Raw genomic sequence first — 128366 nt, 5'->3', positions numbered from 1 at the left:
GTTTCGTTTGTTAGCCTACTAAGGAAACCTAGGTGTTCAGTTATATACCTTGCAATGCTATCTATACATGACTTAGACACATGCTTACAAATATTTAACCAAAAAAAAAACAATAGGAAAAAAAAGGTTAATTAATGCATTTTTTATTATTAATTAATCCATCAATTAATTCAAACTAAATACCCCGATGAGCATGGACTGGTCCAGATTAGGGCAGAAACACCTGCCATAGTTAACAAACACTTCTGTGTGAATGGGGTAAGGACTAGGGCAGCAGTGAGGAGTAGTGGTTGTGGCTCTGGTCTCTTGACTGGAGGGGCTTGGGTTCAATCCCAGGTGGGGGACAGTGGTGCTGTACCCTTGAGCAGTGTACTTTACCTAGATAGCTCTAGCAAAAAAAACAACTGTATGGGTAACTGTGTCAACATAATGTGAAATCTTATAACAATTGTAAGCTGCCCTGCTAAAAAAAATTATATTACATTTAAAGTAAATATACAAATACCATTGTAGTAATTAAGTAATTTAACAGTTTAGTATAATTCAATTTTTTACTTCTATATCATAAAACTTACAACTAAGTTGAGAAGTAAATCTAGGGTAGGGTGAGGAAGATGTCCACCTCATTATTGCTCAAGCACACATTCAGAGATTGACAAGTCATCAGTTTCTATGCACTGGAGCAGAACTGCATCACAACATAAAGTATTATGCTTTACAACAATGGAAGGTAGCGCTTTTATGCAATACATATCAATGCCACCATTAGCATAACACATGACACAGAATTAAATCATGTGAGGGTTAGCCCATTTACACAGAAGTGTTTACTAACTATTGCAGCTATAAAGTATAAAGTAGCTAAGTCCAAGAAAGTGGAGTAGCATCTCTGTAATGTACTAATAATATACTGTTTCAAGTGGGTGTTTGTGAAATGTTGCATGACCATATCATTACATGTCAGTCTTGGGTATGCAGGCAGAAGGTCAGATAAACAATGAATTATGTTTTGTTGTATCTGGATATTGTTTGAGGACATGAGACATCCTACTATCATGGGAGTGCTTGAGAAAAACAGTGGCTGTAAAACAACACTGAGGTACCAAACGTTACTCTTTCCAAGAGATATAACAACAGTATAGTCATCAAAATGGTTTGTTATTTAGAAACAGAAAGAGTGTTTAATATGACAAACATTTTCTTGTACCCTTCTCCTGCTCTGTACCTCTCTACCACTTTATCCCTGACTTGTTTTTTTCAAAATCTCCTTGGTCTTCATGGTTGCTTTGCTGGATCACTATGTGAGTTGCCTACCTGAGGGAAATTATCTACAAGTTTACCCACTTTGAGTACACACAGGCTGAAACCATTTCACTAATTTTGTGACCTTTCAAACAAATCATTTGCACCTGAGCTGATTTAGGGCTCCAGTAGCAAAGGGGTTGAATACTTATGCAACTGAGATTAATCTGTTTTTCTCCCTATAAATCTTACTTATTTATATTCTATATGCCTTTTTTTACTTTATCATTGTGGAGTAGTTTGTGTAGATTCTATATGTAAAGTCTAGACAAATGTTCCCTCCCTTTGAATGTGTAGTTCTGAATTTTGGCCATTTTGGAAAGCCAGATTTGTACTGTGGAATAGCATATACAGTATGGTAATTTAAAGCATTCAATTACCAAGGTATTTGTATGAAACAGAAACATTGTCTATGTTAAAGTTTTGTTCCTCTTTGTTTAGTAATGGAGCTGGCTCACAGTAGAAGAACCATAAGAACTTCAGCAAGCTTCTGCATTCAAACTGTATGACTATATTGCCAACTATATTGGCACAGAAAAAAATCGCCTTCTGAATAAGGTGTTTAGATTATCAGTTAATGTTGACGTGACCCAATTGTAAGCATATCATGTTTGAGGGGCATGCTTTATAAAATCATGTTGCTACTTATAGCAGGTCCCTGTCCACTAGAAGCATGCTAAGCCAGAAATAAGTTGTGGTGTTCATGTAGCGGATTTCCTTATCTTCTTGGCAGAAGGGTCATAACATTGAAATTGAATGTGAGGGAGGTTTTTGCTGGTTCTTTTCAGTGAATAAGGATAAAGATATTTAACATCTACCTGAATATGTAGAGACCACGTATGCTAATATTTCAGATGTCATCTCTTTTAAGAACCATACAGTTAATTAACATGCATTGCATTAAACAATGTGTGCACAATGATGGGATTTCCATGCATGTTTTTTTTTTTTTTTTTTTTTCCTAGCTCGGTTTTACTTTACTCGGGTAAACCAGACTTTTCACCTGACGTCATGCAAATGAATTGGAAAGGTTGATATATAAATTAGCTATGCGTAAAATACTCATGCTGTTTGAAGATTACTAGTGAAAATTTTGTGAAAATGTGGTTTCCATGCGCAGACAACTGGTACATGAGTGAATCTATTACCTTGTTTCCATAGTCACGCCAACTCGAGTGCAGTCAAGTGCTCCCGGGTTAGCCTGAATTTTCGAAAACTTGAGTTGAGGCGCAACGCGTGATGGCTAAAAAAAATAGCATTTCCAGGGTTTCCTGGGTTTCTTGAGTTATTACGTGAGCTGGACGTGGATGTTATCGCAAGACGTGGCCAGACAGTAACCAGGTAACTAGATTACTGTATCATCGTTATTGACATTGTAACATTGTTATCACCAAACACAGCAATGGATACTTTTCCATTCACTGTAGACTGTCTTGTGATATTGGACGGTGTCCCAAAATCTCATCTAATATGTCATAATAGCGGAATGTTTTGGGATCGTTTCCGCTTTTGTTATTGTGGTCCTTGATTTTTCTGTATTGCGACTTTAATTTTTTCCCTACATTGGAGCGCATTCCTACTCACACCCATAGGAAGTAGAACTTGACTTATTTTTTCACACTTTTTGATTTTGAAAAGATCCTTGAAGCTGACTTTGAATGACCCGATCTCCCCAAACAGTAACCGGTGATAACGTTTCATCATGATTCCACGTTGCATAATGTGCTGTCATGTTAAATGTTTTATTTAATTATTTTTTTTTTATGGAGTTAAAATTACAGGTAAGCTATTATTTATTTATTTTTTTTCTAACCATAATTTGCAACTGACACTGACTTTCATAGAGATTGTTGCTAAGACCAGGGATTCCATGATTAGTGACGTATTTTATGCCGGGCCCGAAATTAATTAGGGCCAGCCTCCATAGTGAAATAGTACCAAAAAACTCCGGTACGCGCCCTAATTGGAGGCCAACTCGAGTTTTACAAAAACATGGAAAAGCAGCATCGGTGGCAATTAGGATGTGTACTGGAGTTGGCTTGACTTTGGAAACAAGGTATTAGCTGCTGTAATAATGCAAAATATCTTGTGCCTGGTTGGTTAATAATCTGTTTTACTGCTCTTGCCCAAATTGTTTTTCAAATGTCATTAGTAGTGAATACTTGATTTTTTTGAGGATGCAACATCGATAATGGATAATTGCAAAGCATATGACATGGTTTATTTAGATTTCCAGAAAGCTTTTGACAAAGTCCCGCACAAAAGATTAATTCTCAAACTGAACGCAGTTGGAATTCAAGGAAACACATGTACATGGATTAGGGAGTGGTTAACATGTAGAAAACAGAAAGTACTGATTAGAGGAAAAACCTCAGAATGGAGTGTGGTAACCAGCGGTGTACCACAGGGATCAGTATTAGGTCCTCTGCTATTCCTAATCTACATTAATGATTTAGATTCTGGTATAGTAAGCAAACTTGTTAAATTTGCAGACGACACAAAAGTAGGAGGAGTGGCAAACACTGTTGCAGCAGCAAAGGTCATTCAAAATGATCTAGACAAGATTCAGAACTGGGCAGACACATGGCAAATGACATTTAATAGAGAAAAGTGTAAGGTACTGCACGCAGGAAATAAAAATGTACATTATAAATATCATATGGGAGATATTGAAATTGGAGAAGGAATCTATGAAAAAGACCTAGGAGTTTTTGTTGACTCAGAAATGTCTTCATCTAGGCAATGTGGGGAAGCTATAAAAAAGGCTAACAAGATGCTCGGATACATTGTGAAAAGTGTTGAATTTAAATCAAGGGAAGTAATGTTAAAACTGTACAATGCACTTGTAAGACCTCATCTTGAATATTGTGTGCAGTTCTGGTCACCTCGCTATAAAAAAGATATTGCTGCTCTAGAAAGAGTGCAAAGAAGAGCGACCAGAATTATTCCGGGCTTAAAAGGCATGTCATATGCAGACAGGCTAAAAGAATTGAATCTGTTCAGTCTTGAACAAAGAAGACTACGTGGCGACCTAATTCAAGCATTCAAAATTCTAAAAGGTATTGACAGTGTCGACCCAAGGGACTTTTTCAGCCTGAAAAAAGAAACAAGGACCAGGGGTCACAAATGGAGTTTAGAAAAAGGGGCATTCAGAACAGAAAATAGGAGACACTTTTTTACACAGAGAATTGTGAGGGTCTGGAATCAACTCCCCAGTAATGTTGTTGAAGCTGACACCCTGGGATCCTTCAAGAAGCTGCTTGATGAGATTTTGGGATCAATAAGCTACTAACAACCAAACGAGCAAGATGGGCCGAATGGCCTCCTCTCGTTTGTAAACTTTCTTATGTTCTTATGTTCTTAACTAATTTATCTTACGACTCATTAATTAAAAATGAACTCGGAGGTATAAAATGAAACTGACCAATAGGCATTTCAGATTACCATGGCTAAAAACCGGCGGAGACGTTATATTTCACTTTCATTCAGGCAATACAGCATAGGGGATTAGGTGATGATGTGTATACTACCCTAGCTTAGAAACCCTACCTGTCCAGACAGCTGATAGCTGCTGAGGAAGCATTCAACACCATGCTTGGGAAAATACAAGTAGTGGACACTTGAAAGGGAGGTGGCGGATACTGATGAAACGGACTGAAGTGCAGCATTAGTTCATTGCTTTGAAAGCGGCACTGCCTTTCAAAACAAGCCTAAAACAAGCAAACCCATGTTAGAGGGTGTTTATGCAAATTCCAACCCGCAAATCTCAAAAAACCTAAGCGGACTTGGCAACTGTGAAGGTTACCTCAGCCGCCAGTTTCAATTGGACAGCAGCGATCTGAGGAGGCTCGTGCTGTCAGAGATTCTCATCTCTCTTTTAAGTTGTGTTGGATTTACCGTTGTGTTAAATATTAATGATGCAAACAAATAAGACACAGTCAATACGTTCATTTGCAATTTTATTTGGTCAGTTCTGAGGGAGCATCAACAACTTGTTGGATGTTGTTGCTATGTTTTGGGCGATCAAGCTGGCTCATGACATCCAGTTCACCAACTTTATTTATTAACATGGAGGGCATACACCCGTTGTAGGACAGGAATGAATTCATTTAGACATTTAAGCAGCTCACTTGCTCTTCTACTTTAACTTTACCATAGTTTTTACAGCAAGGTTATTGTCAAACAGCTGTTTTAATACTATAACAGGAGTATAACACAGTTCATGGTAAGTGGTTTTATACACATGATATACAACATGACAGACCAGACAGCAAAAAACAATAATTAAAAAAAAAAGCTGCCTGCATTAAGGTGAACTACACCACTGCTCACCATAAAATCGCCCATCAGCCACTACTTTCTGCCATCTTGTAATCCACAGTAACAAATGACCTGATAACTTGCAATAACAGTTAAGGATAAACACGCTCGTTAACATTTACATGTGAAATGCAGGTTTCCATGCAGAACTGGGCGTGGATTTTCCTGTGTGTTTCATCATTTACATAAGTAAATTAGATTTACCCAATGCCTCTCTTTGGCCATTTTTTTGGCCACAAACCTGATTTACGCGCATCACCATTTCATGTACAAATTGACCCGCATGGAAACCGCATGAATACTTTGTAAGATTTTAGAATGATATTACAGAAACTTTCCAATTTGACTTGGCAGATGACATCAAAATTCTAGAAAAAGATTGTTCCATTCTGGGTGCCAAAGGTCATTGTAAACATAGCTAGCCATTGACAGAAGACCCTGCTGGGATGCAATGACCCAGGAAGTTTATCAAGTATCCAGGGAATAAGACATACACACTTTCATGTTTTTAAATGAAAATACACATCATGAAATTATTTTGTATCTACAATTACTATAAATGTTAATATGATGTATTTCATCTAGAAACAGCATACTGTATTGCCACAGCATTCTTTCAGGATTCTGGTAACACTGCAGGGATTTGCCAGTCTAGGAGGGGTTGGTTGATCAGGGACATTCAGAAAAGAAAGAAATAGCAGGTGATGAAATTACATATATTGTGTGATACCAGACTTTATATGCTGTCCTCTACATGACACCCAGAAGAGAATCTCATCCCCATTGAATACTGGAAGGATAACCATAGTTGCATTTCAGTATCTGTAAGCTTCATCTTACTTTCAATCACTGAATGAGACTATTCTGGAGGTGTCTGCCATTGCATCACCATGAGGGCCCTTAGCTACTTCCAGCTGTCAATCAATGAAGTGCCTTTAAGTTGTCTAAATACACTGTTATGTTAAATAGTCTTCAGCCCTTTATACAGTAGTGTGGCAAAGTGGTTGATTGTACACAGGTGCAGGAGTGATGCAGTGCGTGAAAGAAACAGACAGAGATAATTATAATCTGGTTTGGAAATGTTTTTATTTTGAGATTCCAGGTCTGGTGACCAAACAATAATTCCCCGGTAGTGCACACCAATGTGTACAGCATGAGGTATATAACACAAGAACAGACAGACCCAAATAATAAACGATATCCGCCCCACAATAATACAGACACGGTCACCAGTCCTGGGTGCATGCAGTAGTGCTCATGGTGGGTGATAGAGGTTTATATTTGTGACAAAGGTGCAGTGTTGCTGCGGATAAGTATTATTACAGAACTTAGAATCCTTTCAGTGAAGACCAGAAAAAAGTATTTTTGTAGGTGCAGTCCATTTTCATTCATGACAGCCTCGCAATTTAATAAACCATAAAGCATACACCCAACATTATTATTATATAAGGGAGTATCCAAGTTAGAAAGAAAATTTTGACTATGTATTTCCTGTGTAAATGATCAGCAGAGTGGTCTAAAAGCAGTTTTTACTTGATCAATCAGAGCCCTAAGAAGGATGTCAAAGCAGGAAGAAAATGAAGCTGAAAGATACAGGATCTACAGTTCAGTATCACTCTTGGCCAACTAAATGTGACACTAGTACTCTTCAGAGCATTTGTCCTTCAAAACTTGTGACTTGGCTGCAGACAGAGGTTTCACAGAAATTCATGTCTCTAATACCCTGTTCTCAGAAAGGTTACTAAATGTAGCCTGTTCTAGATACATTAAATAAAACACAAGCAGTTCGTAGAATCAATGAGCTTTCTGTCTAAGTTAACTGTATCTGTCCTCAAGTATGTAGTAATCTACCTCAGCATTATGGGGGTGATGCAAGGATACGCGCAAAGTGATTTGTGGGCATAAAACCCCCATAATGCTACCGTAAATCACCTCTGGTTCCTTTCTGACCACAATTGGGAGGATAGCCCAATCCACTTTTGTTGTAGACACATTTCTGGATGTCATGTTAAAAAGATCAGGCCAATATATATCAATCCCTAAGGATACTAGCATAACTGATGTTGGCTGAGGCTTTTCCAAACAACTCTGTTTAATGTTGACCTCAGCCCCTTCTCAAAAAATGTTTCTTTTCTTTTCCGTGTGCCAAGAGGACTTTGCTGCTCTTCCTCTGACATATTTTTTTGGTTTGTATTTTCATGCTTCGCAAATGTCATGCAGCGACTACCACTCTCTTAACTCTGCAAGTGCGGCCGCTAAATAGACTGATGCGCTCATTGAGACCGTCATTATCATAATTGTAATTGTGGATCATTATTTGTGTGTGTTGAGTAATTTGCATTGCTCTTAAGCTTACACAGGGCACAGTACAAAATTTCCTAGCCGCAATGCAATTTGAATTTTGCATCCAAAATTATTTGCACTGCGCCTATACTTACATCACCCCCTGTGTATGTGGATACATTTCTAAATGTCCACAGGAAATTATATTTCCAAATGCCCAGTTTGCAGAGTCTCTGGTGCCCTCTAGTGTTTTATTAGTATTATTATTGTACAACAGCAAAGTGATTTATAGATGTGTTTAAGTTCAGCTGTGTTACATTGTCACTGTGTCCGAAACATGTCATTATACAATAATGCAGTTTCTTATAGTAACAGTGTATGAATATGGAAGTATCCACTGACTTTTAATAATACATTCATTTGTTTGTGATGTTCCAACAGGTAATGTCCCCATATAACCAGGCAAAATACAGTATACTGTATTGCAGTGTATCTGACTGGAGGGGAGTTCAGAAAAACTGGACTTGTCTTAGTAATACAATCGCATAAATGGTAAGCAGCTGCATGCTTGGGACAGCCTACTGTATGACAACTTAATTTATACTTGTATAGCTGTAGCAGGAAATGTCTAAAGAACAAATAATTAAGCATGTACGGTACCATAAATAAACAGATAAATAATCAGAATGAAAACTAACAACTGAGGAATTTAAAATGTGCTTGATGTGTGCCTCTCTCAGCAGCCTACGTATAGTGTTTACTGGAAGCGTGAGTGGTTCAGCTGAGCGGGTCAGCTCAACAAAGTCTGAGCAAATGTCAGTGATTTTACCATGAAACTGAATGGTGGCATTTGCTGTCAATCACACACAATATATACATATATATATATATATGGATCAGCTGTTTACAAAAAAGAGGCGCAGTGTGAACGACTCCCCGAACTTCCAGAAGAGTGTTGTCTTTTTTAAACCAATCAGAATGAACTAACGCAGGGGGATGATCGCTCAGCGTGAACTACAGCCTGAGCCTGTTCGCAGTGTCCGTCTGAATCGTATGCACCTGTGTGAACCAACCTTTAGCCTAGATTAATTCACAGGGGGTGGGAATTAGCCTGTAGCACCGGCCGATGTCACTGACCTACAGTTGACTGTTATTTAATTCTGGCGCAGGTATGCAGTTTCAAACTGCATTATGCGTGTGTGTACACACACACCATTAAGAACTGTTTAAAAACAAACATTTAAGACTACAGGTAAATAAAGAACAACAATTTATTTAAAACATTGTGAATAACCAACTATTGTGATATATAATATATATATATATATATATATATATATATATATATATATATATATATATATATATATATGCGCCAAGGTCAGAGCGTTAAAAAAAAGTACATTTGAAGAAAAAGCCTCTATTTACATGCATTGCGATATTCTGTATTTGAGGGTTCTTATACATTGAGACCAAGCTGGGTGAGTCTACTAAATAAATGCACTAATTGTAACATAAAAGCATGTGTTGTTTTTACTACCATTTGATTAAATATCGAAATAATTCCTGAGTTGAGTAGTGTATTGTGAATATGTTCCAATGTTCTGTCTACAAACCTGCTCTCAAGTGTTTGCTTTCTAGTACCGGCCGGTGTTCGTGTTCTTATTCCTGCAGGTGTGCGGGTATTACCTGTCATGTAGGCGAGGTTCTCTGTGCCACAGCAGATCACTCGTCCTCACATCAGGAGAAATGGCGGATCCGGCGAGAGCAGAGACGTCTCTTTGCAAGTTTGAAGGTAAGTTTAAAAGCACTACAAGTTCCATAGTAACCTTATAACTTTATGTCAAAAGTAAACCGTTGCCAAGGACTCGGTGTTTAAAAGTGATGAACTCCGTGACAGCACGTCGGAAGAGTATGATTATTGTGTACGGAACTAATGAAAATTTTAAAACTACTGCAAAACAGAGACCAAAGCATGTGAATTGGTTATTAAAGGGGGGAAAAAAAATAAAAATAAAAAATAAATAAAAAAACGGGGGGTTGTGGGGAATGAGGTCTAATTTTAATTTATAAACCCAGATCACAGATCGGAGAGAGTGAAAAGGACAATGGAACACGATCAGGGGCAGTTTGTTGATCTAAGTTATAAGACTTTGGCTCAGCTAAGTTTGACCAGTTGAACATTGTGATAAAATGCAACCTTAATTATTTCCAGATTTCAGTATTCGGACGGCGCACATTTAAACACGGTTATTGTTGAGACACACACGTATTTATTCTCCACATTTCTCAGATACCATTTTCAATTGGTCACGCTGACACCGTTGGAATTTGTTTGTTTGTTGTAAAAGCACGAAATGTCGTAATTTTCTACTGCTTGTGCATTAGTGCATTACGACTATACTCAACAGAGGTCAGCAACGCGCGTTCACCTGTGATTTTGGGACAAAAAAAAAAAAACAGAAAACATGTAGATTCTCATATGCAGACGATACGTGTCACATGAGTGTCATACATCTGCCTAAAATCAGATGTGTACAATGCATAGGCAATAAAATCATTTCTACCACCAGTAGGCAACTGTAGTGTCAAAAACCACGCTCTTGATAAACACTGTGTTGCTCCTATTGAAAGGCGTTTGTATAATTTTAGTACCTGAACTGACTTTTGATCTGATTTGTATTTGTCTCTCCAGTCATGCAGTTTATTTATAGTTAGAATATAGTCAGAATGTATTGCTTTATCTTTTTTTAAAATTTATTTTAATATCTACAAGTTTCAGCCCTCAAAGGCAAATGGAAGTGATTTATATGCTCACAACTTTAGTTCTGCAACAATACAAGCTTTCCCAATGCCCCTAATAGGACTGGTTGGTAAACACAGAACAGTATTTGGCTGCAGATAAAAATAGGTGTCAACTTGTCTTTTAAAGAAGACATGTATTGCCTTGTAGTGTAATAAGAATTTCAATGTGATGTAGAGATAAGTGGAGGTGTTTGTTTCAATTTGGAAAAACAGGAATGTATAGCTAAAATGTATAGTTAAAAAATTGTTAGTCTTCATTAACCTTATGCATTGTTCAGACAGCAGTACTCATAAGATATGTACATATTTACGATTTTTTTTGTTTTTGTTTGATTTTATTAAATTTAGAAGAAACAGTATTTTCTGTTAGATTAATTTAATAATGTTGACCAAACCATTTAGCAATTTCTTAACGTTGTTGTTTGTTGATTTGTCTTCAGTTCTGCATGTAAGGGCAGTGATTGTCTTTGATCCAGTTGAGATATAGTGTACAGTAAAATAACTGTATGTATTGTAAAAATGTATTGTGGCAGAGAAAACAAAGTATACCGACTGTGTTCGTCTTCTGTGAAGAAACAGAGGCTGTACTTTAAGAGAGAAACATTAAACTGAATGTCTCAAAATCCATTTGAAGTAAAACTGAAAAAAAAAAAAAATGATAATGATAATAGTTCTGTTGTTTGACCAACATGTTGTTATTAATACGATGTGAAGACCCCAACTGGGTTTACTTTTTAAAAGGAATAATACAGGTTAAAATATGGGAGAAAAGCAGATACAACTTAAGTTACTGAATCATAAGACATAGATTTATACTTATAATTTGTATGTATAATATGTGTAAATGTACTCAACCTGATGAAGAAACATTTGCTCTAATCAACATTTGGGCCAACGGCTCAATCTAGAGAAGCTTGGATGGAAGCGTCCGTAACCAGCTGCTTCCGGGGCATTGATATACGCATTGTGTACTTGTGTCTGTCACCCAGGTCAACCTGACTTTATCAAAAGCAGTGTGAAATCATGTAGCCGACCCGTTTGATACCGGGTTCCGACCCAGGTAGAGCTTGCCAGTGTGAAGGGGCTTTCGAGGAATGTGGCTGGGTGCCCTGCCCCTTCGTATTTTGTGTTTTATGTTGTATGTGTGTAGTGGTGCACAGAGTGTTATGTAGCGCAGGTGATTTAAAATGTATATTTGTATTTAAGCACAGGGATTGGTATATATTTAAATCTTGCAAGCTAGAACAATCCTCTGTTTCTTGTAATCGCGATGTAAATCTTAAATCTTGCAAGTGTGTTACAATCCTCCAGTAGAAATGTAGGAATTTGCTTTGCTCGGTAGTTGGGGTGGGTTTACGTATATTCAGAATGAATCAATGTGAGATACGAGTCATGAAGGAAGAACATTGCCCAACTGTACTGCACAGATTTTTGCAGGATTTGTTTTGTTTTTCACGGGGGGAAGGGGTTAAATCAACATGTATTGTGTAACCACTTCCAGTGTTTATCGCATATAACCGATTTAATTGTTTTTGAGTCGGGGGTGTTTTATCGGTTTTTAATGGTTAAAACCGAAAATCAGAAGCACAAATTATAATATACAAAGTGAGTCTGTTTATGTAAAAGTAAACAATTTGTGTTGAACTGTCGACTGTCAATTTTAGCTTTCCAAGTGTTAAGTGTTTTCATCCTCTCATCTAATGTATAGTCTGTTCCCATGCTATTTCAGCCTAATACAGCACTGAGTAAAAGCTGTGCATGCATGCAGTAGCACGTTTTACTGTATTGCACCCAACTGTTGTGTTGTGCAGCTTATTAGAAGATTTAAATCAGGTTTTAAGAGGATTTGCCTTTTCTTAATTTATCCTGGTATCTTTTCCCAAGAAATTGTGGGTCATGACATTTTGTGATTTTAAAAACAGAATTTCTTTGTGTCTTTCTAACCTAAAGGATTACTGTGTTTAAAATGAGTTTGTACATATTTAAGGTGGTCATAAGTTGAAAATATAGGACTTAAACTTGATATGCAGTTTCTGTCGATACAGTAAGATGGTGTGTATGCATAATTTATATCTCCCTACTGCTGGCAGGAGAATGCTTATTTTTGCACAGAATGACTTAAGTTCAAGCAAAAGGAAAATGTGTTTAATACAAGATTACCTCTATCACGGAAATGTCAACAAACTGGACGGGTGTCCTGCCTCCCTGTACGATAGCGCCTCCCAGAGGCATTATAATACAGATATAAGCAATCCCGTCTGATCCTGCCTCCTGTATGATAGTGCCACTGCCATGGCAAATTCTGATTCCCCCCCCCCCAAAAAAAAGTGTATTAACAAACGTTATTAATATGCGTCAAAACAACCAGCACTATTGGTGTGTCTCTGTGAGTTAAAATGCATTCAAATTAGGTTCAGGTTTTTCAATATAATATTACAAATAATAATAATACATAAACATACAGACACACATATCTATGGTTCAATTTTGAGACACTAATATATATATGTAAATATAAATAATCCGGGGCTGGCAATGGAACGTGAAACAAGCGATGTGATTGGTCGAGCAATGTTCCGGCTGTCCATATATTGGATAGATACGGACAGTTGGAGCATTGTCACATATTCTAAATCACTATTTTTCAATGGCAATGTCCACAGTATCAAAAATTCAGATTACTTTCTTTTGCATGTTCCATTAAAACGAATTATCTTAATTTAGAATGTAGTTCAAAGTTATAAGTGGGATACTTTATTGACATAAGGATAGTTAATAAAAAAAAAGAATATTTTTTTGCCCTAAATATGATTTATACATTGAATATATAGACTAAACAATATATAATGTAGAGTTCCTGGGGGGGTGGGGGAGGATTAGGATTGTGTAGTGTAAGAGTTGCAATGTGTGTTCGTGCAGGGGTTGCAATTAGGGGTGTAATAGGTTAAAAGGTTTAATGGTTAACTGATAAATAAATAAATTTATACCGTTTTAACGTATAATACAAATTGATAAAATGTGTCTGGCATTTTGTGTTTTAAAAGTAAATATCCAACAAAACATGTGCTCTTTACGCACTGCCTCTGAACTCTGCAACTCCTCTGCCTGTAACTTTTTTTAATTTGGCAACATATGATGTTGGGTTAGGCATGATTAGTCGACAAACTTTTTCTGTCAAACTAGTCTCAAGCTGTCGATTTCCGGTGATCGTACACGGAGCACAGCAGCAGGCATCAAAATAGAAAAGGGAGGAGTGTAAAGATGGAGTGGTCAAAACGAAGGTAGTGCTTTGTTTTGTACCTGAACCAGCTGCGCTAGCAGCTAAAAGACCATGTTGAACAGACAAGAATAGTGCCATGTCAACGCTTTTAGGTGAAGACTGTGTTCTAAAACCAGAAGATAATACGGTTGAAAATGAAGTGAAAAGCGATGGATTGGTGGAAGGCCAATGCGCATCTCTTTCCTCCACTGGAAAAAGTTATCTTTGCATTCCAGAATCCTCTGTGCCTGCAGAAAATCTTTTCCACTAACTATAAATCAGTTCCATACAAGACTGATACCAGAACACATCATGTCAATTTTTCTGGATAAAAAACACTTTTTTTTTTTTTTTTTTTTAAATATAGCTGATTTCACGTCAGAGGGACTTTGAAAAAGTACTGATTTAATCACAATTGGACTGTATTTTGTTTTCTGAGGGAACGTTTTGTCATCCAGCATGAAACATTACACGTTTCTTATGTAAATAGTTGCTGCAGACATTTCATGTTCATGTTATGTTTCATGCTGGATGACATTTGTGTCATCTTTGGTGAGTACAGTGGGCACAGTTTGTTAAAGTTGCAGTTTATCTGTGGTCATTCATAAGAATCTTGAAAAATGAATTGTTGAAGTTTATGGGATGGTAATGTGTATCTTTTTAATGGTGTTTAATTTTATTTGAAACCAGTGTCCCCTGTAGCATATCGAGATTAACTACGAAGGAGATACTAATATCTTAGAAAGGTGTACCGGTACACATTATCACTGGCTGTATTCACTGGCTCTATGGCTAACACTGGCTCTATTTATGTTTGGTAAACAAATGTCAATGCATGATGGTAGCAGGGCAGTAGAAAAACCTGCACATATAAAAAGAGGCAGGGCTAAGCCCTGCTGTTTAAATATATTGTTTATTTTAGAACAGGGTTGAAGTAACTTACAAAAAATGATGGTGATTAAGTAGATTCAAGAAAATGCACAGAGTCCTTTTCTTCAATCAGTTGCCAGGTTTATTGAAATATGCAGGGAGTCTGGTCCCAGGTACAGGACAAACAGAATACTCATCATTACAATGTTTGCATGACATTAAATACCCTTCTGTATAGATGGTCCACCTCCCCTTTCTCTGACACTTAACCAATGGTCAAGGTACAACACATTATTCGGTTAATTTAGTGTGTGTGTGTGTGTCTGTATGTATGTGTGTGTGTGTGTGTGTAGTCTAGTATGACAACCTCTGAACTCAGTGCATTCTTCACACTCCTGGAGAAAAAAGGTCCATAAATCTGCCCCTTTGATCCCAGTGGCATTATCTCTTTCGATCTCTCTGAGAACCTCTGGGTCCAATGCCAGTCCCTGGGAGCCTTTTAGCCCCTTTATGCTTTGCATTCCAAAGTCTTACAGCCTGACCCCTTCTGGTCCACAGCATTGTTATCTTTTTAGCTTGCAGTCAATGCTGGGCAAGAAACTTGTAGACACAATGTCTCTATCAATTGTAAGCAGTACATGCAATTTGAACCAAACAGTCTGCTATCTGCAATATTAGTCTCTTTTCAGAAAAAAACACCAGTATAGCTCTGCCAGTCCACATGCGTAGCAAACTGCTAATCAATTCTCAATCCATGTTTTCCAACAGGGGTACTCCCAGACTCTGTGTATTTAGTAATAATAAACAAATACACAATAATACAATTATTTCAAATGTGTGATGTATTATTTAAAACAGGATATTTTGTGTTTGATAAAAACACTCTGTTTGTTAGTGTTTGGTTTTAATGTGTTCTGGCAGAGATGGTGTTAGCAGCTTGTCTCTGCCAGTTAGCTTGTGTGAATGCATGGTCGGCAGTTTGTGATTATTGACTGCCGGCCATGCAAACAAAACCTTGTGCAGGAGGTGACCATCTCCCGAAGTGCTTAATTTGTTGCTAATAGGGAGGTGGTCACAAATATTAAAGCCTACAGCTCTCCCTGTTCAGGGTGGGTGTTCAAAGAGGAGGAACGTGTGTACGAGAGCAGAGGATTAAAAGAACTACTCCAAAAACGGAAATAAGGATCAGTGAAGGCAGTTGCCCAGCCCGGCCTTAGTCTGCTTTATTTTTGTGTTCAAGACTTTGTTTTTCTTTATTTGTTTATTTTGCTCTGTGAGCATTTTTTTTGTGTTAAACCTTTTTATTTACTTTTGTTTTGAAAATAAAAATCGCGCCACAGTGTGTGTTTTCAGTTCCTGTTTCTGGCCTGATGACACCATTCAGCCATCCCTAACACACATGGTGTACAGCGTGGGATTAAGCGCCTCCTGGACTCAGGCCAGAGCAGGTACTGTGGGTGAAAATATTTTTTTGTGAAAAAATGGGAAGGAATCAGAGGAAGCAACAGCAGCAATGGGAGGTACGGGAGAGGAGGTGGTCGTCACGGGGAGCAGTAGAGGACTGAAAGGGCCCCCTTTGTGCGTCATGTGCAGAGAGTTTGGGCATAACCCATGCTTCTGGAAGCCTATTTGGAGGGGACGGTGTCAGATGTACCTGAATGGTTTTGGCTGCTAGAGCAGAAGACCCCATCACCTCCAAAACCCAAGAGGCGGAAGCCCGACCATCTAGAGTCCAAGTAGGAGGAGCCCGGACTTCCTACACAGAGTGGGAGGAGCCCGGACGTCCTACACAGAGTGGGAGGAGCCTGAACGTAGTTTGGTAAGACACACCTGAGCTTGTTACCTATACACTGGCTAATGAAGCTTGTGGTAAAACCTGGAATGGGGGAAACCGCTATGCAACAAGCTCCTTATTTACCATCCCTGTATAAAAACAGACTAAATACTTTGTCAGCTTTTCAATATTTAATTATATTTAATGACTTTATACTATGTTTAATTATTCAGTGGCTACCTCTAATCGTATTGAGAGTGTATTTTCGTTTCTACTATTTGCTTACGGGTCTGACGCAACAAAGAATGTGCAAGAAATATACTCCTAACATGATAAAAAGTAGCCAACAAACACTTCTAAACATACAATAGAGCTTTGTGTCTAGCTTGTTCTGTTGCTCAGCTTCTGGAACATCACTTCCCACCACATTGTTTTACTTCATACAATTTAATAGAAATATTGAATCTCCTGTTCATTTCTAAATGTAGGTTTCATAACAATTAGCTCAAAACAATATCAATTAAATGATTTCTCTTCACACTGTAACAGTGACGTATGTTTTGTTGCTCCAATGCCACCCTCCCCAATCTGCAACACACAAGGCGTACAGAGAAAAAACAATCCCACGCAAATACACACTTTCAGTAAACCTCCAACTCAATGTTGATTCAAGCCTCCAAGGCCTCATTTTAGATAAGAATAGCTAATGCATCTTAAAGATGTGCTGATGAGGAAATGACCCACCCTTACACTGTAAATAGTTAGATGAAAAGCTAAACGAGTTTGGTTTCTTTACCAAAACTTCCCCTGAGGATCTTTGCAGCCTGTTCCAAAGAGAGGCCATAGACTAGGTAGGTAGATTGAATAGCTCACTTGACATTTAAGAGGGTACGCCCTCAAGATTGTGCTCTACATTCTCTGTGGATTAATAAGAACTGGGTTCGGTTTTGTGTATATTCCTTACTTAAATTCCATTGGTTAGGAAGGCTTGCATAAATAATGTGTTTTTGTTTTTCATCAATTGGGTTTCGGGCGTCAAAATCTAAAAATATTTTCGGCTGGATTTGTGAGACCTAAGACTAAAGCAAACATTTTACAATAAATGAAGAAATCGATAACCAAAATATTTGCAAGAACATAATTATATAGTAAATGGGTCACATACAGTATAGCCTTTGTCATATCACTTTCTATGTAGGTGCTTGTGACAGGGATGGCTGAGTGGTGACGTCAGGCCAGAAACAAGAACTGAAACACTCGGGTAGTGCTGGGGTAAAAATGCACACCGCAGTGCTATTTTTATTTTCAAAACAAAAGTAAAATAAATATTTTTAACAAAACCACTTGCTGACAGAGAAATAAAACAGTTAAACCAAAAACAAAATCTCGAACACAAAAGCGATACGTAAGTCAGGCTGGGCAGTTGGCTTCACTGGTCCTTATTTTTATATTTTAGTTTCATTTTGTTCTCCGTTCGATCTCTTGCTGTCGCTCCAGAACACTCCACATTCCACCCGAGTGCAGAAAGCTGCAGGCTTTTCTACTGGTGACCAATTTAGCAACAATTAATCAATTAATTTAAATTGGGAGATGGCCACCTTCTGCACAAGGTTTTTAAAATAATTAACAAAATGCATGGCTTATCGCCGTCATTTATATAATAAATAAATCATAATACAAAATAATACAAATTAGACACAAGGGGTCAATTGCAGCCTACCAGTGCCTTAGTCTACATCACAAACCACTAACCAAGATCATGCAGCAGTCTCTTGACACAGGGGTGGTACCGACAGACTGGAAAATTGCAAACGTAATACCGATCCACAAAAAGGGAAACAAAACTGAACCAGGTAACTACAGACCAGTAAGCCTGACTTCTATTATATGCAAACTTATGGAAACTATAATCAGATCCAAAATGGAAAATTACCTATATGGTAACAGGGTCCTGGGAGACAGTCAACATGGTTTTAAGAAAGGGAAATCGTGTCTAACTAACTTGCTTGATTTTTTTGAGGATGCAACATCGATAATGGATAATTGCAAAGCATATGACATGGTTTATTTAGATTTCCAGAAAGCTTTTGACAAAGTCCCGCACAAAAGATTAATTCTCAAACTGAACGCAGTTGGGATTCAAGGAAACACATGTACATGGATTAGGGAGTGGTTAACATGTAGAAAACAGAAAGTACTGATTAGAGGAAAAACCTCAGAATGGAGTGTGGTAACCAGCGGTGTACCACAGGGATCAGTATTAGGTCCTCTGCTATTCCTAATCTACATTAATGATTTAGATTCTGGTGTAGTAAGCAAACTTGTTAAATTTGCAGATGACACAAAAGTAGGAGGAGTGGCAAACACTGTTGTAGCAGCAAAGGTCATTCAAAATGATCTAGACAAGATTCAGAACTGGGCAGACACATGGCAAATGGCATTAATAGAGAAAACTGTAAGGTACTGCACGCAGGAAATAAAAATGTACATTATAAATATCATATGGGAGATACTGAAATTGGAGAAGGAATCTATGAAAAAGACCTAGGAGTTTTTGTTGACTCAGAAATGTCTTCATCTAGACAATGTGGGGAAGCTATAAAAAAGGCTAACAAGATGCTCGGATACATTGTGAAAAGTGTTGAATTTAAATCAAGGGAAGCAATGTTAAAACTGTACAATGCACTAGTAAGACCTCATCTTGAATATTGTGTGCAGTTCTGGTCACCTTGCTATAAAAAAGATATTGCTGCTGTAGAAAGAGTGCAAAGAAGAGTGACCAGAATTATTCCGGGCTTAAAAGGCATGTCATATGCAGACAGGCTAAAAGAATTGAATCTGTTCAGTCTTGAACAAAGAAGACTGCGTGGCGACCTAATTCAAGCATTCAAAATTCTAAGAGGTATTAACAGTGTCGACCCAAGGGACTTTTTCAGCCTGAAAAAAGAAACAAGGACCAGGGGTCACAAATGGAGATTAGACAAAGGGGCATTCAGAACAGAAAATAGGAGGCACTTTTTTACACAGAGAATTGTGAGGGTCTGGAATCAACTCCCCAGTAATGTTGTTGAAGCTGACACCCTGGGATCCTTCAAGAAGCTGCTTGATGAGATTCTGGGATCAATAAGCTACTAACAACCAAATGAGCAAGATGGGCCGAATGGCCTCCTCTCGTTTGTAAACTTTCTTATGTTCTTATGTTCTTAAGTTGACTAAAAAGCGGTCTAGCAAATCCTGCAGATCTATACTAAGTTAGTCCTGGTTGCAGCATACCAACAACAAGTGGTTTAGCTGGTCTGAACAAGTGGAACAAGTTAGCCAGGCAATGAGGACTAATCCATAATAAGCCTCTACAAGTACGGATGGAAATTCACAATTTAAGATGTAAAGACAAACTCAGACATCTTGTACATCGTCATTACGAACATTTGATTAAAAACATTGAAGATATTGAAAGCACCTGCAAAAAAGTCAGAAAAAAAACAAATAGTAATAATATATATATCTATATATATATATATATATATATATATATATATATATATATATATATATATATATATATATATATATATATATATGGATAAAAGGGTTTTTATTAGGCTACGTTAGGCGTGATTTGGGCAAACACATTTAAAATACACATTCATAATCTATATATATAGGTCTAATTGTACTTGTCTTTTAGTGCACATTCCACACTTGCAGAACATACTTGCATTTTTAACTTGCCGCTGTTGTGGAATATTCTGTATCCCATAAAGTTCTGCATCCCCCTGCTTATTGTACTATATACAATCAAGTGGTTTTTGATTAATAAAAAAACACTGTACCGTAGTAATGCAAATAGAGACTAACCCTCACCCTTAACCTAACCTTAACATTAGAAAAAAGTGTTCACTTCGGGATTCCAACGAAACAAACCGCGGCAAAAGTGCGGAAGACGAATCACCAAACCACCTGATTGCAGATAGTACAATAAGCAGCGGATGCAGAATTTTATGGAATGCAGAGTATTACACAGCAGCGGTATCCTATTGCTGCGTTGACACTGAACGTTAAGTTCTAAATTTGTTGTTTATATAATAGTAATTATACATGTGACGTTTCAGTCAGTCAAATTGAATTCATGAAACGTGCATTTGTTTAGTATTATTTAAATATAGGAATATTTTATTGTGTGGCAATTTATTACAGTTTTTGCAAGATTTTTATGAATAAAACAAAACCAGTGTCTTCAGAATATTTTGTTTCTCAAACGTGTTAAATAAGGAGAAAGGTGCCACATATTTAAATTATAGGCTACATTCTCAGTCTACCTAGAAAATTTATAATTGCTTAATCTTGTGTATCAGTGATACAAGGTAATGATACAACATACACAGTGCAATTGTCAGTTTTATATAATAATTAAAAATATTGCATATAGTTCTGTATTCTGTTATATTGTAGTGATGCCTTTCACGTGACCCACTGGCTTATGCGGGTCTACAGCGAAATGCTTCAAAAGTCTTCACTTTGCATTTTAATAATTTTCAGATGTCATTTCAGAGAATAATGTTCTGTGTAAATGTAGGACGAGCAAGCATATTCTTAGTATATACTTCATAGTACTAAGTTAGTCCACCTGAACAGGATCATGTCATGGAGGATAATTATTATTTTTGGGTCTGTAAGCCCGGATTGTACCCATCAATACCATTGCTGGTAAAGGGGTGAATTATTTTTGTTATTTATTATTAATATACACGGACTGTTTTTAGGAGAAATACTGTGTGGACATTACTTTCATTCACTGCACCACTTACACCTGACGACATAATCCTATTGTCAAACACTGCTATAGCTATGCAATAGTGCTGCTTCTATCGGTTTCTCATTTTTGACCTTGAGCAATTCTGATGAAGTGTCACTTTAGAAAATGTGGCTCGGTTCACTGCTTGTCAGCGCCATATTTAGATGTTTTTCATTTATTTGTTTTGTCACTTATTCAGAGTTAAAATTTACCAATGCTGTTGAACGTTGACTTGTATTTTGTCTGTTTTTTTTTGTGTGAGTGTTTTTTTTTTTTTTTAGTTATAGTGCAACTGGTTTGAATGAATAAATAACTGAAAATGTGTTACTCCATCAACCCTTCATGGAGCTCCCATTCCTTACTTGCCTTAATTTGTCACGTCGCAGGATTAGGCAAAAAAGGGCTTAAAAAAAAAAAAAAAAGAGTTCTCTTAAATTTGCCCTCGTATTAGAAACCAAAACTGTATCAGCAAGGAATGCAATTGTGTGTGCTGCGTATTGGACTACAAATTTTACTTGGTTATACAGTATAGAACATAGCATATTAAACATCTGTGAAGTTAGACTGGCTATTGGATGTTTCACTCCAGTACTCATCTGCTTGTGCAAACAAACAGTCCTGCCTGTGCCAGCCACTACAAGAAGAGTACAGCACAGAAGCAGTATAATATTAACTAGGGGGTGTCTGTTCCTGTATCTGCCAAGCCTGTGCAAGCGATACTGTGGAGAATTCCGTGGGACTGTAATGTACAGCTTCTACCCTTTCATAGGTGACATGCTGCTGTTGTTGTCTGAGCAACCATTAACAGCACAGTATCATATTTTCCTGCCTTTTGTTCCATGCTGAATCTTTCAATCAGCTGTAGCAGGATTTACATGCAACAAAAACAGAAGGGATTTCTTTTCTGGCAGGAAGAAGAAGCATGCGCACTGGGATCTGATCGTATAGGTCAGACCTTGAAAAGGCAACAGCATCCTTCTCAGTAAGGCAATGCAGGATTAGGAATTTTCCTCTGGGCTGGTGAATATTGCAAGGCCCCTTGCTTGCTTTGCATACTTGCCAACTGGATGTCAGTGCTAGTCAGCTGTTCTCCCTGTTTAACCAAGGGGGATTTGTTTGAAGTGCACACATGAACAGGCAGCTCGGGAGCTAGCTAGGTTCGCAAGAACTGGAAGATAAGCGCTTTGGAAAACAAAATCAGCAGCAGAATGCCGGTCTCTGCTACTGCTGTCGGACAGGAAAGGTTTAAGAAGACAGGTACGAGGCCAACTCTACCTGGTTTATTTACTATTAATGAAGAGGATGAGCAGCAAAGGAATGGAAATGCCAGAAAGCAGAAAGGTAGGAGAGAATATTCTGCTTCAGTTAAAAGGACTGATGTGAATAATAGATGCTTTTCCAGCTATTCCTCTACATAAAGTACAAATGGAGTTGTCATTAATTACTCCCTCCACTGTAGTAATATTTTTTTTCTGTGTGCCTGTAATGCAGTAAGAGAATGTAGCTTTCAGTTAATTCCAGGCTGTTACTATATTATTTTTGATACTATTGAGTTTTGAAATGATTATAAAAATGCTGAAAAGCTCTTAGAAAAAAATATTATTTGCATACTTTTGAGAAAAGGGATTATATTATAATATTAGACATATCAAATGGAACAAATTGAATTTACCACAGTTTGTTTATTTATTTATTTATGTATGTATTTTATTTATTTTCTATGAAAATATTTACGTCCTTAGCCTAAAACTAGTTGCAAAATTGCTGTGGAATTTTTGAAATTCAAGGACTGGAAACTAATCTCTTTTAATGTCTTCTTTGAAAATGCTTTCATTTAAATGCACGTTACTGACATGACAGACTGCACTTTTTACATGTTTAATGTAATTACCACACATACATGTGTATCTCAAATGGGGCAAACATAATAATATGTATTAAGTAGAGAATAATTAGATTTTGGAATTTGCATTTTGTAAGGATGTTAATGTAGCATAAATATATCCTGAAGTGTCAAACAAAGCAATATTAAGGTAGAATGGAAAGGTACAGTATCTAAGTAAATGCAATTTATATTTTGATCATTTATAACTACTAAAAGAAAATCTTATTTTATTTAAGCAAATGTGTTTCTATATTGCATTTCATATGCAATGAATACACACCGATTATAAAATGCATACAGGTCAGAGGAGTAGTTTTAATTCCTCCTTAACTATATATACCTGTCATGGGAAGTTGATTTTGGCTGAGATGGGCTGGGTCCCAGTGTTTGTGCTCAACAAATTGATTATTTTAAACCACATGCTACTGGGGTGTGTTTTATTTTGCATGCTGACAGGCAAACACCTTTTACATGGCTTTCCTGTTTCAAGATGCATTGCTTACCTGGCAGCATTAGATTTAAATAGGATTGCATTAGGTCCTTGATCACAGATTGCTGCTGATCCCACCCGCCCTACAGTACCTTGTTGCTGTGTGTCCTTTAGTTGACCGGCATTGAAGGCCCTTATTCCCCTCAGCTGCGGTAACCTTTGGTGACAGCACTGCCTGCCTTGTGGTTTTCATGTTTCATAATAGGAGCTTTGATCGAAGAGCCCAGTACTGTCGTGTTTCCATCATCACACATAGACAAACACTAGAACAGTGGTACTCACTTGTGGCTCATGCAGTGTATTCCAAAACTGGACCTTGTTCCAGTCAGTTCCTTAATTGCGTAACTAAACACCTAGGTTCAGTCGAACAAATAAAGGCCTCATTGTATTGTAACTAGACACTGCTGCTCATTGCAATAAATAAAGACATGGTTGGAACAAGATCCTGGACTGGATTGAGAGGCCCAGATGAGTAACTGGTTTTGAAGGTCCCGTTCCAAAATAGTACTGTAAAGTTGTCACGATTTCTCAGGAAACTCCCAAGGAATACAACATTGATGCTTAGTAGCCTATGATATTACTTACTGTAGTTCTGAAACAAGTGGTTCCCTATGAGGCCAAATTATTGGCTGATTTAGCTATCACGTAACTATACCACCTGTACATGGGTTTACAACCACATTTCTTAAAAGCATTTATTTTAAGATAGAATTTTAAACTGTATTATGATGTACTAGCACTGCAGTATGTTGTATTTGTTGTTTAAAAGCGGCATTGGATTATTAAAGAAGGCAACTATGATGTGTTCAGTTCATAACAGTTTTCATGTAGTTACCTGTACAGTACACCCTCGCTATAATGAACCTGTTGGGGTCCAAGTCTTTTGTTCATTATATCGAGGGGTTCGTTATAGCGAAATGACAATCAAAATGAATGACAAGCTGTTGAAGTAAGTTAATGAGATGATATTGTGAATAAAAGTAGAATTACATGTACCTGTTCGTTAAATAATTAAAACCCACTACAGAAAGTAAAAATTTCAAATTGAAGCTGAACTTTTATTCAAATCAGTCTGACATTAATTGTTTCAAAGTGCACCAAATCTTAATCCAATATGCTAGAATCCCAAACTGAGCTTTTATTCCAAATCAACCCGACATGAAAAGTTAATCAGATCATCAAGTTTTTTTTCGTAGTTTTTTTTTTTCTTTAATCAGTTTTGCTTACAGAGAGCTTTTTGACAACCTATATTCACGAGAGAGATGCCTGCGTTACTTTCTTTTTTTTTTTCAGAATGATAGTTTCCAGCTTTGTGCGCTTCTTAAGACAAAAGCGTTGACTTCACTGCAGAGTTGGCATCTTGTGCGTACAGACTGGGCTGTTGACAGTGTGTGCTTGTCTTCTTTTTTTTTGGTTGTTTTTAATTTGGGGTCCAGAGGACAGGTTTGTTATAGCCAAAAGTTTATCATAATGAAGGGCGTTATAGTGAGGGTGTACTGTGTAAGTGAGTATGCAAAACATTCAATTTTAGAACACGTTTTTTAATTGCACAAGGTTTACTTTACTTCTATACTTACTAAAGTAAAACATGTGTTTAATGTGATGACCTATTAGAAGGTACAATTACAGCAACCTACAAAGGCTGTCTTCAAAATGCAACAACTCGCTTAGTGGAACGTTATGTAAACCAAGGAAGTTTGGCTGTATAACGTCTCTGCAATTGTTTTCATGTCATTTACACTGGTGCTGTTAGTGAGGCAGTGTGGTCCAGTGGTTAAACCAGGGCTTAACTGGAAGGTCACTGGTTCAAATCCCACCTGACTCACTGTGTGACCCTGAGCAAGTCACTTAACCTCCTTGTGCTCCGTCCTGCGGATGAGATGTTAAATTAATGTCCTATTGTAAGTGACTCCCTGTGTAAAGTGTTTTGTGACGGTGGTCCACTATGAAAGGTGCTATATAAAAAAAGATTATTACTATTATTAAGGAATAAAGCTTCGGGTAAAGCTCAGTGGCATCATTTTGCTTACAGGTATGGACAGATATCTACATTGTAATTCTATTTACTAATTCTACAGGATGTCAGAGGCAAGGTTTTTGTCTACTTCATTATTAGCAGCCCCATAGGGCTGAGCCAGGGTTAAATAAAATGAACACTTTGTATGAGAATGCTTGACTGTATAAACATATGATGCAGAGAACAAAGTATCACTGAGGGAAACATGGGAAGAAGCAGCTCATTATGAAATGACCAGGGGCTTGTGTCTTGGACTGCTTCAGTTTATCTCTCCTATAATTGGGGGGATAAAAACAAATCTGGGAACATTTCTTTAAAAATGTTGCACACTTTGCTTTAAAAGAATGGGACTGGACTGTTACATCCTACAAAGAAGAGAAATCTATCTTCCTTTCAGGATTCTAATAAAGTGATCTGTAAATCATGGCCAAATCTTTCTAGTCACAGCTTACCCTAGCAATCTGCTACAGGCAGTACAATAAATCTCTGACCGTCTGAGGGCACAGATACATGTTGAGTGTGCTGTTGGTACCACACCCAGGTATTTTTCTATTATGAAGGTTTATTGTTAAAGGTGAAAATTGCAAGAGCCATCAAGGTGAAATTAACCATACTTATCTGCCTTAACATAAAGGAGCCTTGGAGTTTAAAACAATTTACAAATGCAGAAGCATCTTAAGTTGAAGACCATTTTAAAGGGCACTGTTTAAGATGTGCATAATACAGGCAATTGTCTTGGGGTTTAGAATGATGGTATAGTAACAGTAGAAAAGAAAGCCCAAGGCCATTTATCATATGCAGACGTATCTTTATGAAAAGGCTCTGCTAATCCAGTATTGTACATGCTGTATACAGTAGTAATTGCATTAATATTAGTATGTCCTAGTGTTGGGTTTTGCCATTACAATCAAGAAAAGTAAAGTTACAGGGCAGACTGTGAGAATGCTGTTTCTATTTCTGTTTGCTGTGGGGGAGTGTCACCTTCACATAGCTTGTTTCTGGCTGGAAGTTGACAGATAACAGGTTAAACTGGAACGTATCAGTGTTCATGTGACTTGATATAAACACAACCGTGTAACTTGGCTGACTTGCTAATTTGCATTGGTGATGGAGCCACGTTGGCATGTTGGGTTACTGTATTTGTGTTGTGAAAAGCCGAAAGTGGTAATGTGAAAATGCATATAGGCATTGCAAAGTCCAGGTCAATACTTTTTGAAGTATTCTAATGTAGGCGTCCCATAGTCCTACAAGACATTTTAAGTGCATTTTTTATTTTTTAAGTCACACAGAGGTTGCAAACCTGACAAATACTTTGTTTTAGGAAAATTCATTTAATATGTCCACTAAGCTATTAAAAGTGCTGTTCTATGCTGAGATATTCCATTGTCAGCTAGAAAGTTAAAATGAGATTCACTAATAAGTAGCAGTGGACTGAGCTTTTATAATTGCAATGTCTAAGAAGCCTACGGTTATTTACTAATGACTATTTGAAGATAAATAAGGAGTCTTTCTTCCCAGAATGAATACAACAATATGTTTTTTTAAGTTTTTATTATTACGAATCTAGTGTAGTTCTGATTACACATGTGTAAGCTTATAAACTAAGAGCAGACATGAATGGTTAGTGGCATTTTAAGATCTCAAGTTGTCCTGGGAGTATGGCAGTGGCAAAGGATAATGGCTAAACACATTGCTAAACACCTTGGCCTCAGTGCCCTATAACTCGTTTACACTAGCCATTTTTAAGCCAAATCTGAGGCAGCTTAGGTCTTTATTTTTTATTTTTGTAGCATAAATGTAGCTGCCTCAGGTCCATACATCCTTAAAAGTGGCCTGGCCCACAGGGAGCTCTGTGATGGCTTTGGTCTGTTTTTTGTTCAACTGTGAACGTAAAGGTTACTGAGACGACTGATGTCATGTACACTCGTGGCTGGCTAACGTCCCCATTGTTGGTGTCAAACAGCACAGACAAGAGCAACAGGAAGTTGGGATTGTTACTGGATGTGACAGACAAAGAATGAATCTTGGTTGTAAATCTCCCTCCCGACCTGTGAGGATGACCTGTGTAAAGGGAATAGTGTGCCCATGACTGGATGGCCTGACAATTCATTCCAGGGGAAGGTGGAAGTCGGCCTTACAGAAAGGGGGTAGAGCTTTGGTACACCAAGTCATCACCCCAGAAGGGAAGTGATGTGGCAACCGTGGATTAGAAGAGAAACGGCTGCACTCGCTAACCAAGGGGGCGTGACTGACGGTACAAAACGGGACGCGAGTACCATGAGTGTTTTGTTTGTTTGTCATGTGTAATTATACTTGTTTGTTCTTGTTAGACGGCAGTTGCAAGGCAACTTTTAATTGGATAATGCATTAGACATGCTATTTTCTTTAAATTAATTGGTCCTCTTTTGATCTGATTGGCCAAATTAGTAAACATAATAATTACAATTACAACATGTGCTAAAGTCAAATTAGAACATGTATTAAATATTTGAAATGCGTACTAATTAACATGTTTTTGACCCGGATGGTCATCCATACAGTTCAGGGTCTATGCGCATGCATACTGGACCAGAGTCGGCTCAGGTCTGCTCAAGTGTAAGTGGGTGGCTCAGATAAGAGTCTTTTAATCAGACGGACTCTGAGACAGTTCAGGTCCGAGTTGTAAGTGTAAATGCAGTATTAGGAGATTTGGAAGTTGAAAGTCGGTGCTACGTTCCAGACAGTAGATAACTACCCTAATTTGCTCTGTGCATACCCAAAGGTGGTAAGGTGAGTTTCTGGCTATGTGGGAGAGAATAGAAAACCAAACCTGTTGTAGAATCTATGGACTGTGTGCAGGGATTACTATTGCAGTTTACAGCAACTCCAACAAACTGAAGTAAGAAAATCTCTTAAACTAACCCTGATCCTGTGATTTCACTCTCCCGATATACACACCAGCACTCTTCACCGCAGATTCACTGGTTAGCTGTCTTACTGTGCTGTTGTTTATCCTGGTTCAGGCTGGGCATTTCCTTCGCTGAACCTTGCCTTTGTTTTGCTTCCTCCCCAGGTTGCTTCTCTCTCTCACACTCACTCAACCCGTCCTTCACCATTCCGGCTGAACAGGGAAGAGGCAGCCAGGCAAAGCACGTCCCAGTATAGCACATGCCTCTGTGTTATGCTCCCTAGCCAATCATGATCTCCCGATTTAGCTCTGCCCCAGTTCTTCCTGTTTACTCCACTCCATTGGTTACTTGTATCCTATTGAATAAAACAATTATATTCTGCGATTTTCCATGGGCCGGGTGATATCTCTCCGGGGGCCGTATCCGACTTGCGGATCGTACATGTTTGATATCCCCTTAAAGTATTGTATACATTCCTAATCATGCATGTTTAGTTTACCCTCATTTTTATGTTATAAGGTGGGAGGATGACTACCACCCCCATATTTTTTTTCAAAATGTTCCTGTTTTACTGCCATGCAGAGAATATTCTTATTCTGTTTAGCTAACTCTGTTTTGTTAACCTTTGCTCATTTTCACTTCACTTACTTCAAATACTGTCAGACCCTTTTCTTGATAATTTCAGTCTGTCACAGTATTTCCCAGATTTCAGCTGCATTGACAAATGCTTTTTAATATGTTTTACCGGGTACTGTTGTACATACATGCATACAGTACATAGAGTATACTATCCAAAAAGACATTTTATTAATATTTTATCAGCTAAATGAATCCCGGCTACGTCTAATTATTCCAGTGGCATGCAGCCCCTCAATTACACCTTTGTTTATAAACCACCATGTCATCAAATGTAATTTGACCAGTAGTGTCTTTAGTTGGATACAAACTTGTCAGGGACAGAACAGAAAGGACATTGGGTTTCACTGGAGTGGTCGATGAATTGCATTTTGACTGCAGCATAAGTGTGCTTCATGAGTCAGCAGGATGTATGGTATTCTATTACTGCTATTCCAGCATGATCAGTTTAACCCCTAAATCTTTCCCTGTCCTCGTGTAGTGTAATAGATACAGATGCAGTGTGTTTTGTGTTCCCACTGTGGTAAATGAAACAAGCTTGTTCTACAGTCATATTTTCTTTTGCAGTACCTGATTGCTTGGGGCAAGTATTTCCAGATGACAGTGATGTCATCTGATGGATTGACAGCTAATGACTGCTTTGTGAAATGTTAACTAGTATTTGATTTAAAATAAATAAAAAATATATTACAAGCAATAATTCTTCTGAATTTAATATATAAAATATAGTTTAAATGTTTAAGCAAACAGTGTATGCCTGATAAGAGCTTGATTTACAGCAGCTAACATCCCATGCACTGCCTGGATCACGCATTACCTCTTTTTTTTTTGTAAAAAAAATATATATATAGATAATATATATATATATATATTAATATAATATATATATATATCTATATATAAACAGCGCTGCTTGATTTATTGTTGACTTACTGTTTTATATGGTAATATATTTACCTAATTGTGTCCTGGTAAATTTCATTTAATCTTGCTCTAATCTGGATTTTTTTTTAAAAAAAGGAAATTAACTGAGGTTTCAGATTAGGTGATGACAGCTATTGTTTCTTTCACCGGATTTTCTTGATTCGGACAAAGATATCTTCCAGAAAACGCTATCAAGGTACAGTAGTTTTACAGCAAAATATCATCCGATGGTATCTTTTCTAGTTTTGCCTTCTGTGTCCTGTAAACCAAATGTACATGTTCCCGATATAAAAGTGTGAAAATAATATTAAAATAGTCCGAGCACTACAACAAATAACTAGAGTAATCCAAAATGTTTTGTTACTGTATGAGAGAGAGAGAGAGATAGAGCATGGTACTTGAGAGGGAATCTACAAGAACAAGGGGGAGATTTTTTATGTTTTTTGCTGCTTTACTTCTTTACATGGATGTTTTGTGGAATATTAATTCTCGTCAAGAACTGTTGTGATTATTAAAGAACACTACAGCCTGACCATGTCTTCCCAGCGACCTGGGAAACACTACTCTATACTTCTCTACTAGACAAACTTGGGAGTGATGGTTGCAATGTGCTTGCCCTTTATGATCGTTGTCGACTTAAGCTTGTCATAGGATTTGCCAATATGACTGCCCTAATTGGAATGACCTTGGCAGCTTTACAGCCATGACTTTTCAGTTCCATTTGGCTTCACAAAACTGCTTCAAAGGATGTTTTTTTCTTTGATTTGCATGATTTAGTCAACTGGAAAAGCCTTTATAAATGATTGTTTGTTTCATCTTTTTTTTTTTTTTTTTTTTTTTGTTAAAAATGTATGCCTGGGTGTCAGAAAGGTAAAATTAATGAGTTTGTTTTACGGTATAAGAACTGGATGAAATGTACCTTTTATTTTTTTTTTGTGTTTGTTTAAAACCCCTGTTCCACACGGTGATTTAAAAAAAAAAAAAAGAAAAAAACTTATAGAACAATATATTAACATTACATTCATCTCCATGTTTTTTTTTTCTTTTTTCTTCTTCACTCTTTTCTTGCTAAAGCTCACCCGGCTGCAGGCATGTCGATTCATCCTGACAGAACTTTGGTCCGTGCAGCTAGGTGATGATGTCCACTGGCTTTGCAAGGGAACACCCTGTGCGATGGAAAATAGCATCAGAGGAGGGAACAATTGGGTTTGATAACTAGATATTCAAAGAATGTTTCGCGCACCAGCCTGAATAAACGGACAAAAATATCTCTAAAATATACTGAGTGAGAAGTAACTATTTGTAACTGATTGTAACTAGTTACAGCTTTGTTCAAGTAACATGTAACTGTAATGGATTACTTTCTAAAAGTAGCTTCCCTAGCACAGATGCCAACTACATTTGTCATATGTTTATGCCTTGTCTGTCTTTGCCAGCTGTCAAAATGAGAACACAGTTGAAAACAAATGTTCCGATGTTTACCCTATTTCTTCTTCAATTTAAATTAGCATTTATTTAGAAAATGTATTTTTATTTATTTATGTGTTTATTTATTGGGAGACATCATACATTTAAACAAAATTATTTGTGTTAGGACTACCCATAATCGCAACAGGTTCCATGGTTCTTATTCAAAAGGTGGGCATAATTATTTGGTTAAATGAAATAAGTATGGTTAGAGTATTCTTAGGACTATGATGTTGTTCCACTGACACCAGTATGTCACGTCCATTGGAAGTGCTTTTCTAATCGCTTCGTATAGAAATTTCCTTTACAAATTTGATTTTTCTTTTGGAATTTTTATTTATTTTTTTAATACAAACAGAAGAAATAAAATTGCTTGTCCTTTTTTTATTTTTTTTTGTGTCCCCTTTTGTTGACTGTCATATGTTGTCCATTTGTAGTTTAAGCTTTGGAATATAGGCCATCTCTAGTAACAAGAAGCTACAGTATCAAGTGAAAGTAGGAGTACTGTCGGAGAAACCCTTGGAACAAATAAGAATTGAGGAAGCAAGTAAGAGATCTCATCTACTGTACAATGTGATGTGGTGTTGGTTTCCCATCTTAGACAAATTCATTCTTTGTGTTCTGCTTGAATAGAAGGGCTTGTATTTGTGAGTAAACTGTTGCTACCAGCTAAAGTTTGCAGTCTGTTCCTTCAGTGATCATAATTTTTTGTTTATTCTGTAGCTAATGTCTGTTTTTTTTCCTTGGAATATTTTCAATTGAAATCTTTAATTGTCAGTATACTATTGCTTTTTAAAACGGGGGAAAAAAAAAAAAAAAAATCCTGCTCTTGATTAATCTGTATTAAGACTTTTATTGAAGTACTTAAAATACCGGAGGTTAACAGGCTGGAGTGTATTGTGCTTAAATTTAAGGGGCCTAGATGTCAAAGGTGAGTGGAGACCAAAGAACTGAACTTCGATAACTGAATGCTGGTAAATGGTTAAACCATATTATGTCCAGGGGAACAAATACACATTTAGATGTGTATCTATTATTGTCTTCAGATGCTTTGAGTAACATTAAAAAGCCAACATTTTTATAATAAACAACTGTATTTCTACACAGTATTATAATTCTTGTTGTTCAGTGGGCATATGGCGTCCGGGATATAGTGGAGTGGTCTACATTAATGATTTAGATTCTGGTATAGTAAGCAAACTTGTTAAATTTGCAGACGACACAAAAGTAGGAGGAGTGGCAAACACTGTTGTAGCAGCAAAGGTCATTCAAAATGATCTAGACAAGATTCAGAACTGGGCAGACACATGGCAAATGGCATTTAATAGAGAAAACTGTAAGGTACTGCCTGCAGGAAATAAAAATGTACATTATAAATATCATATGGGAGATACTGAAATTGGAGAAGGAATCTATGAAAAAGACCTAGGAGTTTTTGTTGACTCAGAAATGTCTTCATCTAGACAATGTGGGGAAGCTATAAAAAAGGCTAACAAGATGCTCGGATACATTGTGAAAAGTGTTGAATTTAAATCAAGGGAAGCAATGTTAAAACTGTACAATGCACTAGTAAGACCTCATCTTGAATATTGTGTGCAGTTCTGGTCACCTTGCTATAAAAAAGATATTGCTGCTGTAGAAAGAGTGCAAAGAAGAGTGACCAGAATTATTCCGGGCTTAAAAGGCATGTCATATGCAGACAGGCTAAAAGAATTGAATCTGTTCAGTCTTGAACAAAGAAGACTACGTGGCGACCTAATTCAAGCATTCAAAATTCTAAAAGGTTTTGACAGTGTCGACCCAAGGGACTTTTTCAGCCTGAAAAAAGAAACAAGGACCAGGGGTCACAAATGGAGTTTAGAAAAAGGGGCATTCAGAACAGAAAATAGGAGACACTTTTTTACACAGAGAATTGTGAGGGTCTGGAATCAACTCCCCAGTAATGTTGTTGAAGCTGACACCCTGGGATCCTTCAAGAAGCTGCTTGATGAGATTTTGGGATCAATAAGCTACTAACAACCAAACGAGCAAGATGGGCCGAATGGCCTCCTCTCGTTTGTAAACTTTCTTATGTTCTTATGTTCTTATGTTTATCTAAATTTGGAGAAACTTGATTAGGACTTTCTTTAGCACAAGTCAATAAAAGTATCAAACAGTTATTCCTCCAGGTAATCTGTAACTTTGTCTAAATTTTGAAAACAAAAACGTGCATATTATTGCTATAATACTATAAAGTTAATTCCAACTTTTTGGTTAAATTGATTGATAATAAAAACCTAGGTGGAACGCCTTTTTAATTTACAGTAGATAGCAAACTTTTTTTTTTGAATGGCCGTCCAGACTATTTTGTGAGAAAATGAAATTATGTTTTTTGCTCTGTTAACTTTGGCTCCTTGTTTTAACCTCATCTAAGAATTAGAACTGCATAACAAAAAAGCAGTTCAGGCCACATTTCCATATCCCTGCATTACTTCAAGATATTCTGACTTGTGTTCCTTGTTTAATGTGGTGACAGCTACAATTTATTTGATCTCATAAGTTAGTAATAATAGTCTGTATTTATGGAAGTAAAGCAGGCAAAATAATAAAAAAATATTACTAGAGAGTATTCACTTCTACAAATTGCAAATTCTGATGCATTTAATAGGGACACAAAGCTTGGAATACTGTAGGTTCTTCTGATGAAATGATAATGTTCACACAGTGTCAGTGAAAGAACAGAGAGGATGTTCTCCCAAACCAGCTTGAAATCTACTTAATCAGAAATAGCTACATATCTTTTTTGGCCCGGTTTAAAGTGAGATCAAGTCATATTCTAAATTGTAGTGTAGCATACTGGTATTTTTACTTCACTTTGTAATGATTAAATCACTTTTCTTTCCCTCTTCAAATCCATTTTTTTAAGCATTGTGTTGTAACAGAACAGTTTTATAATAACTGGGTATACATTTGTTTATTCATTCACTTGCTTTACTGTTCGTTATATAAACGCAATCACAGTTGTTGCAATATACAAAAAACGTGTGCTTTTTAATATAAATAGCAATCAGATACCCCCTCCAGCTCCTTTAATCCTCGAAACATTAAAACAGTACTACAGTAAAGAATTATTGGCAACATGTTGGTCTAACAGAAGCAATGTTACTAAACCAGTAACCAAAACACTGACATTTACAACAGTTGCATTGCTAAATAAATGTACCTCTCATCCACATTGTTTATATTGTTTAATAGGCTGGAGCAATATGGAAGCGACAAGCAACATTCGGCAGCGCTAACACCCTCACTCTGTAGTAAACAACACCTACGTAGTTTCCTTTTGGTCTGGTGTTTACTGCACCACTCAGACTCCCATGTCTTTGTCCAGCATATGTAACAAAAAATTTAAAAAAGCACACAATGCAGTTGTCACAGGACGTGGTAACAGTAAACAGGGCATACTGATAAATGTTGAGTTTTCAGTACATTGTTATTGCTGCACAGCATACATAATGATGTTGCTTTTGATGTTGCAAGCCTAATTCATTTCAAAATCTATTGCCAAGACCTTCTGTACCTCTAGTTAATTGTCTAATTTTTCAATTTCTATTATTGCATTGGAAGTTGGAGTAGGACTAATAGGTATTCTTTCTCTTCATTTTGTGTACAGTTTTGTATTAATTTAATGTATTGGTCTAAATCAACTTTAAAATTTGTTTTGTATTCATTGTGTGCAATTGAATTGTTGTGTTACAACTAACTGCCATTTTTTTGACTTCTGTCTTCTTCAGTTGTTTCACATAGTAAAGATCTGTAAGAAAACAGTGGGTGTGAAGTTTTACGTTTCATCACCCCCTGTGAGTACTCAGAATGACCTTCATGCCATGTAAAAGGCACTACTCTTGTGCATACTGTGAATGTACTGCCTTGCTTTCTGGCTAACTGTGGACAGTCTTACCGGGTGAGAGCAAGCAAACAGGATGAGATGTATTCATATGACATTGCTCCTCTATGAAACGTTAGCATGGAAGCCAGACTGCAAAAGGAATGTCAGTGTCAAAGAAAAATGACCTCACATAATGCTTGGGGGGGGGTTGAATATGGAGGATATATTGTAGTGACTTTGTTTTGTGAGTAATAATGGGCTTGCTGTCCAGACATTGAATTTTCTGCATAAGAGAACTATTCGTTTTTATAGGAAAGTTGTCTGGGATTATTTCAGACATTATCAATGTTCATAGGAAAGTGACAGGTGCTTAATATTTACAGTACAGTGCTTGACAAGCTGAGGGCTATCTTATCTGATGAGTGCACTGAATGTGACCAGCATCATTTAACTGGGTTATAAAGGAACCCTTTTATGTAAGATAAAATCAGGAGGTTGTTAAATGAAGCGACTCTTGTTTATTATTCCTTACTAAATGGTCTAGAAATAGTTTCTCGATTTGCTTTCAGTAACGTGTACAGAAAATGTTTGTCCTTAAGTATAACACTGAATTAAATGATAATACATTTGTTGTTTTGTTCTTAAATAAAACACAAGATTTTTAAACACATTATTCTTCATGGGGAATTTGGCAGTTACAAACAGTTGCTTTGAAAAATATTATGTTAGTTTCACAGTTACTTTTAATAATAATAATTAAAAAAAAAAAAATGGAATTGAATTCTCTGATTTGTAGTACTGTTCACTACAGTTGTTTCTAACACATACTCTGTCCAGACTGTAAATACTGTTATATTTTTTATGAAAAATGTTGTACATACTGTAGCAGACCTCTTGAGATTCACACCCCTGGGTAAATGATGTACTAGTGTTTTATTTGCTTTGATGTTACTGTAATCATTCTTATTACTGCTTTATATTTGTCACACTGAGATAGATTGTTGCCATAGAAATGGGAAATCCTGGCAGGCCTGGTGCTACAAATTATGGACAGCTTGTCAACTTGATTTACAAAGACTGCTGACCAATACTCTATAAACTCAATAAACTTAAACAAAACGTGCTAAGAATCTAAATTGTGCTTTCTTTTTTTCTTTTTTTACTGTGAAAGTTGCAAAGCCTGACAATACCAGAGTCCCTCAAAGGAAATGTTTGTCCAGTGTAGACATATTCAAAGGAAAGCTCCACCTTTGGTATTTTCAAGTGCAAACTTTGTAAAAAGGGAAGTTTATAGTGAGAATACATTTAAGGTATATGTATTATTGTATTTTCTCTAATCGCCTGATTTTTCTTTATCTTTTTTTTATTCAAAAATTGTTAAGTGACACTCACACTCTAGGAATTATCATCAAACCTGGGACATGTACCAAAACTAAGAATGCTGTGCTATACTGTATTTTAAAGTGAAAGTTAATGTTTTTCCTGCAATTACTTTTGCATACATTTTAGTTGGTGCCAAAAGGGTAAAAAGGATTCCAGTGGTACATGGTAGAGCCCGCATCGAGAGGGCTCTGTCACTGTTAGAAAAGAATTTATTTCTTTTTCTTATTTATTTTCTCTTAAAAAAAAAAAAAAAAAAAAAAAAAAGAAAACTTTAAAACCTATATTTACCTTGAACTTGTGATATTTTGGCAAGTAACATTCCGCTGAGGAAAACAGTTACTAACATAATTCGAATAGAAAAACGACATACACTTAGAGAAAAAGTTATTATTATTATTAAGATTATTATTAGTGCTAACATATTTATTTATTGGGGTCTTACTCTTTCTTATTATAATTTATATGGACATGTACAATTGTTGAATAGTCTGTAGTATTGAGTCGGACTCTAAACTTGTTGTTGGAGGCGGGGCATCATTCAAGCAGGCAGGGAGTGGATTGGCTGGTGCTGAAAGAACTGAAACAGGGTTGGCTGTTTGACTGGCTGGTTTTGAGGGAGGGTGTTGTTTGGATCCAGCTGATGACAGAAGTGTGGACCAATCATGTCTTCCCTGTTGATTTGTTGTCCAGTAGTTGCAAATTGAGCCTTCATTACGGTGTCCTGTCACAGACATGATTTCACTTGTCTAGACCAGTGTCAGAAAGTATGTTTAAGTAGCTTTTTATGTTATCAGATTAGTTGTAGATTAGAATGTTAAGGGTAAAAGCCGATATGTATGCGTGCACAGTTAAGCACTTCAGTGTGCCAGCGGGCATCTATGCAAAATAGAAACCCACTAGATCTGGAAGCTGATTGGCTGTTCGCGCTAATATATTTCAAATTATCAATATATTCTCCTTTTATCTATATATGTACAGTATTAGCAAGTGATTGGAAGCCTGCACCACTAAATTGGTTTCAGTTCACCGCACACCAGGTCAGTACATTCTTACACTTTCTCATTCTGGGTGCATGCAAACACTTTTATGCTTCAGGCATCCTGGCACGATGAGACGAGGGGTGCATTGAGAAACAACTTATTACAGTTTTCTGTGCATTTCACTACCAAGTAGTGTTAACGGTTCATATCCCAGACCATGTTTTGCTTGGAAGATGTGCCATTCATTTTAAGTTTTACTTCCAGCCCTCCAGCCTCCAAGCTTGTTTAAATGAAATGTTCTAAGAATGTGATTTCATTATATTTATGCTATGCTATAGGCTGTGGGACAGATATACAAACCCCTAGCTCCAGTGCAGAATTTCGCTCCACCTTTTCAGAGTGCAATCCAAAAAACCTGTTAAGTTTCCAAAAATAAAGTAGGTAGTTGAAGAAACCTGTTGGACCTCACTTTTGAAGTAGTTAGGCCTAAGTTGCACCTTTGGGCTATCCTTTTAATAGTTGTCTGCTTTGTATTGCAGGTTACAGTATGTTATTTACATTCCACAAGTACAGACTTAGCTAGAATCAACTATATTAGTGGTCATTTATATGGCAAAAACAAAAAAAAAATCTTCTGTCAATTTGTACATTTAGCTTTTATTTTTTTTCCCCCTCTTGAACATAAACCCTTGTTGGTTGTACAAACATTATCTGGTCAGACAATCTGCTTCTATTATTAGTTAAAAGCTACCTGATCTGTACACATGTAGATAACTGCATTATCTATTTGTGTAAGAGGCCAATCAACTGTTACATCTACAGCCTTAAGATTTAAACCTTTAAACTGACAGCATTAAACAGTTTCCCTTCATTTTGTGATCATTGGAAACTTACAGTAAGGGCCTGAACTGAGTCATACCTGCAATCCCATATGATTTTGTTTTATTGAGTATAAAGAAGAAAGAAGAATGCAGTGACCAGACATCTATGTACTGTATTTGTATTCTGATGTTTTGATTTTGTTTAACTGGTATGGTTCTGAAAAAAGAGGTGGAGCTAAATCTAATGATTCTGAAATGGATTAACCAACCTTGGGTGTTGTCTCTTGATCATAGATCTAGCTTTTGATCAAAGACGTTCTGTGTGTTCTAGCTCTCACACTGCTGAATCTGTTGACAAAACAAAGCATGGCCGCAATCTTTGTGGAGTCAATGGAGTGTGAAGCCTTGCTTTCAGCTCTGGTCCTCCCTATTTGAATGTGATGCGTCATGTAATTCCCCAGTTTGTTCATTGTAAACAAACCAGTTTAGCCAGCTTGACTGTACAGTGTTTACCCAATGTCATCAGATGGTGCTGTCATTCAGTCCAGGGAAGAGTTATACCTGAATGGGACTACAAAGTGCAAATGGTGCCTTTGTTTTAATATATAATTTTTCACCAGTCGCTTAATATTTTGTGCTCTGTTGTAGAACAACTTCCGTACTAATGGCCACTGGGGCTGCTTTAATTAGAAAACATGTCATTTCTAACTTGCAGACTTAAGAATCGTGTATTTTTCCATTTCATACTTTGTCCCTGGATTTTTAACATTATGTATATCTGCAGCTGCTGTGCCTTATCAGTCTGTTGCTGTAGTAGAAGTGGTCATATTGAACATTTGTTGTGGCTACCAGTTAGGATATCTTTTCAGTTTTATGTCTTTCTTTATGTTTTACTTTTTTTTGTGGTAGATGCATGCCCATGTGGTATTAATCATAGACATCTGTAACCCAGTATAGATCAGTCAGTGTGTCTTTATACAAGAGCCAAGGCCATGTAGTGAACAGGTATCAAGGGTTACATTTCTTTGGTACTGTTTTGAAGGCATTACTTATCTGTTACTTGAATGGTGCTAGCTTTTGCTTGTAAGACACTTTGGCGGATCTAGCCTAGGTTACAGATGTCTGTGGCAGGCAAATAGAGCTCATTCTTGCGTGTGCTGACAAAGATGCAATTTGTGTGGAAATGTCACATACATAATGCTGGAATTTCCCAGCTTCTTTCAAACTAACAGGCTGTGTTTGGCTGATGCTGCAGTGGCACAGATAGGGCTGGCTGCTTGAATACAGTAGTTGTGCTGATTAGTTTCTTTTGAGGCAGAACATTGATGGGATGATCCAGCAAAAAATAAAATATCAGACTCATAGTGTTATTGTTGCGAAGACTGTGCTATTCAAAATATGTGACATTAGCTTTCGCTACGGTTTCCTGTTACAATTTATCATCTTAGCTTACTAAGCGGAAAGTAAATATGATAAAGCAGATATTTTTGTAGATTGATTTTTAAATTTGAGTTGCAGCTGAAGTCCTAATGCAGCAGACTTCTACTGTCTGGTAGCAAGAGCCCTTTTGAGTACTCTGTCTGAACTGTATTTGTGTGAATGAAGGTTGTCTCATTTAAAACTTGTTGTTTGAGTTACAGTATGGTTTCTTTGAAGATTTCAAAGAAAAGATTGGTGCCCTATACTAATCTAATACTTGATTAGTGTCTTCAGACAAGGCATTCCAGGAAAAAGTAGTTAAAAAAAATATGTATATATTTAATTGAAAGGAGCTATAAGTGCAGTAGGTTTTTTTTGCATGTACACAAGCTTTAAATGATTTAAAAAATCATTTTTTCAGGACATTTCAGACAAAAACCCTTCAGCTGTGTAGAAAGAAAGAAAGTACAGTGCAGTAAACTTGTTTTTGAAAAATTCTGTGGCTGTCACGATTGTCAGAAAATAATGTTATTTCCAAAAAGTTGTGTTTTTTTAATATTCAGTTGATATGTTTTACATAAATATTGGACTTCTGATTATGCAGAATATTTAAGTACTTCCTGGCTTGTGCGTACTTGTGGCAAAGTGGTTTGTAGTGCTCCGGTGTATAGGTGAGTTGAGGTGCTCCAACAAAGGACAAGCACAAAGTCTACCGGTCAGGTTTCTTTTAATGCCCCTTTTAAACCGGGTTTCAAATAATAAAGCTGGCTCTACCCAGCAATGGGTATTGCCAGTGAAAACTGGACCCAAAATAATAAAGCTGGTTCTACCCAGCAATGGGTATTACCAGCTACAAAACAAAGGGGTTGCAGTCCCGAAATAATAAACACTAAAACACGTCTCCAAACTGGGTGCTCTGGTGCAGGTGCGGTGCTCTGAGTGCTGGTGCTCGTGCGCGTTCAAGTCCGGGCTTCTTGCTGCAGCTCCAGCTTCGTATCAGCCGTCTGACAAAACAAACACAATACTCCTCAATGAACCCACACTTCATTCAAGATTCCGTCCTTGTCTCCTCCCATTAACCACAACAAAAGGAGCCGATTACGGCGTCACGTCCCCCTAAAGTATCCTAAGCCCCCTCGCCCCCCCCCCTCCGATAGCTAGTTCAATCACGTCCCCTCCAATTCATGACTGAAACTTCGCTCACCGTACTAGGGCGATGACTCCAGGTACCGTAACGCCGCCCTCTTCCTGAATGGCCGGCTCCCGACTGTCCCTGGGATGAACTGCCCATCCATTCAGTAGGAAGCCCGCAGCTCCTGTTGTACAGTGCCCTCACTGGTCGAGAGGGAGATTTTTGATTGGATTTATTCGCTCTCCGTCACAGTACTGTATTTAGGATAGTTTGTGATTTCCAAACAATCATGCCTTGCTCTTTATGCTTTTTTTTTCTTTCTGTTTTACAGCAGCCGACGCTCAGGCTAAACTAGATGAGAAGAAATCTCAGGCATCCAGTCGCCCTACTTCCGCTGCTTCAGGACAAAGCAACAACGCTGGAAACAAACTAGGTTTAGTACAGGCTTTACTGACCTCCTGATCCAGCAGCAGTATCCATTCCTACGTTTGTATATTCATCTGTCCTTGCATTCACTTTGCAGTGAAAGGAGAGATGGCTGCAACCTTTGACTTTTTTTTTTATTGTAAGCACTATCCTTTACCTCACTGGGAAAAGCCATGGCTGTTTTTATTAGAGAATTTTACAGCACTGGGATATCGCCACGGATTGTATCAGTCACTTATCCGTGGTTATTCTGGGATTATTCGTAGAAATATGCAGTTGATGCTGTCCAAATAGAGTTCTTGGTACTAATAACAAATAACAACAAAAAAAGATGGGATATAGGTTGATCAATTCATCCACAAAATAAGTTGAGTGAAAGATAATAACAATACAGGGAAGTAAACAACTTTGGAATTCACAATTTGTATGGTGCCATGGCTTGAAACTCATACTAGTCCTGTGCCCAGTCCTGGATTTCAGAACTTCTTTCAATTAAATAGATTATTTAAATTATCAGGAGCCAGAGGTTTGATGTTAAATACATTGTTCTTCCCTTTTATAGCTGTATGAATAACTTCTATTTGTAAATCTACAGACGCAGGTGTGATTTATTCATGCTATGATGAGTGTTGTCAGTTTAGATTTCCTAGGGGACTGATTGTTCAGACTTCTGTCGCCTGCTCATTTCAATAATATACTTAAGCAGTGGAAGATCTGAAAACCAGGATGGAGTGCAGGGCTACTGCGAGTTTCAAGCCTTGTGGTTTAGATGTTCATCCATAACTAAATTGAATCTGTAAATGTTTGTTTTTCAAAATACTTTATCCCTTCAACCCACAATGCTTTGTATGCTGTGGGACTAAATATTCCTTGAATTAATGTACTTCCATGATCAGGTTTAGCAAATTCTTGTAATCTTTTACTTCTCACCAAAAAAACAAAGTAATTGTATTTTTCCTTAAGTGTCAATTCTTGGTTTCGTGGCTCTTTATTTTGTTATCATCATACATTATTTAGATCTCATCAGCAATGTGCATTCTAGCTATTGGACAGGATTCCAGTGTCTAAATTGCAACTCGTTGGAGGTTATTTATCCGGACTAGTGGTAGTGTACTTTAGTAAAGCCTTGTCTATGGGATAATATAATAATATATTAACTTTTGAAGCAAGGAACTGTTCTTTGGTGTTTTTTCTCCGAAGTGGCTAAGTTGCATATATTTTCTTTACAGAGTCACTAGTACTGAAGGTTGATGAAAGGCAAAGGCTCGCTAGAGAACGGCGAGAGGAACGTGAAAAGCAGCTAGGTATGTACCTTTATGTATTTCTTAACAGTGTGCTGTGCTGGTAAACACATCTTCTTACTGATGCCCCTGGAGGACAAAGGCCAGCCCTGCAGATGTCTAAATTGAAGTCTGTGGGAACCAGGCTAGTAGGGGCACTGACACCTTCCCTGCTGTGTTTGTCCCTCTAACTTTCTACAGCATCAGAGCCAATGCACCGCTCCTTCTGTGTTCTGCTACTCCAGTTTTTAGTGTTCTTAATTTCTCATATTTCTAGTCCCCATATTCAGAGCACAGTGACCTTTCAAAACGGTTCAATCCACCTGTTCTATACTTTAAAATGACCAGGAACACCATTGTTCATAAATGATGCTGTCTTTTTAATGTAGATACCTTTTATATTAAACATTATAATACAAACACATGCAATTGTTTTTAATTCATGGATTTGTGGCATGTAGACAAAGGAGCCAGACAAAGGCACGGTTTTAATAATTTGTCTCAATCCTAGGGAGCTTTGGTGGCTGCAGGCTACCTTAAACCCTGCCAGATCATGATTATAAATCCTAGGTTTGACAAGATCTGACTCATTAATGTTATTGTAGTCTGCCTTACCAGACTAAGGCAGCGCCAGCATATTGATTTGCAATTACCCAACTTTACAGAAGTGGACAATGATCTGTGTTCGCTCTTCAAGAAACCTTTTTACAGAGTGTAAAGTTATCTGCTAAATCTCAAAAAAGGCAGTACATTAAGTGTTTGATGTATTTTACTTCTAGATTTTGACGTAAACAATATTTTTTTTTGGTTTTAGAACATTACATTTTTAGTAATGTACTTCATAAACTGTACCATAAAGTTTCAAGAGAATCCTATTTTACTAGAAAAGTGTGTGGGAAACAGCACTCTAAAAATTGCATAGACAATTATAGATGATTATAGTGTTGAAGGTTTTAGTAACTTTTACATATTCAACACTACAGAGTGAATTTTTATTTTCATTCTGGAATTTGTCGACAACAGAGTTACTGCACGAATCACAGAGCTCCAAATTAGGCTGTATTGTCAAGCCCATGTAGAGCTTGATCAAAAGAAAGACATTTTCCTCAAATTCTTAGCTGTTTAATTTGGATTAAATGCATTTTATTGTTCATACACTATGTTTATGTGTCATGTAATGCCCCAGTTTGTTCATTGTAAACAAACCAGTTTAGCCAGCTTGACTGTACAGTGTTTACCCAATGTCATCAGATGGTGCTGTCATTCAGTCCAGGGAAGAGTTATACCTGAATGGGACTACAAAGTGCAAATGGTGCCTTTGTTTTAATATATAATTTTTCACCAGTCGCTTAATATTTTGTGCTCTGTTGTAGAACAACTTCTGTACTAATGGCCACTGGGGCTGCTTTAATTAGAAAACATGTCATTTCTAACTTGCAGACTTAAGAATCGTGTGTATTTTTCCATTTCATACTTTGTCCCTGGATTTTTAACGTTATGTATATCCGCAGCTGCTGTGCCTTATCGGTCTGTTGCTGTAGTAGAAGTGGTCAAGAAAGTGGAAAAGAAAGACATTTTTCCTCAAATTCTTAGCTGTTTAATTTGGATTAAACGCATTTTATTGTTCATACGCTATGTTTATGGGCTTGTTGGTTTATAGGCTCATTCATGGAATAACTACAGTAATCCTTGAACGTTCATGGACTATTCTCTAAAATTGTAAGGCTCATTCCCACATCTCTGAGGATAGTGTTGTGTGTATTTATGCCATAAGTTTTGCATCACCTTATAGAATGAACTAATCTTGCTTCATAATGTTGAATGCGACCTGCTGAATAATGTTACATTAACATATTGAATTAAATCCCGCTTTGCAGTTTTCTATATAAACTGACAAAAATATAATAATCTAACATGAACTACTGTTACTACTATTATGGCTTCAGGTAGACTTTTGTAATATCAATTTGTTTTTTCTTAGATTATGTGAAGTTAAATAAAAGATCTAAATGATACACACACACACACACACACACACACACACACACACACACACACTGCTGTACAAAAGTCTTAGACATTTTTGCATGTTTCTAATCTGAATTTTTCGCATCTCAATTGTGCATTTTTAATGTTCTTTCTGTTGATTATATATAATTTTTAATGACCTTTCTATTGATTATATATAAACGGCCACAACAGCAGAAAACACCAGTGGAGGCTCGGAGTAAACCACTGTTCCTCACAACATCGATACACATTGTAACTCCTGAGTGTGTCTAAGACTTTTGTACAGCAGTGTATATATAATTATTTATTTTTTAAATTATCTCAATCCTAAAATTCTAGGTGATGTAAAACTTTTGGCCATAGCTGTAGATTTTTTTTTTTTTTTTTTTGTGTGATACCACGGATTTCCATCATTTACTGGAAAGTATTATTTTAAATATTTTCTCCAGGATCTTGAAGTTTGATTGCATGTTTTGTTTTTTTTTTCAGCTGCTCGGGAATCTGCCTTTTTAGAAAGAGAGGAACGGGCTAAGCAGCACTATGAAAAGCACCTGGAAGAGCGGAAGAAGAAATTAGAAGAGCAGCGAATAAAGGAAGAAAAACGACGAGCTGCCGTAGAGGAAAAACGAAGACACAGGCTTGAGGAACAAAAGGTACACAAGTGAATATCTAGACATGAGTAAAGAAAGATCACCTGTAATACAATATTGCTGTTTATAAATGAATTCACCAGCATCTAGTATGCCTTCATCTACGTGTGTGTTCATCTTGTTGTGCATTCCAATAACAGTAACAGCATCACCTTGTCTGTGTCTTCGAAGCGAGAATTCTTGAAAATCTGTACATCTGCTTGTATATGCTTTTTTTTTTTTTTTTTTGCCCAGAAGCTCTTTCACAAACACTACATTACATCTTGCCGACTTTAAACAACCCGCAGATACTTCATCTGCCATTCAAAATATAAGAACATATTTTTTGTTTGCGTTTTTCTGCATTACTACTGCTTGCAACTGCTTCGGTCACTGTAGTACTCGTACAGTCACTAGATGGCTGATAATTGGATGCAGATGGTGATCTTCTTCATGAGAATCCCCTGAAGATGTTGACTGCATAGCAAAAAAAACTTTCGATTGACAACTGACTTACTATCTGTGTACACCGCACTAGGTATTCATTTTTATACTTAAAAATATCTGTCAGGCCGTCCCTATTAAACTAGTCCAGACAATTGTCATGCTGATGCGCTGGGGAGACTGCACGGGGTTGATCCCCGGAGCCAGCATCGCAGCCGTTGTGTGTGTTGATGCGCTGGAGAGGCAAAATGAGCTGATCCCTGGAGCCAGCATTACACTTCGGCAATTAACACCAGACAGAAGGATATCTACATCATCAAATGGAAAACAACGCAAATGGATGGAGATGCAGATGGATCACATTAGTTTACTGCAAAACTACGTCTTAGTTGGTGCTTATCTTGGCGAGAGCCGAGTTCAAATCAGCATGAAGTTCAACATCTACGCTCATGTAATGGGAATTAAATCGTAGGGAAAATAACAAAAGCATAAAGCCAAATTAGGGAACTGCAAAAATGAAATGTGAGTTAAAAGTAGGATTGGGGATGAGCAATTCATGTAGTTTGTCAGCTCTGTTTGAAATAAAATTAAGGGGACCAGAATTAAGGCAAGACACGAAGGTAAAAGCAAAGATTGTTTTGTAATTAACAGCTTTTTCTGAGTTTAATTAGGAAACAGAATTAGTTAATTCTTGATATTTACATTTAGGGACTGTCCCGTGCAATTAGCATTTACTTTTTTCTAAAATACTTGTTGTATTACTAGTAATATGGACCTCTGTTACTATGGGACATAACACATTATTTTAAAATTAAATACAGCCCATGATGAGATACTAGGTTAATTCCACTGTTCATTGCGCTGCTAGGATCTGTAACCGAAATACTTTAATAGTAATAGTATGTGTATGCATTACACCCAACATGAAATGGTACTTCAGTATGGACGCTTTGAGCTGGATTAATTTGAACATTTGTGTACAGTTTCCGAGATCGGTTATGTAGTGTGGACAGGGCCTAAAAGTAAATATCCTTAATATTGCTGCGTAAGCCAAATATGAGGCTTATTGCTGCCACCTACAGGACTGGAGTGTACCTTAATCAATGCAGTTATATTTTAGAACTGTATTTTATGGTCATTATGCTGCAGTGTAATAGATTACCATGAATATGCATGTCTGCGTCCCTTTCCATTCTGTGCGTCCCGTGAATGCAAGGCAAAATATTTTTCCGTCCAATGGATTTATTTTGTGTCTAGGATGCACATTTTTGTATTAACACAACCTCTGTGCATATATTTTTTATATATAGAAATTGAGAAATGTTCTTTTTATCTGTGTGCCTCGTAGTTACTTTGTATTTTAGAAGCAGTGTTAGCCCATTCAGTCCATAATTTTTGACCACTTTTTACACTTAGAGGCAGCACATTTTGTGTTGACATCGGAGCAGGATTTCTGAGAACTGCCTGCTGTAGAGTGCTGTTTTTTTCAGTGTGTTTTTTTTTTTTTTTGCATCTACGGTATACGATCGCTCGTTGTGATCAATTCAACTTCCTCTGCTGGTACATGTCTAAACAGAATGAGGTTTAAAAAACAATTGGAAGCAAACTTTACTTTCATTCTAGGCGCTGGCACCTTCTTCACACAGTTCTTCAGAACTGCCATAAATGATACAAAACACAAAGCAAAACGTATGCAAATTAGCAAAATGATAAAGATTCCTTAAATTAACAGACTGAGGAGTCATTTATTTACCAGCATTGGTGTTTTTTGTCATGTTCAACTGTAACTCCCCTTTTAAAATGACCCTGAGCACTGTTTAAGGTGTTTTGGTTTTTTTTAATTGAAACGGAGAAACTGTTAACTGAAGTTAATTCATAAAGGAGAGGTGAAAAGTCTGAAGAAAACACCAAAAGCTAGAAGCGCTAGTGTGTCTCTCTTGGAGAAGGTTAGAGGTAGTCTGTTTTTATTTGTTTATTTAACAGATTAGTCTAGATAAAAACATTCAGTCTATTAATTTTCCTGAAAAACACAATTTTTTGTAAAATCAGGTTCCAGAAGCCAATGTGTGTGTGTGTGTGTGTGTGAAAGAAAAATAAAAAACTGAAATATCTTGCTTGCATAAATATTCAACCCCTGTGCTGTGGAAGCTCCTGGTTTGCACCGATGAAAGAAATCTCACCACCCAGGCACTGCCAAGAAAAGGCCGTCCCTCAAAACTGGAAGGAGACTTGTGAGAGAGGCCAACAATCACTTTGAAGGAACTACAGAGTTCACCAGTCAACCATATCAAGAGCTCTTCATAACACTGGACTGTACGGGAGGGTGGCAAGAAAGAAGCCGTTACTCAAAAAGTACCATCTGAAAGCCGTCTGGAGTTTGCCAGAAAGCATGAGAGTGACCCAGCTGTGATGTGGAAAAAGGTTTTGTGGTCAGATGAGATCTAAAACTTTGGCCAAAACTCAAAGCGCTATGTATGGCGCAAACCTAACACTGCCATTTCCTCAAGACACACCATCCCTACAGTGAAGTATGGTGGTGGTAGCATCATGCTGTGGGGATGCTTCTCATCATCAGGGACTGGGCATCTTGTTACAGTTGAAGGAAGAATGGATGGAGCAAAATACAGGAAAATACTGCAAGAGAATCTGCTTCAGTCCACTAAAAAAGTGAAGCTTGGGAGGAAATTCACCTTTCAGCAGGACAATGATCCCAAGCACAAGACCAAAGCAACACTGGAGTGGCTCAAGAACAAAAAGGTGAATGTCCTACAGTGGCCCAGTCAAAGTCCTGATCTCAATCCCATTGAGAATCTGTGTCACTATTTGAAAATTGCGGTCCACAAGCGTAGTCCAACCAACCTGAACAACCTGAAGCAAATCTGCCAAGAAGAATGGGCCAAAATCACTCTGACACTGTGTGCAAAGCTGGTACATACTTACCCCAAAAAGAATTAAAGCTGTTAGTGCAGCGAAAGGTGGATCTACCAAATATTAATGTGTGGGGGTTGAATACTTATGCAAGCAAGATATTTCAGTTTTTTCTATATATCTTAAAAATATTTCCCAACATAAAACCAATGTCACCTTACAATAGTTGATTTTGAGTTTAAGTGTTTTAAAATAAAATATCGAACAGAACGAACTTTCAATGTACCATTTGTAATTCAGTAATATGAGAGAATTTGTCAGGGGTCTGAATACTTTTGCAAGGCACTGTGTGTATGTAGGCACTGTTATGTGTGTGTGTGTGTGTGTGTGTGTGTGTGTGTGTGTGTGTATATATATATATATATATATATATATATATATATATATATATATATATATATATATATAATTTTAAATTTAATGTAGCAACTTTTATTTTAGCATTTTTCACCTGCAGATGTGTTTTATTATGATGTGCTTTTGTACTGGAGACTGCAGCTTAAAAGTTTGAATGTTTGTTTTGTGAAAAGATTTGAAGTGACAAAACTGTGGGCATACTGCAGCAACATTTGAATTGTATTTCACCAGCCATTAAATATGTTAACTGCACTTCTTGACTCTTTAGCGTGCCTGTGTGTTGTGCTCTACTTTTTCAATTTTAAGCATGTCTAATTGTACACATAATCTATCTACCTGATGTTAAAAATACTCCCTCTGCAAAAATGCCTGTAATTTTGCCACTGCCTGAGTCAACACCCCTCTCCCACTTTTGTCTGTTCTAACTGGAGTTTAGGGAGTCACATTTGAAATGAACAAGTCTGATTTGAAATCGCTGTGGCAGATAGAACCATGGCATGGAACTGAATGCTCTCAGCCTGAAAAGACAAAGTTTTACAAGAAAAAGCTTTTTCAAATCGTTTGTAAATATTTACTGTGACATTAGAAACCCGTATTTTGGTAATTGCCTTAGATAACTATAACATTTTATAAATAATTAATTGTTTGATGTTAATAATTTAAACAAGCGATTTACATGTAGATAGTCTCCAGTGCTCTGATTTTAAAAGCAGTTAATGAAAGAGAGGGGTAGCAAAATAGCTAATGTGTTTAAGATTTACAGTTCATGTACATTGGTCTAAATGTAGTAGAAAGTCTCAATGAAAGTCAAATGGCTGACTGCAAAGATCTGTATTGAAATAAGACCTTACATCTAGTAAGCAGTAATCACACAAGGAGATTAAATATCTGTCAAGCTATCTCATTTTCAAGCTTACTACAGGAACGACTAAAAAGAGATCCCATCAGTTGATTTTATTCACACCACATACATACAGTACATCTCTCAGCAATACATGCAAAGATGCTGAGGAGAGAAATACAATGCACTGCCAGAAACCTGGTTGAGAAGAACTTATAGCTTTGGTTAGATTATATGGTTATTGAAGTCTAGGTCTAGGAGACATTTCTGAGTCGAATAATAATAATTAATAAGTTATTATTAACAAATAATAATTTAAGACATTAAATATTAGGCAGTGAATGGAAATACAGTGGTGATGACCCATCTGAAATTTGAGTTTGGTGCAGGACCTGCTAAAATCAGCTTGTCACAAATACCGCAAACTGGGGGTGCTGCTTTGTGAAGCAATACTAAAAACACAAGTTATCCTATTCCTGTAAAGGAAACTCATGAAAAAAAAAAAATGACACTGGCACGCAAGGCTTCCTTCGTACACAGTTGTGTTCAATGGCTTTCAGCATCCCCACTATAACAATTGTTCCAGCACCACTAGTTGGCATGAGATATGTTGATATTTTAATGTATCCCCTGTTCAATACTGCCACACCAGTGTCATCACAGTATTGTTTAAATATTACCCTTTTTATTTTACTCTTAAATACTGGTGGTGTTTCATTTCAACAGCATGTATCCAACACCTGGCCAAAGGCATATTGTAAATCAGCAGTACTTTGTTTCCAGGCCTGTTCTGGTCCTGTTCTGGGCCTGATCTGCCTCAAATTATGACTCTGCTTATGACTGCCTCCTTCTCCTCTAAAATCATACATCCACAAACTCTTCACTACCTTGTCTCCTTCCCCACCCGTCCTCTGTTCAGTCACTCACCATCACCCTCTGCAACCCCTACTATTCCACCCTTCTTCTCGCCCCCCTCGGACTCTGATCTTTGTTCCCTGCTCCAGAGCCATAAACCCACCACATGTCCTCTAGACCTCCTCCCCACTCACCTCTTCCAGGCTGCTGCCCCTGCTGGTACTCCCTTTCATCTCTTCTCTTTTCTTCTCAACACCTCTGCTCTCTGGCTGTTTCCCCTCTATTTTCTGCTTTTATTTGAATTTTATCTTTTGCTACTGATTTTATTGTACTTTGCAACTGCTCTTATCTGTAGTGTGATACTTTACAGTGTGATATTTTGTAATGTGATACTTTGTACTGTGATATTTTGTAACTTAAGTCGCCCTGAATAATGGTGTCTGCTAAGAAATAAATGATAATAATAATCTGTTGTTGAAGTATTAGATAATGCTCTTAAGTTATGAAAAAAATAAGTAAAGCAACTACCTAAACACATTACCTGAAGGTACAGTAGAATCACATTGCAACAACTGATGTTTAAAAAGTTTTCTAACATGTGTCTTTGCATTCAATTCCAAAGGAGCGACATGAAGCTGTTGTTCGAAGGACGACCGAGAGAAGCCAAAAAGCAAAACAAAAACCCAACAGGTGGTCATGGGGAGGAGCAATGCACAACAGCACCATCAACTCCAGTGGTAAATAGAGGATTTTATTTGCATTGCTTTCACATCATAAAATGTTTTGTGTATAACATCACTTAAAAGAATGAAAGATATTAAGCTTTATTAAAGCTTGAGAAGTAGTCGTTTTTAAATCAAAATGAGGTCTCTCTTGCATGTTGTTGTTTTTCGGTACTTTTGAAATTTCAGATAAATTGACAAATACAGAATCCAGCTATCTATTAAATTCTGTGTACAACAGAAGATCTAAATTTTAAAGACTGGGTTCCACGCATATTTGCGTTATTGAAACACATCTCCACAGCATTCCTTTTTTGAGAAGATTTTTTTCTCATTTAAACACATGTCCTTCCTGTTTGTCTTGCTGTGCTAAACTTTTTATTTTATTTTATTTGCTTTGTTCTTTCTTTCTTTAAAAAACTTTCATCGTCTTGCATTGGCTGTACCTTTTTTATTTTTTATTTTTGTCTTGGCCAGGTTTTATTGAATCCTCTTTCCCCTTTCTCGATTCAGCAGACCTGGAGCACCACTTCCAAGGTGCTTGTGGTTTTTGCAGATATGGAACAAAAATGCAATGTGAATATCCACTTCTCCATCTATATATCTCAAACTTAGCGAGTAGGGCATCTGCTAACTGGCACCTACATGCTTACAATTGGAGTACATAGATAGAGTAGAAACCTAGATTAGAGACTTTCCAATAAACATACTTTTGTAGATTGGCATTTTCTATTTGGCACAGTTAATATACCAATGAATAGTATATTATATATTAGATGAATACAGTGAGATTACGAGTGAAGTTAAGCTTGGTTTTCAGTGCAGCAAAAATTAGCTCCACACATTTTACATTTTTTTTTTACTAAGTAGACATAAAAGCCCAATAACGAGAAACCGAATTATTAAAATTATTCATTTATTGTCATTATACAACTCAAGTTACTCCTTTTTGTATTCATGGTAGGACATTATTACTATGTGGCATAAAAACAGAAGTTCATAAGCCTTACATCTTTCAAGTTTTGCTCTTTTGAGAATCTTGAAGCACTGTAATCTGTACTGATATCGGTATCAGATTTTCTGAAATGCTATGTACTAGAAAGAGCTTTGCCTTGTCAAACACAAATAGCCAATCTTCAGTTTTGCGTAAATCAGATCTATTCCTAAAAGTCATTGGAAGGGTCTGAATTGTTCCTCAATACCTGATTACCGGTGGTTTTTGGTGTTTAGAATATCACAAAAGTTTGGGTTTTACCTGTCACCTGCCATTATCTCCATTTGTTTTAGATGCAGACCGGCGGTCTGTTTCCACCATGAACCTCTCGAAACATGTTGATCCAGTCATTAGCAAGCGGCTCTCCTCCTCATCTGCAACATTATTAAATGCTCCAGACAGAGGTACAGTTTCAATTATTGTTTTAAATTTGGAGAAACTAACATTTTAAACTAGTCTTGTGTATGAGAAGCTACTTTCCTTAAATAAGGGATAATTTATAATCTAGCTAGGTGCAAATGAAAACAAGGATAATGTAAAGATCCAGTATCATACCTTACCCATCGTAGTGTTTCAGTTTTACCTGAGAAAGTTTGTGGGGTGTTTTTTTGCTGTTCTCTCGTTTTCCCATTTCGATTACCTGTGAAAATCCACAAAGGATTCGAGGTCCCGGAAGTAAAATTCTAGTCACCAAAGTGCTACTTAAAAATAACACCAACTGGTTTTCAAAAGACTGCAGGAATCAAGGTTTCAAATGTGTGTTTAAGTTGTTTTTTACAGTAATGTTACCCTAATGTGAATGAATGAATGAATGAATAGCCCAAAGTGTTGGAAAGCCAGTTCAGAATTACCAGGATTTTTGTTAGGAACAGGGCACGATATGACAAACAAACACTGATTCTGATCTTAAAATATATATTTATATTCATTGTGTCAGGTGTATAGTAAATCAAGAAAGGCTGCTGAAATCTTTTATGTTGTACAGACGCTTCATCTTACTGTTGTCAGCCATGGCCATTGTAATGTGTACCCATTTCCGCTGATACATCATACTGTGTTCTTTGCATGATGTCAAACTTTAAAAACTGTCAGTGTTTCTATATTATTATTATTATTATTATTATTATATACAAGTCAAGGGAACACAGAGACATACATTCTCTGAATACTTGTGCCATGTTAAGTATTACAAGACCAAAGAGTGTAAAAATGGCATTTATACTTATTGTGTCCTTTATTTTTTATTCTTACAACTGGCGTTGGATGCTTTTGTGGTGGTGTTTTTTCCATTACATTTTTTAATTGTCAGTTTCATATTATTTCACAAAAGGTAACTATTTTCCAACAAAAAAGTATAGTAGGATATAAAGTAGTACTATTGTAGTCCTTTCCAACACCACGACTCACACCTGCTTGGTCTCGATTTCCTCTGGTCTCCTGAGAAGGATTTTAAGTTTGTGTTCATTTGCTTAATTGGGTTAAGGACCTGGTTGGTGTTAAGTTAAGGCTACCGTAATAATTTGAAGCAGGCTTGTGAGAAACTGAGAAAAACAAAGTGACAATGACACCTATACACGCTCTCACTGTAAACAGCGCATATTGTTTTTACATTAACAACCATGTGAATGTAATTTATAATTACATTTTCTTTAATGTATAAGTTACAGGCCATTTGTAGCAATTGCGCCATTTCTTTGAGAATGGATTGTTAGTCATTAACCTGTTTTATGCTGTAGTTGTTGATCTAACTTTTGACATGTTACCTGCAGGATGATAACTTCATCCAAGTGTTTGGTGTTAATGTTAGACAGGTAGAAATGTCGTCTTGATATCTGGGACTTTTAAAATAACTTGTTTGATTTATTTGAACAGCCTTACAGAAAAGGATTCCGAACTTTATCAAACTTCAGTCAAAGCCACGCTCCTCCTCCCGAGGAAAGCCCTCTCAGGATCCACAGCCAGGTGTTCCTGTGGAACAAAAATGTATTGGAAAGAGTTTTAAGTAGCATTCACTTTAATCACTTTAATATTGAATGTGAAACTGTCTGGAAGTCATCAGTGTTGATTTGAGACCTTTTTTTTTTTTTATCAAATTATCTAATAGTTATAAGGTCAGTTCACCAGCATTAGTATGCAGCCAAATCTCAGTAAACTGATGGCTTTTACAAAATTCTTTATTTTTATTATTATTATTATTGTTGTTTTTTTTGGTTTTTTTGAATCTAAGTCTCTTACAATACCAGCACATCAAACCTAAGGCAACTTTACAGTACTACTGTATACATGCATGCAATAAAACTGAAGTAAAATAAAAGGGCTTTTAACTAGGAGGTCCACGGTTCAAATCCCAGCTCACTCACTGACTCACTGCGTGACCTTGAGCATGTCACTTAACTATGTGCTCCGTCTTTCGGGTGAGATGTTGTTGTCAGTGACTCTGCAGCTGATACAGAGACTAGGATGTGTGAACAATGTAAGTCACCTTGGATAAAGGCATCTGCTAAGTAAACAAATAATAGTATAGCTTTCTCTAAACTATTCAGCACCTGCCTTGCATTTCTCTTTCTACAGTCCTAGTATTGCAATATAATACTGGTTTGTTCCTTAAAAGCTATAAGTTATACATTAATATTACTAGAAGTGGAAAAGCCAAATGGGACTCATATCTAGTGCTTACTTGAAAGTGTTTAACCTAGAAACCACTGACGTTAGATGACATTGATTGAATACATTGTAAGGAAAACAGACAGGTTTCAAAGGTCAAATTAGACTTTTAGCCTGCCCAACCTTGACAAATAAACAAAAGTGCATGACAATTGCTTGTTTATAGTGTCCACATTTCCTTATGAAAGGAGCATAACCAACTTTTAACACCACTGACAGAGAGAGAGAGAGAGAGAGAGAGACTTTTGACTTTTAAGATCCTTTATTTAAACGTTCCAAATAAAATCCATTAAAATACAAATAAAGGTAAAACACAAAAAAGATTCCTACTGTCTCAGCAGAATTAAAAAATCCTAAAATACATCATGTTCTCCTTAAAAACAGATTTTAAACACAATAAAAGGCTCATTAAAAAAATCAATAAAAAAGTGTTTTTTTTTTCCTGTTAAAAACAGATTAAAGTCAAAATAAAAACACTGTAAAAATAAATTAAAATTACAACAAAAACTGGAGCTCCCCCTCCTCACTCACAGCACACGTCTCCCACACACCACCTCTCCTGGAAGTCCTCCAGGTTACTGACCAGTTAAAAATAGTCAAACTCTACTCTGATCTGGCTGACTACGAGCACCCTGAACTGAACCACTAAACTGGTCAGTCCAGAACCAGAGAGCTGATTTTTCCTTGTCTTTAAAATAGCCAATTTTGCCTGTCCAATTAAAAAATTAATAACAACACACCTGTTTTTCATTTTAAAACTGTACAGAACCCCAAAAATAAAAAGCTCCTTACTAAAACAACCCCTGAATTATTCAGGATTCCCTGCAGTAAATGAAAAAGTGGCCGCTGCCTCTTGCACTCACTGTAGGCATGAAAGAGTTTCCTCTGCTGAGCAGAAAGCAACTGCTCACTGATACTGGGGTCCACTCTATGGAGAAACCTGCCTGTGGACACAATGCAGTGTAGAATCTTCCACTGCAGGTCCCCCACTCTCTTGGCGAGGGGCGGCTTATACAGCACCCTCCACACCAGCCTGTGCCCCTGCTCTACAGACAGATGAGCTCTCCACTTGGAGTCTACCAGACCCTTTAGCCTACTATACTCCATGGCTTTAACATACAGTTTGTATATATTTTTACTGTTCATTGTGTGAAAGACAATTTCCTCCACATTCTGCAATTTAAGTAAAGTCCCTCCAATCTCTCCACCCCCATCTCCTTCCTCACCTACTGCTGGTGACACAATCATCCCTGGAAATATGGAAAGCTGTCTCTGCTCTGTGCCTCTGGACAGCTTCTCCCTCAGGACTGCCTTGAGTCGTGGGGAGAGGCAGCCCCTCAACTCGCCCATTAGTCTTTCTACAAGTCTCTCTGAGTGCCAGCCTAGCTGTGCAGTTAGCTGGGAGGCAGTTAGCCAGCACGAGAGCTCAAGGTTTAACAGGTGGACCATCCTGGTTACACCTGCTTTTAAAAAAAACTGGCACAGAGCGTCATCGACTGGAGTAACTTAACTGGAAAGAGTGGATTAAAAAATTGGGGCTCCTCAAACAGGTCCTGCCCTGTCTAGGACTCCACATCCCTTGCCACCCTCACCAGCTGTCAAGCATTTAAAATACTTTGATAAAAAGGAGGAAGTCCTGCTTTACAAAAACTGGTGTTCTCAATTAAAAACAGGTGTTTTCCTAATCCCAGCCCCCCCCAACTCTATTGAGGAGGAAGCCGGCCAGCCTCTTCCAATGAGCCTTATCAATGAGCTTCATCATTATTTCTATCAATATTAAAATTAACAGTACAATTCAAATCTCCTACTACCACATCATCTTTATTATTAATATTAAAAAGAGCTTGGTTTAATTTCTTAAAAAATAAAATTAGTCCCCCCCCCCTACTGGGGGCATAAATATTAATAAAAACATACACTGTACTGCCCAGCCTAGCTTTAACTTTTAAAACCCTTCCTTTCTCTATTTCTTCCATATCTAGTAAAAGTGTCTCTAGGCTGGGTTTAAAAAGCACGGCTACCCCTGCACTAGTACTAACGCCATGACTCATCACACACAACCCCTTCCACTCCGCTCGCCACGCCTCCTCATTATGATCACAGTGCGTTTCCTGCAGAAACACCATCCCCGCCTGCTTCTGCTCTAAAAACTCTTCTAGTTGTGCCCTCTTAAGACTGTCTACAGCTGTTTAGATTGAAAGAAACAAAAACGCACTTCTCCATCATGGCTAAAAAAAACTAACAGACTAAAACAAGCAATAAAAGAAGTTGCATAAAACAGCCATTTTTAAACATGAGATTTTGAATCACTGTTAAAATCCTTCTTAATTTTCTGAACATTTTTTTTTAATCTATAACGTTTTGGCTGATCAAATTCTTCTATTGTTGCCTTCCTTGTGATAACGTGAGTGGAGTGGAGGAATAACCTTAAATCAGGGAAAAAACTCTATTTCTACTCCCCTTTTCCCTTTTGTTTCTTTCATAAAATAATTTATATACTAATTTTTATATAATTTTTTCTTACTGACCGGTTGGCTATCAGGGATGTCTGAGATAAGTGAGGAGTCAGAGAGCTCCCCCTCCATCTCTTCCGTGCTGTCCTCTCGCTCGCCCCCGAGAATCCGCTGCTCCGCAGCTCTCTCCGACTCCTTGACACCAGTCTCTGCCACAGCCGTAACTGTTTCAGGTGGCTGAAATTCAGCCAGCGGAGAGTCTTGCACCGCTCCCGGCTCACCCTCCGCTGTGTTCTCTTCCTCCGCATTGGGAGGGACTGACGCTCTGTCTGGAGCTCGCAGTCTCTATCTGCATGGGTTCAGAGTACTGCACTGGCTGCGCTCTGCCATCCGGCAGCTCTGCAGCCTTCTGTTTAAATCTTTTCTTTTTAAGTACTACATTGAATGGTTCTTCACCATTCTCGGTAGTAGCTGTATTTTTCATTACCGGGGTTGCTAGAGGGGAAACGTGAACAAATTCACCTTTTACTGTAAAGCCTTCCTCTACCAGCTTATTTACCATGGTCACCTCCACTAAAAATGGTACCAGCACTTTATTCATTCTTGATGCTGACCTAATATTTTCAAACCTCACCACCTCTCCTACTGCCAGCAGGCACTCCTCCACCGAAACCCCAGGGTCAGGCAGGCAATGGACCCCGTGTCAGCGGGTGAGAGCCCCCAGCCCTCCTGAATGAAACCCCATTACAGCATCTCCAAACACACACCACTAACCTACACACAAACGAACACCACTAATCTATGAACAAACAAACACACACCTCAAAAAGAACAAATAAGTAACTATCAAAACAGACTAAATAAATAGTTTAAAATTTCCTGGCCCTACCGCACCGGCGTTCCACCTCTCTGCAAGCCCTTCTCACGAGAGCGAGCGGGAGAGGGCGAGATTAGTAATCAAAATACACAAATGTAATGAGGGAATATAAAATATTCATATTTAAGTACAGACTAAAGTTTTTATTTTCAACCTACTTTCCCTGATCATTAAATCCCTGGTGATTGTATTATTTATTACAGGTTGCACTGTTACTTGATCAAAATCCACGGGATGCCAAATTTCAGTTGAAAATCTTAGTCTCAGTATATTGAGTTTGAGTCAATGTAATCACACAGAGTACACAGTTGGTAATAAATTTATTAGGGGCAGCATGAAAAAGCAAGGCCTGTACAGCAATTGATGAGACCCCATTTTAGATGTTCAGTGATTTTTAAAGAGTATTTGGAACACTAACTGCCTTTAGCAGCTAGAAATGATTTCCAGACCAGTTTCGTACATGTAAACCACTGCAAATGCTAAGCTTGAATAGCATAATTTGAATACATTTCTCTTGCATAATCTCTGTATATTTTACTTTTTTAACAAATGTATTCTTCTTTAGGAATTTAGCATACTCTGCATACATGAAATCCACAAGCCTAATGCCTGGCAAGCATTTTTGTTTTGTTGCTCACTAGATTTTGGACCTTTTTTAAAAATCACTTGTGTGCTCAGCAAGCGTGTACAGTATGATAGTATTGCTTTTAAACATGTCTAAACGGTAATCTGGGTTGATGTTTGCTGCATCCTTTTTTTTTTTTTGCAATTTGCAGGAATCATGCGACCAGCATTATTAATGTTTTTGTTTTTGAAATATGAATTCACAGGCTGCTTTTTATGTTGTTCCAAAGCTTTTGTGCACCCTGTAGCCACTTTTTTTTTTTTTGTAGCATGTCGCTTGCAGCTCAGCCCCTGGGAGAGCAACGTTGTCAGTCGACTGCTGACCCCGACCCATTCCTATCTGGCAAGGAGCAGAAGTGCTGTTTCTTTGTCTGGAGAGACAGGTATAGTTTTTTTTTTTTCTCAATGGGATTTACATGCTGTTAGCGAATGATTTGGCACAGTATGCTCTATGGACTAAGTGTTTAGATTGGAGAACTCCTCATTAGCTTGTAGTTTGTGCAGTCATCCCTCTACTGCATTATGTATGGTTTTCCAGCTCTTAGCACAGAAGGAGGGGAAGACCACAGTAACCTTCATGGTATGGTGACACATTTGTCATCACAGCATGATTGTTAATTTTAGGAACACCCTCTGTTTTAAAGTAGTAGAAACACCAAAAAGAAATGAACAATGTAATGTGATTGGTGCAGAATACATTTGTGTAAATACTTAACCTGGATGCCCCCGATATGTTGTTGGTATGTAGTAATGGCAACATGTAAACATATAGTTGTACCAAAGCCTTCAATAATAAACTTAGAAGTTAATATTACTTATTATCATCAGTCTGTCTTATCTTTTATCTGTTTAGTTTTTTCTATAATCTTATTTAATATTAAAGTTTATTGTGTGTGATTTGACTTTTGATATTGAAGTGTTTTTGTTTGTTTATTTGTTACTTTTACGAATGTATTACAAATACATGTTAAATGGTGTGTTTGGATTTTAACTGCATGACCTTTTCTATAACTCTCTGCTTTGCCTGGGTTTAATGGTTTTGCATTGCTTTTACTGTGGTGGCTTTTCACCAATCCTCTTTTCATAGTAGTAAAATCACCTAAACCTAACAAGTGCATTTCTAATCAATTTGCAGTGCTTTCTGATCAATAACATGTTTCAGATTAATAGTAGTTGCTGTGCGTAGCTTAACCGTCACTGTAAACTGCAATTTTAAAAAGTAGATATGTACATCTGTCTTTGATTTATTGAAGGGCAGGTGTAGACTGACAGTGATGGTTCTGGTACCCACGTCTCTGGCATTTTCTGGTAGATCTAATAGCTGCTTTCTTTCTTCTCTTTTCTCTCCCTCTGGTGCCTTTTCTCCTTCGCTCCCTCTCCATTCAAACACACCCTATAGTTATTCCCATTTGTCCCCGTTTAGCATCTTGCAGTCCCATGACTCCAGCATCCTACAAGCCTACCCACTGTAGAGGTGTGGAAAGACCAAGAACTATTGTCTTGAGCTCAGAGGTCACTAGCCACAGGAGAACTGTGCATTCAGTAAAGGTAAGGTGGGGGGTGGCAGTGAACACTGCAGTGAACACCGAGTCATCATTTTAATGTTTAATCCCCTTATTAGTAGTAAGGTGTAGCTTCCAAATCCTCAGAGTTCATTAATCTGCAGAATGTTCATGGCTTTCCAATACAGGGCAATTGCAGTATCAGTGGTCATGTTTCTAACCAAACAATATCAATTGTATGTAATGATGTCAAGCTCTGAGGTGCCAGATAGTAATCAATGTCCTATCAAATTATTTAACTTAACTGCATTACCAGGACCAGAAAACCCATCATCCTATGCAAGTCCTGTGTAGTTAACCAGATTAAGCAGGGACTATTAATTAACTATTTACCAATAATAATGAAACCAAATTACAGAATAAAGAAACAAAACATGTTAAGTAACAAAAGTACAAAAATAAAGAAAGTTAGTTAATTAACCAAAATTAAATTAAATAAACAATTGTTATGGCAGTAACAAGCAATATGAGACGTTGAAAAAGCTTTTCATCCCCTATTGGAAACCTGCTTTAAAATATGATGCTTCCGTAGAACAGACTAACTTACCATTATGTTACCAAAGATACTTCTTTAGTAATCCACATCAGTGGTTGCGGGAATATACCCTCACGAGCCAATTTACACAACTAAACTGCAAGCAACAAAACAAAAATAAATTAACAGTCACTGAAATAAAATACAGGAGAAAACACCAGTATACTATAAAACAGTGTTTAAAACTATATACTGGTCAAAACAAAAGAAATAAGTGAATTGAAGAAAAATTATTTTTTAAAAAACACACACAAGTCTGTAATGCACAATATTGGCAGTAATACTGTAGCAGTTAGGGAATAAAGGGAATAGTTTTCAGCAAAAAGTAAACCTAACTTTGACAGAAAGAGTAGTGTACATTTAGTATGCTGCGAGTCAACTGTGTTCAAGTTATTTTCTCTTCCTTAGAGACTTTATTGGATTTTTAACCAGTCACACCACAGTTTATTTTCCTTTAACAATCTGCTAAACAGTTGTAAGGGAGTCCTTTTAATGACTTAAAACCAAGGCAACAATATTCAAAAGATGTACGACCTGTTCCGCTGGAACAAATAGCTTAGTTAACCTTGTTAGTTCATCTAGCTTCCAACATGTAGTCCTTTCCGAATATTCCACGAGTGGTTCTCATCATGAGTGGTTTAGTTAACGTTTTCTCATTCAGCCGCTGACAACATAAAGGTTTTTTATTTATGTTTTGTTTTTAGTTGAACACACCAACACTCCGCCCTCGCTCTCACAGCCCTCCGCTCAAATCTTTATGTGCTATCTGACAAACCCAACAAATCCCGTTCATGTGCCACACCATTCTCAAGTTTATTCTGTTTGCAAATTTAAAATCCGTTCCTTCGCACCTTCTATGTTAGCCTTACATTCTTCCCTTAATTGCTTAATTACACCATTCAAACTTTGGGAGACAGCATCAGACAACTCATTCACTGATCTTTCAATACAGTAACACATGGTATATATTGCTTTAAACCTTCAACGCTTTCAATAATAAACCCTTGCTCCTGTTTAAGATCAACCAATTCTTGTCCCATAGATGTCCCATACACAGTTATCAACTTCAAATAATTATGCCCCATTTAGTCCATGCGAACAGGATGCGAGTGGTGCGGTAATAAATCCAATGCCCACACAGGATTCTCTCAAAAATATCCGTGTTTATTTTACAAAACCAAAAATAATAAACAGTCCGCCCATCTACCAACTATGGTATTGGGGAGAAACGCAGCAGGTTTCAGTCCTGATAAAATAATAAAGCACTCCTTAACCACAATCCTCCATTCACGAAACTGTGCTCCTTCCGTTCAGGGATCGTGGTGTGTGTTCGGTGCTCTGCTGTGCTGTGTTGTGAGGGACGTGCTCCGGGGTTTGTGCTCACTCTGTGGCTGCAGCTCCCAATTCTCACTCCTCCTCTAGAAAAGACATAAAACACGAGACAGACAATAACACACGCTCGTTCACTCCGGCTCTCAATTCAGCGCAAGGGACAGTACTGATGTAGCTGCTTCCCCTTTGTACCCAGAAACTCTTCCTTGCTAGCAACCCATCGCCATGGTTTCTCCACTGCATGGCCGCCCCGCAGCTGCTTGCAATAGAGTCCTTTCAGGTACATGCAACTACACGCTTCCCCTAATATGGTCACCTTCGGTTTCCGCTTACTGTCAAAGCAGTCCATCTAGGAGGAAGCATACCACCAACCTTACAGAACGCCCTTTCTCATCGGGAGGGAGATTTAAAGTTCAGATCCTTTCTCTCTCTGTCACAGTTCAATACTAATTGGTTTTGTCCTATCTGGAGTTCCACTTCATTTAAGCTCGGAGCAACTTTGTTGTTTTATAAGACCATGCCATTTGTTAATTTTATTAAAATTTTGCATAAACCTGCCAGATTTATGGGTGTACCTGAAACTCAATGCATTCCACGTTTGTATGTTTAATTAGCGTCCCAGATTTAGCAGGGTGTCTTATTTCACTGTCCAGAACTTAATGTATTTGTAGCCTGGGATTTTATTACTCTGTTATGCCAATTCACTTTCATTAGGATTCCAAATTCGCTTATCCTGCCATCTTTTTAAATGGTTTGGATAAACAAGAATATGAAGAGGGCAGTGACAACACTGATGTGTGTACTCGTTAGAATAACATCTCGACTTCTGAAGGCCTCTTAGCTCTGTAGCTATCGCTTCATTACATATGTTGAGGTGATGTATTCATCATAATGTATAACAGCAGTAATATTTATATGAATATTTAAAAGCAAACCTGCCTCACAACCACAGTGAATCCAGGACACCCTGATAACCCATCAGGTTTTACGAATAAAATGAAATCCTGCCATGTACAGAATAACTCCCCTTTAAACCAACATAATCTCTAAACCTTTTTCTGGCATCTTAAAGGGAGAGCACATAATTCAAAATGTGAAATATAAATGAAATGTTAAATTTGCTTACCAAATATTAAAATGAAACAGGCTGAATTTGGTGTAATAAAGTCAGTGTTTTTAGTTTTTGATTGTTTTCTACTCTTAAAAACCCAATTACAAAAAGGCTTTTCTCAGAGTCCAGCTGTCTGTGTAAGGAATTATATCATTAACTACTTATGGATGAGATCCAGGAAGTGTTAGCTAGTGCAGGAGGGGAGGAGGAGGGGGAGGTTGGTGTTAAGAACCATTATCTGCCTGGTGATTAGATACCTTGAAGCCTTTATTTAAAAAGGAAAACAGGCAACATATGCTACATTATTTGACTTGATAAATAATCAAACACAGAAGGTATAATTTGACTTTGAATATACAATTAAACAGAAGTTATATTTGATTTTTATAAATGAACCATTTAAATTGCTTAAAGGAGGAACAGCGAATCATTTTCTCCCCCTGTTATCATGTCAGTATAATCCATTTCCTGTGCAGCTGGTATTTCCCATGTATATCACCCATAACTTCCAAACACTCAATCAGAATTCTAATGAGAAACCTAGTCAGTAGACATGTGTTTTGGCTAATGCCGCCTTCAGTGTTCTGATTTAGATTTATATTGATTTATTTACCCATGTAGAGTCAATCTCAGATGGTCCAATAATACCTGTTCTACAAGAGGTGTTGGAGTATGAGGGCAGGATTGGCTTCATCGTAGCAGAATTATGTGACAGTGTTTTACTACTAATGAAACATAATAAAATAACCCTGGTTAATAAAGTGTAAATTAAACATATATTCTTAAATCGTACTTATTAGTTTATAGACTTAAGTTTTTTGAAAACATTGGCCACATTGGCTTTTCTTGTAGCTAGGCTGAAGATCTGTCAACTTATGATTTACCTGCATTTCCAGCTGGTTTTAACGTCTTATATTTCTTTGTTCAGATTGATAAAAAGGAAAAAGATAAAGAAAATGAGCAAGAGAAGAAAGGTTTATCAAGCCTCGCTGCTGCTCCGCCTGCAACCTCTACAGTCGGGAGGTCTCTTTCACCTTCTAATGTGAGAAGTAGAGCAAAGGCGTCCTCTCCAGCTCGGTAATGGAACTGCATGTAGATAAACCACTTATTTTGGTTGGACATAAGAAAAATGTGATTTGGGGGGGGGACATCTGAAGTGTTTGTGTATTTCACATGATTTTGCTCCTGGTATTTAAAAAATGTCATTGAGTTCCTAAAAAGAGCAAACATGTCAGTGACTTTGATCCCCTGTCGTCATGGCTGTAAATTCCAAATCAGAGCTATCAGTAACGTCAAAAGATAAATCCTCACCTACAGTATGCATATTTCAAAATGTAAGTTCGATTTACAGTCAGACAGACACATACCTTCATCTACTCCCTGATTCTGATATATATCCCCAGCAGGAAACAAAGAAAACTCTTGCATGCTTAGGGTGAGAGACAAGATGAGAATAGTTTAAGCAACTGGAAAGCAGACATTCCTGGTTTCATGTTCCAGCTTGGTCACTGACTCCAGGGTAAAGCCATGACACCTCAGACTCATTCAGGTTGTAACACAACATAAGCATACTAGCCAACTCCTTTTGTTCTTTTTTCTTTTTTATTTGTTGACAGAGTGCCCCACAAAACCCCTCCCTTGCCTGGTACTCCTAAGCAACTGAAATCCCCTCCCCAGTCAGCTGAGGACTCACCGGCTGACAGCCATCCACTGTCACCTGGCAACGTGCGGCCAGTGAGAAATGAGACCAACAGAGTTGAAGAGGGTGAGCATCTAGTCGTGAGAGAGGAAAGCACAGAAGATATGCAACCTTCAAATAAACCAAAACCAGATCCTCCAGCACCTACTAAAGACACTGCACCTAAACCAGAGACTCTTGTAGGTGGGGATGCGTTGCAATGTTTTGTTTTTTTTCCCAATGTTGCTGTTAGAAAAATATTATGAAAAGAGACAAGAGTACATTGCTGTGGTTCTGCCAGGTTATATAGTTTAAGGCTTGCAGTTCAGCTAGAATCAATCATTTGAATGAAATTATAAGTCTTGAATTGAAATGTAACAGGTTAAAGCCATATTGAAATCTGACACCCCCAGTACTTTCATGAAGATACTATTTTGATGTAATGATATGTAATTATCACAGTTGCCTTTTTATTTAGTTTTTTTGTTAAACCCGGTTACAAAGAAAACTTGGGTCCTATGGCTATAAGTGAAAATTCTCCTGTTAAAGATAATTTAGAGTCATCAGAGACTATATTTGAGATGTTTTAAATTACAATAAATCTGCCTGCTCAGATAGGCCTGTGTATTTTTCTCCATTGGTTAAAACAGGGTTCGTATATACAGCAGTTTGTTCTTGGACGTTTGGAGAGGTGTAATAGAATTGAAATCAAATCTAAATTCTGTTTATCAACCATGTTGGTCTGTTTTCAATAGAATCTGTTCCAGTCCTTCCCCAGCCACAGACACAGGCTCCAGCCTCGCCGCCTCCCCAACCAGCAGTCGCCACGGCAAAACCATCAGCTGGCACTACCAACCCCGAGGAAGCCACGCGACTGCTGGCTGAGAAGAGACGACAAGCCCGGGAACAGAGGGAGCAGGAGGAAGAAGAGCGAAGGCAAAGAGAGGAGGCTGAAAGGTGGGAATGAAAGCCTGCAAAGAAACAACACAACCCTTAAGATTCAATTACACGTAATCGCTCTAGTTCTGACAGTGTTCATTGTTTATAGATTAATCACTTTTCAGGCCAAAGCATTTTAACAATAGATGCTGTGTGATCCAGTGGTTAAAGAAAAGGGCTTGTAAACAGGAGGTCCCCAGTTCAAATCCCAGCTCACTCACTGGACTCACTGTGTGACCTTGAGCAAGTCACTTAATATCCTTGTGCTCCGTGTTTCGGGTGAGATGTTGTTGTAAGTGACTCTGCAGCTGATGCATAGTTCACACACCCTAGTCTCTGTAAGTCACCTTGGATAAAGGCATCTGCTAAGTAAACAAACAATAGTATAAATGCAAGTTTGTATAGCTTTCTCTAAACTTTTCAGCACCTGCCTTGCATTTCTCTTTCTACAGTCCTAGTATCGTAATATAATACTGGTTTGCTCCTTAAAAGCACGTTTCAGGATTAAGTTGTACATTAATATTACTAGAAGTGGAAAAGCCAAATGGGACTTGTATCTAGTGCTTGCTTGAAAGTGTTTAACCTAGAAACCACTGACGTTAGATGACATTGATTGTATACATTGTAAGGAAAACAGACAGGTTCCAAAGGTCAAATTAGACTTTTAGCCTGCCCATATTTGACAAATAACCAAAAGTGCATGACAATTTTGCTTATTTATAGTGTCCACATTTCCTTATAAAAGTAGCATAACCAACTTTTAACACCACTGACAGAGAGAGAGAGAGAGAGAGAGAGAGAGAGAGAGAGAGAGAGAGAGAGAGAGAGAGAGAGAGAGAGAGAGATTGTTTTATAAACAAAATACACAATTGTAATGAGGGAATATAAAATATTTATATTTTAGTACAGACTAATTATTTTTATTTTCAATCTACTTTTCCCGATCATTGAATCCCTGATGATTGTATTATTTATTACACGTTGCACTGTTACTTGATCAAAATCCACGGGAGGCCAAATTTTACTTGAAAAATCTTAATCTCAGTATTTTGAGCTTGAGTCAGTATAATCACACAGAGTACATAGTTGGTGTAACAAAGTGCCCGCCCCTGTGTATATTATCTGTTATGTGTTGCGTGTGGTGTATTTAAATGTTGGTGTATAGACATTGGTACACGGGATATAAACGGGTCTGTGTAACACGAGTGTTTAAAAACGTATATGTGTATTTAGGCACGAGGATTGCACAGCACTTCACGTGCAAGTAAAATGTAGTAATATGTGAGCACGGGGAATTGCACTTTATTAATTCACGTGCTGGGATTCAAGTGAATAATTAATTGGTAATTGAATCCCAGCACAATAGTATATATAGATGCACGTTGTCACATACTGGCGGTTGGGTGTTCGGGAGTGGAGAACGGGAGCGAGAGAAGGAGTAACTTAATATATCAATTGCTATTGCGTGCTGGTGGGACCAGCACGATACTTGTTTATTTAAAACTTGCCGTGTTTGTCAGTGTGTCTGTCCGTGCACCGTTTTGTTAAGTTTAGTCTGTTTTTGTTTGTCTATTTATTTTGGCGTAGAGTGCCGTGTCCTGTGTTTTCGTGTTTGTTTAAACCTTTTATTTTGTAATAAACCGGCGCCAACAGGCGTCTTCATCATTTCATTTCACATCATCGTCTTTGTATATTTCATTCCTTCCTGGTTCTGACACCGCCCACTTGGCCGTCTTTGTGACAGTTGGTTATAAATTTATTAGGGATAGCATGAAAAAGCAAGTCCTGTACAGCAATTGATGAGACTGCATTTTAGATGTTTCAAGTGATTTTTAAAGAGTATTTGGAACACTAACTGCCTTTAGCAGATAGAAATGATTTCCAGACCAGTTTCGTACCTTGCTTTGTGTAAAGCAAACATGTAAACCACTGCATATATGTAAACCACTCCAATATTTCACACACCCTAGTCTCTATAAGTCGCTTTGGATAAAAGCGTCTGCTAAATAAACTAATAATAAAAACAAATATTAATAATAATGCGTGGCTATGAGTTGACATTAGTTTAAATGTCTGTTTCTGCAGAACTTTGTGCTGGAATTAAAATGCATCTGGCTGCAGATTTATTGCTCAACATAAACCTGTTGTAATCCGATTCATTAAACTGTCAAGGATTTTTGTTTTTGATTTGTCTTTTTTTTTTTTTTTTTTTTTTTCAAAGTGTGTTCAGAAGCATTCTCTTAGGTTAAACAGTTCTTTGAAAAATGTGAATGAACTGCTAACCCTCTCTAAAACCATATACATGTTTCATTATCTGCAAATATGATTTAATTAATCAAAATGGGTTTTAAAAAAAAACAAACAGAGCTTAAAGTTTGGTGAATAGGGCTCATTGTCTCTATTTTGGTCATGCATTTTTTTATTATTTTTACCCTTGTTTGCACTGAATATCACAGCTTCCTTAGGGTTTTGAATGAGCACTGAGAATTTTAGTTTAAAACACTGTGTCCCGTCACTTGCAGGCGAGGGCGAGAGGAGATGGCTCGCCGGAAGGCTGAGGAGAAGGCTCGTCGGGAGGAGGAGGCCCGACTGCAGGCAGAGGAGAGAAAGAGAAGGGAGGAGGAGGAGAGGCGAGCTGAAGAGGAACAGCAGCAGAAGCTGGCCGAGGAGAGAGCACAGAAAGAGAGAGAAGAGGCCAAGCAGGTACAAAGACCAGGAAATGTTTTGTTGTTCAAGTACATTCACAGGAGTTATTGCACAAAAAAAAGGATACTTTTTTCACATGAATTACTGTTTGTCTTTATCAGTAAGATATTAACATGCTAGTTGTATAAGCTTAATGTTCTTTTTAGCATGATAGACTTTTTTTTTATCAAGATTGTTTTCCCACGTTGGCCCCATGCAAAGCTTGATTCTGTGGCCCCTATTCTTACCAGTAATACAATGCTATGATACCATGACAAAAACAACACTATTAAATGTACTGCAGCAATTGCAAAAAAAAAAACACACTCCGAGACAGTGCTTTCGCAGCAGCAAAGTCTGCCATTATAGCTGAATAATCCACTTTTCAGCAAATGTGGCGCACGATCGATATCTGTGCTAGTCCAGTCAAATGTTCCTGCGAAATTGTTGAAAGTAAGTAGCTTTTTACTTAATTTTGAGTTCAGGCAAAAAAAAAGCTTCTCTCCCCTGAAGCCTGTGTGACAAGCACAATCAAAACGAGATGTAAGGAAATACTGAGGTTAGGGTGCAGTCAAGCATCACGAGGCGAGGACGATGCATCGGCTGGAAATGCATTTATTTTAATTTGTTTCCAGGTTCATTCAAACACACAGCCCTACGCATGTGAGACACACATGTATTCGGGCCCCATGCAATTGCACACACTGTAATGTATAACAGCCTATAATACATACTGTAATATATATTTTTTATATACAACTGTAAATCGCCCTGGGTAAGGGCGTCTGCTAAGAAATAACTAATAATAGTAAAAAATAATAAAGTAAGTGCATATTGGGTGGATGAATGAGGCTGGTTCTTTTAAGGACACATTCTTTATGCCAGTTTAAGGAACCTATTACACATGACTTCTTCATTATTCCTTCTAGTCATTGTGTATCCATTCGTATGGTGTACCATTGTGAGATGGGATTAGAACTGTTTTCATCAGCATTATGATTATCACTTATTTTAACAAATCAACACAAAGTAAGGACATGTACTTGTAAAAAGGTGTTTATATCTGTTGCTATTTTCCTTTATGAAATATGTCTTCCATGACAATGGTTTCCTTGTATGCTCCTTTTGTTATTGTGTTGAAGTTTGTGGGCTTTGTCTGGTTTAATGACAAAGCAGTTCACAAACGACTGTTGCTGTTTCTCAGAAAGAAGAGGAAGAAGCTCGTCTGCGGGAGGAGGCAGAGAGGATGAGATTAGAACGGGAGAAAAAATTCCAGAAAGAGGAGCAGGAGCGCTTGGAAAGAAAGAAGGTACAATCCATCACATGGTGGGGCCTGTATAACAGCCTGTAACCTGATTTTGCGTATGAATGAGCACTAAACAAACTTGTATTATAAGGCCAGTCTGTAAAATGGTAAATAGCATATGTAACAAATATTTAATAAGTAAATGTATAACACCGATAGTCTCACTTTTACCAGTCGTCATAACTTATAAAAACTTAAGCATTTTCCCTTTCAACACCTCCCAGATTTCTAGAAAAGTTTTTTGACTATTTATTTTTTCTTTAGCGACTGGAAGAAATCATGAAAAGAACAAGAAGGTCTAATGGTGCCGATAAGGTACAGCTATTTTCCAGACTGATTTTGAAAAAATGTGTTTTCTTTTTATTTTATTTTAGTTGATCACCATTTCTTTTTTTTCTTTTTAGAAACCTGTTTCACAAAGCAATGGGGAGGTATCCCAGCAGACCAAAACAGAAGAAACAGGTATTTATATATTAATTTGAATACTTCAAACCTGTATAAATAAGACCTGGATTACTGCTTTGAGAAATTCAAACACCTCTTTAGGCTGGGCAAGATCCCTGTTTGGATCAACTCTAGTCCAAAATATCTTTTGGGCAAATCTAATTTTGTTCCTTTTTATTATTTCACTAGACTTTTTTTTTAAGAACAAATGTTGCCTAATAAGTGTAGTAGCTATTAACCCTAAAATCTAGCGTTTTTTGTTTCAAAGACTTTATAAAAAGTAAAGCTTCAGACAAACTGACTATTACACAGACATTTTGATTAGTGATGCAGTCTTAGTCATGTCTCACAAGAAAACTCTGCCCCTATGTCAACACAAAGCCTTCCAAAAGAGAAACATTGGTAAGACACTAATAACTCTGTTACTTGCTACACAAGCTTTCAAAATTAAATAAGAAATCGGCTAAAACAGAAGTAGATGAGATATATGAGGATGTTTTTTAATTCCAGTATATGCTGCACGCTTGTTTTTAATGATAAATATGTAAGAAAACTATTCAGTACAGTTTTTTTTTAATGCATAATAATCATGGATTATCATCTCTTAACATATTTTATTTTTCATGTTGATTTTATTTTTGCAGTGCCCAGTCAAATGCCTCAACAGACCCCTCAGTCTGTAAAGATAGAGCAGAAGTCAAATGAGGAACCAGCTTCCCAGTGTACACGCAGCAATGGCCATGGCAAACTGAGCACTTTGCATTCACATCCAGCTCCGGTAACGGAGGAAAGGTGAGCGGGTTTGCCCTTTGTCTGTACCGTGTGCATGGGAGTATGTATAGTGGTTCCTTACGCGATACTCTGCCAGTGTTTGGGGAAGACAGTTGCTTTACCGGTAGTTACGAAAAACTATAACTAGTTACAGATACAATTTAGCAATTCCTGTCCTCACACAGACCATATATTCAATGATTTCTAGACTACATAATATAAACAGGTTTCTTTCTTATTGACTTGAGAATAAAACAGGTTTTTATAACTGTATAACTTTTTGCTGTCTGGCATGCCTTTTTGCCATTTTGTGTTTCAGCACTTCAGCTTTTGTTAAACAACCAAAAGAAAATGGTATTTCTGTACAGAATGAAAGTTTTGAAGAGGTGATCAACCTCCCTGTGGGAACCAAAACATCAAAGATGGGTTTGACTGGAGAAGGAAGCCAGGATGGCAGTGCACTTATTCCTGTACTTGCATTCAAAGAGAATGGGTCTCTGGGATCGTTGACAAATGTTGAAGGTGTTCAGTCACATCAGACAGCAGGTTAGTTGTATTTGCTAACATATTTCTTGAATCAGGTATCAAGCCTATGATGCTAAATATGACTTGCTAATGTGTGTAGCAAAGGAGAAGCTTTTTTACACAGAGAATTGTTGGAGTCTGGCACCAACTCCTCAGTAATGCTGTTGAAGCTGACACCCTGGGATCCTTCAAGAAGCTGCTTGATGAGATTCTGGGAACAATAAGCTACTAACGACCAAATGAGCAATATGGGCTGAATGGCCTCCTCTCGTTCATAAACCTTCTTATGTTCATATGTAACAGTAATAAATAAATATGAAGCCCTGCTTTGAAAAATCTACTTTACTTAATGGTGATACAATAAAGCCACTTTGTTTTACATATTTATATAATGATACTGACACTTTTCTCATTTTTTTAATTTTAGAAGTCGTCTGAGAATTCCAGTTGAAAGGAAGTGAAATGGCCGAAAGCAGCTGCAGTTTATATATGCATTTTTATTAATATTTGTTTTACATATTTATATAATGATACTGAATATAACTATTTTTTTCACGTTGAAGAAGTCGTCTGAGAATCCAGTTGAAAGGAAGTGAAAAATTCAGCCGAAAGCAGCTTTCCACTTTACCCCGGCAAAGCATTTTATTTTATATATATATATATATATATATATATATATATATATATATATATATATATATATATATATATAATATAAAACAACCAGTCAAAATTTATAAAAGGATAGCAGACTGGCACTTTATTGTTAAAATGACCAGTACAGTCAACGTATTTTATATCAAAGATGAAGCAGACTGGATACCTTTTATTGTTAAATGACCAACTAATGTTTCTCACCACTTTGTAATGCTGTGTATGTATTGTGTTAAACAGCTCCTTACAACAGTTTAGATTTCTTGTATCCTCAGAAAAGAAAAGGTTTAAACGTTGTACGTGACTGTGATGGGAAGAGGGGAGTGATTTTGTTGGGTGTTACAAATGACTGTAATCTGAAATCTGCTACAATTTTACACTTCTCATACTTGAAGAAGCCTTGTTGCTTTAGAAGTACCTGCTAATGGGGTGTTAAGTTTAAACCTAAAGGTTTAAATTTAATATCCAGGAACCTGTATAGGGGTGTGCACTCTTAAACCATTGGAAAGTTATACAACACTGATGTCTCCTTGTTTTTTAACTAATGTAAAAATGTGGAAAATATATAGTAAATTTAAATATTTTCAATTATGAATAAGACTTACCTGCTCAAGCGAGTAAAATAATGTAAAATTAGTAAAATAATGTTCTGGCAAAGCAGCCGTGAGATGTATTAAGTACACATTCAATACCAGAAATAGTATGACTGCTGGATTTAATAACATTGGTCCAATAGATACTGCCAGTATATAAACAACATACAACCCCCCCACCCCCCCCATTTTTAGATTTAATTTGAATTTCTTAAACTGCTGCTACCTTACGAATTTCCTTTGCCTTATCGGATCATGAGAGTAAATGAGGTTCGACTGATTGTCGAAGTCTTTGTGTTTGCTCGTTTCAGAGCAGGGGGACATGGAGTTTGCAAACAAGAAATGCATTCCTAAAATGTGACTTTCCCTTAGTTTCTGGACTTTCAATATATATTCCATTATTTCTGCAACGCTTGAACCATTTAACTTTCCTCTCACACATTTAGGTATTATAGAACACGGCTGTCAAAGATTTGCAACTTTTAGGGACTGCAGACCTGACTTGTTTAAAGATTAAAATTCCTACGTATGGGATATACAGTATAAGCACTGGCTGGACTTTAAATCCAGCTGTAATCTGATTTTTGAAATACTAAACTGTTATGCAGATGACAAAACAACAAAAATCAACCAATGTATATTTTATTATTAAAACTAATGGCAAAGCTCTGAAAACTTTAAAGAGAAAACAGATTTATCCAACAATATGATGAATTACTAAAGCCATTTAGTGGTTTGTTTTAGTAATAGTTTTACTATTCCGATTGGATCTTGTTTTGTTTCCTTTACAGTCCACTCCTGTCCATGTACATAGAAATGATATTTAATAAGCAGAACTATGTCTAATCTGTAGTAGTTTTCATTCAATTCAATCTGTATAGCATGTACAAACAAAAATAAACTGAAAAAAGACACGCGAATAAGTGATTGCAGAAATTATTTTACTTTTATAAGCAGTCTTATTTGTTATTTTTCTCATAGCCTCAGTCAACATTCAGTTGGTAATTTCCTTAAGTATCTTTCTAAACCCTTGTATAGTGTTGAAGTTCAGCACAATTCTAATCTTTCAGTCCTTGTACCTCAGATAACTGTGTTTTGTTATCTCCCTCTTAATGTCTTTGTTTTTGTATTAATGGGGGCACTCCAGGGATGCTGCCAGTATATCACAGAGATAATCATTTTATTTAAGTATATGCTGTGAGCACACTCTTAAACTCAGTGGAGACGTTCAGGAGGACATACATATTTCGGACTCCTGTAAGTGGATCGTTTGTGCCCTGGGCTTGCAACGTATCCAGATGACTTTTTAATAATCGAGAAAAACATGCAGACTCATTTTAATTTGAAGTTTTAAAGAATCGGAGCAGTACAAGTGTTCTTTTCGGTTTAGTAAATGCTTTAAATGGAGTATTTACAAGCTACTTTGGATCCCTGCTAATAGAGAGCCTGGGCATTTCCAATGCCTTTTACAGGTTTAACAGCTGTGACAGACTGGGGTGTTTTGTCACTGTCCTTTCAGGTCTTGAACACAGTCTGTTGGGAACCAAGCACTCTTGGACCAATATACACACCCTCCACCACTTTCCCATATATTTTATAGTTCACTTTGTCACACAGCATTAGTACTTCAGTACACTAATACAAATATTGTTATCATATATTTAGCTTTTAGGCTATAAAATTCTAAAATTCCCACCACTAAATTCTAGAACATTATATATGGGGTAAGTATGTACCAGCTTTGCACACAGCGTCTGAGTGACTTCTTGGCAGATTTGCTCCGGGTTGTTCAGGTTGGTTGGACGACGCTTGTGGACCGCAATTTTCAAATAGTGACACATGTTCTCAATGGGATTGAGATCAGGACTTTGACTGGGCCACTGTAGGACATTCACCTTTTTGTTCTTGAGCCACTCCAATGTTGCTTTGGTCTTGTACTTGGGATCATTGTCCTGCTGAAAGGACAGTTTCCTCCCAAGCTTCACTTTTTTAGACTGAAACAGATTCTCTTGCAGTATTTTCCTGTATTTTGCTCCATCCATTCTTCCTTCAATTGTAACAAGATGCCCAGGCCCTGCTGATGACAAGCATCCCCACAGCATGATGCTGCCACCACCATACTTCACTGTAGGGATGGTGTGTCTTGAGGCATGGCCAGTGTTAGGTTTGCGCCAAACATAATGCTTTGAGTTTTGGCCAAAAAGCTCTATCTTGGTCTCATCTGACCATAAAACCTTTTCCCACATTGCAGCTGGGTCACTCTCATGCTTTCTGGCAAACTCCAGATGTGCTTTCAGATGGTATTTTTTGAGTAACAGCTTCTTTCTTGCCACCCTCCCATACAGGCCAGTGTTATGTAGAGCTCTTGATATGGTTGACTGGTGCACTCCCAGCCACTGTTGGCCTCTCTGTGGCTTCTCTCACAAGTCTCCTTCTTGTTTGAGCGTTGAGTTTTGAGGGACGGCCTTTTCTTGGCAGTGCCTGGGTGGTGTGATGCAGCTTCCACTTCCTGATTATTGATCCAACTGTGCTTAGTGTTATATCCAAACACTTGGATATTATTTTGTACCCTTTCCCTAATCTATGCATTTGTATTACTTTATCTCTAACTTCTGTAGAATGCTCTTTGGTCTTCATTTTCCTTCAGATTCACAGCCTTACTAATGATTCTTCAACAGTGGGGTTTTTATCCAGAAAATGTGACGGCAACTTTAATGGTTCACAGGTGGTGGCCAATGGTAAGGTAATTGTGTACTCGTTAGGGCAATTTCTTTCATCAGTGCAAACTGGGAGCTTCCACAGCATAGGGGTTGAATACTTATGCAAGCAAGATATTTCAGTTTTTTATTTTTCTCAAAAATATTTCCCAACATATAACCAATGTCACCTTACAATAATTGATTCTGAGTTTCAGTGTTTAAAAATAAAATATCAAACAGAACGAAATTTCAATGTACCATTTGTAATTCGGTAATATGAAAGAATTGGTCGGGTCTGAATACTTTTGCAAGGCACTGTGTGTATGTGTGTGTGTATATGTATGTGTATGTATATATATATATATATATATATATATATATATATATATATATATATATATATATATATATATATATATATATATATATTATATAGTAATTAAGTTTGAACATAATTTCTATACCTTTTAGCAATGCATCAATATAAAATAGATATTAAATTCAAATATATGCTTACCTTCCAGTATATGGAAGTGTAGTATAGGATATATTGAAAAATAAGAATTGTCTTCAAAAGGCAGAGACTTGACTTTGACCAAACAGCAATCAGTTTTTCAGAGATCTTCAGAGCATGGACCACACAACTTGTAGTTCGCAAGCTGAGCGACATCAAATGAGGTCATGGTCTGGACTTATACAGGATTTTCCCTCCATTGAATATATCAGAAGTCCCAAGTAAATCTAATCATCTTTTAAGTTAACTGTACAGAAGGATCTGGTCAACTCCTTTTTAAAACTGATTGGATATAACTTTTTTGCCAAATATTGGAACATGATTTAATTGCTGTCTTTTTTCCAACTCCTCCTTTTCTAAAGTCAAGTGGACCTAAGTCCACAGAATGCTTGCTATAATATAATATAAGTATATGTGTATATATCAGAGATGTTTTTAATATGTAACACCAGCTCTATTTGATTATATTAAGCAGGGTCAAAAAATATATGTCCCTCTTAGCAGGATATTACCTTTTCAGAGGGTTGTCAATGGGTCAGTTTAACTTCATATACAAATGTGTATTAACAAAGTATGGGACAAACACTGCCTTGGAATAAGCATACTATGGTCTGTTCAGTTAGTTTTATTTAAATTTAAGCTATAAACATGTTCAGTATAACCGCCTTATTTAACTGTACCATTCTCAGACTATGCCTAACCTCTCTGTTTCTAAAAGTTGCCTGCTCAAGCAAGATTCAGACACCCTGTTTTTTTGCCAAGACTATTGTTTTGATTAATATGAAACACCATCGTAAGCACTTCTCCAAATTCACTGCACAAAGTCTTTTTTCTCCCAAAGAAAGTCGCTACCTATTTGGTAATAACTGATACTGGACGCAACTCTCCTAATTCGTGGAATGCCCGTTATGACTGCCAGATTTTCTTATTGTAGAAAGACCTTGGATTCAAAACTGAGGATTACAAGTAAATCTCTCTTTGACTGAGCCTTCCATATCTAGTACTGCTCTGCTTGCAAGCAGATAAGGGAAAGGCTATTTTTCTGTAGCTTTTTTGTGTACTAAAATTATTGAATACAATTTACACTATTTGTCTAATATTCCAACCTAACAGTTCCTGTTTTTTATTGCAGTAAAACCTTTATATAAACTAAACATTTACATTCTTTAATTTAATGGATATTGTAATGTCTAAAAGATTTTTTGTTTAGTTGGATAAAGAAACTGAACTAATTCTTAAATTGATTAAATTAAATGCCTGCTCCTGCTTTTACAGTCTATTTGTATTACAGTAGAGCCTTATCATGCAAAAACACTTGCTAGTTTAAATATTATGCTTCCTATTAGATCAAAACACTTAAAACATTATTTCTCTTCAGAGAATTTTGTCACTTATTAGATCTGAAATACTTTTTTTTTTTTTTTTTTTTTTAAACCTCTATGTTTAGTAACAACACAATCAAATAAAATCAAATAGGTCTTTTTGTTTCAAATATCGTTCTAAAGGTTACCCTTTTGTTTTTGCTAATTTGCCATACCTAGACTCTGTGGTTAGTTCCCCCAAATGCCTGCTTCTTTCAAGGATACAGGCTTCCACGCGCAATAGTCTGACCGGCTTCCAAGAGTGTATGCTCACTAATGACAAAGGCACATAAACAAGCTTTTTTCTAACATTAACACTTGTTTTTTTTTCTTAGTTCAAATCGTTGTAACCTGTTCATAATTTGGTACATTATTATTTATGCTGGTTTTATATTCTTTAATACAATTATTACAATATTCTGACAGTGTCAGTTAGTACTGAACTACTTTAGTTTTTAACCATATGTTCTTTCAACAATACTGTTATTTGTATAACAGTTTAACTTGAAATGATTTTATAACATGTATTTCTAATTCAGTTACTTCAGTATAACAGTTGGTAATATTATTTTACTAAATTAAGTCTGACCCCTTTCTCTCTTCACACAAAATCCAGTTGAAGCAGGTTTTAAGACATCCTAGCCTTTTGCCAATTTTTTGGTGTTGATTAGTATAAGACATGAAGTAATGAAAGTAAAGTAACGAAAGAAACTGGTTGTTTTCTCACAAGGCCTTGTGATAAGAGCCTGCCAAGTTTGACTCCTTCCATCAAGTGCTTTCATAGACTGCTAATAATATTTTCTACTGGTTTTACAGATCTATTTGAAAGGGGTATACACGGTATTACTATAATAATTATTGACAGAGTATATCATTATTTTAATCAATACAGGATGGTTTAAATCATCAAATTCATGTCTAATAACTCTGCACGTTCCCAACAGGAGTTGAACTCCACGCGAGGCTCAGCTCGGATTGGTTCTGCGAACACCATGACAAGCCTGTGCCGATCTGCTAAATACATTTTCTAAAACACATTATATTTGTTGCAGTTTCACAAATATTCAATTTGTATCCCAAAGATCAGCCTGCTACCAGTAGCTGTGACAGTCTTGGGTCAAATTTTGCTCACACGTGTGGATGACAGTCTTAAAAAGCCTGATACCTGCAAAAACTTAAATCTTGTTAGTGGGGCTCCCATCTCTACATTCTCATTCCATCGTCCGTGAGCAAACACATTTTAACTGAATCTGGGTCCATCAAAGAACCGCACACCCTTGCAACCGAGGCCTTCCATACAAAAGGATCAAATGACTTATAGCACAAAAGGGATGTGCCAGCACTGTGTGTGGCAATGCTGCAGCAAATAATGACTGCCAACTCGAGTCAGTCGTACTAGTGAAATCATGAGTTGGTCAAAACAAACAAGTGTTTTTTTTTTTTGAGGTGCTAGCATTGGTTTGAAGTTCTACCTCACTTGCAGATGGGTAATACAATATGAAACTATTCAGCTCCATGTTAATGGTTTTAATTTCTTTATCTGGTGGCAACTGTCCAGCTTTCTGCATCATCGAACAATTGGTATGAATTCTCTTAGAAAAGCCAAGGAATGAGCACTGAATACATTTATTTTAGACACATTTGTTTATTAAAATGGAACAATACCATGCTGTATTTGCATACATAAATTAATCTCAAACAAAGAAAACCACTAAAAAGGAACTACATGCCACCAACCCATCCCTATTATCTGCAGTTGGTGAAGCGAACCTGAGATACTGAACAGTAACCAATCATAATTTGTAACTGGTAGAAAAGTGATTTCTAGACATTTTCAATTACCATTATACTGAATGATCTGTGACGCATAATCATTTCTTCTTTGCGTCAATTCTGTAATATTAGATTTGTATTCCTTCAGTATTGGGAAGTGCACATGTCTATTCATAGCAATTGCTTTTTGTGGTTCAGCTGGCAGATTTAATATCATGCAAGTTTTGATTCCGATTAAGGAAACTGTTTTTAAGGGGTACTTTCTACCAATTAAATCTAAAATATTTTCCCTTGTAATAAAATACTTTCATTACCGTATTCCTTCAAATTTGAGACACCCTCGAATTTAAGATACAGCCCAAATTCTCCACCCTCAATTTCAGGAAAAATAAATGTCAAATCAATCTGCATTTACAAAGACACAACCTCAATTACATATATAAGAAAACGACGTATGGTGGCCATCTGCTATCACACAGAGCATTACAGTTATGTACTGCTTCTCATTTCCAGTCGTGATTACTCACATCTGCTTTTCTCCCTTTTTGTGAACTGGTATTGCTTAGCATGTCAACAAATACAGGGGTCTGGGTGAGGATTTCTGATCTGTCCATGCTTGTACTGTTTGTTAGAATGGAGCCTAATAACTAAACACTGAATTTGTAAAAGTTTGTCTTTGAATTCCTCAGGAAGCTAATGTAGCGGCTTGTATGACATGGGTGATTCGAGATCGGGCAGTGACGTCTTTGTCTTTTCTCGGCAGCCAGTCATGTTGCTGTTTGTGTACTCAGGTATTCACATCTTTTGCTGAAGATTTTAATACACACATTACTATACTTGAATTTAAGATGCAGGCTATTTTTTTTTTATTTTTTTAAGAACAATTGGTTTAAAAAGTGTGACAAATTCGAAGGAATACAGTTCATGGATTTTGTGATTTTCAGTCGACAAAAAATAGATTTAAAAAATGTATGAAGAGCAGATTTGCTGACAAATGTAAAACAACAATTGATAAAACACAATCACAATAGATAACACACTGCTAAAGTAAAAAGTGAAAAAAGATTCAATGGAGACGAGGTCATTAATGCCCCTGTCCTTCTCTATTTGTTGAGTGCATTGCCATCCTCAATAGGGCTTGTGTTTCTTCTGTTTGCTGCTGGACCCTCTGAAGTTGCTCCACTAAAGGGCTTAGTCCAATAGCTGATGAAAATTGAGCATCTAGAAACAAACATTAAACACACCAAACTGAATCAACATTATGGAGTGTTCTGCTAGCTTTCCTGTACTCCCATACACCAAAACTTTTTTTTTTTTTTAACATAAACAGTGTATCTCTAACCAATATCAGAGTTTAAATAGTTATGCAAAGAAAAACTCAATTTTAATAGTAAACCCCTAATCTCCCCCTTTAGCGGAACCAAGCTCATACAGCATAAGCATTAAAACCCAGTCATTTGTTTCTCATAGGAGCAATTACATTTATCTTATGGGATTTTGGATAAAACCATCCTTTTCCTATTTTTATTTTAAACTATCTTCCTTGTCTATCCATATCCCCAGAGATGTATAATTGTATTGTCTGCTGAACCTTGTAAAGGTTTTGTATGCTGCAAAGTAAATGGAAGCATTAGTTTTCCTACCTACCTTCATTGAGCCTGCAGAGGGTGAGTATTCCTAGATGCTGGAACCTAACTTCTTGATGACTCAGAAATAGTAGCAGGTATCCCAAAACTTCATTGATGTGAGGCTTTAATGACTGACGAACTTCATCTGTGCATAATATACCAGTAGTTGTTCAGATTGTTTACAAAGACATGTTCACAAATACTGTCTAACCTGAACTTAGTTTGTATACTGAACTGTCCTGCATTTCATTTCTTGAGGTTGCATACATTTTCAATAAAATAGATTTTACCAGCACAGAAATGAGCATGTTAGACTGGCTATATGCTTGTAAATTTGTTGTAGCTGTGTTGGAAAATGCTGGCCACTTCAGCAGCACTGATTTGATTGCACTTATTTTTAAATTGCTCTGGAGAGATACATGACTATTTCTTGAAGAGTAATTAGCCTCAAATATCTTTTTGATTGTTTTCTCCAACCTTTTTATGGCATTTTCAATCATTCTGAATGATTCTGGGTTCTGTTCTAACATAGAGTTAATATAATTCTCTATGAAGCCTGGGTAAACTGGGCAATAGAGCAGTTTCCAAAACAGCAGCGTCCAAACTGTATGGGAGATAGAGAGAGAAGGGGGTGGGAATGTGACGAGAGTGAAGAGACACAGTTGGGAGCGAGAATATGATGGAACCTAGTTTTTCGGTCTAGCGTCTAGCATTTCTTAGCATAGGGTATGTTAATTGCACATTTTCTATTTTAATGCATTTCTATGTGTGTGTTTATTATTTAATGTACTTGTGTAGTAAACATCAACGGGGTGGGAACCTCCCTACCCATTTGTTATATAGTACTGTGTTGTCTGGTTTATTTATATTCCTAGAGGATTTGGATATATACAGCCTATCTTTGCTTTGGCATCAACATAAATAGTATTTATCTACACAAGAATACCCAGAACCCCATTTTTCAGCTTGTTTGGTAATATTAGCTGTCAGGGGTTACATCTCTGTCTTACACGGTCCATCACTTTTGAGAAAAGTGTGTACCTTTTGTAAGCAATATACAAATGTTCAGTGGTGTTATTATAAAACAGCGGTGCAGGACATTTTCTGTAATGCTTTTATTCACAATGCATTACAGAGGAAAAAAAAAAAAAGATTCACCTTTTGGTTCAAGCTGGCTGATAATATATGCAGCGTGAAACGATAACTCTGTGTTTTCAAACTGGCCAGCCAAACTGATAAGACGTCCTACCAGCTCAGCATTCAATTTTTCAGCTGTGTGTGACTTCAGTGATTCTGGAAAAACAACAAAAAAGGTAGAATTTCTCTACAGGACAGGCAGATAATCTACACTGACAACTGACTTGTATCACTCCTGCTTCTAAAATGTACATGCAGTGATTCAGGCAAAGCAGTTTTTAATTTTTTATTTTCAAGCTATATTAACTTGCTATTCATCAATTAACTTCTGTGCCTTTACAATGCTCCCTTATTCAGTTTAACTTATTTTTATTCCCAATTACAAATACATTAAAGAAATGTTGTACCATCCAAGTTCACTTGAAAAGTAGCAGGTTTCCGAAACATACAGCGTTACACGTCCCCACGTGTTGCTACAACCGTTTCATTGATAACATCCTTGACAACTTTTTACACTTCTAACTTTGAACTGTTTCAAAATGGCTGCTCTAGTGTACTGACAGTGTAAGGATTATTGTCCACATTGTCAAAGAGGTATCACAGCAATAACGATCCATTATATGGTATGGAAAAGAAAAGCCACGGCACTTAGTTGAAAAGACTAGATAAGACCCTCCCTAGCATTTTACATATTGCAGACAGAAATACATTAAAAGAAGCTCTTATGCTTTGTTAGATGTTTGACTTTCATAGTCTTGGTTAATTCAGTTTTAATGTCCCCTGCTGTTTAGATCAATTGAATAGCATACAGAATGTCCAGCATAAAGAGCATTGGTGCCAACGTGGAGTGGATTCATAATCCAAAACAACCAGGAACAATGGTGAAAATAAAGGACAAATTAGAAGGACAGAATGTGCAAATAAATACCTGACATAGGAATAGAATTTGCCAGGTCAATGGCAGTACGCAATTCAAAGTTGTTTCAACCCTAAACTTAATGTTAATGTTGGTTATAAATATCCCCCTTATATCCAACTAGGTGGTGCAATGAGTGAATGCATTGTTTCATATGGAGATTCTTTATTCTTGTTGTAGAATAAAAGACTTTTACAAAGATTGTTTACCAAGTGCTGTAAGCTCTTTTACACAGGTAGTGACACAAAGCAGGGATTCCTCTGTAGTATCCGTACAAGCAAGAGTCTGGAGCAACCCATCTACACACTCGCTGTCAATTACAGCCTAAACAGAGGAAAGAAACACATTAAATCTATTCATTTAGTTACACTGTATTGATTGATTTTTTTTTTAGTTTTGCAATCTTTTCTGTCTCAACCACAGAAACACATTTCTGAGGGGAAACTGAACAACAATGCCCTTCCCAGTTGTGTTTCATTAACTGTATATTGATAGTGTTTGGGGTAGTTGTGGGTCAGATTACACATCTGGGAAAATGATCTCTTCAGGAGGTATGAGAATATTTAAAAAACAAGTTTTCAGTGGGGGTATTTGGCAATACACTTGCATCAGAAACTTTATACCAAGAACTTAGTTGATAGCAGAATGTTTCTAATCTGGATGCTAATTGGGTCCCCTTTGCTAGGTATGCAGTTAGAATTGTCTTCCTAGATTTGGTTTAATTGATTAAGGCTAGATGCAAGTTTTAAAAAATGAAAAAAGAAACAATTAATGCTACAAAGTTTTATTTTTATTTATTTTTTTTAATGGCATAATAAAGCTATACAAGGCTATCCCAGTGGTTTAATTTTAATTAATTACACTATGTAACACAATTTTTGTTCCTGGGTAGTAAGTGTTATTTCCTAATTGCTTATGCCTCAAAAGCATAGAAAATGGCTATTATTCCCCACAAACTCTACTTTTGTGACCAGAACAGTGATATTTCAAAATATCACTATTTCCAAGAGAAACGGGCAAATGTGTGTCTTTTCGTTCACATAAAGTCAGAAAAAAACAACATAAGAATCCAAATTAACATGTATTTATACTAAAGTAATACAAAAATGACTACAAAAGATTTAGAAGCAAGTAGTTTTTTTCGAGATTTACGATTATACTGTAAATGTAGTCATTTTTGTATTACTTTAGTATAAATACATGTTAATTTGGATTCATATGTTGATTTTTCCGGGGGGGGGGGGGGGGGGGGGGGGGGTGAATTGTAAACAGGGGTAAAAATGTTATGCCAAATATATTCAAGCAAATATAGATAATATTTTCTCCACCATCCTGCTTTCCACCCACATAACACTGTGTGAATTATGTCTCTTATAGTTGGTTTTATCATAGAGTGGTATTGGAGAAATGTATCGATTTCAGGTACAAGGAACATAGCGAGCCAGATGGTGTATTTTATGAAAGTCAAAGACATGACACGGGTGGGGTGGGGACTTCAAGGGTAATACTGTGAAAAAAAGGGGTGATACATTTTGCTCTTTGAACATCAGAAGAGTCTATGAAACAAACTTAGTGTCACAAACTAACTGTACATTTATACTCAAATAAGCTTGTCCTTCAGTCACTCTAAAATAAGCATGCTCCTACTCTGCATCATCAGGAGGTCAATATAATGCAACCTGCAAATCTTATGTAACTTTTTTTTTTTTTTTATCTTAGCCCTTAACCACAGTGTTGAAAGGTTGTATAAGATCAAGGTGCTTTAAAGCATAGCTAACTGTTGTGTGTGTCTGACCCAGCCCTAGCAGGTAAGGGCTAAAAAGTAGATGAAAAACCATGCAAAGCATCATTTTCTCTGACATATCTAGAGTAGAGGTTCTTTGAATTTGCACAGCTCAACTTCATATAATGCTAAAATGGGCTTTACCTTTTTCATGGAGCCACAATGTAAGGCATGCATTTGCCTAGCTGTACTGAGACATACAAGTTACCTGAACACTCTGACTGGAGCTCAGGTTCCTGATGGTATAGGCAGTGTGGCTAAGGATTACTGGGTTGGTTCTGAAACTAAGCAGCTCTTTCAGAATCTTCAAAAAGCCTTCATTCACCAAGGCATCCTGAAAAAATAGTATCAATAAAATAAACCAGACAAGATTTCGTTCATGTCTTTGACAAAAAAAAAAAAAAAAAAAAAGCAAATACCTGAGATTATGCACCTTTCAGTATTTTGTTTGAATGAGTAACTTTTAATGAATTGCCATTTTAAAGGAAAAAACACTACTGGTACAAATATAGCTAAGCCCTGCCAAAAACACAGAATTTGCATAACACCTGGTAACAATGGAACTAAGGTAGCTTATTGTTTTGTACTTCAGTATTATGCCACTTTGAGGCAGTATTGAAATGGATTGTGTCAATACTCTTGTAAAATATGTTCCCATTAAATGTGTTTAGGGCCCGTTTCATGGATTCCTTTTAGTTCCACTTTTCTTTACAAACTATTTTAAGTGGCTATGACTAACTAAATACTTTCCTAATTTTTACCTGCAGGGCACATACATTAACTATATAGCTCTCAGTTTCAAAAGAAACATATGACACTGCAAACGTGATTTTATCTTAAAACTTCTGGTACTACACAGGGTAAAAGTGCGTTCTCAGTTTGCTTGTCCTGTCTTCCAGGAAATCTGTTACACTTGCACTTCTTTGGTCATTTCATCTCATCAGTGGGGATCAAGAGCACACAGTAACTGGTTGCAAACCATGTCAGTCATAAGGGGAAAGCACCTGGTTCATTATTGACAGGAAAGGCGGCTCTCGTCTTGCTGAGAGAGATCATTAGCTCTTTAAATACTCATGGTTGTAAGAGCTGATAAACATTTTCTGCTACGTTCTGAATTCCTTTCCGCTATAATCTGAATTTTCTTCTACTTCCACCGTGTGTGATTAGCAGGCTTTAATACTGTACACCAGTGGCTGGCAATTAAATTTGACGGCAGGCCAAATGAGAGGGCCACTTGCAATACCCCCCCTCCCCCAAGTGGCTCCAGGCCAGGCCCGCAGAGTGAAAAGAAGTGGACAGCTGATGGCACGCATTTTGAAGGATGCATGTGTCTGTCCTCCTCTCTCCCGAATCAGCGCGAGGATGGCAGCAGTGAGCCGGATTGAAAATAAAAATAATCCGACATTTCAAATTGGGGAGAAAACTAACTGGCAAATCCAAATTTAAAATAAATAAATCAAATACATAATTTAAACCACTCAAAGATTAACAAAAATATCATCTGTTATCATAGAGCAGCGGTTCTCAAACTTCGCTGCACTGTGACCCCCCCAGTTCTAGCAAGAAAACTGACTACGAAATATTTTTTACAGCCAACAGTAAAAAAAAATAAAATTAAAATTAAAATAAACAAAATTACAAATGCTTTTAGGCTGCCACGGTTTACACAATCGTACACAAAGACAACTTCTTAATCTAGCTTTTGATTTTGTCAGTGAGAGAAAAGTCAAATATATCTCATCCTTGGACTGATGTGTTAAGCCATTTAGCAAAAGCTTTTTTTTTTTTTTTTTTTTACTGCTCAATCATGTCTAACCCGACATCCAGTGCTGTCAGATTAAAAAAAGGTTACAGACAGAGGAGCTGTAGAGTTCAGCGGCAGTGCATAAAGAGCACATGTTTTGTTGGATATTTACTTTAATACACAAAATGCGAGACTCAATTTGTATTATATGTTAACTTATGTAAAAAGGGTATGCTTTTATTTATCGGTTACCTGTTTAACCTATTACATCCCTAGCTTTGACAACTTCAGCATTCCCAGGTACGTAACGTTTTTGTCTGTGATCCGTTTTCAATCAACGCTGATGGTGATTTCTCGTTCCATGCAAAGCAAGCACTTCCCACAATCAACGAAGCAGCATCTAGAACTAGCAGTATATTTGCAATCATCGGCATTGCCGAAAACCGAACTCATTAACAAAGGAAATTATTCTGGTCCACCTATATACAGTGCCTATAGAGTTTACATTCCCTTGAACTTTTTTCACATTTTGACCCAAGAATCTTTGTCACATCACATCTATCACACCTGCTGTTCTAAAGCTGATCGCAGAAAAAAAGTGCAATTTTTCTCAAATTTGTCATAACGCAATGAATCACTAAAAAAAAAAAAAAAAAAAAGTATGCTACTTTTGAATTATGTTATACTGCATTCCTGTCTATCATATGAGGATTTCAGTACCATAGCGAGGCACAAATGTATCATCACAATCAGCAAGTATTGTACTTTGGAATCGATATTGCAAAACACTTAATTTCTTGCTTACGTGCAAAAAATATGTGAAGGTCATTCGGAGAATCCCCCATGACAGCCCCCTTGCGGTAATATTAAAATGAAGTACCACTCTCTCTCAGCCCTTGATACAGCCCTGCCAGGAGGCATCCACCATTTGTAGCTTGTTCCCTGCTTTTTTGAAAATAATGTAAGATTGTAAATTACACATCCTACCACATGGAAGTGTGTTTCTCTCTTTTTTTGTAAGGCAATATGCAATATTTCAAATGTTAAAGTATCATAGAACTCACTGTGGGGAAACCAATGCAAGGACCCCAACAGTTAAGTTCTGCACCATCTGCCCAGATTTTACATTCAAAAGGTGGCAAGCCTTGTTCTAAACTTGATCACAGTTAAGTGGATGTTAAACCTTACTGAAAATAGATTTTTATTAGGTGTTCATATGGCTAACCCAGAATCTTCTAATAAAACTAAATGCTATTCTTCTCTTACCCTGTTGTGGGGGTGTTCTGACAGGGCACTGAGGAGAGTGACTGCTGATTCTGACACAGGCTCACTGGAGGACCCGAGCAAAGCCTTCAGCTGAGGAATGCAGCCCATAGCCACAAGCACCTCTTGGGTATTTACTGCAGCAAAGGAAAAGAAACAGTTAAGATCAACAGGGCACTTAGTGTGGTAACATTGTCTAAAGTAGTGGTGCACAATCTTTTTAAATGCCGCCCCCTTTTCTCAGCATACATTTTGTTGTGGTAATCTCTGCGTGAGCGAGACGGTCACAGTTTGACAACCTTTGACCTTATTTCTGATTGGTCTATTGCGACGCGAACAGCGTATAGTGCAAACACAAATAAAATAAATTTATTTCTATATTTGGTCGCTTCATTCGCGGAGCTCGCGTTTGCTTGCGGTGTGCATTACTCAATTTGAATCAACAGTTTTAATTATTTTTTTCACTCAAATCGTTTGCATCATTACACTGTCGTCCCTGTTCACTGCAGTTTCACCGACACACTTCATACATATTTTTTCCAGTTCTACGAGTCCTACAGTGATCGTCAGCAGCTCATTTGAAAAGGTGAGAACTTGGACTAATTAGCTGTCAATTATGCATTTATTTAAAATGTTCTATACTTTTTTTTTTTTTTTTTTTTTTTTTTATACAGAACAGGCCCTTCAGTCATAGTTACGCCCCTCTTACTGACTTGTTTACCCAGCACAGCTTTGTGTGGCGATATTAAAACCATCTAAATTTGGTAATCATCTTGCTTAAGCTATTAACATGGCACAGCATCCATGTCCCCTGGCAAGGACATAAATAAAACATACAGAGGGAAGAAATGTTAGTGATGTACCATGACCTACATCCTGCATACTGATTATAATCTCAAAATGAATGGTGATAAATAAACAAAAAGTAAAGAATACTTTCAAGTAGGGCTGTGTTTGAAGGTTCATTCATTAGCCAGGAATTCAAAGGTAGTTTTAGTTCGCCAGGTGGCATTCAGGCGATGTATTTTTTTTTTTTTTTTTTTTTTTTTTTGTGTGTGTGAATACTATAAAATGTCACATTAAATATCACGCACATGCAAAATTCGATCTTTTGGTTTGTATAATGCTTATTACTTAAACAAAAGTTGTACTAAAATTCACTACCAAATTGTTATACTTAACAAGTCTATATGGTGCCGCTGCAATGTATGGAGCAGGGTACAGTATGCCAAACTGGGGGTTACCTATAGCGGTTGTAGGACTTCAGTAAAATATGTACTGAATAACTAGTGTACAAGACATTGTAAGAGATAAGTGATATGTAGAATATGTCTGAAACCATAAAAAATATGTTAACACTAATAATTTTAATTGTGAAAACTGAGCACCGTTGGCCCATCCTCCCTCCAGCTTGTGTTATCCAGAGGCAAACCTTTAATTTCTAAATTTGCCATCTCGACAGCAAAGTGTTGTATAGCGTAAGCTGTACTGAAAGAAATGTCTCTCAACCACTCTGCTGCTTAGGATTTTATTTTGTTAAGTGCCCAGACAAAGCCAAAAGAAAAAGTTGAATGCAAACTCTGCAAGCGACTGTTGATGTATCATGAAGGCACAACTAATCTCCATTTCACTTCACAAGCGTAAGTTCATATTATTAGTATTAATATTTTTAATAGTAGTAAAATGTGACTGACTGATAACCTGCTTGGAACGGTGACTTAAATAAAGCTTGCAGTTGGTGTTGCTGAAATGCAAGCTTACTGTATATATCTCAAGCAGCATCAATTATGTGTAAATAAATGTGTATTTTTATTTAAATTATAAAAACATGATTACTGTTCTATACAACATTTTTAAATTACATGTGAATGTTTTACTCCATTTATATGGATTACCTGTAAAACAGGATTTTCAATCAAATATAAACAAGTTGCTATGGTAATGTTATGCAAATTAGTAGAATCGACGGTTGGAACCTTCCTGCAGTAATGTGTTCCGAACCATCGAGGGTCAAAATGTACCCTTCGTTGCAGCCCTGCTTTCAAGTAGCAAACGTCTCTTCAAAGTTTTATCAAAAACATTTTATTCAAAGTAATCTTGAATTGATTTTACCATTAACTGATAAGTTTCCGAGGCAACGGCACGATTGGCAGCATATCTGTTGAAATGAGACACACATTTATTTCAGATTGAATCACTTAATTCACAATGGTGGCCTTCTGTATCATTTAAAAAACAATAGTCTGATTTTTTTCTTCCCGCAAAAGTAAACTATTTTTGTAAAAGGAAAATGAAACTGTTACAAAGCTAGTAGCAAGCAAAGAGGTGTACATGTATGCCTTAGTTGATTGTACCCAGTTTTATGGCAAATATAGTTTACTACTCTGATACAGTGATACTTGAATATACACTGTGCTAAAATTTTTCCAATGTCGATACATACAAAAGTTGTTTATTTCAGCTACCAATTAAGACTAGTTGTCCAAAACAGCTGCCAGTCAGCGTGTATGTTGTGCCAAAGCACAGAACCACAACTAAGCATATACTGTACTCAGGGCTCTGGGTGAAAATCAGGGTAGTTAGACCATCACTGATTCCTCCGGGGCTTAACACAGACTTCTTGATTAAGCAAACAATAACTGCCTTAATCCTGATTTAAGAGGACTAATTTGAACTGGAATATAGGAAACATGCATTCCTTTCCAATTAATTTTATAATCATTCATTCATTCATTATATAAAACTACTCAACCAATAATAAAATACTGCAGGTCACTAGATTATTCACATATGACATTAAATGAAAGCTACCGCACAGAAAAACGAACATTGTACTTGAATTGCTTACCTTTTGAACAGAGGAAGACATTAAGGAGAGCAGTGCCTTCAGCAGGAACCGGTCCCCTACTTGAAGCATAATCTGGTGGTACCCGGGATTAGTTGCAAAATTGCTTAGAGCAGAACAGCTGTAATACTGCAACAACACATACAGTACCCTTAGACATCCATATATCAATGGATTAATATTTTGTTGAATGGAGAGGTGCAAATACATAGCATACTGTATATTACATATAAGTAACAAAATGATATACTCTTGCATTCTTACCATTCAAAAGAGACAATCTTGCATAATAACCTGTTTTTATCACAGGTTTCACAACAAATACTGTACAAACACACAAACATTGCAGCATCCTAATTCCAGCTTTATCATAAATGTTCCTGTCTGCTTACACATTCTTTTAACTACAACTTTAAGTAATCAACTACAGACCAGCACTTTTCAGCTGACCCCTGAATTATGAAGTTCACAATTCACTTCCTTGGTTTAGCTTGATGGATACATACATTTAAAACACAAAGGCCAATAAATCCCAACTGGCAATATTTTTAGACAGAAGTTAACTTCTAAAACAAAACAAGGTTGTTAACCACAGCAGAATCATAGATGAGACATCACTGATCAATTGTTGGAATGCCAGCTTGGTACTATTTTGAAGGCTACAGTATATGTAAAAGGTACTCTGCAATTCATGACTCTTCACACATTATGAATGAATAATCTTTAAACAGTACACACAGGAAACCTGAACCACACTAGTCACCATCTAATTAATACATGGTTTGTAGTTTGTTGTTCCATTCCTCTTCAATGGCTGTGCTAAGTTGCTGGATATTGTCAAGAACTGGAACATGCTGTCGTACACATCGATCCAGAGCATCCCAAACATGTTTGGTGAGTATGCAGGGCATCGAAGAACTGGAACAATTTCAGCTTCCAGGAATTGTGTACAGATCCTAGTGACATGGGGCCGTGCATTATCATGCTGAAACATGAGGTGATGGCAGCAGATGAATGGCACGGTATCTCTGTGCATTCAAATTGCCATTGATAAAATGCAATTGTGTTAGTTGTCTGTAGCTTATGCCTGCCCATACCATAACCCCACTGCCACCATGGGGCACGCTGTTCACAACGTTGACATCAGCAACCCGCTCACCCACACGACGCCATACACACTGTCTGCCATCTGCCCGGTACAGCTGAAACCGGGATTCATTCATGAAAAGCACACTTTTCCAGCGTGCCAGTAGCCATCGAAGGTGAGCATTTGCCCACTGAAGTCTTTTACGACTCCGAACTGCAGTCAGGTCAAGACCCTGGTGAGGACGACGAGCACGCAGATGAGCTTCCCTGAGACAGTTTCTGACAGTTTGTGAAGAAATTCTTCGGTTGTGCAAACCCACAGTTTCATCAGAAGTCCAGGTGGCTGGTCTCAGACGATCCCGAGGGTGAAGAAGCCGGATGTGGAGGTCCTGGGCTGACGTGGTTACATGTGGTCTGCGGTTGTCAGGCCAGTTGGACGTACTGCCAAATTCTCTAAAACAACGTTGGAGGTGGCTTATGGTAGAGAAATGAACATCCAATTCTCTTGCAACAGCTCTGGTGGACATTCCTGTAGTCAGCATGCCAATTGCACGCTCCCTCAAAACTTTTATTGTCCCCAGCACAAGGTGCACCTGTGTAATGATCATGCTGTTTAATCACCTTCTTGATATGCCACACCTGTCAGGTGGATGGATTATCATGGCAAAGGAGAAATGCTCACTAACAGGGATGTAAACAAATTTGTGCATAAAATTTGAGAGAAATAAGCTTTTTGAGCGTATGGAAAATTTCTGGGATCTTATTTCAGCTCATTAAACATGCGATCAACATTTTACATGTTGCGTTTATAATTTTGTTCAGTGTATTAACTAGAGCAGGTGGGCAATTTTTGCCAAAGCACCAGAAGGTCACAAAAAGTTTGTCAGTGACACATATCCCCTATCACAACTGTAAAAAAAATAAAAAAAATAGCTACCAGAATTATGAAAGTTAATCAACACCTACATCCACTGTCTGTAAATGTAAAAATGTCTCCATATACCCCCAGATAATTAATTAACCAGAAACTCTCAATAACTAAAATATGTCCAAACCAAGTTTTACCACAGGTGAATAATCTATTCTCTAGATACAAGAAAAACAAGTGACAGAGACAATGGTCCCTGAAAATAGGAATATAGAGGAAGCATGCATAGCAAGATCCTGGGTCTATTCCATTTATCTAAACAGTCACACTGCAACTGAGTCTATTACATATACAATGTAAAGTATTTTACCATTAACAGACAATGGATCAGCATGTATGTGTTACATGCCCACGACAATCAAGAAATGGGTTAAGATAACTGAATAAATACAAGAGCAGAATGCCTGTTATTTCAAGCTGGAGGGCTCAAGACAAAAAGAAAATGGCATTGTGAAATAGCAGCAGGTGCAGCCAGCTGTTTCTCCAGCATGTCAACTGCATTTCATGTTGTATTGTATTTTATTTAGTTTCTGTAGCATTTGCAATCCCTCCATTGATACAAAGTTGATGCAGTTGGTGGATACCAATATTTACCTGAACTTCAGAGTCGGCAGACTCTAGAAGAACTGTAAGAACAGGCAAGGCACCTTCCCTCCACAAAACCTCTCTAGTCCTCTCTAATAAAAAAAAAAGGGGACAAAATGTGCTCTCCTTTCCGATTAATGAATCACTTTGAGCATGAGGTAAAATGATGTTCAGAGGAGCTCAGTTGATTAATCCATGGTACAAATACATCAACAGCTAGTATGGTAATGCTGTAATATGTAATGTTGGTTTTAAACCAGGTTTTGCAGAGCAGTTTTTTTTAATACCAATGGTATGTTGTAACCTACTGCAGTCAGTATGTACATATGGGAATTAAAGCAAACTGAATTCCCTTAAATACTTCCAAGTCCCTTATCACAAATGCGTGATAAAACAAACTTCACTACCATAGACCCTATGGATGGGTTAGAGACTGCATTAGTTTTCAAGTTCTCTGCTTTGTCTAATTTTAAGCTAGGATCTCCACAATGTATCAGACGGGATATAGAGTTTATATTTCATTTAGCATAAAGAGTCTCTAAGCATACCAAAACCTTGCTTAGACTATTGTTGGAGGCTGGAGTATGCACGTTCATTTATATGTTCTGAGCAAAGTCTGGATTAACCATACTTTTTCTGTATTTAACAATGCTTTTGCTATACTTCACTTTGCAATGGTTTTACCAAACAGAATCTTTTATAACGGAACCATGGATAATTCTTCACAGCTTACCTGATCTGGTGAGATTCAGAATGGCGCCGACAGCATTCTGCTGCACCCGCGGATCATAGGACTTTGCAAGCACCAGCACTGGCAAAACTCCACCTGCAGATGCAATTGCTTCTCTGTTTGATTCTAAAGTAGATGGAAAAAAACATAATGCCTACAAGATTGCAATTTTATTAGCTTACTTGTACAAATAAGGAACATACAATTACATTTGTAGACAGGTGTGGCAGTGTGCCCCGTCCATGTGTGGATTTTGTGTTACGTGTGGTGTGTTAATGACGGTGTACAGGTATTGGTGCATGGGATATAAATGGGTCTGCGTAACACAAGTGATTTAAAATATATAGTTGTATTTAAGCATGGGGATGCACAATCACTTCACATGCAGACAAAGCATGTAATGGTATGTGAGCACAGGATTGCACAAATTAATTCACGTGCCGAGAATCAAGTAAATGATTAATTAGTAATTGAATCTCGGCACAGCTGTGTATATATAGAGCCACCAAGCACTCACTCAGGGTTGTGTTCAGGGAGAAAGAATGGGAGAAAGTGAGGAGAATGAATGAATGAATGAATAAATAAATAAAAACAATAAGCAATTGCTACGTCATGCTGGAGGGCCAGCACGGTGCTTGTTTGTTTAGTGTTTGTTCCCTGTTTGTTAGTGTCTGTTCGTTTTGTTTGTTTATTTATTTTGGCCCAAAGTGCCATGTTCTGTTTTGTTCAACATTTTATTTTCTGTGTGTTAATAAAACACTGAGCGCTGCAGTGTCTCAGGTTCGCCCGCAGTTGCTGTGCGTGTTGGTTTCATTTCCTGGCCTGACTTCACCCCTACAGCCAGCCTGTTCACAACAGGTCCTTCTGCAAAACACAGGGCAGCATTTCCACATTAGAACTTTGATTATGATTTTGTACCATTTTGGTAAGGAATGGAAATTGAGTATTTAATTTTGGCAAAGAACCCATCTGTGAAACACATTTAATTTGATCTCAAACAGCTCTGTCCCCTTTAATAAATGTAACTGTTACACACTGCTAGTGTATGTTTAAAAATGCACTGTATACAACAAACATAATATTCTTCTCCTGCTGGGGGCTTAAGGAAACCCCAAGCCCAGTGTCTTATTTTTTGTCTGCCCATTTTTTGGGCCACAAGCCATCACTGATATAGAATATGTATAGCTATATACCAGTATACAAAAAATGGGTAAGTAAAATCTTAAGTGTAATCATAAAGCATGATCACATTCCACTGTTCTAACATACAGTACAAACCGGAAGTTGTGAGGGTGGCCACACATGCACATGAGTTACACTGGACAGTAGGGTCTCCAGACTCCAAAAGTTCCAGTATCGGCTCCAGCATCCCCATTTCAACCACTAACTCTTTGTTCACTGGAAGAAAAACAAGAATACAGTACTGCCATCTTTCTTAGAAGAACTCTAAACTGAAAAGAGGATCTAATGACTGGAATTCATCTTAGCAGACCCTTGTAGAAATCAATGCAATTGATCACTCTTTTAAAAAAATATATTTTTCTTGTTATGAGTTCTTACTGCTCATGCTTACCATTTTCCTCCACCAAAAGATTGACAAGTGCCAGTGAAGTGATCCTCTGTACCTCCATATCGCTGGACTGGAGCAAAGCATTGTAAGGTTCCAAGAACTCAACAGGTAATGGTGCATTTACTGGTTATACAGTAAAATAAAGAAACATTTAAAAAAAATGTTAACTATTGTAAAGCCTTGTGAAGCTGAACATTCTGAGCAAAAGAATGAATACACACGTAAATAAATATAGGTAGTAAGTTAAGGAAATACGGGTTATAATGTGTTAATGACGCAATAATAAAACCACGATGCTGGCAACAAAAGCAGACATCCAAAGAAATCAGACTATGTTCCATTTTGATGGTAATTAAGTTTTAACTTGTCAAGATTTCCAAAAATATGCATTAATATAGCTTGGGGAATTTACTTACACTGTTGACTAATGTGTAAATAGTATATGGCAGCTGACTGTTGTAGGTTAGGGTTTTCAGAAACAGCTAAAGTCCTCAGGGCATGTAGACAATCATTGTCAAGCAGTGGTTTGTCAGTACCTGTCAAAGAAAACACTTATTTAAGATTAAAAACATCATGCTGAATCATGTACAAGTTTATCAAAATGTGTTTTACAAAATACAGTTTGTTTTCTCAAATTGGCTTCATTGCATACTTAAGTGTGCCCCGCTTTATAACACCCTGTAGGCCAGAGTTAAGAAGCCATGAGATTTGTGTTTTGCCTAAATGACACTAAGGGTCAAATGGGAGGAAAGAACACAATGCCTTTGAAATATGGTTATTTATAAGCGCTACCTGAACTGAGATTTAAAGATGTTCGCAAAACAAATAATGCAGTTGCCTCTGGACTTGAAAAAATACTGGAAAAAGTGTATTGTCAACCACACTGCTATGGTATGCAGGTGCACATGGAAGTGCAGCTTCTCTGATAGTCAAAAACATGCTAAACAACGTGCTAACCAGAATTTATCACAATTGGTTAAGAGGCGCCCATCCATATCTTACACTTACTGTATACTTTAAACAATTAGTGTAATAGTGTGACAGCTGATCCATTACACATACAATGGAGTGGATAATACAATTAAATGTAGCGGCACGACATTGAGAAAAAGCTTAAAGCGGATGTAACACGAGGCAACTTTTACTGGCAACTGTTGTATCAAGAGTCGCTGGCAATTAAGTTGCTTTAACTTGTATGCAACAGGCAACTTCCAAGGGCAACATTTTTAGGAATCTTAAGAAGTGAACCAATAACATTTACTTTAATTTGCAAACCTTCAAAAGACAAGTCCAATCAACTCCCTTGTGTATACAGATATTAATTACTATACATTCAATTTAAACATAAAATGCATTCATTTATAATCAAATTATTTATTAATTCATAAACAATACAAACATATTAGTATATACAATATTAAAGACTACATTACAATCAAATTCAATATATTAATTTGCAGACTAAAATGCATTTAGTGAAATACAATATATATTGAATAAAATAAAAAATATTGTCAAAGTTGTTTTTGTTTTTATTAAAGGGTACAGAATGACCCTTTTTTATTTTATTGTGTTACGTGTTCCCATGTGTTGCTACAGCTGTTTACGCAAGGTGTGTGTATTTTTTTTTTTTTTTTTTTTTTTTTTTGTTTTTTTTTTTTTTTTTCATATATGTCAAGCATAGTATCTGTTTGTCAATCAGTAAATTGTATTATTTATATACAATGTAGTTGTATAAAATAAACGTCTATTTTCAACGTTTCCAAGTGTACTTCAATTTTTTTCTTGATAAAGGTCATTTTAGTTATTAGTCATTTGTACACTCGTCCTATTAATACCCTTACTCTTGCTCACTCTCAGGTTACAAATCCATCTTAGGTCTGAACTTGCAGGGACGATAGGAACCATCTTGAAATGCAGTTCAACACACAAATAGTAAAATCATAAAATTTTATTTTTTTTTATTTATTTATTTTTTTTTTACATTCCCCTTATCCTCTTGCTCACTGGTAAATCCATCTCAGTTACACATGTGAGCAGGAGGATGATGGGAAATGTAGTTCTGAGAGGTCCATGCAGGTACATAGGAAGCCATCTTGAAACAGGGAATGCAATTTAAAAGTTTAAAAAGTGGTCAAAAAAAAAAAAAAAAAAAAAAATTAAAAAAAACCCTGCTTTACATAAACAGTTGCAGCAACACATGGGGGCATGTCACACAATAAAATAAAAAGATCCATAAGTACCCTTTAAAGAAACAAAAAAAGAAAAGAAAGTATGTCATAGCAACTTCTGTTCAATTCAGTATATAAATGATGACTGGTCTATAACTACATCAGCGTTTTTTTTTTTCTTTTCAATTGAATTGAATTTCTTTAGAAATACTAAGGTACATAACAGCTGCTTTAAGAAGGTCATCATAATCAGTTGTCTTAATCTGTTTTTGATCTTTTTGACTGCCGGCTACTTTCACAAGGCATGCAAACCAAAGTTGATGAAGAAAACTTTGCTGTCAGAAGTGGTTGCTAGGACAGATTCGGAGAGAAAAAGACAGTAATTCAGGTGGAAGGCTGCAGAGTGATGTTGGCAGAGTCAGGCACCTGTGAGACAAAAGAATATTTCTTCAGAATTACATTTTTTTTTGTTTGTTTTTTTAATAAAACTGACAAAACATTAATCAGTAAGTAAATAAAATGAATGAGTTAATATTAAAACAGAGCTACATACCCTTATGGAAAAACAATAAATATGCCGACATGATTAACACAGTAATTAGTTACTGTAGCTCAATTTGGTTGTTCATTGCTACGGAATAGGGTATGTGTGTAATATTACCTGGGATAGGCTCAGGCTGTCTTGGCTAGCCCTTGGTTGTACTGCATCTCGTATATATGTGAAATGCTCATAGTGCTGCTGCCACTTTGGGATGTACAGTATATGTCATCAGCACTAGCACCTGATCTTTTACTATTTTTTCTTTATGTTCTCTCATGTAAATCGATCTGATGTTGTTTCACTTAGATTTGATTTCATCCTGTTTAAAAATCAATGATGGGTTGTCAAAACTTAGTTTTAACCCATTATGTTCAGATGTGTCAAATTATCCTTAGCAAACAATGAATACAATTGTATAGAATGGTAATGTATTACTAGGTGCATATCGCTAACCAGTTTGCACTTATGAGTAAATGTTTATTGGTGAATAAAACACTTATATATATGAGCCTGTGTATGCACTTCAGAAAGACAAATGATTGTGTGTGTAAATTTTCACTTATAATTTTAAGTATTTACTCAATTTGGGGTAGTTACAGCAATTAACTCAATATTAAGACGAAAATTTCAAATATAAACATGCAGAACTGTAAAGCAAAAGACAATGCACATGCCCAAATGTTCAGCCAATTCCTTCAGGGATTGTCTTCTCTTGTCCAGTTTAAAATTTCAGGATTTGAAGGATCCCCTAAGAATCTGTGAACTAACACAAAAACGTATTACAAATTGAAATAAACTTTTTTTTTTTTTTTTTTTTTTTTTTACATATCTATTGTTTATAAACATACATTTAGGAAAGTACTTACAGGCATTATTAAGACAGTAGCTAACAAGTTGTTTAAGCTTCTTTTTAATTGTTACTTTTAATATTTTTGATAGACAAAAAAATATTTTTAATATGGTCACTTTTAGCAAGTTTGCTGCACTGTATCAACATAATGGTATTTCAAAGTTGTGTTTTAATGTTCCAATGTAACTTTGAACACGTGAATAGCGTCTGTAATAGTTTCAGCAGTCCACAGGCTTTTAGTGTTATGGCTAAGTGGTTTCAAGTTCTGGACGCTCATTCAATTTTTTTACATTCTTGTACCCAACCTGTATCATTAGAATATAATGTAAATAAAAACTACTTTTTTAATGTTTGAATACACAGTAATTTTGCGTTTCATTGTAGCCTACTATAATAATAATAATATCATGTTAATCAAACCGTTTTTCATTTATCGCGTAATGCAAATTTAAAATCACATCTGTACTATTGTAATTTAGCTAACGCTAGTAATCAAGATTTACACTGACGTAAACGTACTACAAGTGTAAAACGCTATACATCCAACAAGGTGGCGCTAGGTGACTGGTTGTCCCTCGCTTGTAAGCGCTTCCCTCTCTCTAATACGGGGTTCACCCACATACTCTAGCCCCAGGCTTTATATTACGGACTAGGCCTTATAACTATTTGAGCTCTGTGAAATAACTTATCTAAGCTATAACATAAACAACATAATTTTACATTAAAAAGGTAGATAACTTACTTTCAAACCATGCGATCAACATGGTATCTTCGTTGGTTCTCCAATCGGTGTCTTGCGGTCGCATAACAAATCTGAATCATGATTGGCTGTTACAACAACAGTTTAAAGTTGAAGCAACAAAATCAAAAGGATATCATTTTGAGTAACTTTGAAGAAAAACAAAAACAAAAATCCTTGATAACGTTGCGTGCAACTTGTTGCTGCAACAGTTGCCTGAAATAGTTGCTTGAAAGTTGCCTGGTGTTACATCGGCTTTAGGTTGTTGTGTATGTCTTGTTTAAAGCCAAGGAGACACTAGTCTACATGTTGCTAGAAAACCGTCACTTTTCATTTATCGCGTAAGGCAACTTTAAAATCACATTTTATTATTGTTTATAGCAATATGCAGACTAGTGTCCCCTCGCCTCCAGAATAAAGTGACTAAACAGAGACTGCATTCTGATCTCTGGTGGGTGTTGCTACGTTACCTGTGTCCAGGTGTTGCAGAAATTCCTGTGCTGCTTGTCTTTCATGCTGCTGAAGAACAGGCTTGTAAAATTTACTGACCACGTCTTTTTTTCTTTTCAAGCAGGAACACTGGCTAATAGCATCCACACAGTCCCTTATTTTCTGTGCAAAGTCTGACATAACCCCTCGCACAAGTGCAAGGAAGTCTTTCAACAGCTGAGCACAAAAAATACACAACTGCTCTACCCCCATCTGTAACAAAGAAATTTGGCATTTGTGGTTCAATTAATCACAAAACAACGCTTAGCCTATCGGGATTAGCAGTACAGTAGTTAATTTGTCAAACGTTCTTGTGTAACCAAATTTGATTAAAAGCGACCTGTTTTCATAAATATAAATATTTTCTTATTTTGTTTCAAATAACACACCGAGTTAAAAACAAAAACACAAACATTCAAATACATTAATACCGTATGTAATTAAGGTGTTAATCCACTCAGAACGTTATATTTCCTCAGAACCGGCTGCAATTAAACAGGGACCAACAGAGTCGTTTATCTGTTGTTAGCACCGACCCACGGTGTAGATAACATCCATCGCATCTGCTCTCCTACCCCTTTGTCTTTCTGCAGCGGACGTCATCGTCAGTTAAAAGATTGTGAATAGGACAATGACAAAGGGAGCTACCTATGTCACGTGATATTAGAGCACATTCAGGTACTTCACCTTGTTTGTCTGGTTTGTTCCTCTTGCAAAACTTTGTTTATTTATGCAACTTTTTTTCTGTCAAAGGGATCTGTAGAAATACAAGTACCAGTTTTCAAATGTGAAATAATAAAACCAATTCAAAATATGTTATTTTATTGTATATGAAAATGCATATATACCTGACTTTTCACTGTATACTGTATAAATAGCAAATTACCAGTACATATAAAAACTATTTGTCAGGGTTACCTCTACTGAACAGAGGCTTTACCAGGACACAGTGACAACTGGTAGGGCAAAAATAATTCAGACACAACTGATCCAGAAGCTAGAAGGTGCTTAATAATTCCTTGTCAAATTTCCAACCCAGGTTATGTGTGAACATTGTAAAATACAGTGAATTGTAAAATCTTCTAAAAAACAAAACAAAAAAACAAAAAGAATTGCACATTGTATAAAATATGTCCACCAGCTGCATATCAATGTAATTCACCCCTGGAAGAAGTTCCACCTATACTACTACACACTGGTTTTAAAGATGGTCTTCTTTTTATATCATTTATTTTCAATTAAATACATAACTTTAATTTATTTTGTATTGTGTTATTGTTTTGAAAAGGTTTTTGTTTAAATGGGTTATGTTCAAAATCCAATCTTAAAGTTTCTAATGTTTAAAAAGGTAAATATTAATGATAAAGTGGTAAATGCAGACGATAGAGCTTCTCCACCAACTGCTGTTACATGCAAATATACAGACATTTCTCTTAAAGAAAATGATACATTATAAGTATGATAGAATTGTAAAATGTGCATTATTATTGTTTATTATAAATGTGAAATATCGCTCGTAAAAAATACTATATTGTTGACAGTGGAGAATAGATTGAAGTGTTCTATTGATCTACAGTCAGTACACTACAAAACAGGCTATGGCAATGTGAGCTTTGTAACTCAAGCCTCAGGACTGTAAGAAAATAATGTGTGCTTATTAATAAGATGAGGCAATGTTATGCAAAGAACCTGTGTTTTAAGAGTACAGTTGACAACTATGCTGGCCAGTGCTCAAGGAGTCACACAGTATTTAAAGAGACCAGTTTTCCCAGATGATGCGCATTTTACATATGGAAATAGTATTTTCACAGTAGTGTTTGCATTTATACCATACTTTTCCCTAATTTATACAATGCACGTACCATAGTTTATCATGGTTTACAATGTTTATTAATATCCTTTATCATACCTGGCTGTTAATATGCTTTATTACACTTTGCTACATTAGTAATTACATTACTAAATATAATATGAATATAAATTACATTAATAAATCAAAATACTGCAGTTTTTGTGAAAAAGGGAAGACTGGTCTGCAATTTTTGGATCAATGCAGTAGCCTCCATATGCAATTGCACCATGTGTGCATTGTTTGTACTGTAGTTTGACTTTGCAATTTTGTAACAAACAGTTTGACCTCCCACGGTATACGTTAACACTTGGTACTCCATCAACAACTTGATATATATATATATATATATCTATATAATATATATAAATTAGGATTTCGCTTTATATAAGTCAAAGAAAGGATTTCAATCATCCTAAATTCTACTTTCACTTGGATACAGCTGATCAACAAATGTCAATAGAAATAAAAATTAACAGGGCCTGACAATTTCGGGAATCAAATGAGAGTCAAAAACCAGTATCAGCCTAGCTCAATACTCTCCTGATGGACGCAAACAAAGTAGGTTCAGTGATATGCGAGAACGCTGAAACCATAGCACGCAAAAGAAGCGTCAACGTTTATTGGACCTCTAAAGCATTTGCTTTCCCCCGTTGTTAAGGGTGATGAGCTACACCCTTTGACCCCTCGGTTCGTCTGAGAACGGAAAAAAATGTCTGCGGAGTAAGGTGTTGGGAGATGAGAAAACAAGGAGAAAAAATAACACCGAAAAATCACCATCGAAGGTTAGGCTAGGTAAGAAAAAATCTAATGCTTTGTTAGAATGTATTTTTGTAGAATTTGTTTTAAATATCTGGAATACATACCGGTTAGTGCTGCGAGGAGGGGAGGGTTCTCAAAATGGCCTCATTTAGTTTCAGTTTACTGTTTGAGATAGTGGTGGTGCAGTACCGTATAATTTTGCCCCCCTTTAAATTTACGTTGAGATAGTGGTTTTTGTTTGGTTGTATATACTCGCTATATATATATATATATATATATATATATATATATATATATATATATATATATATATATCTATATAGCTATAGCTATAGATATAGATAGATATAGTGTATGTGTTTTTATTTTAGTAATGACCGTACCGTGTTATATGAAAAATTTACAGTAAACGCTAATTAAGTCACTGGCGTTTATAGCATAATTTAATTGTTACAATGCCGATTCACCAGCGGCAGGAGGCGATGTTACTTATGTTGTTTTGAGTCTGACCCACATGCGTTTTCTAGTGTTTAGTTGGAGTGCTAGTAAATGGTTCCAGAAACATTTGACACAATACATTTTATAGTACCTATGTGGTTCAGAGCTGGTGCTAAAAATTGGTGTGGGGTGGAGAACACACAGTTAAGTACAGTATTTTTTTTTTTTCTTTTAATATACCTCAGTTTGGGGTTGTAATATTAATGATTTAATTCATTTTAGTAACTGTCTCATTTTGTTAATTTTAAAATGACAATGTGGTGAAATGCTACATTTTTGTATGCTGGAATAAAGCAGTAATAAATTTGAAGTACTTTATATTTCAAGAACCACTTGACCACCACACTGCATAGTGCTTTACCATAATTCAGTATTGATTGGTATTCTCTCTCTCTCTCATATATATATATATATATATATATATATATATATATATATATATATATATATATATATTTGTGTGTCACACAAAACGTCTTCATAAATGAGGGGTCAAAGTTTTCACATTTTGTTGGCACCTGTGCGTACTCCACGACGCTTTCAAATTAGACTTTACAGTAGATTGTACATAAACTCTTCCACACTGATAAAGTTAAAAAATGCATATAGAATATAAATAAGTAAGATTTGCAGAGAAAAAGATTCATCTCAGTTGCATAAGTATTCAACCCCTTTGCTACAGCAGCCCTAAAATCAGCTCATTATTTGTTTGAAAGGTCACAAAATGAGTGAAATGGTTTCAGCCTGTGTGTACTCAAAGTGGTTTAACTTGCAGATAATCTCCCTCACATAGTGATCCAGCAAAGCAACCATGAAGACCAAGGAGCTTTAGAATCAAGTCAGGAATAAAGCGGTAGAGAGGTACAGAGCAGGAGAAGGGTACAAGAAAATTTCAAAGGTGCTGATTATCCTGCAAAGCACAGTGAAGTCCATCATTAAGAATTGAAAGATGCATCATATCACCCAGACACTACCCAGATCAGGTCGCCCTCCCAAACTGAGCCACTGGGCAAGCAGGAAACTGGTTCAGGATGTCACTCTGAAGCCAACAATGACCTACAGACATTTGCAGAGTTCTGTGGCTGAGATAGGGATGAAACAAAAGTAAATTTCCATGATATGAATAGTAGCGAGCCCACTCTTTCATGATACAGCGATTATCATGATAGTAGCTGGGTGCTAAGTACGGAAGGGCATGTTTTGAACTTGTTCCTGCTTTCATTGTTGTACTTTTGCCACAGTCGTACATGCTATGGTACTGTATTTCCCCCATATATATATATATATATATATATATAATATATATTATATTTTTTGTAGTGAAAGTACACACTAGGGCTGTCGGTTAAGCCTCAAAATAGCAATCGATTAATTGGGCACTCAAAATATAATCGTTCGAGTAAATATCGATGATTGCACCATGACGGTATCATTTTAATATCATTGCAATTCAATGAAACCATGTGCACTGAAACTGAATGCGTTAGGTAATCCCGCCTGGGTAGCGTCAAGAGAAAAAGAAAAATGCAGCATTCACAACCAGCCTTGCAAGTTTAACATACTGCAGGAGTGTTACTGAAATATGTATTTCAAACATACTACAGTACTGTGGAATGTAAGCTATATAAAGAATTTTCAAAACTGATTTGCATGTAGGATAGGATCAGCAAATCAGATGCTAGTTAACACAAGCAGGAAAACAAGAGCACGCTCACTTTCTGGTAGAAGTACTCTAAATAGCAAGGTAGGTCATTCGTAGCAGCCCTAATACACACTGATGATTTTACCCTTATTTGGAGAGAAAAGTGTCTGTTTCCAGCCAAGTTTAATGAGTTTGTGACTGTCGTTTTCTATGATTATCTAATAATTAAAAAATGTTAATGGTATGATTATCACGAATATTCGTAATCACGTTAAGTCGTACTATCGAAAAATTGTTTCATCCCTAGTCTGAGATGGGAGTCAGTGTTCACACATCAACATTAAGCTGACCTGTATGGATGGGTAGCAGGAAAGAAACCATTGCTCAAAAAGCCTCATCCAAAAGCACATATGGAGTTTGCGAAAAAGCATGTAGGTGATACTGCAGACATGTGGAAAAAGGTTTTGTGATCAGACGAGACAAAAATTTAACTTTTTGGTCTAAATTCCAAGTGCTACGTCTGCACATCACCCAGTCAGCACCATCCCAACTGCCAAGCATGGTGGTGGCAGCATCACGTTATGGGGATGTGTCTCTTCAGCAGGGACTGGGAAGCTTGTCAGGACAGAGGGGAGAATGGATGGTGCAAAGTGCAGTTTGAGTCAGTCGAGGCCTCTGAAACTGGGGAGGAAATTCACATTTCAGCAAGACAATGACCCAAAGCCAAAGCTACACTGGAGTGGTTGAACAAGAAAAGAATTACTGTTGTTGAGTGGCCCAGTCAAAGTCTTGACCTTGAATCCAATCAAAAATTTATGGCGGGGATTTCAGTCCATCGACGAGCCCCAACAAACTTATCAGAACTGGAGCAATTCTGTGAATGGGCAAAATTTTCACCATCCTACTGTGCAAAGCTAATAGAGACCTTTCTAAAAAGACTCCTAGCAGTAATCGCTGCAAAAGGCGCTCCTACCAAGTACTGACATAAGGGGCTGAATACTTACGCAACCAGTAAATTTCATTTTGTACATTCTCTGCAAGGTTTGCTGACATTTAACCTCCTCATATAAGTGTTCATTTTAACCACTACAGCTTTGAATAAAAAGAAGTTTGTTTGAAAAACTGTGCATACATTATTTGTAATTCAACAAAATGTGACATTATTGGTAGGGGGTGAATACGTATGCAGACCACTGTGTGTGTGTGTGTGTGTGTGTGTGTATGTCTATATATATATATTATATATATATATATATATATATCATTTAAAAAAAATGTATGGTCATATAATATATAAAAACACATTTTAAAGCTTTTTCCTAAAAAGCTTTGTAATACATTAAGCAAGTTTAAGTGATGTTAATAAATACATTCATTTTTTTTTTGTAATTGGCACACACTCTGTTGTTTTTATGATGGTGAAATGCACCATGTTGTCCTGGATTCTTTATTTACTCTGTAGAATAGTTATTTAGAATGGGTGGTTCTTCATTAGATCCATAGGCTGCGAATAGGACAACTGCATTCACAGCAACACACATGTCGAATTATCTCAGATATTAAAATCAGGTAGTTTAAAATAAAAGCCTGTATAGATTTGTATGTAATCTCTCTTAATTTTTCCCCAAGGTTGAAGTGAAGCATATTAATTTGACTGTCAGGCATCAGTAACTAGGAAAAATGGTGCGATCCAACTCCCCTTCACATTCTTCAAGGTCAAGGTCTGGGTCTCACTCTAGCTCAAGATCTCGCACCAGATCACGTTCAAGGAAAAAGAGATATAGGTAAATTGTGGGAAAATTATGCTTATGGGGAAATTAAACATGGCTTAATAATACATGGTTACTGTTTGGGTATATATTTGTTTACCAGGCATCTGCTATATATTAGATAGATACTTGATTGTATTACTTTAGAGTTTTACTAGATCCAAAGAATTAATACCAAAATACTATGATTTACATGTTTTTGTCTGTTAAAAAAAATTTGATCTACGCAAAATAATGATGCCAGTGTTGGATATCACAGGGCAGATTTTTTACTGTTGTCTGCTGTTCATAGCTAAACTGCTCTGCCGTGTTTATAAACTTGATTCATACGGAATGAGTTTACCTTGGTTGATTGAAAAACAAGATGATATTTTTCTCTAGTTCTAGATCTCGATCCAGATCGTACTCACGTTCCCGAAGTCGAGAACGTGAGCGTAATTACCCCAGAGATTATCGACGAGATTACCGCATGAATAGAGGGATGAGGCGCCCCTATGGGTTCCGCGGTCGGGGGAGAGGCTACTATCATCAGGGAGGTGGGCGCTTTCAACACCGAGGCGGCTTCAGGCCCAACTGGCAGAACCGGCGCTACTCCCGCAGCCCCAGAAGGGGGCACTCTCGGTCCAGGACCCCAAAACGCAGATCTGCTTCACAGAGGTCTCGAAGCAAATCCCACCACTCCGAACGCTCATCTCTGTCCTGCAGGTCCTCCAGCTCCCGCTCCTCCTCTCGTGGCAGTAGGTCCCCCGTCCCCTCAAAGAAGCGCAGCTCCCAGGACAAGCCTAGTAAGAAATTGGAAGGGGGTCCTACCAAGGATGAGGAAGCAGGCAGACAGCCAGAGGAGGAGAAGGGGGATGTTAAAAGCGAACAGGCAGCCAGTGCCTCTTCCAAGTCGCTGTCTGATCTCAAAAGGGCCCCTGCTGTCATTACTGAGAGCTGGGTAGGGATTGCTGCCTACAACGACACCAGCCCCCACTCCCACCGCAGTCCTACCGCCACCCCGCCAAGCCAGAGCTCCTTGCGCTCCGACACTATCTTGCGCCAGGTCACCTCCAAAATCAGCCCCCCCCCCTTACCTTCACAGCGGTTACATTCTTTGCAGCACAGCCCTGATGGTCTTCTGGGGCACTACAGCCCCTCCCATGACAGCCCCCTCTACTGTATCTCCCCCAGGAGGAGTCCAGCTAAAGCCTTCTCTGCCAGCCAAAGTGGCAGAGCTTTTTTCCCTAACAGTGATGATCAGACTCTCCCAAAAGCTGGAAAATACCTGAAAAGGTGATTGTTATGTTGATATTGTTCAGTTTTATATTTCAGTAACAGACTACTTGAGGTTTGGTAAATCTTACTTCTCTTTCCTTGTAGGTAGCATTACATTGGCAATTTACTGTTAGTTTTGTATCAATCATCAAGCCCCATCCTTGATCTTTTAACTTGCTTACAACAATTAACCTAGATAATCCATGTGTAGTCATATAACTTTAAACACAGCCAGGTTGATGCTTGATATTTTCTAAGCTTCTGTATTGAGGAACTTCTGTTGCTGGGAAATTATTTAAACTCTTAATGTATTTATTTTTTATTACCAGGTACACAGAAGAGGAAGGGAGCAGAGTTTACCTACACGAAAGGGGTAACGGGAGGGAGAAAGATGCCCAGAAGGATAGAGTACAAGATAAAGGCAGGGCAGAGAGGGATGGAGAGTGGGCTGAGGAGGGAGGCATAGATCTGGGGGGCAAAAAGGTTGGTGAAAAAGTGCCTTTCCTGAGTGACTCTCCTGAAGTGGAAGAGGAGGATGAGTCTCAAGCCTATAGGCAGCCATATCAGTTCAAAGTGACCAGTCAGGTAGAACAAGTTAAGAGTTATGCAGTTGAGTCCCGCTGGAACCTAGATAGCCAGGAAGAGAGTGGCAAGAATAAAACTAAAACATTATTGAAAGCAGAGAGAGATTATGACAGGTTTGGGGAGGCCAGGTCATACAAGTTTAAGGATACAAGCTATTTGCTGGACAAGCTAGGTGTAAATAAAGAGAAGTATGCAGAGGATGAGGGCAAGAGTGCAGAAAAGTTTGATGAGAAAATTACTATTAAGAGAGACATAGTGTCCCCACAGCAGCTCAAGGCTGACAAGCTCAGAGACCTCTATGAGCATGGTGGTCTGCTGCAAAAGACTGTTGACATGAGGGATAAGGCATTGCTTCGAGTTGAAAGCCCACCTAGGGTAAAAATGGTCATCAGTGAGGTCTGCCATCCTGAGGTCAAAATGGTGTATGACGATCCAAGGTAAGCATGCTGTTTATAAACTACCTGTTGCACATTTTGAATGAGAAATACCAAGTCCATTTTGTATGTCTTGTTTTTGTTGTGTTTTCTAATTCAGCCCAGGGACTTCCATGGCATGTGACAGATCGCTTGCAAGTGCGCTCGTCCACTCTGTCAAGAGAGAGCAAGGATTTCGTTCCATCTTTGACCACATAAAGAGGCCTCAGACGTACAAAAGTTCTGCAGAGTCTTTTATTCAGCATATTGTGTCCTTGGTTCACCATGTAACGGGTATGTTACAAATACAGTCTGTTGCTTAATAAATACTGCTTTATTTTTTACTGTAATCTAAATCACTTAATCTTAATTGTAATTGTTAATTTTCAAGATTCTGTGTACAAATTATTTAGGAATACTTATTTTACCAATATTTGAAAAAGTGCCATGTAATACTCCTTTTCAAAATCAAATATCACTAATTTACATTTAATTTCACCTCATGGTTTTAAGTATACTTGCTTTAATGCTAATACAGTGCTCCTGTCAAATCTGCTTAGTTTTAGAATGGGGTATTTAATTGTGCTGCACTTCGGAAGTGGAAATGTACAACAGCTCATTGTGCAAGGAGCTGAAAACACCCAGTGATGATTTCTTTTTCATTATAAATAGGTCATGGCAGTCCTGGAATGTGCTTTGAAATGCCAAGTTCTGTGTTACAAAATGTAATTGCACTTGAAAGATACAGGTGCAAAAACAGGCAAAGTTGAAGCTTCTGTGCTCCTGGCATAAAATCTCAATTACTAGCTCCAAAATTCTTCTGCCTCCATGTTGGGTTTGATTGAGGCACTACACTTGTAGTGACTGATTCAAGTGTTAGTGATTGGTTATGAGACATTTTCTGGAAACAAGGCGGTAAGTTGAAATATGGATATCATTTATAAATAACAAGAAAAAGCAGAGCGCTTTTTAAATTTAATTTAAGAAAAAAATAACGGCCAATGTTATTTGTGTTTCCCAACCAGTGTGTCCAGATATATATTGAATTATTTGTTGCAGAATACTCTTTCCCGCTGAGTGCCTCACCTGGTAGAAGCGCAGGCTTGCGTCATGGCTGTGCAAAGCAGGCCGGTGTTTGCTGGGCACTTCAAAGGGAGTGTCGCATTGGCTTTGGCGCTCCTGTGGGTTAGGGAGGTAAAACCCGCAGGAACTGTTTCTCCATCACTCTATAGCGAACCCTGCTGGCCAGGCACCCGGTGAGCTCAGAGCGGACACCTGCAGGGCTGGCCTTTGTCTTCCAGAGGTTGGTAGCTCGCTGACATCCGCTCTCGGGTTCCTGTGTGAAAAAGAAAGCTGGGTTGGTCGTGGGATCAGAGGACGCCCACTGACTCTTTGGGTCTCCTGAGCCATGTCTGCATTGATGCGGTGAGGAGAAAAGCAATTGGGCATTCCAAATTGGAGGGAGGGGGGGGATTAGAATTGGACACACTAAATTTAAAAAGAAAAATAAATACTCAATTATCGACATGCTTTTGGATTCACATGTTATTGGCTGACAGCAAGCACATACTGTAGTACTGGTAATTAAAAAAAAAAAAAATATATATATATATATATATATATATATATATATATATATATATATATATATATATACACACACACACACACAAATAAATAGATAGCTCTGCTGGCTGATTTTATGTATTGAAACCTAAACTTTAAATGCTTCAATCTCAAAACCTATTTTTGTTATTTACGGTATTCTTGCTCTCAAACAAAGATCTGTAGAAGAATTTGAGTGTCTGTTTGTGAACTGTTGTTTAAGGTTGGAGATTTTTACTTTAACTGGTAATATTCTGATTCCAATAAATTACTATTTACGAATTTGCCATACAATGTGTTTATGCAGTAAGTTGGTCAATTTAAGGTCCTTAACTTTTTGAATGAACTGCTTTATGTAGGCAGAATTCGTAACCTTAAACACACTTGAGGGCATAAGCAAAATACTTGCTTTATAATTACCCTTTTATATCTGATTCTGAAGAGTTTATTAACATGATCATCTGAATTTAAGCCATTGGTTTAATTTATTTATTTATTTATTTTTTGGTAGCTTGCTTGGCTTTACATTTTGTTCCACCAATTAAAGGCACTGATGCTTTACCATATCATTTTGAATGTTATGGATGGATTTATACCAATAGCAGTTTATCTAAATCGGATGATTGTTGACAGGTGTTTAACATGCTGTGTGAATTTAAAATAACGTAGCTTAAATTAATAACTAAAATTAATTACTGTTTTTAAAGGTACTGCTATTAAAAAAATAATAATAATAATGCCTTTGCTTGGTGTTTATCTAATGTTTTGTCTGCTTTTCAAAAATAAAGCAATACAATACTTGTGCATTTCAGAATATGAACATAGGTTAGTAGGTTTCAGTGTTGATATTCTTTTTTTTTTTTTTTTGCGAATTTCTGCTTTGGAAAAGGCTAATCAGTCTGCCTTTTGTCTTCTGCTAGGTTTCTTGAATGTTCTCTTTCCTTAACTCGCCTACTTACATAACCCCCTTTCGAGATTGGAAATACTTTGTAAATAGGTGAAATTAACTAACTGGGCAGTATTTCTCCTCTGCAACCAACAGAGCATTACTTCAAATCAACAGGAATGACCCTCCATGAGCGGTTCACTGTCTATCAGAAAGCTGCTGAAGTGCATGAAGCCAGACCAAACAGTCCAGAGATCCACAGGTAACAACTTTTTTTGTTTGGAAGTTTTAAATCCCACACTGAATTGAAGGTGGCAAATATTGGACTCTGCTGTAATTGTGGTGGTTTAACCTGTAGGGGTGTGGCGATTCACACAGTGAAACATGATATTTTTGTCGATAGTGATACCTGTATCGATGATGTGTCTGCACTGATAATTCGAGAATATTATTTATTAGCATGTACTCTAGCAGCCTCACCTACCAATGACTGTGATAAGTGTTTTTGTAAAGCCTACCGGCAGCTGAGCAGAACAGTTGTCGATAATTTCACCAGGGGTGTGGGCTCGCCTCGTTTTTTTTTTTTTTTTTTTTTTTTTAAAGTCACGCTATGTGTAAAATGTGTAAATATCCTTAATTTACTGTATTGTATCATATCCCTCGTCGCGATAGACATCGTATCTTGCCCCTCACATTTTGATACAAATCGTATCGTGCCCCTCGTATAGCGATACACATCGTATGGTGGCCCTCATATTGCAATATGTGTTGTGAAGACACTGTTGATACCCAGCCCAATTCACCTGTGTCTTTCTGCATTGTCAGTGGATTCATTTTTGTGGAAAAGAGATTTAGGGTTGTGGCTAGTAAATGTAAGTGAACTGAAATGAAGAGTTTTTTTTAAATTTTATTATTACTGTTACAGGAGGATCGATGTCTCCCCCAGTGTTTTTAAGAAGGAGAGAATCCTAAAGGAAGAAGGTCACAAGGTAATTTAATCACCCAATATAGCTTGACACTGGATGGGGTATATTTTAATGATCTAGAGTGGTGGATCTTGCCCAGAAACTCTGTTTTTATCATTAAAGTAGTCACCAGTGTTAAAATGGGGATGGGATTAGGTAGATTTCTTGTAACATGTATTCTCACTACCTAAATACATATTGTATGCAACAATTACAATTCCGCAATCTTTTAGCATGGGATGATTGTGTCAAAGGGGTATTGGGTATTGAATTTCAACATGTAATTCTTCAACAGGGTGACAAAAAATCAAGGTGTGATTCGGCTGACTTGAGGCATGACATTGATCGTCGGCGAAAGGAGAGGAGCCGGGAACGAGACGACACGAGGGGTTCTCATGAACCCAGCCCGTCGCGAAAGCTGGACAAACTGGGCAAAGAATTCAAGGACTACAAAGATTACAAGTCCTACAAGGATGAAAGGTAGGCATTTATTTCTTCCACTTTGCAGGTTTTAGTTTAAGAAATTTTACACTTTTCTTTAATACTTTTCTTGATCATTTGTTTGCAATATTTATACATAAACGTTTTGTTTTACAGCAGTAATCTATTGTCTTTCTTGCGGCTTATGTTGGATGAGGACAGTTGGGATTAGCAAACAAAAATGACATAATAAACTGTCATATAATCCAGACTACAGCAAGAGGTTGGACTTCATTGCAGTGCACTTCTTAAACTTAATGTGTAAGAACTGCGGTTTATAATGCTTGATATTGCATTGGTTTTTTCTTTCTTTTGTTGTCTGTTGTAAATTGATTTGAAATAATTGTTGTTAATGTACGATTGTTATTGTGTTAGATGCTCCTTTTATATTGTGTTTTAAACTGAGTGTGTGCAGTCATAAAATCGAGATTTTTCACCAGAAAGTATTTTATACCACAAAGTATGCTGTACGCTAAAAGAACAACTGATCACTGGTTTGTATTAATACAATTCTTTCTTTATTAAAAAAAAGGTTAAAATGGCTTGTGATTTTTATGCAAATGTTGTTTAAGTGGTTTTAACTATTCATGCATTTAAAGGTGTAATTAACCAGAGAATGCAAGTAAAGCTTCTTTCTAAAGGGCTCTACTTATTTTCTTGTAGCAAGCACAAAAGCAAAGAGCAAGACCATTCCAGATCGTCATCCTCCTCTTCTGTGCCACTGGAAGATAAGGATAGCCGAAAAGAAAGGGACGAGGAATACAAGTCCCACCACGAACAAAAAGATTACGCGGGTTATCATGGAGGAAATCGGGCAAGGGGAACTTTCGTAAGTATCTAAATTCCACATGTAAATCAGAAATTTGATGCCCAAGTCTTTGATTTTAAATTTAGGGTGGCTAATGCATTTTTTTGTAATCCTTGCTGGGGAGGCATATCATGCATGTTTATATGGTGGTTACTTTCTATGACACTGGCTCTAATTTAGTATTTATAGCCATCGCAGAATGTGTTTTAAAGGTTGTAGCGGATTTGATTTAAAAATTTAAAAAAACTGCTACAAATTTTTCATAAGATATTGTCTACATTTATAAACACTTGGACAGGCTAAATTCAACTAATGTTACTTATTACACTGTGTAACAATTTTTTTTTTTTTTTCGTTCCTGGGTAGTAAGTGTTATTTCCTAATTGCTTATGCCTCAAACGTATAGAACATGGCTATTATTACCCACAAACTTGGCTTTTGTGACCAGGACAGTGATGTTTCAAAATATCACTATTTCCAATGGGAAAATGGGCAAATGTGTGTCTTTTCGTTCACATAAAGTCAGAAAACAACAACATATGAATCCAAATTAACATGTATTTATACTAAAGTAATACAAAGATGACTACAAAAGATTTAGAAGTGAGTAGTTTTTCGAGATTTACAATTATACAAAAATTGTGTTTCATGGTGATTATTAATTCATAACATTAATTAACTGATCAATCTGTTCAGAGGAAATGTAGTTTGCATTTACTGTTTTTCTTTAAACAGAACCTAGCTGGTTAAGACTGTGGTAAGTGTGCTTTGAAATTCCAGAGATGGAATTTTAAGATGAAGAAATTAGCTGTTCCACTGGATGGCTTTGAAAGCAGCTGCTTAAAGCACTAAACAATCAAAGCCAGCATATTCCTGATGTGCAAACTAGAGGCATTTAGAACATGCACACGGGTACTGGTAAGCCTTTGACCTTAAATGTATTTGAAGTTGTACAGTACCGTTATTTTTGTTAAATATTTATTTAACATGTAACAAATCTAATATAAGTACATTTTACTTAACATGTATTATGTATGTTTAGCAATTTCGGATAAGAGGAGGCAGAGGAAGAGGCAGAGGAGTCTTTTTAGGGCAGAACGCCGCACCCAGTATTCCTAATGTACCTTTCCAGAAAAGACCAAAGGAAGAGGAATGGGATCCTGAATATACTCCGAAGAGCAAAAAATATTTTTTGGTGCGTATCATTTTAGAAAATGTTAAGTATAGTTAGGGTCCAGTCAAAACCATGCATCTCGAAGTGGGGCACTTTCACACCTAGTTCGTTTGACCCTTTCATGTGCATTGAAGTGCATTTTGGTTCACTTGCCCGTTATACATGAAACCTCTGAGAACCAATCACTTGGAAATGAACCACTCCAAACAGTGAAGCAAAACTTGGAAGCGACGTACTTCAGCAAGCACCCAAGTGTCTCGTCACTGTCGCACATACTCAACGCAGGGCTATGTCAAAACACAATACAATTACACATAAACACCGACAAGAACACCATAATGTCACATTTACAAAACACCACAATACAAAAAAGGGGGCTGATTTACAAACTGGTGCAACCTGGGGCTTATTCAGTGAAATAATAATAATGTTTTATTTATATATGGATTTTCATTTAAAAATCACAAAGCAGCACAAAAACAAACATTTCAATAGACAAACGGTGAGAAAAAGAAGTCATTTACAGAAAGCAAATCGAAAGAAGTAAATTTTAAGATTAGATTTAAAAACATCAACTGAATCACAATTTTTCAAATAGCCCGGCAGAGCGTTCCATAGGCGTAGGGCTAATGAACAGAAAGCCCGATCACCCACAGTGCGCAGATAAGTCCTAGGCACAGACAAAAGAACGTTATTACTAGGTCTCAATTTGCGTTTAGGTATGTGGTACTGAAGGAGATGCCTAAGATAGGCAGGGCCTTGAGAATGTGTAAGGATTTATAAGTTAGTAATAAAATCTTAAAATCAGTCCTATATTTGACTGGCAGCCAGTGGAGAGAAGCAAGCAAGGACAGGAGATATATACTCATGTTTCTTGGTCTTAGTAAGAATATGGGCAGCACTATTTTGAACATATTGTAACATGCTGATAACCTTAGAGGAGATACCTGCAAAAAGAGCATTACTAAGCTGAGCATTGCTAATAAGTAATACCAGTATTTGAGATTTACCATTGCAGCGTGCATGTTCTTTAAGCATAAAAGCAAAACTGTCAAGTCAAAAGTCATAGGAAAAATAGGAAATGACAGTTCAATAAATATTTTCGCACGTTTGCATCTGGCTTCATTATAATTGCACCATATACACTCACAGGGGAAACATTGTGCCAAGACAAAGCGGTAGACATTAGTGTTGCATTTTCGCTGCTCCTCCTAACTCTAGTAAACCAGCTCCTCCTGTACATCTGTATCTCGCCACACTGTCATGCTATCAATCACAACAAGCTATTATTATTATTATTATTATTATCATCATCATTATCATCATCATCAATATTTGCCTCTGCTTGAAACGTCTTCTAAACACTAGCCTCAAAAGAACAGTGTTTTTCCGACAAATACATTACACTATCGGCATGCTCCATGTCTTCGGTAATGATTTCAATGTTGTAAGTGCCAAATCAACCAAAAGAGCACGGACAACAGCGCATCACGTCAAGTATTCTCCATGATGGAAAACTTTTCCCCAGAGAGAACTTCTGCTCTAGTAATCAGCAAGAGCTGAGTGGATGAAGCTGCAAGGGAACCAAATAAGCACATTTGAATTCACTTTAAAAGAAACTGAAGGAAACCTGAAAAAAAAAATAGTTTGCAAGTGAACCATGATTCAAATCACTTGCAAGTGAACTAGGTGTAAAAGTGCCCTAAATGTACATCAAGATTAAGCAAATGATTTTTCTATGCTCTCCGTTCTATTCCATTTCTGTATATTTGGATTTGCTTTGTTAGATTTTAGACTTGGAAAATATAACCTAGTTGCGCACACACATGCACACTGGAGCTCCCCTAATTGGTCTTTGGCACATGGGCTGGCAGTCTGGTCTATTTTCTTACCATTAAAAATATATTTTTATATTTTATGGTAGCATGATGACAGAGATGACGGGATTGACTACTGGGCCAAAAGAGGAAGGGGACGTGGCACCTTTCAGCGTGGCAGAGGGCGGTTCAATTTCAAAAAGTCCAGCAGCAGTCCTAAGTGGACGCATGATAAGTATCAATGTGAGGGAAATGTGGAAGATGATGAAGAGGAAGTAGAAAACAATGAAGAACGGAAGGACAAACACAAAGATGAGAAGGTAGAGAGTGTAATGGAGCAGAATAGGAATGTTATGTAATAGGTCCTTCCTTTTTGCACTGCAACACTGGCCCAAGTTGTATCTAAGATATAATTCTGTTTGGTTTGTAATTATTGTATGATCTTTTGTTTGTGCATTTTATTTATTTTTTCATGAAGAATGGTGTGGTCTGTCTAATTTTTAGTTTAATGCTGTTTTAACAGTGAATAGTCATTTCTTGGGTACAGTGCCAACTGTCATATCAGAAAAAAAAAAGTAGTTGTTGCTTATTTTCTTTTTTTGTTAAATGTAGCTAGAATATGCAGTCTCGGTCAATTGCAATGCACTTGAAAATGTAGTCCTTAATGTACTAAATTGAGTACTAGTTAATACGGTAATATCTGCAGATCATCCCCAGCTCTGTACTAATTAATTGCAACAAACACAGGGAACATAGTTCGGGGATCAGCTGATCAACTTTCGTACAGACCCACAGGGTCAAACTGATCATTTGTACTTGGTGTATAGGAAATGGCAGTATGGTTGGGGCAGTAGAGTAGGAGGAGTGCTGCATTCTTGTACTGCATACTTCAACTGTCGTTTTAAAGCTCGTTTTAATTTTCTGCATTTTGTGTATAATTGTCATGTGAAAGTTAACAGGCACATTTTACAGTAGGCAACGTTTTCAAATAGCACTGAAGTGAGTGAGATGTAGGTGTCAGCTGGATTTCTACAACACTCAATGTGAAGAGTCCTCTATGAGGCACACAATGCGAACAGCTCCTATGAGACAGACAACTGATGAATCTGGCAATCGTGAACATCTTGAAACCCATCCTGCAGACTATCATTAGTAATGTCCTCCATCTGACCCGTTAGTACGCTACTGTTCGTTCATTGCAATTGACCACGTAGGTCTAGGTAGATGGGAGTCAAGTCGACAAATATAAATGTAAGATTTTCAGTGTAAACCCAGTGTTGTGTTGAGGTTTCTAGTTAAGCAGAATTGTGTTTCTAAACCCCATTTCTAGTTTTCAGTCTTCCAAGAGACATGAACACTATTATGTCAACATGTGTAAACTGGTACATACAAACCTGTAAAACCGAAATATTTTTTCTAAAAAGAATATATAACATACGTTTCATATTAGGCACATACGTTGTCATCCTACCTGTCATTTCAGTTTGCTGTATTTATCGGAGAATACTTTCAAGACTAAATATTTCAAAACGAACAAAACAAATGATTGATGTCTTCCAGGTGCATTGAGAAATAAAGCAACTAGGCTTTCACTGTGTTGGCATATTGGGGCAATTGTACAAATCCACAATTATAGCAATCTGTCTTGTAGTCAGTCTACGAAGAAAGGTTTTAAATACAAAAAAACACGTGTGCTAGAGGAGAGGGCATGTCTTGTTTGCTGCATTTACAAAAAAAAATACAGTATCTTCTGTTCTATTTAAAAAAAAAAAAGACGTATGTATTGTAATGCATGGGTCAAATTGACCCACGTGACGGTTCTAGGTAGTACTGTTTATAACTAATGATTGCTATTCTGGCTATCAAAAGCCATCATGCTATTTAAATCATATTTAGGAAAAGTCAAAAGCGGACATACACATACGAATTACAATGGAAGAGTGATTAACATTTTAAATCCAAAATGGGTCAAATTGACCCGTATGGCGGTTCTAGTGTTAACATTTTACAAATTAACGAATATTCAAGTACTGGTCTGAACCTTGAGTGGATATTCAAACATCTGAATTCCATGTTCGCCCCAGTACTAACAAACTGCTGAAACTACTTAAACAAAACTAAACATTTAACATTTTTCTTTCAGGAATAACTAAATCCAGTGGAAGAAGGGAGTGTGAAGTCTCATGCCGTTTTAAGAATTGATCATCCTTTTTTTTTATTAGTAATGTGATTTGTTTAAATGAATGTGAGCATTTTTGTGAGATTTTACTTTTTTCAAAATTTTGGAATAAATTAGTCTCTTTTCTTAGCATACTAGGCTGAATCTTAATTGTATGTAACCAAAAGATTAAACGGTAGACACTAAATTTAGTTAGCTTTTGTGAAAAATGACCTTTTTAAATGATATTATAGCTTTTAAGTGGTTGCATTCAATGTTAAACGTTATCTGTTGAGTAAAACATTCTACAGTTACTGGTCGTGTTTATTGGTTTATGCTGTTAAAATGGTACATACTGTTAGTACAGGCATTGGAAATTTATGATTTTAAATATACAATTAAACTGATGTCAAGGTTGTAAGTGTTGTATCTTTTACCTATAAGGTCAATGTTAACACATCACTCAATACTAGTACATTTAGAAATACTAAAAAACTTAGTCATGACAAGCATTTCAACTGGAAATCTTTCAGTGTCTTCTGCAGTGAAAAACTGCTAGGTGAAATGTTAGTCATGGGATGTATTAAGATTCTTTTAGTATTTGTCAACGACAGCCTCGATTTTAAACACCCGAAGGTAACGGATTTTGACATGCCTGTGCATAAGCATGTTTTGAGATTCTACGCCACATGCTATTTATGTAGTTACTAGTGTACATTTGTTAGGTATGCCTCCAAACAAAAGTAATTTTGTTCTACTGCACACGGGTGAAATGTGAATAAAAAATTGAATACATGAGATGCAGCCCAATGAAGGGTTTACATTTCCTTAAAAAATAATTTAAAAAAAATGGTTGTCACACCAACTTTACCGCTCGATGAAAGGCTAGATAGCTAAGCATTTTTTATTTGTATTTTGATTGTACAATCAACTGAAATAACCAAAATAAATTACATTTCACTTAGAGTGGTAATCTCATAACCCCCCACAAAATACAGTAATCCCTCGCTGTACGAGCTACGAATATACAAGATTAATTATACGAGACACAGAAATTAATACCTGTTTTTCCATTAAACAAGCATATTTTCACTCTTATGAGAAGGGAGCTTGCAAAGTGGCCAATCATATTGCGTCTGTGGAAGTCGTACGTCACAGCTTTCACCACCACCGCCATCCCAACATGCGTTGTGAGCCTTTTTTGTCTTTGTTCCATTCTCGTTGTCTCGCGTGTGTAGCGGTTGTCTGTTGCTTCTGCTATCTCTTCTTAAGTGCTTTTTTTAATTTCTGTTATTTAATACTCAATTTTCTTTTTCATAACTGCGTTATTTATTGTTAGCGTTTTTACAACTTTGTTAGTATTTACTATAACGTACGTTTTGTAACACTATGATAAGCGCATGAAAGAAAACTGTCAGCCCCGGTCTTGATCTGTGGGGGACTCATGCATACCGCAAAAGATTTTTTTTGTTTATATGTCATTTACTGAACAACTTTAGGTTAATTTCTTTAATAACTGATACAGAATTTCAGTGATTTCATGTTTAGATACCGTTCTGTCCTTTAAGGGGAATTTGGGGTGTTGGGAAGAGGAAATCTTTTGGGCTCTGGAACCAATTGAAGATTATAACATGGGAACCAATGGGGATTTCATTTCTGTTATACAAGATTTTGCCTAACGAGCAGTTTTCAAGGAACGAATTACGCTCGTATAACAAGGGATTACTGTAATAATAAAAATAGAAAACATTGAACAGTAAACAGATTTGAGAAAATACACATCCCTCCCAAGAAGACAGGTTTGACAAGCATGCTGTTACAATAATTAGTAAACTTTCCTCAAATAGGAATCCTGTTTTGCAAAGAGTTTACTGCATTTTAGCACACCCTATTTGTAATGAAAAATAGCCTAAAAGAAAGTTGGAGGTATTCACATCAGATATGATCCTGTGCTGGGCAAGACAATCATATTTTTTGTTTGTTTTGTTTTCCCCTATAATCCTCTTATGAAGGGTTTTATATGAGAAATGAAAGCTAGTTTGTTTGTTTATTTTCTTTAGACTTACTGAACTTCTGTGCTTCTTTGGAAGCACTTCTAACCAGAGTAAGAGTAGGTTTATTCAAGGTGACAGATAGAGTAGAGGCACCCATAAAAGGAGGTTAATTTGAGGAGACAGGTGTTTTTCTGGTCAACTTTATATAACATGACAACTACTGCTGCAGAAACTGAAAACTATACAAAAAAAAAAAGTAAGAAACAACTATTCGAGTAACATACAACCCCTGCCTCAGCTATATATTCACTGGGTGGAGCTATGGCCCCTGACAGTGTTTATTGACAGAGTCAGTAAACATATACACATGGAGAGGGGTTCCGCCTCTTCAAGGCCCAACATTTACTTGATCAATAGACACGATAAACAGGAGGGGCACCGTCTCTGAGGTTACCCGACATACGAAGCGGCTCACGAACCGGAAAGAAAAACATAAATTAGTGTTGTTAACATAAAAGAGGTTCCGGCTCTTCCTGACCCAACATATACGGTAGGGGGGTTCCGTCGCTGAGGAGACCCAACAAACAGGAGGGGGGCCACCGTCTTTGAGGTGACCCGACATACCAAGAGGGGCACCGTCTCTGAAGTTATCCGACATACGAAGAGGCTCACGAACCGGAAAAAAAACATAAAGTTAGTATTTGTTAAAACATGTGTGGTGTTCCGCCTCTTCAAAGCCCAACATAATAGAAGGGGGGTTCAGTCACTGAGGAGACCCGACAAACACGAGGGATGCCACCGCTTGGGGACCCTCACATAGAGGCATCAGACCTGAAAGAAGAATCCCAAAAGAAACATACATGCAGATGGAAGGGTTTGGCCGGGGGTCTCCTCTGACTCATGGAGAACCCTCCTCTATGAGGTAAATGAAGCGGAGCTTAACAAAGGGCTGGAGAAAGTGGAATCACTAACCCCCCAAAAGATGGACCCCCAGCTCCCCGCTGATAACACATAAAGAGGAAAAAAAGAGAACCGCCAATGCATAAGAAAGAAGAAGAGAAAACATTTAGACGAAAGAAAACAGACACTTAACTTGACAAAGGGGTTAGTAGACTGTACCCTAATGACTATGTGAAGACCCTCTGCACAGTGGAAAGAAACCCTTTTAATTTTATTTCTTAGGGGGAAATCTTTGGTGGCTCAGGCAGAAAGGTCGTCCCCACTCCGGAGATACTAGCAATGGACTGATGTGGGGAGGATATTTCAGATGATGAAGAACAAATATAAGTTTCAACTGCTGATGAAGTCCAGTGCCCCATATTTTTAATTAAATGCTGGTTAATGTTGGCTTTTGCAGCTGAAGTAGCTGCCCCTATTCTAAATGAATGAGGAGTATAGAATTGTGAAGGAAGACCTGCTCTGGACACCACAGTGGAAAGGTGTGTTGAAAACCAATGCCTTGATACAATGGACTGGCTTGTTGATAAACAAAGGGTCGGAGGATGAAATGGCTGCAATGTACTTCAACATGGAAGTGAAGGGACACAGAGGAGAGTTGATCTTAGAAAGCTGAATACATTGTCCTTGCCGCAGTTAATCTGTTTTTGAAATGCAAAGAAATAAGATTAAATGAGAATCTGGGATGAGCTTGAGGTCACTGCAGCGGATACCGAGGGTAGGAAAGCTGGCAATAGAAGGAACTTTATATTCAGAACATCTCAAAAACCCCAAAAATGCAGATAGACATACGACTTCCATAGTTAAATCATCAAATGGAGAAAAACAGCCATGGCGCAGAATTGAAATCAAGTTACTGAGAAAGTCTATAGAAATAGGCAGGCGAGCAGAAGAAGGAGCCGGACAGCACTTGGAAATTTCTCGTAAAAGGAGACGAACCGCTGGAATTGATAATAGAGTTGGGGAATTGATGGACATCAAGTGAAACTGATGCTGAATTCCTGACAAATATAGTCTGACTGTAGCTGGTGCCAGATGTAGAGTCCTTTGCATGCACTATAAACACCATGATTCAGTTCTGGTTGAATGGAGTAGGATTAATCCTGCTTTGTAAACAAAAAGTTACATAACATGCCCAACCTGTAGAGTACGAGGATCTGGTAGATGGGGCAAGTGCTGATGCCATGTAATCTTGAGCTGAATTAAGAAGTTTATTAATAGTTGGATTTAGTTGAAAATCAGCTGATTGAACTGTGGCGTTGCTGCTGGAAATTGCAAAGCTGTGGGCAGCAAACTGTGGAATTTGGAAATCTGTAAACGAGATAGAGCATCAGCTGCATTATTAAAAATGCCCTGTAGGTGGCGAGCTTGTATTAGGAAATTATTAGAGACTGAAATCCATACTAGCCGCCGCAGCAATTGCATGATAAGAGGGGATGGGAGGAACGTCCTTTATTTATAATATGCACTGTAGTTGAATTTTCACAGTAAAATAGTATTGATTTCTTAGACCAGAGATGACCCCATAGCTGGGCAGCTGCTGCTATTGGGTATATCTCTAGCAGAGCTGTGGATTTTAGATGAGGAGTATGTTTTTGATTTCCTCAGGCCATGTACTGCAAAACCATTGATTGTTGAATAGACCTCCGAATCCCAGAGATGAGGCATCAGTAAATAAAGCCATATCGTGTGGAGCTGAAATGAAATCATCATAAAACATAGAGAAACCATTCCAGTGCTGAATAAGCGCAGACCACATTTTAATGTCTTTCCTAGCTTCTGAGGAGATATTTATATAGAAGTCCAGATTTTTTTGCTGTTGATGCCAGCGCTAGCAGTCGAGATATAAACGTCCTCCCCGTGGAATGATACATATTGCAAAGTTAAAATAACCTAGCAATGAAAGCAGTGCTCGTTTTTTAATTGTTTTACTGATCTGAAAATCCTCAATGAGCAAACGAATATGGTTAAGTTTAGACTCAGGCAGGCTGGCTTCGGACTTTTCTGTATCTAGAATGATTCCAAGGAATTCCAAAGAATGAAGGGGACCAATTGATTTCTCTTCTGAAAGCGGAACGCCAACTTCAGAAAATAAGCTTTTAAGATTGGAAATCGCTTCTGCTGCTGCATCTGAAGGAGGAGAAATTACTAAAAAAATCGTCCAGCAAGTGGAGCAAGAATGGGACATGATAGACATTAAGAAGAATCCAGCATAGTGCTTCCGACAGGGTATCAAACATCTTCGGGCTGCTGCAGCAGCCGAAAGTCAATTGGGTGGCAAAATAAAACTTCCCATCCCAGCAAATACCAAACAGGTGACGGAGAGACGGATGGATTGGCATTATTTTAAATGCGTCTGATTTATCTGCTTTTGCTAACCAGGAACCACGACCTGCTAATTTAATTGAATGTATTGCGTCTGCAATAGTGATGTAATGCAGGGAAAACTGATCTTGGGGAATTAATGAGTTAATGCTGCTGGTGCTTGACCCCCGTGGTGCAGATAAATCAATAATGAGACGCTTTTTTCCTGACATTTTCCTCATGGCAATGCTGATAGGATTAATTCTATATACTGGAAAAGGGGGAGCTAAAAATGGACCGACTATAAATCCTTTTATAATTTCTTTTTCGATGAGAAATTGCAATAATTGTGGTTCTTGAGTCGCTGAATAAAGATTTTTGCTTTTGAACGAGGAAGAAGGAATTTGAGTCAGACCGGCTTAAAAACCATTTTTTTAATCCGTCGATCAGGTAATTAATTAAATTACTGTTGGGATGATTGTGTAATTTAGTTGATAATGCCGGGATGTTTATAGGAGTAAAGAATGAGCATTGAGGAAAGTCACTTGCGTTTTAAAGGGCAGATTGTATTAGCGTGAGCGTCTCTGCAATTGCTGCACATGTGGATAAGATTGCATTGCCTATCCGAACAGAAGCCAGTATTGAAATTTTTGCAGATTTGTCTTCCTCCTGAAAATCTAATACTGCGCCCGTATTTGTCTTTCCTTGTGGATTGATCGAGGGGAGCTGAAGAATGTATAGGATTAGGTACTGAAGATCTGTATGAATTAGCGGCGAAACCGGGTGCTTTAGAAGTTGATGCAATTGCAGCTTTAGGGCAGAGAGATGTTGAGTGAGCTGTTGAAGCGCAGACCCCACATGCGTTAGCTCTTAGACCACCAAAAATTCTGTTAAATAGATCTGGGTCAGGATGTGCCCAATTGATGATAGGATCGGCAAAAGGCTGGTATCGGCAAAAGGCTGCATAAATGATTTTATCTCGTTAAATATTTGCGAATGTTGGATTTCAATGGTTGGCTGTTGGTTAGCGGTGCTAGTTGCAGGGGTGATTTGATCCGGAACAGACTGCCTGCTGTCTGTTTTAGGACACTGAATGGCTGGGCACGGCTGATTATGTTTTTTCGGAGGAAAGACTGGTTCTGCTGAGACTGAACTGCAATAGAGAATAAAAAGAGACTCTCTATCACTCCCTGCTGGATCGCATTACCGTTTTTAAGGAGGATTTTTATCAATTTATTCATGGGCCAGTCCTTCCAAAACAATCGATGCGGAGGGGCGTCCTGAGGCTGAAGTGGCTTGGATCGGCGCCGATTCGATGTTTGAGTGGCAGGAACGGTAGGCAACATTTGAACTGGAACCTGGACGAGAGCCTGATCGGGAGCCTGATCAGATGTAACTGAAATACCAGAAGGGCAGAAAAAATGGAGACTGGATGGACCCTGGATTGAAGCTGGAGGAGAATGATCTGGTAATGACAGAAAATCCTGGGAATCCTCTGAATCCAATGACAACTGCTGTAAGTACTCCATTATTGAGGTATACGAAAGTTGATGGGTCTTGAAATCGCTTAGGTTTATGCCAAAACGAAAAAACACAAGACAGCTAGGTAGAGGTGACTAATGTTTAAATAAGGTAGATGATAGGTTGTTGGTGCCTAGCTCCGCCCCTTGAACCCCACATATATTTTAACATAATTTTTAAGTGTGACAAACACATCTCCATATACGGATTCTAAATAACATTACCAGCTTTCTAGAATGCAAAACTGTAGTGCAATACCCATAGCTTCAGGTGCATACATTATGTTGCAGTCACCAGGGAGCTGAAACCCAAGCAGGTCATGTATGGAAAAGTACAGCACATGGGCACATGGGATATTTATTGATATATATATATATATATATATATATATATATATATATATATATATATATACACACACACACACACACACACACACACACACACACATTTTTCTATATCTCATTGGATGTGAAGAATGACAGATTTGGCCTTACTGTTTGAATTGTTAATAAAAAATTGATTTTGCTTTTCTTCTGGGAGCCTCTGGAGTACCAACAGCTTTGTTGTTAACAAATTAATGTAATGCTTTATGCACATCCTTTGCTAACGCACTTATTTCTTCATTGATTTCACCACTACAAAATACGATAGTAAGTCAGCTACTGCGTTAACACAGAGGTTCTTTTTAGTACTGAACAAATACTAGAGTATACAGCAAGTAAATTAGTCGGATGGAACAGGAACTTTTGTATTCGTTATAGCTCCTTTTTCTACTAATATTCTGGTGGAAGAAAATTAAACCTGCTAACAAAAAATGTATGCAAGGTAATTCCTGAGATTCCTTGAGAAAAATGTTAACCCGGTCTAATGCTATTTTAACATCTAAATATCAAAGTGATATTTTAAAAAGAAACTGTTCACACTGGGTCTGTTCAGAGGGTTTGCTGTGAAGTGAACAACAAAGTCTGCTTGGGAATCGACTGTACAGAGTCCACCTAAAGATGTTTGACAAACACAAGTCTGGTTTGCTTGCTAAACTTCAATGTGAACAACTGCTGGACTCTGTCCTTTTGCCCAAGTAAACATTTTGTACATAGTTTAGTTCATATTCTGGGGAAAGAAATAGAGCAAAAACAGCCTTAATTATTTATCCCATTCGGAAAACCGCAAAATTGTTAAATCCCTGTTTTGCGATTTTAATTTTTTTTTTTTTTTAATTACAAAACTGCATTGGTGTGCTCGGCAAGATAGTAGAGTAATTTATTAGGTTGTTAGTGTCACTCAAATAAAATAAACAATCTTATGGATTATTTGTTTAATCATTCTGATTATGTGTTTATCATGTTTAAATATCAATAGTGCTGGGACGAATATGGGATTTTGTCATAATTTAAAACAGCAAACACATTGATACATTGTTTCAAACTAAACGAACCAGCGTGAATGCAGCCTTATTGGATTCCGAACTATCGGATGCTTTTAACACCCACATATTTCCGTGTTCTTACGTATACTTCCAGGAATATGACAATTTTAAAATTGTACATGAATACTTATTCAGACGTTAGATACTTTGTCACTTTGGTGTGTTGATTCTTAGAATAACTTACTGCTCCATTAGGTTCTCCAAGCTCATGCTTCATTATCGCTGTGTTTGAAGGTCATCCTGTTAGATACTGAAGAGCCTAGGTTAAAAACAATAAAGGCATATTTTAAAAAAAATTAATAAATAATTGGATGAAACTCTGAATAAGCAGCAAATTAGCTCTTTTAAAACAATGATTTCACTCTGGTGCATAAAACCAGACAAATAAAATAATATTTGTTCAGCATTGAGTGGGGTCCGTACATAATCATGCACGCAGTCATCAATACTATTACCATCTGCTGTGAACAGCAAAAGTATTGTTCACCGGTGGGCAATACAGAATTGTTGACTGTGCAGCCATTTCTCATAGATGTATGTTTCAGTTATTGCCCAGTCAGTCCATAATGGATTTTGGCAATTTACTA

At 37.1% G+C, this 128366-nt stretch overlaps 3 protein-coding genes across 8 annotated transcripts; 2 read left to right on the top strand and 1 right to left on the bottom strand.

Annotated features, from left to right (window-relative positions):
* Positions 1–22095: 22095 nt before the first annotated feature.
* Positions 22096–72799, top strand: LOC121315873 (ensconsin-like). Of its 4 annotated transcripts, none has more exons than XM_041250426.1 (19): positions 22096–22749; positions 41647–41748; positions 42971–43045; positions 45521–45684; positions 51708–51822; positions 53095–53205; positions 54674–54784; positions 59689–59802; positions 60819–60967; positions 64888–65036; positions 65576–65724; positions 66393–66594; positions 69099–69279; positions 70466–70570; positions 70832–70882; positions 70972–71029; positions 71656–71803; positions 72102–72328; positions 72735–72799. In XM_041250426.1, exons 1-19 carry the CDS (start codon positions 22617–22619, stop codon positions 72743–72745), a joined length of 2355 nt encoding a protein of 784 aa, XP_041106360.1. In that variant the 5' UTR covers positions 22096–22616; the 3' UTR covers positions 72746–72799. The 4 variants fall into 4 exon arrangements, with proteins under 4 accessions (XP_041106360.1, XP_041106357.1, XP_041106356.1 ...); XM_041250423.1 differs by having other exon boundaries at positions 22108–22749; positions 60843–60967; positions 65576–65841; XM_041250422.1 differs by having other exon boundaries at positions 22108–22749; positions 65576–65841.
* A 7951-nt stretch (positions 72800–80750) lies between these two features.
* On the bottom strand, positions 80751–101507 carry LOC121315872 (vacuolar protein 8-like). The gene is made up of 15 exons (XM_041250421.1): positions 101338–101507; positions 100888–101119; positions 96533–96652; positions 96120–96239; positions 95825–95944; positions 94550–94672; positions 93826–93908; positions 91221–91346; positions 90485–90530; positions 88376–88509; positions 85574–85699; positions 83792–83906; positions 82688–82822; positions 81549–81674; positions 80751–81122 (listed from the first exon to the last, which is right to left on the bottom strand). Exons 2-15 carry the CDS (start codon positions 101117–101119, stop codon positions 80986–80988), a joined length of 1743 nt encoding a protein of 580 aa, XP_041106355.1. The 5' UTR covers positions 101338–101507; the 3' UTR covers positions 80751–80985.
* A 1928-nt stretch (positions 101508–103435) lies between these two features.
* On the top strand, positions 103436–120001 carry LOC121315870 (bcl-2-associated transcription factor 1-like). Of its 3 annotated transcripts, XM_041250420.1 has the most exons (12): positions 103436–103550; positions 107287–107441; positions 107808–108701; positions 109013–109705; positions 109803–109975; positions 112329–112434; positions 113098–113161; positions 113433–113617; positions 114281–114446; positions 115468–115620; positions 117524–117736; positions 119560–120001. In XM_041250420.1, exons 2-12 carry the CDS (start codon positions 107338–107340, stop codon positions 119563–119565), a joined length of 2757 nt encoding a protein of 918 aa, XP_041106354.1. In that variant the 5' UTR covers positions 103436–103550; positions 107287–107337; the 3' UTR covers positions 119566–120001. The 3 variants fall into 3 exon arrangements, 1 of the variants encoding a protein (XP_041106354.1); XR_005950336.1 differs by lacking the exons at positions 115468–115620; positions 117524–117736; positions 119560–120001 and adding an exon at positions 113735–113878 and having other exon boundaries at positions 114281–114369; XR_005950337.1 differs by lacking the exons at positions 115468–115620; positions 117524–117736; positions 119560–120001 and adding an exon at positions 113735–113840 and having other exon boundaries at positions 114281–114367.
* Positions 120002–128366: the final 8365 nt, after the last annotated feature.

The sequence above is a fragment of the Polyodon spathula genome, chromosome 5, assembly GCF_017654505.1.
Source record: "Polyodon spathula isolate WHYD16114869_AA chromosome 5, ASM1765450v1, whole genome shotgun sequence".
NCBI classification, from domain to species: Eukaryota; Metazoa; Chordata; class Actinopteri; order Acipenseriformes; family Polyodontidae; genus Polyodon; species Polyodon spathula.
The sequence above is the reverse complement of the archived record's forward strand: the minus strand, read 5'-3'. Positions and strand labels throughout refer to the sequence as shown.

What these genes read in the sequence shown, in the direction of transcription:
- LOC121315873 (XM_041250422.1), top strand. Translation starts at nt 22,617, where the DNA reads ATGCCGGTCTCTGCTACTGCTGTCGGACAGGAAAGGTTTAAGAAGACA. An exon ending in GAACTGTGCATTCAGTAAAG is followed by an intron (nt 60,968 to 64,887) that starts GTAAGGTGGGGG and finishes TTCTTTGTTCAG; the next exon opens with ATTGATAAAAAGGAAAAAGA. An exon ending in GACCAAAACAGAAGAAACAG is followed by an intron (nt 71,030 to 71,655) that starts GTATTTATATAT and finishes TTATTTTTGCAG; the next exon opens with TGCCCAGTCAAATGCCTCAA.
- LOC121315872 (XM_041250421.1), bottom strand. Translation starts at nt 101,119, where the DNA reads ATGGGGGTAGAGCAGTTGTGTATTTTTTGTGCTCAGCTGTTGAAAGAC. An exon ending in TCTGCAACACCTGGACACAG is followed by an intron (nt 96,653 to 100,887) that starts GTAACGTAGCAA and finishes TTTCTTTGACAG; the next exon opens with GTACTGACAAACCACTGCTT. An exon ending in TCTTTTGGTGGAGGAAAATG is followed by an intron (nt 95,945 to 96,119) that starts GTAAGCATGAGC and finishes TTTTTCTTCCAG; the next exon opens with TGAACAAAGAGTTAGTGGTT.
- LOC121315870 (XM_041250420.1), top strand. Translation starts at nt 107,338, where the DNA reads ATGGTGCGATCCAACTCCCCTTCACATTCTTCAAGGTCAAGGTCTGGG. An exon ending in CTTGGTTCACCATGTAACGG is followed by an intron (nt 109,976 to 112,328) that starts GTATGTTACAAA and finishes TGCAACCAACAG; the next exon opens with AGCATTACTTCAAATCAACA. An exon ending in AAGTCCTACAAGGATGAAAG is followed by an intron (nt 113,618 to 114,280) that starts GTAGGCATTTAT and finishes ATTTTCTTGTAG; the next exon opens with CAAGCACAAAAGCAAAGAGC.